Consider the following 105,529-nt stretch of genomic DNA (forward strand, 5'->3'; position numbering starts at 1 on the left):
AGAAACTGGGGATCACCCATCCTGGAAGGGCAGGCTAAGCCAGCTGTAGGGTGTGAGATCCCTGGTCCCGGGCGAGCTCCCTGCTTCATGCCCCCCGCGAGACCCGCCTTCCTTCACGCACCAAGCCTGGGACCCAAGCCAGAGGCCTGGGCCGTTCAGCTCTGTGACTTTTTGGGCTGAGGGTTGGCTGCGTTGATTTCTTGGCTCTGTGAGTCCATCCTCAAGCCCCATTACTTGTTGCTATCTCAGAGATTAAGTCAACATTTATTTTTAAATTGCAAGCCAAGGAAAGTGTAGCCAGCAGAAGAAACAATATGTTGACTCCCCAAATGCACTTTCTCAGACTGCAGGCCTGGGGCTGGCCGAGCTCTGGGAAGCCTGAGACCCTGGCCAACCCACAGCAGGGCCGGGGCCTGGACATCCGGGCCCCTCGCTGAGCCCTGCTGCCCAGCTGGGCTTCCCTGGCTAAGATGTGGTGCTAAACAAAAGAATTAGGGTATAGACACTTTCTGCTTGCAGACTTGTCATGAATTTTTAAAGTGCGCAATATTGTCCTCAACAAAACACATAAAAAATTAGGTGTCTGTTCCTAATAAATATTTTCTAGATTAAGTATTTGTAATGTTATCAATTATTTATCTTTATATGTGGAGAATGCATAATTTGTAATAAAATGTAGAAAGGGTTTTAATTTTTCTGCACAATATATGAAATTGAGTTTTTGACTAATACATGAATAAATTGACTCTAATCTCTTCTTGTCACAGTGTACGGTGTTGTTTTAGGTATAAATCTCTTATTTTATAGATGTTTTCCGAAAATTAATCTTCAATATTTAAGGATCAGCGTAAATCTCGGTAACAGGGAGTTTCATTCAGCGGATTCCCATCCATAAGGGTTGTTGCTGTCACATGTGCCCCTGAGTCATCGCCATACATGCCAGAACCACGCCAGGGCTCCATAAACACTTACAAATGTTCATCATTACAGGATAGATGCCGCGCTGTCCGTAACGAGGTGGCGCAGGGCCCGGGGGACAGGAGGCGCAGCGCATGGCCCTGCCGCTGGCCCCCTGAGGGTTCCAGGAGTGGTTCAGGGTACCTGGCCTGTCGCCGAGGGGCAAAGGCGAGGACAGGTGCATTCCGTACATGAGCAGGTCTCAGCTAAAGAAGCATATCTGGGCCCAGCCTGCGTGGCTCAGTGGTTGAGCACTGACCTACGAACCAGGAGATAGGGGTTCGATTCCCAGTCAAGGCACAGGCCTGGGTGTGGGCTCAATCCCCAGTAGGGGGTGTGCAGGAGGCAGCCGATCAATGACTCTCTCATCATTGACGTTTCTAGCTCTCTCCCCCTCTTCCTTCCTCTCTCTGAAATCAATAAAAACATTAAAAAAAAAATTTTTTTTTTAAAGAAGCTTATCTGGGACCACTTGGTAGTCCAGTAACTGGTAGGTCGGGGGGAGGTCACTGTGCCAAGAGGTCAGCAAGTACTGGGAGAGCTGGCAGTGAAGGTCAATGAGAGGACAACAGATAGAGGAGAGAGTGGGGCCAACACTCAGAACTGTTAATTCCACAGCCCTCCTAGGCACAGGGCTCCCAGCTCACCTGAGGAAGCCGACTGAATCCAAAAACTGTGCACTCAGCACCTGTGCTATACTGGGCACTGGGGACAGGTGCATAGGGGAGTCCTGTGTCTCCATCTGAGTGTGACATCTGGTGGTGACCACCCCTGGCCTGGCTCATCCAAGCCTGGAAAGCTTCCTGGAGGAGGTGGTGCAATGTGAACAGGGACACCCAGTTGTGCTGCCAGCTTGCTGTGTGACTCCAGGGAGTCTGCCCCTGCTCTGGAACTCAGTTTTCCACCTAGAATCACAGAATCTGGGTTTTAGTCCCCAAGAGGCCATGTATAGGCCACAGGGCCAGGCTGTCAGCTCCCATCTCTGAGCTCAATTCCTCTGCAAAGTGGGGCTGATGGCTCTGCATGGGATAATGCTGCTGGGATGGCTGATGCCCAAGGCATCAGGAGTGGGCTTATGGCCCAGGCTGGGCCAATCACAGCACCTCCTCCCGCTAGCTAAATCACAGTGATTGGGTGGAAGGAGAGTCCTGTGACCTGAGCCACACCTATCAAGATGCTTCCCTGGAATTTTTCAAACTGAAGCAGGAGATGGATCCCCTTTCTCCCTAGAAGGAGATCTGGAGGTACAAGCATACCTGCTGGGGCCTCAGGTCCAGCTTGGGGACCAGCCAGTTGGGAAGGCTGACAATGGAGGGAAATGGCAACAGGGCTAGGAAGGGACCAGTGTCCCAGGACCAGCTAATTTCTCTGGTCCCAAAGCCATCCTAGGAGCCTAGGAATTCCCTACCACACTGTCCTGAAACACTTCCCTGAGCCCTGGGGGTTCCCATCAGAGCCTGGGTGCTCTCCAGCGCAGGACAGTGCAGGATCACAGAGTCAATGCTGATGGTCTAATTACTCAGGGGTAGGGTGGAGGGGTGCAGAGCCCAGGGGCTCCATCTAAATCCTGGTGCTGACAGATGCCTCTTCCCTGGTTTGCATGTTAGAAGCAGCCATATCGCTTCATCACAGGTGAACCAGAGCATAAGGTGTGTTTTTGAAAACTGAGACTTGAGCCCTCAGAATTGAGAACAGGCCATCTAGCCACCTGACCACCCCCAGCTGCAGGACAGAAAAAATCAAAATGCCAGGCAGCAAAAGGCATAAAACAGGGGTGAAACAGGCTAGTCAGAAAAGGCAGATACTGGGGGATCCCACTTACATGGGTGCCTGGAGGAGTCAAGTTCATAGAGGCTGAAAGTAGATGGTGGTTGGCAGGGACTGGGGGAGGTGTTGTTTATGGGGGACAGAGTTTCAGTTTAGGGAGATGAAAAAGTTCTGGAGATAGATGGTGCTGATGGTTACACAATGAGATTTTACTTAATGACACTGAACTGTACATTTTCAATGGCTAAAATGGTAAATTTTGTGTTACCTATATTTTACCACAAATAAAGAAAAAAGAGAATATTCCCCCTCAAGAAAAAAAACATGTCAATATGCCATAAATTTTGTTTAATATATGTAAATAGGTCTCTGTTTCACTCTAGGTTTACTACACAAGATCACTTGCCAAGTGGATGACCAGAATATACAGTCTTTAATTCAATAAATGGATTGTTTTAGTAAAAGAAGAAGGGAAGGAAGAGAACATAAAACAGGTTCTATAAAAAATACTAGACGATCGAAGCCAGACCTGGCACCAGTCGTGTGATGCCCATGTTTCGCATCATCTTTCTAGAAGGCAGATGCCCTCAGGCTGGACAAAGCAACACAACGCTGTCCATGAAGCCTCAGAGGAGGCAGGGAAGGAATGAAATGCGGCTGCATCGAGAGGGAGGCAGGGAGGACAAGCTCTGACTTACAAACTCAGGAGCCTCCCGGGGCCTCACTTGTGCTGGGCTCCAGGACACAGCAGCTAGTGGGACAGATGGGGCATTATCAGAGGGACACAGACAGGTAGCAAGAAGCAGGAAATGCTCCTGTCAGGATGCCCCAGAGAGAATGGCTACTTCTCATACTTTGAAAATTTCCCTAAACAGAAGAAACCACGCGAAGACTGGTTAGTGGGCAGCCTCCAAAGCTGGGACAGGGAGCAGGTCTTCTTGGGGCTCTGCCCACCCTCACTCAGGCAGGTCACTTGGCCTCTAGTGACAGGCCTGGATGGCTCGGTGGGGCAGGCGGTGAAGGTGGGCCCTGGGTTTCCCTGGCAGAAGGGATTGGGGGTGCTAGGCCTTCATCATCTTCCAAGCTCCCCCACCCTCTCACCCTGAGCCTTTGCAGCAGAAGCTATTACCCACGCCTTTCACGCTCTATATCCTGCCGCTTTGATGTCCTGAGTCCTTGCTGATCCTGGAGGGACTACCCCTCCCAGGGTCAGCCTGTTCCTAAGAGATAGCAAACAACTCATCCATCCATGAGCACACTTTCCAAATACAAACCAGTCAATCCTCAGCTTACCCCCAAACACTTCCTTTGTGGGGCTCTCACACTCAGGGCCACTGTCCACCTGCCCTGATCACTCAGGACCAGTTACCAGGCAACCAGGGAAGCCCCTATACCCCAGAGTCCTGAAATTATTCAAACTAGCCATCCCTGAGCCTGCTTTTCTGCCTAGCCTGTGTCTTCCCCAGGAAATCACACGAAAGTCTATGGCCCACAGTTCCCCTCCCCCTCGCCTCCTGACCAACCCAAATGCTTCCTGAAGTGCCACCCCTCCTGGCGTGTCCTGGCCCCTCTTCTTGGGAACTGTGAGTATACAATTGTCTTTTCAGTGACAACTGTCTCATGATCTGTTGGCTTTGCCAGAACTGAATAATAGTAAAACCTACATTTAAAACAGGCAGCCCAGGAGAACTTCACAGGGCAAGGGAGGGGCGTCATGAGATACAGGGGTGGGCAGGTGCCGTGTGAGACCTATCCCTTTGGGTTAGGTCCTCCCTTGCCCTACCTCTTGGGCTGCTGGAGTCTCTCAGGGACCAGCAGCCCCCCAGAATGACAGATTCCAGAGGACATTGGAGTGCTGGGAGGGCACCCAAAGCCCTGCTGGGTGGGGGACATCTGTCAAGGGGTGGGAGCCATGGTGGAGCCTTGGTTTCTTGGACACTGTGACTGTGACCTCACCCTGGGCAGAACACCAATCACACTGGGAGGACCCAGCAGCCCTCTCAAGTTCGGTCCTTCCAGCCTGTGCCTGGCACATCTGTATGGCATGGCATGGATGGCATCTCTGAGGCCAGGGACATGGGGGCTGAGGAGGCTGATTACTAGCAAAACTGCACAGCCTTGATTTCCCTGGGGGGCCTCTCATCCTGGGCGTGACAGGAGGAAGAATCTGTCTTAGTGATGGTGACAGGCAGGATAGAGCAGCCACGGCACAGTGGGCAGGTATCAAACAGAAAGTTATGTCATCAAAAAAGTCGTAGACCAGACCAGCCAGCATGGCTCAGTGGTTGAGCATCCACCTAGGATCAGGAGATCGAGGCTCCATTCTCGGTCAGGGCACATGCCCGGGTTGCGGGCTCGAGGCAGCCGATCAGTGACTCTCTCATCATTGATGTTTCTGTCTCTCTCTCTCCCTCTCCCTTCCTCTCTCTGAAATCAATAAAGATTTTTTTTTTTTTAAAGTCACAGACCATCTAGAGGCTCAGGGACGCACAGCCCACCGGCGCTCTGGGGGTGCCAGGAGAGGCTGGGAACTGCGGTGTGGGGTGAGTGTGGAGCAGGGCCGGGCAACAGAGTCAAGTCAGGTAATGGCGATGGCAGCAAAGCCGCCACAAGTGTCTCAGTCACTTCTCAAAGCAGCCATGGGTCAGGCTGCCAGGGCCTCGGGGCTGCCAGGAGCTGTGCGAGAACCCCAGCACACCTAGGCTAACATCCCCTCAGCCTAGAGCCACCAGACACCCCGCCTGATGCGTGTCCTACAGGCAAAGCCCTGTCTCAGGACCAACATGGGGTCTCTGCCGTGGTGCTGCCAACGGATACGGACACTGGCCGAGCTCCAGGACCATGCCTACCCCGGACACACTTCCTCGTGGCTCCTGCCCTCCAGTGTGAGCTCAGTCACTCCCATCTCCCCAGGCCACAGCAGGCTCCCTGAGTGGCAGCAATTAGGGCCGTGGCTGGCAGAGCAGCCGCTCCCCCCAAAGCATCTGACGTGGCAGCAGCTCCCCAGGGGCCGCTGCGCTCTGGCTGTGGCTGAGGCTCTTGGAATATGTTGCTTTCTGCTATAAAAATGGAAACATCCCCAACGTGCGACATAAGCTGGCAAGGAGAACGCCGCTGTGAAATTTCTCACCCTGAGGCAGGCGGGCAGGAGGCGAGGGGCGGGGGACACCAGGCAAGAAGGGATACACAGGGGGAGCCAAGAACCTGGGGGTGCAGGAGCAAGGAGTGCACACCCCCAGCCAGACAACCCTGCTGGGAACACAGATCAGGCCCTCCTACTTCGGCTGGCCATTTTCCAAAAACACCAATCAAGCCAGCGCCTCTAGTTATCAACACCCACCAGGGCCGCTGGGATAGCTGTGAGGGAGGCAGGCATGGGCGTGCCGTCGGGGGTGGGGGGAGTCATCCCAATCAGAGAGAGTGGCTTTCCAGGGTTCAGAGGCACGGGGCCAGCCAGCCAGGTGTCTACAGTTCCCCTGCCAGGTAGGGTGTGGGGTCAAGGATGGTGGGTCTGTGTGGCGAGGACAGTCTCCTAGTGCCACCAAGCCACCCTATCAAGGGCTTCAAAACCAAACATGCAAGCCAAGCACACCAGACCTTGGTCTGTGTCCCCCAGACACTGTCAGGCTGGCTCAGGGCACCTTGATGGTCCTACCTGGCAGCACGGCCCCCAAGGTCTAAGCCTCTCACTCTCTTGGTCAAGACCCTCCTTCCCAGCCCCCCCACCCCAGCACTGCTCAGCTGCAGGCTCAGCACCTCAGCCTCGGATCTGCTTCGTGCTAACTAAAGCAGCGCTGCGAACACCCACCAGCTCCGGCAGCCTGTGCGCTGAGCGTGAAACGCCCCCGTCCAGCCGGCTGTTCTCACCCCCAGATCCACAGGGAACACAGCGCGGTGCCCATTGCTCTGCTGACGGTGGACACTGGCCAGCGGAGGCCGGATCCACAGGGGCAAGTCCTGGCCTGTGTCCCCTGGGTGGCCTGGTAGGAAACGGGGCCTCCATTTGCCTATTGGGAGCAGGGGGATAGGGCAGCCACTTCTGTGGAGTGTCGTAGGAGTGCTCCATGACAAGCCTGCTCTGTTGACACTTCCCCAGCAAGTTGTTGACCATCATGAGGCCACGAAGAGGGCCAGGGGTGTGTCCTCTATCCCCAGAGCGGGTCCCCAGCTCCCAGGGTGTTAATGACTGCCATGTCAACATTGTTTGGCCAAGGGCTCCCCTCTGAGAGATCCTGACTTCCTGAGCATGTCACCCAACACCAAAAACTAGGCACTCAAGCCTCAAGACTGCCTGGGGCCTCAGCCACGCCTTTGGACCAACCCAGTCATTCCTGGAAGCCAAGTCACGTAGCTGCAAAACCTGGGCCCCCCACCCTCCCATACACAAACACATTTGTACACTCACACACGTTCGTTAACACATGCTGACTCACACATGCACACTCACATGCTTGTCACAAGTAAAAACACACATGTGCACATATGCACAGTCACTCATGCACATTCACAACACATCTGCACACCCACCGGCTCCCTCACAAGCATGCACACACATCACACATGCACACTTATAGGCTCATTCACTCACACCTCACACACCCAAACATGTACACTCACACACATGGACGTGGGCAGGCTCACATACTCATACACCCTTGCACACTGGCATGTTCACACTCATAATTCATGTGCACACACACAAGCACATTTTGTCTTTTGGTTCTCACTCTGGCCTTTGCACAAACTCTTGCTGACATTCAGAGGTGGATGTTCCACCTGTGGCTGTCCCCTCCTATGTGTCAGGGAAGCAACGTGGTCCCACCAGCTGCTCCAGACCTTCTCCCCGCATGGCAGTGACACCATGTCTGCCCTCGTCACCCAGAGAGACTCTGGGCCAACCAGTGAGTGGGCTGCGGGCAGTGACTTCTGAGGCCTGGCAGCCAGCCAGCATTCCTGCCCAGCTGCCCACCTGCTCAGTGGCTGTCGGGCTGGGCACTCTGGAGCTGGAAATGGGGCCCCAGGCAGGCAGGCAATGGGGAATGAGACAGGCAAGGGCTTGGGCTCTGCCCTATGGGATGGGGATTGCAGAAATAAGACAGCAAAGACTGGGGCAAAGAACTCTTCTCACATGAAACCCATCCCCGAGATTTCTAAAGGCCTGGAAAACATGATTCAGCTGGACCTTGTGCCAAGTGCCTGCACTGGCCCAGGCAACAGAAGTCAGGAGGAGACACTGTGCAGAGGTCCTATAATAAGACAGGACAGGGGTCAAGGTCAAACTCTGGGGCCCAGACACTGGAAGCCAGACAGAGGGGCAGCTTCAGGTGACAGAGTGGGGAAGGAGCTGCACACAGACTTTTCTCCTCACCTGGGGGGACACTGTGGGGCTCCGGGTGGCACCAGGGCTGCCCAGCCAGGGGGACAGTCAACGCTGGGAGGTCTGGGGGGCTGGGCAGGGGGTCAGGGTCTGAGTTTGGGGAGAAGCTAGTTAAGAGTGGAGAGCTGGAGGGGACTGCAGGCTATGCTCTCGCTGTGGCAACATGAGAGCTGTTGGTCTGTATGGCCCTCTGCGCCTCTGCCTGCCACCTGACATGACTTCGAGGGTGATGGCAGCTCTGAGACCTCCAGGGCCAGATGCTGGCGTGGGGAGATGGGCCTGGCAGGCCAGCTCCCCTGGAGCAGGAGGCTACAACCTTGATCAAGGACAGAAGCACAGCCAGGAGAGTCTCCTCCTCAGCCAGGGGCAGCCCAGCCCCTCCATGCATCAGGCAGAAGCTGAGTGGCAGCTGAGCCTACAAGGCAGGCAGGGGCATGGGGCAGTAGCAGGCAGGGTGAGGCCAAGCAGAGGAGGGAAAGGAGGCTGGGGGACATGCTGACAGTTGGCTGTCTTAGTTCAGGGGTCTACCAAGCAGCCATGCTTGGAGGGGGCCTCTCAGGAGAGAGGTGAGGGAGGCTGCACAGAGGGTGTCCACCAGCCTAACTCAGTCCATGCCTGGCCCACAGCAAGAGAAGGGTGGGCAGGCTGAGGGGGACTGCAGAGCAGAGGGCCGGGAGAACTTCAGAGGGAGCATGTGGATGTGTTGGAATCCCACACATCTGGTCTGGACTGTCACAGGTCTGCCATGCATCCTGTGGGGGCTCAATGCCATCCCTTTGGCACAGGGATTATCAAATGCATGAATGAATGAGTAAGTGAGTGAGTGAGTGAGTGAGCAATGAGTCACTGGCTCCCCCCGGGGTTACATCAAGGCCACCTGAGGCCCCACAGGGATGGGTCTGGACTGGTGTCATGCAGCCCTTTCTGGAAGGGTGTCAATCCTTGGTCCTCACTGGCTGGGGGAGGAGGGACTCCACACAAGGTTCCTCCCAAAGGCTACACTGAAGCTTGACCCAGTGTCTGTTCCCAGGACCGCCCCTGCCCAGGAGTTGATCACCTGACTGAGAGCCGCATTTAAGTGCCCAGGGAGAAAAGTCAGTTCTCCTGGTTCCACTTTAATCCATCAGTTCCATTTATGATTAATTTCCCAGTGCCCAGGGTCACCATGGAGCTGCAGTGCCCAGCAGAGATTAGCTGCCAGGTCAGCACTGCCTAGGTGGCAAGGGAGACTTCTAGGGTGCTGGGCCAGAAGGCCACTAGGTGGGACATGGCTGTACATCCTGTGTTTGACCAGGAACTGGGCCTCCAGGTCCCTGCAGTGCTCCCGGCCTTGGTGGGCACTGAGCCCAAATAGGTGTGAGGGACTCACAGATGGCCTGGCAGAGACACTGTGCCCAGCCCCTCCCTGACCCGCTCTGCTCCACCCTGGGCCTTGAAGCCACAAAGAGGGTCCAGGGGGTCTCAGGCAAAGTTTCTGAAGGGCAGAGACCAGTGGCTGGATAAAGGAGAGGGAAGTCCCAGAGCAGAGAGGAGCTGCCCCAAGAAGGGGCAAGAGGAGCTTGGATCAGATGCTGAGCCCCTGCTGTGTGCCCAGGGCACCTAGGCCTATCCTGCTGTAGGGGAAGGTACCCTTACAGGAGTGGCTTTGTCCTGGTCCCTATCCAGCCACCAGATCTTGCTGAGATGCCCCACAAAGGCATGGACTCTGGGTAGGCTGGGCTCAGTCAGCTCCCCGCAGGGTCCAGGCAGAGCCTGGGCAGCGCCCCAGCATGGCCTCTGGCCTGCCAGGCATGGTTGGCCCTCAGCTGAGCCCCACAACCCCTGGCACACTCCATGGCTATTGGTGGTCAACCTGGATGCCAAGTTCAGACCCCAGCTCTGGCCCCACTTGCTCGGGGCCCTGCAGAGCCTCAGCTCCTTCACTGTGACCGGGTGACATTGTCAGGCCGGGATTAAGCAGGTTGGTTTGGCTATCGCTCTGGGTATCTCAGAGGAACGCACAATGCTGGAGGGCGAGTGGATTAGACAGCGGTCAATATTTGTGGAATTGAATTGAATCCGTCAACTGGGAGCTGCACGTGTTCTGGTTAGTCTTGCGGTTTCTGCTGCTGGCAGGCAAAACCCAGCATGAAGGGTCCTTGAAGACCCCAGCCATACCTGCCCCTGAGGCAAGAGGCCGATGGGAGCCTGGTGTCTACCAGGCTCAGCAGGCTGGGCTGGGTGGGTGGGGGGTTGAAGCCAGGGCTGGTGGTTAGGGACAAGATCCCAGGAGTACTGACACCGGGGTGGGGAAACCAGAAAGGCACGAAGTCGGGTTCAGCTGGGGTTTCAGGCTGAGGGTTGGTACCCTGGGCCCCCTCCCTCAGTGCTGTGCAGGCCTCACCCACACTCCTGGGTCCCTGATGGTCCTTCAGGAAACGGGGTGTGTTGGGCCTGGTCTCCCAATGATCAGGCTGCAGGGCCACATAGTGCACCTGCTAGTTAGCATCCGGGTCAGGCAGCCAGAGGGACTGACAGTGGGGACGAGGGGTGTGTGGCACAGGGTGGCACTGGGCCCTGGTCAGGGTGAGCCCCGGCTGGGCTGAGGCCTGCTCTCACTCTGAGATTCTCATAGCTGCCCTCCTCCTCAGCCAGGCCAGGCCTATAGTGCCCAAGGAGGGGACTCATGATGACCCTGGCCCATTGCCCGCCCTTGCCGCCCCAGCCCTGGATCCTCCCAGGATTGTCGGAAGGCTGGCGCTGCCCACCTCCAATCCCCAAAACCCAAATTGGATTAGCTGTGTTTAGTAAGCAGCAAAGCTGCTTATATTTGAGCAAGAGCTCAGCAGATTATGCTGGGCCAAGGGAGTGCCAGGCTGTGTGAAGGGAGATTTGAAGGAGGGAAGCTGCACTAAACAAGTGTTAATTGAAAGCAAACCCAAGGGGTGATCCACCTCGGCTCGGCCCCACCTGCCTGGTGAACGCCTTCTCCAGTGGGCACTGGGGGAACCACAGGGAGCAGGCACAGTCAGGTCCCCAGGACTGCCCACAGGAGAAGGGCGTGGTGGAGGGGACACTGAGACAGGGCCTGAGTGTATGACCTGATGGTGGGTCTCTCTGTGTCCATGGGCAGGGAAGTGGTCCTCAGGCTGCCGGAGGGGGTGGGGGGCAGGGAGACAAGGAGAAGAGAGAGCACAATGGGGGAGGACTGAAGTGTCTGGGGAATGGGGTACTTCTTGGAGGGAAGCCAAGGCTGCCAGGAAAGGGGGTGCTGAGAGGGACATAGCCCACCATCCCTTCACCATCCACTCGTCTCCCAGGGCTCCCAGGGCTCCAGGGGCTGAGAACAAAGCCCAGAAGCCTGACGGGACCACATCCAGCCACGGGGTTGGGGGATTGGCAGTGGACAGGGTGCAAGTGAGGAGCAGGGGCGGGCCAACCATGGGATCCTCTGAGCTCTGTTCCTGAGGATATTCCCCCAAGGTGTCTGTGACCCCTGGGTCCCCGAGTCAGGGTCCTCCAGTCCTCTGGCTCATTTCCCAGCTCCCTGAGGTCATCCTGCCCCCAGACCCGGCTGCTTCAGCTGATCCCGGAGCAAGCGAGCAAGTGAGGACCATCAATTATTTAGCTCCTGCCTCTCAGCCTTCTCTCTGTTAGTACCTCGTGAAATTGGGGAAAATAAATCTCTCAGCTGGCTTCCGCCGCTGACAGGGAGCAGGCGGGTGCCAGGCGATCACAGTCCGGGCCCTGGCCCCCCGGCCCTAAGCCAGCACGGAGCACCCAGGATGGTCTGCTCGGCTTCTCTGCTATTAAATCCATAATTCAGCAGAGATGAAGCGGCTCTACGCACCCTGGTTCCACAATGAGGAAGGTCCACCCACCAGTCCTGACTGGGAGGCTGTGGAGAGGGTGAGAGGGTGACACTCTCTGCTGCACATGGGCTGACTTACTGGGGACCACCGGGTTTCAGGAGCCGTGTTTAAATCTGTGCCCAGTGGAAGTTTTCCCCGGCACCTCCCTCGGTGAATCACAGAGCCCACTGCTAACAGGGGGGACCAAGGGGGCCAGACAGCTGAGGATCACGGGTGCAGGACCTGCAGAGGTAAATGAGGGGCAGGGTGCTGGAGCCCCACCTCTGCAGGTCTTGAGGTGGCCCCTGCGGGAAGGGCAGTGAGGGCAAAGGAAAGCAGTCACAAGGCAGCAATACAAGGTGGGCAGGGGAAGGACAGAGTGGGGGCAAGGACAAGACCTACTGTGAGAGCTCTGCTCCCAACAGAGCCATGCCCACCCTACAGATTCTGCCCAGGGGCTCACTCTTAAACCCTTTGGGTGCATGGCAATACAGGGGCTCCAGGAATCCTGGTGATTCCAGGCCAATGGACCAAAGTGTATGCAGAGCAGAGGGGCCTGGCCTGGCCCAGTGCTGGGGAGTCGGGCAGCTGATGGAGGCCCTGCGAGGACCTGCCCAACTTCAGCTCCAGCCCCTATCTGCGTGCCCTTCCCCCCTCCTCACACCCACAGGACAGGAGCTGAGATCCAGGTGACAGAGGCTGGAATAACCACCCAGTCCTTGCAATTAGCAGTAATGAGTTGACAGGAGCCCAACACAGGCCACAGGTCAAGTGCTAATGGAGGCTGATAATAAACTTGACAAAGCTAGGCAGTGGAACAGCCCCTTCTGTCTGGCCAATTTCAGCGAGAAGGGGCGAGGCTGGTGCAGAGGGAGAGGCTGGGCCAGGAGGAAACGCACAGAGCCAAGTCAGGGCCCAAGATCCCCCATCGGCCCTCAGCCCCAGGAGGCCCCCCGCCCTGCTCACTAGCCCCCTCTCGGGGGAGCTGTTCCTGACTCAGCCACCTTGCACCCCTGTGGGTCAGGTACACAGGCTGGCTGCCCCACAACTGTGTCACAGCTGATCAGACTATCCAACTACCTGGAGCCTCCACCTCTCAACGCTGCCTCCCACACACGGGCCTCCCAGAGTCGCAACCCCTCTCCTCTGCCGCCCTGTGGCCCAGACAGCCACCAAGTCCATGTCCAGTTTTGGGTACCAACCACCTGGAACCTGTTTCTGCCACAGCTTCAGGCCCCTCCCCTTCCAGCAGACCTGTCCCCTCCCTCCCTCTGGGCCTCTACCTCCGTTCATGTGGCCAATGCTAGCATCTGAGCCAGCACCCAGCAACATTAGGGATGGATGGGGCTTTGCAGCCTGATGCTGAGTCTCTTTCCTCTGTGACCAGCCAAGCCTGCCTCTCACCTCTCTCTGAATCATCGGGTTTTGTGACCAAGGAATGGGCTAGTCCATCACAGCTAGGCCTCATCTTGTCCAAACCATGTGCGGGGGCTCAGGCGTGGTCCCCACCTGTGCCCCTTTCACCACACCTGGCTTGGTAAGTCTCTGCAGCGCTCCCAGGAAGGCTCTCCTTTGCGGGTCCCAGGACAGAAGCTCACGCCGAGGGACTGTCCCGCATTCTGTTCCCTCTAGGCACTGCTCTCTCTTACAGTATTGCCCTCAGAGACCGCACAGCAAGACTTGCTCTCAGGCTCTCCCACCCCTGAGCACCTTCATGGGCCACTCTCACCACCCGAGGGCAGGAGCAGGGCCTCCCTCCTACTCTGCCTCCTCGTTTCTCCATTCCCGCAACCCCCCAGCCTGACAAGGTCAGCTGCAACAGGAAACGCCAACACTGCGTGCTGGGTGCCAAGTGGCCTTGGGATAAGTTATGGCGGGGAGAAGGACTCTGATGCTGATTAAAATCTCACGGTTTGCTGCTTGGAAGGAAAGATGAGCCGGTGACAAGCTTGTTTCGGGAGAGCGTCCCGGGCCCTGGTGGTAGGGAGCACCTGGCCTCTCACAGCACAAACCCAAATTCTGCCCCCTTAATTATATCCCCGCACTGACTCAATCGTCCTTCAAGGTGGGGATCGAGCCTCCGTGCACAAGCCTCCGAGCCTAAAGCCGAGAGACCCACATGGACCTTAGGACACAGACCTGACCACTGGGATCCTACTGCCCACCCAGTGCTGTCCTGAGGGAACCCAGCTAGCCCGGGGAGCCCAGAGGAGCCATAGCATGGGTCAAAGGCCGGGGTTCAGAGCCTATGACAAAGGGGTCAAAGAAGTCCTGGTGGGAGGGAACATTTCCAGAGCATTCCAGGGTGCCTCCTACGCACCAGGTTCTGTGTTGGGCAAGTCTCAAGTGTTAACTTGATGACTGATGATCCCATTTTATAGGTGCAGGAACTGAGGCTCAGTCAGCATCTCGCATGAGTGGCCGAGCTGGGACTTCAACTAGGACCCTTGGGGCTGGAGCCCACCAAGTCATGCCTCCAGTGGGTGCAGACAAAGGCAGGGCCTCATCCTGAGAAGCCCTGGGGTCTTCATGAAAGAGGGTGGAGACGGGTGTGAGCTGAGCAGTGATGCCAGTGTCTCGGTAGCCCCCTTCCCTTTCCTGCACCATGCCCCCCACCATCCAGTGTCCCGAAGCCTGACACAGGGACAAAATGGGCTTCCACAGAACACTGCTCACCTCCCACACACGCACTATCTGGCTGAGTCCTGCCTACCTTGGTCTCATCCCTCCAAGTTTCCCAGTGTCCCCAGCTCACTCTGCTACCCTCTTCTGCAGCCCTTGACTCCAATTTCTCTGTCCTCAGCCCTGACTCCACAACTTTTTTCTGTGCTTTGTGCATCTGTGCTGTTGGGTCTGTCCCTCAGTGGCTGAAACCTGGAGGCTATTGAGAAAAGTTTACTTGGGAAGGGAGGGGGGAGGGAGGGAGGGAGGGAGGGAGGGAGGGAGGGAGGGAAGGAGGGAGGGAGGGAGGGAGGGAGGGGGGAGGGGGGGAAGGAGGGATCCCAAGGAATCCTCTTGATCAGAGCATGGGGCCCAAAAATATGGGTTGGAGGGTAAGGTGATACTGACAGAAAAAAACACACACTGAAGACACTGAAAGAAACTAGATGTAAACAGAGGCAAATATTGAGCAAATTCCCCATTGGAAAGAACTGTCTAAGAACAAAGGCAAAGATGAGAACACTTTGTGTAAAAGCTCAACTCTCAGGTGGCTCACAAGACACCATACAGTTAAAAGGCAAGCAATGAATCAGGTAAATTTTTGACACTAACATGACAAAAAATGAATCCCATTAACATAGCAAGAGCTTATCTGAAGCCAAAACACCAAGGACGTGACCAAATTGCAGACGAGGCAACAGCTTGACTGCATGAGAAATTAAAGCGGGGAATCGGCTTTCCCCAAACTGCAGCCCCACTGAGTGCCCCGGGCCCTCCAGCCGGGTACCACAGAGGGGGGGTCATCTGCCGAGGGTGGGGTCGGTGGGTCAGGCTTCCAGCGGCCTGAGTCCTGAGCTGCTGAACCTCTCCGGGGACTCAGGCGACAGGCCCAGCTGTGTGGACTCGGGTGCGGCCACCGTGCTACTTGTAGCTGCAGAAAAGGTGGAAACAGCTACAACAGCCAACATGCAAAGTGAAAATGCAGAACAACAAGTGCAGAGAGTCGCATGTGAACTTGGAAGAAAGAGTGTGTGCGCAGAGCAAGGATGGAGGGAACTAAACTATCATTAGTCATGGGAGTCTCCATTATTTAGAATAAATATATGAAATATACAGACGTGGGGAAGGAATTCCTGGAGGATGAGGCCAGGACAAGAGCGCTTGGGTGCCCTGGAAAAGCCAAAGCAATAATGTCAGCGCCGTCTGTGTGATGTGAGTCACTGAGGCCTTCCCAGGCTCAAGTCATCCCTGGGGAGTGGAAGGACAGCCCCAATCCTGGATGAGGGTAGCTGGGGGGCAAGTGGGCATGTGGACGGAGGGTGAATGAATGGGTGAACAGACATAAAAGTAGACAGTCTGATAGGCAGGCGGATGGGCAGATGAGTGGATGAGCAGATGGGGGGATGAACGCAGGGACGAATGAATAGGTGGATGGGCAGGTGTTTGGAAGGATGAGTGAGTGGGTGGATGGTGGATGGATGAGTGGATGGAGGGATGGATGGAGGAATGGAGGGATGGAGGGATGGATGGGTGGATAAATGGACAGACAGGTGGGTGGGCAGGCGGATGAATGGAGGTAATAGGTGGGGGCTTCTGGTGTGTAAGCCGTAACCATGGACCTCTCCCCTAGTCTGTCCCTTTGCCCCTCCCTGCCAGGAGCACTACTGGGCCTATCTTTTACAGGGAGCACACAGTCCCTTTGCTGAAGCCTCGGCCTCAACACCCCCAGACCAGCCCCTTGCCCTGGGGCTGTGAACCAACCCTCTGCCAAGAGCCTTGGGTCCCAGGTGGCTGCCCCCTCCCCTCTGCCCACCCTCTGGGCTATTTAATAATATGCAGGATAGGTCCTGACACAGCCACCATGAATCTTTTCCTTGCCCTGCAATCAGTCAATCACCAATCGGCTCCAAAGTCCCTGGATCAGAACGTGGGCTGGAGGATAAGGTGGGGCTGATAGAAGAGAACCGAAGCCACTGACAGGAAGTAGATGTAAACAGAGGCATCTGGATGTCTCAGTGGCTCAGCCTACGCAGCAACGTGGCCCAGCCATGGGAGCCACAGCTGCAGCCAGCTCTGGATGCCGTTGGCTACATATATTGAACTTGAAGCATCGGATTACATGTTTGTTCAATAGCAATAAACTCCCAAAGTTTTATGGGGTCATAAAACCGCTGCCTCGGCTCCCACTTAGACAGTGTGTAATGCACACGGGCCCGCTTCCCTGCTAATGGGGCTGCGCGAGTGATTTGGGGCTATTAGCTGGAAACGTCACATCTGCATTTCCCAAATTTTCATAAAGCAGCCCCACTGGAATACACCAGACCTAGCCTTGAAGTTCGAGAGAAACAGAGTGAGCTGGAGACATGAGAGATGGTTAGAGAGGGGGAGACCAAATGGGGGCAGTGGGTGGAGGGAAGAAGAAATGTCCATGATATAGGCCGGGAAAGACAGGTTCCCACCACCCAGATGCCACCCCTGGAGCCTGTCCTGCCCAGCCTCCCACAGGACAGGCTCGGAGGGCATCCCCTGAGGGTCCAGGGCCCCAGCCTTGCCCTCTAGGGAGGACAGTTCCGACAGGTGGGAGCTCAGAGAAAGGATTGGGAAAGGGGGTGCTATACGGGTAGAAGACAGAGAAGGGAGGATGGGAGCTCCAGGCAAAGGGAGCAGAATGTGCAAATGTGCCGAAGGGTGATGGAGTCCCAGACGACCCCATGGGCCAGCCAGGGATTCCGACTTGATTCACGGAAAAAGTGATCAGAGAGATGGAGGGGACAGACCAGGTGGCAGCGATGCAGCTGCAGGAAAATAGCCAGAATGATCCTGAGCAGGCAGGGCTGCTTCTTGAAGTGTGCGTTTGGGGAGGGTGCCCTCTCTGTGTCCTGGGAGCCAGGGTGAGGTTGTTGCTAGGGGCAGAGATGAGAAAGGCAGCTTAGGTGGTAAAGAGCTCCAATCTCAGGGGCATGCCACCAGCAGAAGGAGGGCAGGGGCCACAGACAGAGCCCGGAGGGAGGCTGTCTTAGCAGGGTTCTTAGCCACAGGTACAGACTTGCTCAGGTACCCATGAGAGACACCCAGACAGGAATGGGGGTGGGGGAGGGGAGAGGTAGGCATCATTTGAGCTGGAAGCTTGTACAGGGTAGGCCCAGGCAGGGGTGTAGAGGAACAACTGGATGCTACCTGTCAACCCACCTCAGACGTGGCCCCGTGAGGGTAAAGGGATGGTTTCTGCTGGACCCTTGGGTGGACCCAGCCATTGGTACTAGCCCCCTTGCTATGTGGCCAGTACATTTAGGGCCAGGCTATTAGCAACCCTGAAGTTAGCATGTGGATGACTTTGCCCTGATCCTTGTAACTTTGCTATCGACCCAGATCCTCGGAAACACATTGATTTGCCTGAATCAATATTTATTGCAGCTTCAAAGGATAGAGTTGTGGAACTGTAGGCTGATGAATGGAAGCAAAGCAGCCAGAGAGGGCAGAGCCTCAACCCTCCCCACACCCTGCTTCACTGACCTCAGCACATGCCCTGCCCCCATCTAAGGGCAACCTGGCTCAGGTGCAGACACAGAACATGACTTTCCACATCCCAAGTATCCTGGGGGCCCCACCTCACCCTCCTCCTGCCTCCCCTTCCTGCCCCAACCAAGCCCACTGATCTGGTCCACACGGTCAGCTTCCTGAGGCCCAGGACAGGGGGCAGGGGTTAATCTGGAGGCAAAGGGTAGAGTCGAAACCTGTTTTGGCCAGGTCAGCAATAGGAAGAGTGGACATTTCTGAGCTTCAGGGCCACCAGCCGAGCTAAACAGGTTTGGATGGAACAGCATCGGCCCACAGGCCCCAGGAGGCAGCTCCCCAGGGATATCAAGAATGCTGGGAGGGTAGGACACAGAGGTGTGACTAGGAGATGGCATCGCCCCAACCCAGCCAGGGAGCACAGGGGCTAGGCAGGCAGAACACATGCAATTCCAGTGCAACTATGTGTCCCCAAGGAGCTGCCCCCCCACCCCCACAACTGTTTTATAGACTAAGAAACTGAGGCTTAGAGAGGTTAAAAACCCTTGCCCAGGACACCAGCAAGAGGCCCTCAGCAGCTGCCCGAGCAAGTATTGGGTGCCTACTGCATGTACTTCCTAGCACGCCAGGGGTAGGTGCTTGCTGCCCTTGGAGCATGGCAGGACCTATGCTAGGGCTTTGGAAGATGCTGGGGTGGGGGCTGGGGTGGGGGTACACTGCTACCGCTGGGAGAAGCTAAGTCAACAGTCAGGGAGCTGGTGGGACCCAGGGCCACGTAGACCAGCCCCTCCTCTTGACCCTAGAGCCCGAGGTCAGGAATGTCTGCACCCTTGAGGAGAGGGTTAGTGACAGGACAGTCCATCAGTCAGGAGCCTTGTTTACTTGCCACCCCCTGCCAGTCATCACTTCCTACTGAGAGGCCACCAACTATGCCTATGGCGGGTCTGTCCTCCCATTAGGTGGGCATTGATTTCTGTGTTTCCAGCAGAGCCTGGAATTAATATCTGGCATTTGGTTGTTTGGGGAAAAACAGCATTCGTGTTGTCTGTGGGGCATCCAGGCCTCTGAGATTCTTGTTCAAATGTGAGCCTGGACAGCAGGCCTCACACCTGACTGCACAGTTCCAGAGTGTGAGGCTGCAGGAGGCTGCAGGACCTGCCCTGGGCTGCCCAGCAGCTCCAAAAGCCAGCCATGTGGGGCCTGTCCCTTGCCAGAGGCTGTTGTCCCAATGTCCCCGCTAGTGCCTCAGGCTTGTGGCCTGATAGCAGCATCCCCTCACCCCCAAAAAGGACCCTTACTCCCCCCGCCCCTTACTCCGTGCCTGGAGCAGCAACAGCACTGAGCGCTGAGCAGGGCTCGCCGAGTGCATGGGTTCAAATCCATGAACAGAGCTGTTGGGGGGGTGGGTATCTGTCCAGACTAGATGGGGCCTAGGAGGGCACTGGGAGGCAGCTGCTACCGATGGAAAGCAAAAATGTGCAGGGACCAAGCTGGGCATTCCACACACCTCATTTCCCGGGGGCCTCACATGGTCTCTGAGACTGGACAGTCCTCACCACCCCACTTACAGGGAGTCAGGCTGACCCGCTTAAGGCCCTGAAACCACAATCCGTGGCCAGGCCCAGTCTTCGGACCCCTTATCTCCAGAACAACCTGGTCTGGGTTTTCTTTGTTCCTGGCTCTAATCCACACATGTTCAGCCTGGAAGCCAGAGGCGAGGCGGCAACAGGAGAGGCAGATGGGGCAACATCAGAGGCCTGGGGTGGAAGGCGGGGGCCCAGACTTTCAGGGCCTGTTCCCTGCCAGGCCGCACTGCCTCGGTTAAGTAGAGACACCCTGAGCCTCAGTTTACCCTCTGTGAAAAGGGTGTGAGTGGAAAAGCAGTCCGAAAAGGCTGCCCCTTGTCACCGCCCATGTGGGTCTGTGAGAGGAAGGCCCTGACCGAGGTGGGCTTTGGGAGCAGCCCCCAGCTGACTCACGGCTCTGACTTCCCTGAGACATTCCATTCCCTGCCACCTTTCCAGTGAATAAATACGCAGGAAGGTTGACAGGCAAATAAAAAACAGCTGGACACAGGTTCAAGGGCACAAGCAGGCATGAGACCAGGGGGACCCTGGGAACCCAGGGCTGGATAAGCAGGGCCATGGTCACCTCAGCATTCAGGCAGCCAATGGCAGCTTCGGCTGAAGGACAGCAGCCAAGGGGACCAAGCTGGCCTGGGCAGTAACAGAGGAGGTGTCCTCTCCCTGCTCACCCAGCCCACACACCCGCCCTGCCGAGGCCCGCACTCCACTCCACCCTGCATCTGCCCACCTGCTTCACTATTGTTTACTGGAGAGTTTTCTTCAAATGGATTTTTTTTTTTACTTAAGTGATTATATTTTGAAAGGAAATCTTACAGCACCACTGGAAATGGAAAACAAGCATTGAAGGAGGCAAATAGAAGGTATCTGTGCAAACAATGAAAACAAAACATGTCATAAAATCCCATGAGGCCCAGGACTGCAGAAGCTGGAGCCCTCCCCAGGCAGCTTCAGCTCCACTCAGAGCTGGGAGGGGCCCTGGTCCCAGTCACTCCTCAGTTATGAACCCCGATCCCATCACATCTCGGGACAGGGCTCTCTCACCTACAGGAGAGCACCTGCCCCAAGGTCAGAGAGCTCTTCCTATATTCCCTGTGTAGTGGGAAATGAAATGACAGAATCTCAACCCCAGTTCAGAGATGACGTCTGGGAACAGGGACTCCCACCTTCTTCTGTTTGTCCCAGGCCCTGGGGCCCGGGTCAGCCCCGGTCTCATCCCAATCCCCTGTACAAGGCTCTGGGTAGAGCAGTAATACCTCAACCCTGCCTGGCGGCATCCACAGGCAGGCTACCCGCCCTTCTATTAGACTCCCCTATACCTCACATGCACAAGGCACTGAGAAGTCCTGCAGGAAATGCCTTCACTTTGTTTAATGCAGGGTTTCCCTGGGGGACCTTTCTCCCCTGGCTCTACCCTGGGTCTGGAGGAGTCTCCAGGGAGGACAGATAAACAGACAGCCCTCCTGGACAGATCACGTAGGTCCATGTTGGTGAGTGCGCTTACGAATCCAGCTTCACTCCAACATTGAAATGATTCCCACCCAGATGGAATCTTCTGTTCTTCGTGTTGGGTCCAGCAAAGCCACAGGACACACAGGGCTGCCATGGCTTCATTAATCCAGGCCAGGGACTCCAAGCCCCGTTTACCTGGCCACACTCAGGCCTGTGAGGGTATCTGCACAAGGGCATCTGCCCAGGCCTTCTTCTGTGACACCTGCCTCATGAAGCAGCTTGATAGGTGCCACACGAGTTGCTGGAAAGGGGCTGGATCTGCGGTGGGCCTGGCCTGGCAGGAGATGTCACTGAAGGCAGTGCAGCTTCTGCTTCCCAGTGGCGGTGCTGGCAATGTTGTGGGGATGGCCAGGTCCACCGTGCCCTGTGAGCCACCGCCAGGAACTGAACCTAAGAAATGCGGGTGTATTCCCAGGCTTCCTCTGCCAGCTCGCTTATGACATGGAGAGTTGCAGGTAACCCAAATGTCCGGCCAGGGGAAGGCGGCTCCAGGAAGGATGGAACACAGGCAGCCACTGAGCCTGTTTCCCGAGACTCTGAAGGCGCAGTGCTTGAGGTCGTGTTGACGGAAAAGCAGGGCCCAGACTCGAGCGCTGCCCGGCGTTAGGGGCCTTGGGGCTGGCCCAGCAGAGATGAAGGGAAGCCCATGCCAAGAGCGGCAAGCAGTGGGATGAACTTTCTAGTTTCTCTTTATCATTTTCAGAATTATTATGTTTTGATTTCCACAAAAAATGCACTTCCTTTTGTAATAACAAAAATCAATAAGTTAAGGCTGGTCAGGTCAGGAATCCCCTGCTCTCCTGGGCCCCACCCCCACTGTGGGCCTCAAGCCCCAACTACAGACCCCAAGCGTCCCCAGGCCCCTAGCCACCCCCAGACCTGGCTTCTCTGGGTTTGACGGAAGACTCGCTCCATTCCAACTTGGGACAGCTGGTCTCACAGTGTGGGGGACATATCCTGCCAAGAGCCATCTGTCCCCACTGTGCACCAGGCTCCCCAGGCAGGCTCCCCTGCTAGGAACTTCAGAACAGCCACATGTCCCTGCCTCGCCAACCCTGAGTCCTCTTGGGGCCAGGAGCCCCCCAGAGCCCTGCACAGAAGGGTCAAGTCTGGGCTCTGGACCGTGGACCACACTTAGTGTAGCTTTCAGCCAGGCACTGCCCTGGGGAAACGTTGAGCCTGACTTTGGGCAGAGCCTGGACCAGCTTGGGAGGTGGGTGGGATGGGTGGACACTGCCAGAGACACTGTACTCACCCCGTGCATACTCAAGACATATAGAAACAGAACAGGGAGGTACCTGCTGTTGCCCTGTTAATAGACCAGGCTCAGGGACACATGCCCAAGGACGCAAGGGACAGACACAGGGCAGAGCTGAGTGCATCTCAGAGTGGCAGACCTGTGGGAGTAAAGAGCGCATGGCTGTCAGACATCGCCAGGCCAGCCTGACCACCACACACAAGACAGATGTCCTCAGCCATGGGGCAGGCAGGTAGACTGAGGTACAGACGGGGCCAGAGAGCATAGGAAGCATGGGCCCAGCTCAGCATAGATGCAATGTCCATGCGTTTGAACCATCCCACATGGCCCGGGGTCCAAGAAGAGACAGGTCCAGATCTAGGGTAGAGACATGAATCCAGGGAAGAGAGGACATTGTCACCTGGGTTGGTGACAACACGAAGCAACACCAAGAAGAATGAGAGATGGAGACAAAGAGCAGACAGGAAACGACAGAGGTGGGGAGAGATGTGGGGCCAGTGAAGCCTGGAGGAGGAGCTCAAGTGACAGGGCCTGCGGAGGGAGCTGTCCCCAGGGCCACCCAGTCCCATCATACAGAGGAAGAGCCTGAGGTCGCAGGCTGAAAGCTGGTCTTGCCTGGCCCCCTTCACCCCTTCTGCATGGCAGCCAGCAGCTGAGCACTCACTTCTTGGGGAGCACAGACTGTCTGATGATCACAACTGGATTAGGTCCTGCTCCTGGCCATTAAACTGTAAGAACAAATCGAAACCTATTTCAGAACCACTGGCAAAGGAAGGGCCTCTCCCCAGTGAGGGCCAAGCCCTGGGGACAGGCAGCCGGTGACCCTCACTGACGTCAGGACCAGGAAAGTCACCAGGAGGGACTCCGATGTGGGTGGCCAGAACACAGGAAGGTAGTGGCCACAGAGAAGACCATGGGGACCTGAGCCTAGCAGTGTGGGCAGGAGGGGACAGCCAGGCTGGGTTGCAAAGGAAGGCGGACCAAGTCCCAAGCTAGAGTCTTTCCTGGTGCCCTAGGCCCATGTCTTCACCTGTCCCATCTGGATCTCTCCCCCTGGGTCCTTCAGCTGTCCTGTCACTGTGTTACCTGGTACCCTCCATCTCATAGCCCCCCACCCTGGGAGTTTGCCTCCCCTCCCTCTGACCCCTCTCCCACACAGACCCTTCCACGGACCTCCTGGCCTCTGCCCCACCCATGGCCCCCAGCTGCCACAACTCCCTTGTCACAGCCCATTGTATGCCCCTCACTGGGCTTGGTCCAGGCCCAGCCAGCTAATAACCAAAGTTCCCCCACTGGGCCACCAGGCCTCCCCACCACTTTTCCAGCCTGACACAGTTCTCGGGGATCCTGGTGGCTGCTGCCAGGAAGGGTCCCCAGGGAAATCAGTTGATGCCAATAAACCTCCCTCAGACACCCATAGTCCCAAGTGCACCATCCCTCTTCCACATCGACCGGCCACCAGGGCTGCAAAGCTGGCCCGGACAGGCCCCGTCCATCAGAGTTTCCCCTGGGGGCTGACCCCCTCTTGCCCTCCCCGAGGGGCTCTAGAGAAGGTGCGGCAGCCTCGTGCTCGGCAATGTCCGGCAGTGGCTGCCCGGCTCCGCCATGAGGCCAAAGCCCGTTTCCAGCCTCAGCCGGCAGGAGGGGGGCGGTAGGGGTGGGGCAGTACCCACTGCCCTGCCAGCCTGACATTTCCAAACAGGCCGGCTGCAAGTCCTCAACAGCAGAATGAGCTCCGTCAGGGCCCCCCGCTCCCCGTGCCAGCCTGGCTGCCCGAGCGTGGAAGGGAGAGGCCGAGCAGCCCGCCAGGCGCGGGCACCAGGCAGCCCCGGACAAGCACGTCCACCAGGGGTGCCGTGGGGCCCGGGGCTGGTCTCCTCAGCACCACCCACCCTGCGGAGGGCAAGCTCCCATCCCTGCTGAGTGTGACAGGGTAGGCTGGCCTCCTGACTGAGACCACCCCCACCCTCCTCCATGGCAAGCATTTGGCTGTGGATGGGGGAAGGGGTGGGAGCCATGTACCCCGCCTGGCCCTGGCCCTCCCCACCCCTGTGCTGGAGGCCAGAGCAGCCCCTCCAGCGACCCATGCGGCCTACAAATCAAAGCCACATCCACCACAGGAGGCCTCAGTGGCCAGTTTGGGAGAGGTTTGCCCAACGCTGATGCCTAGCCCCAACCTGCAAGGTCAGCCAGTGGGGCACCCAGGGGTTGATGACAGCTGGCCCCTCCCCCTCGGTGAAGACGAAGCCATGAGGGAGGACCTGCACCCCACTTTCAGAGTTAACACCCCCAGACATCTGGGCCATCAGCCAGGCATCAGTGCTGTAAAGAAAATTAACAGAATCAAGAGTCTAGGGATGGCACTTGGTCCATGAGGGAGACAGGCCTGGCAGACTCCAGCGGAAGGCCAGGGCCTGGGGGCCAGGGGACCAGCCACCACCTCAGGGCCCCAAAGGCAGGGCACTGCCCACTGACCAAACAGTGTGGTGTGTGGCAGGCAGGGGTGGGAGGAAGACGAAGCTCACAGGGGCCCAAGTTCAGGCCCTCAGGGTGGGCACCAGCGGGAGCAGCCTCCAGCTTTTCTGCTTCGTGATGGAAGTTGCAGGGGACATGGGCTCCCAGCAGTGGCAGGAAGAAGGCATCAGGACACAGGAGCCAGGTAGGTACTGCGTGTGGAGCAGGGGTGTCTGAGATGACAGGTGGCAGGCCTGAAGGTGAGATGCCCCTGTCAGGGAACAGGGCCGGGTCTCAGGGGCCACTGGAGCAGCCAATAGTGCTGGGCGCATGGGGAACCTCCTCCACCTTCCACAGCGGACACCATCTGGCAGACGGCAAAGGCCCGGGATGGGCATGGGGGGGGAGCAGGGGACGGTGCCACAAGGCAGCTGGTCACAGGGAGAAGGTGGTACCTGGGAAGGGGCTCAGGACTAAGCCACCTTCCTTCTGGGCGCTGGCTGTCTCATCCTCCCCCCGCCCCCATGACCCCTGAGGAAAGGGAGCAGGAGGGGCCTTCCCAGGGAAGGACCGAGGGCCTTGGCCCCTACATTAGACTCAGGCCACACCAGGGTCAGGCGGGACAAGATCTGCTCTGCCCCCACCTCTCCTCACCTCTCCCCACTTCCCCCCACCTCCCCCCACCTACCTTTCCCCCACCTCTCCTCACCTCACCCCCCACCTCACCCCACCTCACCCCCTACATCTCACATGCCCACCACAACTCCAAGCTCCCAAGATACCACCCACCTTCCCTTCTCAAGAGAAGCCCTTCAAGGCTCAGCAGGGGCATCTGTGTAGCCCGTCCTTCATGGGGCACCTCAGTCTCCCCCACACCCCCGAGCCAGCACTCGGCGGTCATAGGACGAAAACTGAGGCACAGAATCTGCCCAACGCCATTGCTCGTGAGTGGATGAGTTCATGGCTCACTGTCCCAGCTCGAGGAGGCTCCCTTTTACCTGTATGTGCTGATCCAGGTGACTGTCCCCTCAGGCTGGAGCCCCAGGCCAAGTGATGGTGGCCGGCCAGGCCCTGCATGGGACATGGGCCTGCACTCTCACCAGGTCTACAGCACCCCCACAGAACAGCGCCTCTCTGACTCAGGGTCACACTCTCCCAGGGTCACACCATACATATGGGGAGGTCAAGACCACATTTGAGGAGCCGGTGCTGTCTAAGTGCAGACCCTGGGCTCCTCCCTACAGGGGCCACCTCCCCAGGAAGCTGAGCCATGACACAGGAAGGGGCCAGCCCGAGTGGGACTGCCACTCTGCTTGCCCTCGCCCTGGAGGAGGGCTCTGCCCCACCAGGGGTCCTCCTGGGATCATGCCACCCGCATCCACTAACAGGGCTGCCAGCCCCAAGCGTGAGCCAGTTGGTGGCTGATTGATGGGTAATTGTTTTACCTCTGAACAGCCCAAGCCCCATAATTTGGAGGCATAAATCCCAGCCTGTCGGGCCCGGCTGACATGGAATGACACCCAGAATTAAATGGAAGCATAACAATTAACAGCCCATAAAAATGTTCTGAGCAGAGCCCTGCCAACCAGGGAAGCACATCTCCATCTCCTCCGGTGGGGTCCTGTGGGCTGGCTGGGCCTGCCTCAGGGAGAAAGCTGACCCCAGGTCCCCAGGTCTCAGGGGGTGGGATGGGCTCCCCTCCTGGAAGCCCCAGAGGTCCTCTCTGCTCACGGCTGGGCACCCCTGAGTGGTCCGAGGGTCTGCCTGCTCCCTCTCTGTTCCTGAGTGCGGCAGGCACCGCCAGGGCTCCCCCATCCCCTCATCCTTCCAGAAGGTGTGTGGCTCCCTGAGGGCCCCAGCAGACTGGGCCCCAGCAGCCCCCAGCGCCCTATCCCTGGCATAACCAGGTCACCTCCTGCCCTCCCTGCCCCTGCTCCTGGCTTCCCAAACCAGCTCCCACCTCCAGCCCAGGGTCAGGGTTCACTTTGGGGACCCACACTAAGATGGCAGCACACTCTCCACGTGTCCGAGGGCTCACTTGTTCTTGTGTCACCCCTGTATTCACACTTCTCCAAGTCTCCCCTGGGCCCATCCCTCAGACTGAAGGGTCTCAGGCCCGGGGGGAGGGGGCCTGGCCTCCCTTGGCCTCAGCTTCCTCCTATGGGGCTGCAGGGCCTCGGCAGGTGGGGATGAAGGGGCAAGGACCACCTCATGGCTCTCCACAGTGTGACCAGTGTCGATGCAGCTGGCAGATGAGGCCTCTGAGGTTGGGGAAGGTGCCCCCGACAACCCCTGTGCCTGGAAGCCCAACAGCCAAGCTTCCCCATGGCCTTGTGCACGAGGATGGGGCTGTGGTTTTGATGGAGGACCTTCCCCAGTGCACCATGGTGCCCAGATGGTGCCCAGATGCCAGCCAGAGCTGAAGACTGTCTGTCTGGAGTTAGGCTGAGACCCACCCCCCCACCTCGTTGCCTGAGGATGAAGCCGTGAGGACTTGGAGAGGACCAGCCCCGCCAGTTCCAACAGGCACGATAGCAGCCCACAGGAGCCATGCTGACCTCTGGACAGAGGACTCCAAACCTCGCCAGGCCCATGTGACAGATGCCTCCTGGGTCCTGTCTTCAGTCAAGCAGGGCTCCACCTGCCAGAGCGGGCTGGATGGGGAACCCGACACCTGGCCATGGGTTTAACACAAAAAACTCCTACTGACTGATGCAGAGCCCACTTTAAGAATCAACTTCATAAAAAGCCACTTGCTTGGCATTGGGAACAAACGGCTGCCATGACTTAATTGTCTCTGAGCTCTCTGCTTTGTAACTCAATAATTGTGATTCAGTTTTCCTATTAATGTCATTGTTTTAAACCACGTTCTCCGCTGGGCCTCGGGGTGCAGAGCTGGGGCTCCCGAAGCCTTCTTCCGAATAGGCCGGTGAGTAGTGCCACAGAGACTGGCTCCCCTAAAACTGCTACCCCAGTGGGGAGCTCACCGAGGGACACCTGGGAGCAGGGTCTCAGGGACAGGAGAAGCTCACCAGGTAAATGAGGGACAAAGGTGCTCTGGGCAGGGGAAACACCTGGGCAAAGTCAAAGAGACATGAAGGTGAAGGTTTGGTGAAGACTGGATGCTGGGGAGGGTGGGAGTCACAGGGTCAGTGCTGACAGCCAACAGAGGGAGTGGGAACTTGACCTTGGATGTGTCCCAGGTGAGCTGGTGGGGAGGGTTCATCCAGTGTCCCTGGTGGGGCCGTGTAGCCAGAGGGTTCTGAGAGGGATCCTGGGGATAGCCGTGCCCACCAAGCCTGCCCAAGCCAGGGTGGGGGAAGCCGCATGCAGCCCTGGGCTCTGGGCCCCACAGACACCCCAGCCCTCTCCTCAGGCACTTGGAGGGAGGGGGCACCACATTAGAAATTCGGGACAGGTCCGGCCTGCATGCTGTGTCGGAGAAATGCAACACAATTAATTAGCCCCTAAAAAAAGCGTTTGAAGTGTTTATTGCAGGACAGAGCTCCTGGTTTTATAAGCAGATAGGGAAATAAAGTGGTGGGGATGACAAGCCGGGAACAGCTGCACAGGGACCCGGAACCTAATTCATAATTCAGCAGACTAATCAGAGAACATCTTCTGCAGGCACCGTAATGAGGGGACGTGAGGCCGCAACTGATGAGCCTGCTCCCCGCTGCGCTTGGATTCCCTTCACGGCCAGAGCCCTGGCAGCCCCTACTGCTGGCCCTGGGCCTGGCCGAGCCACTCTGCCACCAACCCTGGGTCACAGTGCCCAAATGCAACCTCCGGAGAGGCATATTCTCAGCAGTGCCATTAGTCATAAGCCCATTTTCCAGGAGAGGAAGCTGAGGCTTAGGAGGACAGGCTCTGTTGGGGGCACAGGAGCCCTGCGGTCCTCCAGCCCTGCTGGCAGAAGGCCCTCTGTCCTCAGTGGGGTGCCTCACCCACACGGGAGCCTCTGGCAAGGGCTCGGGTGGTCTGAGGAGCCACACCTCCCTCACAGGTGGGAACAGAAGTGGGGAAAGGCTCTCTGGGTTGAGTCTGGCCAGAGCTGGCCATTCCTCAGGGGAGCAGGAGAGTGTGTGAAAGAGCACCTGGGGAGGCAGGAGGGGCTATGCTTCTCCCCAGAGGGTGGCTGGGTGGGGCCTCCACAGGCCAGGGCTCTGGGGGTGGCTACCTAAGATAATGGAACATAAAAACTCACATGCATTCTATGAATCTTCCAGCTCCAAGAGGAGCCCGGTGTTCCCAGCAGCTGTGGACGGTGAGATGCACAGGATGAAATACCTGCAACACGGTGAAGTCCTTGTTTCCCCCTCAGCTGCTACTGAAGCTACAGGAGGCAGAGGGGGGTCTCTGCCTCTCTGGGTGGGTTTGCCGCACCCCTCTCACCTCCCACTGAGACCTTCCCCAAAAGGGTCTGCCTTCTCCTCTGTGTGCCTGGCAAGATAGGGGATGCAGAGAAGAGCCTCCCCCACCCCCAGCTCTGAGCTGCCTCACAGGCCAGCTAAGCAGGAACCCCCTCCCCAAGGCGGTCAGGCTCCATATGTGGCAGCTCAGGGCCAAGAGCAGCAGGTGGAAGCTCTGGGCTCAGAAGACCAGGGCTCAGCACAGAGCTATGTCCACCCAACGTTAATGAGCAAAGGTGTCCCAGGCCGGCTTGATCGGAGGGATGAGACCAATGTAAGGGATGGCCAACAGGTGCGTGGCCATCTGCAGGCTGGGCTCAGCACAGTGTGCAGAGACGGCGAAGGCGCGGATGCCCACCCAGACCCAGCATACCCCCTAGAAAACAGGGCCAGCTGAAGAGCCCTGAAGTTCCAGGCAGATCCCCTCTTTGGCATCTTTTCCAGAAAAAAGGACAGGGAGTGACCCTAAGATCGTAGCTGAGCTACTTTATCTGGATACTGATGGGGCTAAAATGCCCCCAGGGAGCCCTCTGGTCCTGACCACGCTCAAGAGGTGGAGCCACACGGGACCCTGGTCCAGGTGGGCCCTTGGTGCTCAGGTGGGACCCATGCTTTGCAGACAGGACTGGATGCCTTCAGTGTCCCAAGGATGCCCCACCCCCAATGCGTCCCCCGACCTGCTCCCTGGCAGCTGTTTGTCGAGGACACTGGGGCCCAGACCACGCGTAGCCAGCATGGTGCTCACCCTCCCTGTGGGGCAGATTCCTCTTTGTCCCCTACCCAGGGGCTCAGAGATGGAGACCCACCACCCCTAGGTCCCCCAGTTTATAAATGTCAGAGTGAGGACCTGAACCTCAGTGTCCCTGGCTCCAGGGCCATGTTTTGGCCACAAGTTGGCCCCACCCTTCCACCAGGCAGGCCCCCAGAGTGTCTACATCTGTTGTCCACACCTGCTACTCCCACTCTTCCCACACCCCTGGTCTGGGTCTTTGTCCCCCAAGGAAGGAGGCTGTTCCTCTTGACCTTGGGCCCAGGGCAGGACCGCCCATGAGCAGCTCAGAGCCCTGGGAGGTAGGCCAAAGGGCCATGTACTAAGGTCACCGTGTAAGTCCTGATTTGGGGGGTCAGACACCCCACAATGGGTGGCCACCTCTTAACCGTGGCGTCCAGTGCTCAGGGCTGGCTGCAGTGGCATCACCTCCGGAGTGGCTGGCAGTGAGGAGAATCACTCCCCCCCACCGCTCCTGGCCTGTCCCAGGGGCAGCTCTGGCAGAGGCAATCTCACTAAACAAACAAGCCCTGCATTTGCTCTGTGCAAACAGTAGCAACTGCTGCACCATAGCGAGGGGCTCAGAAAGCAACTGAATGCACAGTGGGCTGCTGGTCCTTCCGAGAGGGGACAGAAGAGGTGGCTTCTCGTTCCCCCAGATACCAAGCCATGGAACGCCCCTAGGAAGAAGTATGGGACCTGCTGTCCCTTCATCTACTAACACACACACTTACCCAACCCCTCAGGGGCACCGAGCTGGACACTGGGGACAATGGAAGGCAAGGTAGATATGTCCCTGGTCTCGAGTAGGGACCGGACAGCAGGGAATACCAGGCCCAGCATCAAAACCAACCAGAAACCTGACCTGACCTGGCCCCCACACCTGAGCCCACCACACCACGGGCACAGCCAGACCCAGCCTGAATGCCACCCCCACCTCAGGGGTCCCCTAGGCCTCATGGGGGAGCCTAGCCTAGAGGGAGGACAGCACCCACATGGTGACTTCCATGGAGCTCCCCAGAGTGGCCCCTCTTGTCCACCCCACCCACTCCTCACCGCCAGTTACTCCAGGAATGAAACCAAGACCCAAGGGGACAAGCCAACCAGGCATGACCCCCTTGGCCACTGGTAACCCCTCCCTGAGCACTGCCTTGGACAGTGGAGACATCAGGGTAGGAGCCCACCCTGTCCAGCCACCCTGCAACCCACCCCGTGCCCTGGGGCTCCTCCTGGAACTGCTGGCCCCGGGGAAAAACCGTGATTTGGGGGGGTCAGGCACCCCACTACGGGTGGCCACCTCATAACCGTGATGTCCAGTGCTCTGGGCTGGCTGCAGTGACATCACCTCCAGAGTGGCCGACAGTGAGGAGAATCACTCCCAGGGCCGTGCTCGGTGAGTGCACACTCTGGGCCCACCCACCCAAGGGACCCCTGCCCCAGACCCACCACAGGCCTCAGAGAGCACCCTAAACCCTAGAAGAGCCCAAGGCAGGCCCGCAGAAGGACAACACAGGGGAAAGGGCACCCATTTCTGGGGCGACAGGGGTCTTCACTTTCCTTTCTCTGATTTTTCTGCAGTTTCTAATCTTCCGTACACTGGCACGAGTTTCTGTAATTGGAACAGGAGCATCAGTGGGGAGAAAAGCCCCCCTCTGGCATACGAGGCCAGAGGCCCAAGGCTCAGAGGAGGGTTGAGCTTCCTCTGGCTGGGCCCCCCAGTCCATGGCCCAGTAACCCCCGCACTGGTCACAGGCTGGGTGCCTCCCTGTGTGCAGCCGGCCGTCCCCGAGGCTGCACCAGCTTCATTTTACTGCTACTGCAACACTTACACTGAATTGCACCTAACGGGACACTCAGCTATTGGACACGGAGCAATTCCAGTTTAATTATTTGTCAGGAAGCTGGATGTTAAAGTAGCAAAAGCCTCCGCACAAGGCAGGCCAGCAGGCCTTGCTGGAAAGGTCAGGTCCAGGTATGCAGGGAGGCTGAGAGTATTGGGGGTGGGGTGTCCAAGTGTCCTCAAATCTTCCATCACCACCCACCCCTCAAGCCCACTCACTAAAGGACACTTGGGGCCTTGCACCCTGACCTCCTGGCCATGCACGGCACAGGGCTGGGCCTCTCTGTGCTTCATGTGCTGACTCCCTCCCCCCCAGGGAGAAGGGGCAGAGGACAGGCTGGAATTAGGCAGAGCCCCCACCAAGGCTCTCCAAGCGCCAGCAGCCCTGGAGACCTGTCACAGCCCATGCCCGGATCTGACTGACTAAAGCCCCCTGCCGGAAGCGTGCGACCCCACCCTGGAGGAGCCTGACCCCTCCTGGGAACACAGACCACCCTCAGCACCCCTTCCTCCCTCCCCTGGACAGGCACAAGGGCTCTGGCCAGGAGGCAGCTGGGAACAGTGGCCGAGGACAGAGGACACAGGAAACAGGATCCGGACGCTGCAGACAGCAGGTATGACTCACGACGACCCCCTTCCCTGTCTTCTCCTGAGCCTCCCTCATCTCCCCCTACTCCCACCCCTCAGGCTGTTGCCTCTCACAGCCCTGACGGAGAATCACGAGAAGGGTTAGAGCTTGCATTTGTGGGAGGTGTTTTATGCAACTTTTTATTTTAAGAGCAAGAGTTGAGGATTTTATATTTGTTTCTCTAAGGAAAAACAACATACTAGATTAGGTGGCTTACAACATGGCCCCAGTTACTCCTCCCCCACCTTAACTATCTCCCTTGGCTTCCCGCCACCCTTGGCCTGCCCTTGGGACCTCACAGTGCCGCTGCCCCTCGGCCCCAGGACAGGCTCTAGACTCCGAGGCCAGACCAGGACCCAAGGTTCTCTGGTCCAGACCACTTCTCCCAGCCACACACAGTCACCTCCTTCCTCCCGGGTGTTTACCTCTGTTGATGTGTCCCGCTTTCCATCCTCACTCCTCTCCGAGGCTAAGCAGAGGTTTATGAACCGGGAGGGGCACAGAGGTCCAGGTGTCTGATGCTGTTCACCGAACACCTGTTGCCCAAGGCTGAGCCCAGGCCTCAAAACCCATGAGAGTGACAGGAGTTTTTGTCAAGGCCACGGGTCCCTTCTCTCCTGCACTCGATCACCCAGGGGCTGATTGGTCAGAAGCCAGGGGCTCCAGTGAGACAGCCAGGGGTCCCCACCGCAACAGCGAGAGGACCCCAGCCACAGGATATATAGGGCCATCTGCGTGGAACATCACTTCGGCCACCGGAGACGCACACTCTTTGGAAACAGTTGAGCCTCCCAATAGCCTCCGTTTCTGTGAGCTCCTGGGGCTCAGCCAGGAGGTGCCGATTCTGGGACACCAGGCGGGGGAGTGGCAGAGCTGTCCCTCCCAGAGGGTCCTACGCTGCGCTGCTCTGTGCCGAGACAAATGCTCAAGGCTCTAATATTGACATTTCCCATAATGATGATCATATTTTCCCCATCAGTCGAGACCCAAATCAATGGCATTTGAGTAATTGGAGATTGATTTTAATTAAGTCTGAGAATTTTTGTGAGCATGCCTGACAGAGGGCCCCTCTTTTCTGGCTGCAGAGGGGACGGTGTGAACTAGACCCTTTTCTGCCTGACCCAGAGATAGGGTGTCCTTGGGCCCTGGCCTGAGATCCCCCACTCCCCCCCCCAGAGTCAACCATGTCCTCACTACCCCCTCTCCAAGGTCGACTGTGTCCTCTGCCCCCGTCCCGTCTGACTCTCAGCTCATGAGGTGGGATTGCTGGGGTAGGGGCTTGGCAGGGCTGTGGGGGTGGGTCCTGGGGAAAGAGCCTGGCTGATGGGGACAGGCCCTTCCCCCAGCACCCACTTCTGCATCTGGATCTTGGACAGTGCTGTGTCCCTCCCCTCCCTGGCCCCAGTTTCCTCATCTGTAAAATGGGATAGTAATGCCCCTAGTGCTCTGGCCCGCCCACAGGAAGCATGGCCACATTATTTCTCCTCTGTCACCTCATGGGATTGCCCTGAACATGTGGTCCAAGACTCCTCCAAAACCTGTCCTTTAACATCTCCACCATCCCCAGGCCTCTGCCTCCAGGGCTCGGGCCGCCCCAGCACCGCCCTGACAACGCCCACTGAGTGGAGAACCAAGAAAGGGGGCTCATGTGGGCTCCCTGCCCAGTCCCCGCCAAGCTGTCTTCTAGGCCAGGCCACCAGCCCTGCCTGCCCTCCAGAGCTTCTCGTGACCATGCCAGGAGCCAGGGATCCTGCACATGGCTCCCACCCAGCCTCCCAGAGCCCCCTCACTCCTGGGGACCCCAGGCCTCACCAGCTGCCCCGCTGCCTCCCACCACCCGCCAGCCCACTGACAGGTTTAATGCCACAAAAGAGAGAAGGTCATTAGCAGGAATGTATTATTAATGAAGAGGCCTAATTAGGCAGACCAATAAATTTCCTGGTCTCACGCTGAATCCCTGAGGACTAATGGGGGAGTAGCCCAGCCCCCAGGAGGGTCTGCTATGCTGCAGATGAGTGGATCCCTGGGTGCCCAGGATCTCAGCTGTGTCCAGGTCCTGGGCAGGGGCTCAAGGACAGTCAGTGCCTGGCCTGGGGCCCTTGCTCGGCCCTGAGAGTCCACATGCCCCACCTTCCCAGGGCAGTCACAGGAAGCACCCTCCCCAGCCTCTGACCCCGCCTCAGAGGAGCAGAGTCAGGGTCCACGGGATAGACACTGACCTCAGCAAGTGAGGATGACAGGAGGAGTCATCCTCCTGGACAGAGAGAGGGCAGAGCTGCCCACCCCACTGTGTGGCACACAGAGTCAAGGCCAAGGCCAATGGGTGCTCAAATGGGTGGGCAGCCAACTCCTGTGCCAGGAAGGGCTTTTGCTGGGCACAGGAGGAAGGTGAGCAGGCACCATGGAGGAGCCTTAATGAGCTATCAGGCTCAGAGGAGCTGTGATCCTGCTAATGACCTCAGAGCCTCTGACCTCAGAACTGGGAACTGGGACAGGCTAAGAGACATTCCCAGAGCAGTGACCAGAAGTCGAGAGGGTCTGGATATGAGGGCCTGGACTGGGGGTGGGGTCTTGTACGGGTGGGAGTCAGGGGCCAACTGCCTGCCTTTGGGACCTTGGGCAGCAAGGACCCACTCAGGGGCTCAGTTTACCCATCTAGGTGTGTCCTTGGAACGGGAGCCAGATCCCAAGGGCAGTAGGAAAAACAGGGACTGGCCCTCAGAGGCAGAAGATGTCCCTGTTTACCAGGCCTGAGACCCAGGACACCTACAGGTATGGGACAGAGACTCTTGGGCCCACTGAGCGAACCCCATGGCTACTCCACATGTCCCCCAGGGAGAAAGACAGGCTCTGCCTTACCTGGCCCAGTGATTGGGCAAGACCCCCACCTCTCTGCAGGTGAGTGTGAGGTCCTCACCCCCTGTGTGTAGAAAACACCCACCCTTGGTGTCCAGGTCCTAGACATGGGCAGACCCAAGGTCCAGCAGAGTTATGCCCCAGCCTAGATGACTTGGCCACCCCCCAGCACCAAGGTGCCCGAACTGTGCACCTCAGCAATTTTGTTGGATTTTCATTTAACTTTCTCTTTATTGCAATTACTTTGAAAATTATTAAGTGTAGCTATTAATCATTAAGTAATTATTATCTGCTCTTATATTAATTATCTGGCCATTGGGAGTGTCACCAAGATTTAAGATTTTTAATTGTTAATATTTCCCAAACACGAGGGAGATTTAGTGTACCTCCATATATTCTCTCCTGCCAGGGTGAGGCAGGGAGAATCCCCTAAGGCCTGAGAAGGGCCCACCCCAGGCGCCCTGGAGGCTTTGGGTCAGGGCTGGCCATTCATTTGGAGTGAGCCTGCCACTGGGCGAGGTGGCCAGCACATGGCTGTGCAGCCTCCTGCCTCTGAGCCTCTGAGCTCGTCTGTGAGATGGGGATGGATGCCCTCTGCACAGCAGGCCATGGGCAGAGTGGGGTGACACCCAGGAAGAGCCATGGAACACTGCCGGGTAGGTTAGGCCAGGGCCCAGTGTCAACAGGGTGGCCTTTCCATGTCAACTGCTGAGAACATTGAGAAGTAAGCAGGGAGCTCGCACCCACTGTAGTGCTGGGTTGCTGGTGTCAGATAATATTACTCCACAGTGCCAGCCGTGTTCCCACTGAGGGATCCCAGCCCATCAGCCACAGGCACTGCTTTCCTGCCCTCATAGCTGGCCCGTGCACACCAGGAGAGTGTCTCCTCTGTGTCAGAGGAACACAGAACTGAAGCCAGTGGACACTGGAGACTGCAGGAAGGCTGAGTGGTCAGTGAGGACTGTGGGGTCACATGGGCCTAGAGTTGGCCGTCGGGGTTTACTTAGGGACAGCAGCCATTGGGGGGCACATGCTATGTGGCAGGTGGGCACCTTGCAGTGTCCCCAGTGCTAGGGTGTACCCCAACCTGTGGGTCACAGAGAGACTGGCAAGCATAAGGCCCGGTGTGGATACCCGAGTGAGCCACCCTCCTAGTCTGGTGTTCAGGGGCCCTACGGTGAGCTGGAGAGAGGGTTGGGTCATGCCCAGGGCCCAGGACATACTCTTGGGGGAGCAGCCCTGCCAGGCATTGCCAAAGAAGTGATCATAGTGATGGTGATGGAGGCGATGGAGGTGGAGGTGGTGTTGTAAATGGTGGAGATGGTGAAGGTGGTGGTGTGGCAGCAATAAGGGAGGTGATGGTGATGATGGTTATGTTCACGGTGACGGCAGTGACATTGAGAACTAATTCTCCAGGACCCAGAGTTTCCCAGACAAGCAGCGTCTTTTTGGGCCCTTCCCTGCCTGGCAGGCCATCCCTGGGAGAAAGGAGAGGGAGCCTTAACCAGGCCTGACAGGACAGCACTATATCTTGAACTCACAGAAAACATTTAATCTTGGTTAAAAATAAATAAGTCCAATTATTGGAAAGGGAGAAAATAGCCTAGTATTTACTGTAAGTGAATTGAAGGTAATTACTTAGGAAAGTGCACTTTAAGGATCCTGGGCACCATCCCCCTCCTGTCGGGATCATGGCTGAAAGGTGGGGCCACTTTGCAGACCTGGTAAGACAGAGCAGGGAGGGCTAAACCTACCTCATCCTGGGGGTGGACCCCATTATGTCCCCCAGGGCAGTGGCTGCAAGGCTGGCAATGCCCACTTCTTCCCTGGCCCTGCCCCCAGCTGCTGGTCAGGTCCTGACCCACCGCCCCTGGATGCCTGGGCACAGTCGCAGTCCAGCCCCTGGCAGGAGCGGATGCTTCTGCATAGTCCCAGGCCCTCGACTGACCTGCTCTGCTGCTCACGAGCTATGTGACCCCAGACAAGCCCTTCGCCTCTAGGAACCTGTGTCCGTACCTGGAAAATGGGTGAGGAGGCAGCTGCCTGTCCCTGGGGAAAGGGGTGTCCGTGTTGATGGTCAGTGTCCCTCTGGTGGGAGGTAGGGAGCTGCTGGCCTGGCAACAACCTGTGTGTGTGTGTGTGTGTGTGTGTGTGTGTGGATGGCGGGGCCTCTCCTGCCTTCCCTCCACAGACCCCAACCCAGTCCAAGGGGTTCACCATGGGCACCCCCTCCCAGGTCCCCCGGTCCCATTCTAAGACAGAACCCTGAGCTCCGAAGCCCCTTTGAGTAGGTGGCACCGCACAGGCCTATTGGAAGCAGGGCTGCTCCTGCCCAGCCTGGCTGGACACTGGGCAACTCAGAGTCAGGTAAAGAAGGGCTTTCACGGGTGGCAGAACCACATCTGAGGTCAAGTGCCCAGCTGAGCCCTGGACCCCAACCCCTGACACAGGACAGGACAGGACAGGACAGGACAGGCCCTGCCCGAGTCTGCTGATTGAAGGCCTTTGGGTGCTGATGCCAGGAAGTCCTCCCACCCCCAGGCTGGGGGCTTCCTTCTAGCCCCCTCCTGTGTGACCCAGCCAGGCTAGCCCCTCCCTCCCTTGGGGCTTCCTCTCCTTTCCTGGCCCCTGGTTGGGTGGGGTCACCTCCTCCCAGGACCAGCACCGGAGTCTGATGAGATGAGATGGCCTGGCAGTGACCCCAGCCCTGATCTCCAGGCCCAGGGGGTCCGACAGTGCCCCAACGGGCTTGGAAGCCTTGGGTGGTGAACTGCAAGGAACTGGCACTGTAATCAGCATGAATGTGCCCCTTTGCCGGGGAGGAAAATCCCATCTCGGAAATCCACATCCCGATGCCAGCACGATTTCACCCTCGGGGCCATAAAACCCTTTTCCAATCACCTAGTGCTGTTGGCTGCCAGCACCATTAATTCTGGGGACATTATTTAGAGCCAAGGCATCGCCTGGGGTGGGGGGGAATCAGGTCCAAACTCGGCAAGGAGCTCCCCTCTGTTCCCCCACAGAGGCCTCTGGAGACAGACTATGCCCAGGCTGGGGCGCTGGGCAGGAAGTGGGCATCCTGGCAGCCACACGGTCACTTCATGTCTCCCTCATTAGGCCGGCAGGGTCCCAGATGGGCCCATCTTGGGTGGGAAGACGGATCCTGTGTAGACACAGCCCCAGTCCTCCCCCTGATTCTATCAACCCTCAGCCTTGATTACTGAGGATAACAATGAAACATGTGATTGAATCTCCAAGAAATTGCCATTTTTATAACTTGCACCCGGTTCCTGAGATAAATTAACTGTCTCCCTTGTTTGGCAGGCGCTGAGGGCACATCAGCGAGGATGACACTGCCCTTGATCAGCTTCTCTGGCCTCTCTAAGAGGAATGCCCCTCTGCCTCCCTGCCTCCCGCCAGGCCCGGCGCACCCACCGCAGCCCTGAGCGGACGGGGTCGGCTTGAGAGGGGCCCCATCAGCCGCCTGGGTGGAGGGCGGGCAGCAGGCTCCTTTGCTGGGTAGCTGGCTGACGGTGTGGGTGGTGGGTTGGGGCCAGCTGGCGTCCTTTCAGGTGTCCCAGAAAGCCAGGCCCGAGGCCAGAGGGAGGCGCAGTAGTGAGCAGGCCTGGTAGGAAGGGAGGGAGAGTGGGTACCCAGTTGTTTGAATGGTCAGTAAGTTTGTAAGCTAGCTGGTTGGTGGGTGTAGTGGTAGAAGTTAGCTGGTGGGGGGGTTAACATGCCTCTTGCTGTGTGGGCTGGTCAGCAGCCTTTGGACTGGGGGGATGCTGACCCAGTCAGTGGACCGAATTCACTGCAAGTGACCCACCTTCAAACAAAGGACCCAATGGTGAAATCCCCTCACTCCCGCTGCCCACTGACAAATGAGGCGACATGGGGCCAGCCGAGGGCTGTCAAGAGGGCTCATGCTGGGCAGGCCCCAGAAGGGAGCCGCAGCCCCTTGGGAGGGAACAGGCAAGGGAACCCCGAGGGGTGCCAGTGTAAGTCCCAGATCCAATGTGGGTGGGAGCTTCTCCCTGACCCCAGCACTGTTCCTACCTTGTTGGAAGCTTCAGCCTGGGAGGACCCACCCCTGGCTCCTCCTCTATCCGGTGCTGTCAGGGGCACCCTGGTCTGGAAGCCTATAACCAGTCTACAGGGTTGTGGCACCATCTGGTGGTGAAACCTAGAACCTCCACCTTGGCCTGCCCAAGACAGCGGACAGGCCCTCACATGGAGGGAACTCCCTGGTGCCAAGGGATACTAGGACACTAGCTGCCTGTGACCACCAAGGTCTCTGGCCCTCAGCTGACCCCCAGTCTCTCATTCAACCCCTTTGGGCCCGTTTCCCGGGTGCAGGGACGGGCCCCAGGAGCTCATGGCCCAGCACTGTCCACTCCAAGCACGAGTTGGAGGGGGTCAGAAAGCAAAGAGCAAGGTGGGCAGGCATCTTGGATTCTGGACCTGGTGAGGGTCTGGTCAGGTGGCCCTGGCACTGACCATCAGGCACTCCAGCCATGCTGTCTCCTCAGGCACCACTGTCTGTCTAGCAAGGACAGGTGAGCTTGGGGATACTGAGAAGTAGGGGAAGTGGGTGGTCTCTGAACCCGTGCAGGGGTGGGCACATCCAATTCACCCACCCTGGAGCACAGGAACCTTGGCAGCCCCCAGCATGGCCACCTTCCGGTCCTGGAGCCCCTGACACCTCAGATGATGGGAATTTATTGGTGCTGCTTGTCCCTGAGAGGATTTCCCTGACGTTCTTATTATCTTTGATTCTTAAATAAAAAATGAGCAGCAGTGTTCAGGGAGTCACCCAGGAAGGGAAAACAAATGGCCTGCCATGGTCCGTGCCCCGGGAGCTCATCAGCCACGCTGGGGACAAGGGAGACACAGGAGCATGACCCCCATCTCAGCCTCAGCCTCTGAAATGTGGCCACCCTGGGAGTCCCTCATGACACAGCCCTCCCAGGGCCTTCCTCTGACCTTCACCTGCACCCCATTCCCAGGTCCCACTTGCAGCCAGCTCTCCGTCCTGTCAGGCTGCCCCAGAGGCTGGGAGGGAAACCACCCAGCACTTGACAGGTGTGTCCACCTGTCAAGGGTGTGCCTGCCCTCTGGCCCTAGGATGGGGTCACTCCCCAGGCTGCTCCATCTCTCACACAGTCACGCCCAGTGGATCTGTCTGTCCTTCTGACTATGACTCTAGGGGTACCTGGTAGGTACAAGACAACCCATGGGCCCAGCCACGGGTTACCCTCTGCCTGTCACACACTCAGCACAAAGGGCAAATCATCTCCCAGGCCCTGGCAGGGAGCTGAGGGTCAAGAACAACCTGGAAGCTCAGGTAAGAGGGGAATCCCAGCCCAGGTTACTCTAGGAAGCCTGCCCGGCCTAGGGTCATGCAAGGTCTGATAACTAGAGGCGGAGGGTCTGGGTTGGAACCCAGGTTTGGGGCCACAGAGATGGGACTTCTCCTGAGGGTCTGCGGCTGATCCAGGGATCCTGAGTTTCATCTGTTCCAAACCTATTTTTCAGCTTTAGAAATGAACGTGAGGCCCTGGCCAGTTTGGATCAGTGGTTAGAGCATCGGCCTGTGGGCTGAAGGGTCCTGAGTTCAATTCCGGCCAAGGGCATGTACCCAGTTGTAGGCTCGATCCCCAGCCCTGCAAGAGGCAACCAATCGATGTGTCTCTCTCACATCGATGTTTCTCTCCTCTCTCTCCCTCCCATTCTCTCTGAAAAAGCAATGGAAAAAATATCCTCCAGTGAGGATTTAAAAAAAAAAGAAAAAAAAGAAATGAGCATGGGGCATTGAATGTCGAGGCCACACTGAACCCAGGCAGCTGTGCTCGGCTCAGGGCAGGAAGGGCGTGGGCCTCCTGTCCCTCTTCCCTAGCCCAACCCCTGTCTAAGGGCTCCAGGCTCCCTGAGACCACTGGGTATCACAGCAACTCAGGCAGGAAGCAGCTGCCATGCAGGGAGGAGCCCTACCTGGCAATGGGGGGCCGTGGCCTGGTGCTCCCCACCCTGTGCTATAGCCCACTTTCCACCGGTGGCCAGGAATTCTGGCCTGCACAGGCCCCCATCCTGGAGCTCAGATAGATGCAAACCTCCTACCCCAATGCAGGACACTGATTTTCAGGATGCTTTGCATACATTAGAATATCTGTTCCCATTCTTGGAAATGCTACCACGACTGTGGACCCCCAGCACCCTCTCCCTCCGAGAGCATCCCCTACCCCTTGGGGCATTTTCCAGCTTAGGGCCACAGGGAGGGGTAGAAAGAAAGGTTTCAGGGAAGTGGGGTCTCCAGGGCTGGGTTTGAGCCTCCTGGGTAAAGGTGTCGGCGTATCAGGCAGCCTGGAGTTTGCAGGCCAGGAAGGGATGCTCCCCAGGGTCATAGGCAGTGGGAGGGTGCAATGAGTGGAGCCGAGGCTCCTGTGTCATCCAGATGCCCCAGGCATCTCCTCAAACCCGCTGGAGATTGCCACTGCTTTGGGGCCTCTCAGCTCGGCCTGTGTCCCTGGTGAGACATCAGGCTCCCCTCTCCAGGAGTTTGCCTGTGTTACCACTGCTGTTCTTGCTGTTACCACGGGGCAGGGGGGGTGGACCACAGTCTCCATAAGGACAGCCTCTCTTTCCCCATGTGCCATTCCAGGCACCTACTGGGACTTGGCAGGGCCAAGGGCACTGAGTACAGGAAGCAACCCCCACGTCACCCCACCCTCTCCTCCACACCAACCACCCAGGGCTTTTGGCCCACCCCCTTCCCCATGGCTGCCTCACATCAGATGTCGTCCAAGAAAGCATCCTTGGCCCCACCTCGAGTTTCCCTGAAAGGGTGCTTTGAGCTGAGCACATCAGAACACCCATGAGATTCCGGAGAGAAATGACAAGGCCAGGGCCAGGGGAGGGCCCAGAGGCTCCCCCCTCCTCTGGGTGGCTGAGCAGACCCCCGGCTGGCCAGGCAGCTCAGGGGCAGCTGGGGCCTGAACTTGGCTCCGGGCCCATACTTCCCAGCTCATCCCCAGCCACAGCCTGTTGCTGAGGGCTGCAGATGCTGCTCGGCCCTAGAGACACGGCAGGGACGCCTGGGGCCAGGGCCACATGTGTCCAGCCAATCATGGCCAGTGGACTGTGCACCCACCTCCTCTACTGTGAGCTGCCCACACCGGTGGGCCCTGCAGTGTATCCACCCCGAGTGGACAGGAAAGAGACCACCTCCAGACGGGGGGTGTCACCAGACTTCTTCAGATGGGAAGCGGAGGGTCACAGCAGGACTGCCTGGGTGTGGATGAGGCAGGGCAGAAAAATAGGGCTGGCTAGGGGACAGCTTGGGGTAACCATCCAACACTTGTGAGAGATAACCGGTGACACAATGACTGCTGGGGCAAACTCCCCAAGCCGTCCCCAACATTTGCCCGGAGTCAGGAGGCCTTCCTTCCAGGGCCCTGACGTGAGGACACTCAAGCTCCTAACAGGGACAGAAATGTGCCAGTCAGCTCTTTCCTGCACAGGAGGGGAAAAGCCAGACTTTTGAGGACAGTGTCTAATAGGAAATCCTAAGAACAAATAGAAAAAATGAACCACAAAGAGAATAGAGAAAATGACGGAAACAAAAGGTTCCCCCTCCCCCAAAACCCACTTTATTCCTAAAATAGAACAAGATGCTCTGAAAAAAGAACAGAGTCACTCAGACAACAATAGAGATGCACGTAAATTTAAAACAGGATTGCCGACATTGAAAAGGCCAGCAGCCAAAGCCAGCCCGCTCCAGCTCCATGGGGCCCCCCTGGGACTCCCGTGGGAAACCACCCTCTGAGCCAACGCTCTCCCTAGCCCAGCGCCCAAGCCTGAGGTCAGAGGAAGATGCTCTCAGGTCCGGGAGGGGTCACAATCTCTTCTCCTTCCACAGACCACTCCCAAATTTCATGGCTAAAACAAATACAGTTTAGCCCAAGGGCTTGGCCAGTTGGCTGCCCTCTGAGGCCATTCTTTGGGGGGTCTCCCTGGGCTCCCAGGTAAGATGACAGAAACCTCTCCCCTGATGACCACAATGCTACAGCAAGGCATCCCCCAGGCCAGAGGGTCCCCAGAGCAGCAAGAGAGAGGTCAAGGCCCCACACACAAGCATTCACCTGCCAACATGTTGTTAAGAACCCGTTGGCCCAAGTGATTCCCAGGCTGGCCCGGAGTCCAGGGTGAAGAGGGCAGAGGCGCATGGCAGAGGCGCAAAAGCCCAGGAGAGGAGGGATTTGTGGCCGTTTCTACTGCACGGGGACTCAAGTTTCCTCTGATCCACCTTCTTGAGGCTGTTATTTGAGGATACACTTCCACGAAACCAGGGAGGGGAATCAGAAAGAGGAGGTTGTGGAAACGGGGTGGGGGAGGTGCGGTACGCAGATGGTAGGAAGGAACCTTGGAATGAAGAGAGAGCCAGCCAGGGACCCGAACCTGGCGCCTCCACTGGACGCGCGCTCCACAGTGGGTAAAAGGCCCCTGAGCTCTGGCCAGTGTGGTCTGGCGGTTAGAGCATCGGCCTCGGACCAAAGGGTCGCAGGTTCGATTTCTGGTCAAGGGCGCGTACCTGGGTTGCAGGTTCGATCCCTGACCCCGGTAGGGGCACGTGTGGGAGGCAACCAGTGGATCTCCCTCTCTCTCCCTCTCTCCCTCCCTCCCACTCTCTCTAAAAATCAACCAAAGAATACACACACACACACACACACACACACACACATATATATGCATAATCTATGGACACAGACAATAGTACAGTGAAGGGCTGGTGGAGGGGTCAATGGGGGGAAAAGGGGGACATCTGTAACACTTTTTTTTTTTAAAATATATCTTTATTGATTTCAGAGAGAGGAGGGAGAGGGAAAGAGAGAGAGAAACATCAATGATGAGAGAGTCATTGATGGGCTGCCTCCTGCACGCCCCCTGCTGGGGATCGAGCCCAAAACCCCGGCATGTGCCCTGACCAGGAATCGAACCACCATCTCCTGGGTCCTAGGTCGACGCTCAACCTCTGAGCCACACAGGCTGCGCTGTAATACTTTCAACAATAAAGATAAATACATTAAAAAAGAAATCAGTGGAAAAAATATCCTTGGGTGAAGATTAACAGAAAAAAGAAAAGAAAGAAAAGGAAAAAAAAGGAAAGGAAAGGAAAGGAAAGGAAAGGAAAGGAAAGGAAAGGAAAGGAAAGGAAAGGAAAGGAAAGGAAAGGAAAGGAAAGGAAAGGAAAGGAAAGGAAAGGAAAGGAAAGGAAAGGAAAGAGGCCTCTGACTTGGTGAAGAGCAAGCTGCAATCCAGTCCCATCACTTAACAGCAGTGTGGCCTTGGGTAAGTGCCTAACTGTCTTCGTGCCTCAGTTTCCCCACCTATAAGGAGAAGATAACAATCGTCCTTCCAGGACCATTGAAGTAAATGTTCAGTAAGTTATTTTACCTGACTGGTGATGCCCTAGGTAAAAAGCCAGGCTGTGGGATGATCTGCTCTCCATGGGGGGAGGAGAGGTCACGATGCCGCCTGCGGGGGACACACAGCCATTCCCGGGAGATCTCACCTCCCGGCATCATGGGGGCTGGGGCAGGAGGGTGGGCTGAGGTGTGAGGGAGGGTACACCAGGCACCTTGTTTGTTGTCTGATTTTGTTTTAACCGCGTGTCTGCATTCTGTTTTACATTTTAAGGAAATAGCCAAGGTGGGTGGGGTGGGGGGGGAGACGCCCAAGGGTGACCAGGTGAGGGTGCTTCAGGAGCAGGGAGGTGGTGGGAGGGGCCTTCCCAGCGCTGACTCCAGCCACTTCCCTGCCCATTATGACCTCCCTAGTTGTGTCCAGGCCTTTGTGACAGGCACCCTGGGGCGGACCTGTAAGCTCTGACACCTGGAGGCCCCTCAGTAAGAGGGTGGCAGGTCTGGCCAGGCCAGAGCCTGGACCTGGGGACAGGAAAGGGTCACAGGGAAGTATGGAGGGGCCGAAGATCCTGGGACCCTGTGGCCACTCCCACCCCCAATGCCCTCAACCCTCAACTTCAAGCAGCCACAGAGGATGCCTGGACTCACCCTGCCAGGGGTTTGTAAGGTGGCCCTGCCTGGTGCCTCTCAGCTCCACTGACTCAGTGGAGTCTTCCGGGACTTTTCCAGCCCCAGAGGCCGGGGGCAGGAGGCCCAGGGTAGGCAGTGAGGTACCTGGGGGCTTTATGGCAAGTGAAGAGGGAGAGATGCAGAGACAGAGACCACAAGACCCAGCAGGGGCGAGACAAGGACAGATGGAGGCAAGGCTGGAGTGGGCCTGGCCCCTGCACTCAGGAAGGGAGCAGGGATCACCCAGGCAGGGGAAAGCCCCCAGCTCAGGGTGCAGACCCTGCCCATGCCCGCACCTGTCACCGAGGACAAGGACCCCGGCCTCACCCAGGGCAGCCTCCTCCCAGCTCCAGAGCTCGCCCCTGGGGCCTGCAGAACAGTCCTTACTCCAGTTGGAGCAGGAGAACCAGGATCTGGTGAGTGAGGCACTGGCCCCAGGCTCTGCGCCTGTGGGCAGCGAGCTCACAGCTGATCCTGAACCTCTTAAGCTCCATGCCCCCTCTCCTCTGTCCTGAAGCCACTACCCCAGCCCTAGCTGCCTCAGTCTCCTTCCCAAGAAATAGCTGTGATGGACAGTCCCATCTGTCTGTCTCCCATCCCCAGAAAAGGCAGAACCAGGACCTGCGAGAGCAGCTGGGGTCCCTTCTGGGACCAGGGCAGCAGTTCCTGCCCCTGTGCCCGGAGCACTCGAGTTGCACGGCCCTGGCCTGGGTAAGTACATGGCAGCAGCTTGGATCCAGCAGGAATTTGGCTGTCAGTCCTGACCCTGTGACCCCATGCACCACCCCCTCCACTCCCGATTCCAAGAAGTCCATGCCCACAGACCCTGACCATGACCTTGAAGCTGACCCAGGGCTCTTCTGCAGCCCCCTGAGCGGGCTGGTACCAGGCCCCTGGAGGACAGGAGGGCACCTTTGCAGCTGCTGCGGCAGGAGCTGTGCAGGGGGGAGGAGTCCTTCATGCAGCAGTCCCAGGTGGGTGCCAGGAACTGGGCCGGGGCTGGAGTTGGGGGGGGAGGGAGCCCATTCTTTTTGCAGCAGTCCAAGGTGGGTGGAGGGGGAAGAAGCTAACCACCCGACAGCCCTGCCCATGCCCATTCTGTGCCCCCCAGAATGAGCTGCAACAGATCCGACTGTCCTTTGAGAGAAAGAAGATGGCCATTACTGAGGTGCCCACCTGGCCAGGGTGGGGGCAATGCTGGGGGACCCATGTGGTGGGGCACATCTTTGGGGCATGACCTAGCCTTCCCCCCACCAGGTGTGGGATGGTGTGGCCGAGGTACATATGGCGCTGAACAACCAGGCCACGGGGCTCCAGGTAGGTCCCCCGAAGAGCAATACGCAGAGGATGGGGGAGGCAGGAAATGAGTGGGGTTGGGGGAGGGGTGAGAGGCAGGTTGGTCAGGAGTGGAGGACCCTTTACCTCCTCTGCCCCTAGAACCTCAAGAAGGATATCCGGGGCGTGCTAGACCAGATGGAAGACATTCAGCTGGAGATTCTGGGGTGATGTGTGGGGTCAGGGCCCGGGGGGAGGGGTGGCGGCTGACTGAGCTGGGATGGTGCAGGGTCCTGGTCAGGATGGGATGAACCAACCCCTAAACCCTCTCCAGTTCTGTGGCAACAAACCAGGGGTGGTGCCAGGCTGGTGGAGGGAGTGCGCATGGCCCTGACTGTGCGACTCCTCCAGGGATCGTGCCCAGTGCCGCACCCAAGCAAGGAAGGACCTGTGCATAGCAGTAAGCCCCCTACCCCTCTCCCAAGTCCCCACCCTGGAGGCCCTATTTGGGGAGGGGAGAGGTGGGCTTAGGTGGAAGAGGCTCCAGGGTGGGAACCCCACCAGGAGCCAGGTGACCAGAGTCATTGGGGAGACATGGTGGCAGGTGCCTGTCCTGGGCACGGGGAGCAGGAACACAGCACCCGGACCCTGCAGGGAAGGGCAGGCTCTGACCTGCCGCTCCCCCGCAGAAGGCGAAGCCGCAGCTGGGATGTTCCAAGGGCCTCAAAGGCCAGCTCTGGTAGGTGGCTTCGTGAGTGTGTGGGCAGAGCCCAGTCCCCTGGGGCTGCCCTACGGGCGCCCTTGCCCCCTGACCACCACCGCCCGCAGGCTGCTGGCCCTGAGGCTGCTGCTGGGCGCCCTGCTGGCCTGCACTGCCGCCTACGTGTACGTGGTGGACCCCACACCCTTCGAGGGGCTGGTGCCGCCCCTGCTGAGCCGCGCCGCAGTCTGGAAGCTCCGGGCCCTGCTGAGCCCATTCCTGCGCCTCGAGGTGGACGACTTCCTGCCCTTCTAGGCTGGAGGCCCAGAGGCCCCAGTGAGGAGGAGGCCAGGCAGCCAGCACTGCCCCGGGTGCCCAGCGGCTGAACCAGCCCCCTGCCCACAGCACTGCCATGTACACCGTCCAGCCAAGAGCCTCGGAGAAGGGTGGAGGCGGGGTCTGTCCTAAGGGCTGGGCCTGTGGCCAGACATACAATGGTGACACATACAGCGTCTGAGCATGTCTCCATGGAGATGGGGGGACAAGGAACTTCACTGCATCCCAAGGCTAATCTCAAAGTAGGGGTCCCTCAGGGTGGCAGCCCCACCTCGGCCTTCATGCCCTGTCTGCCTGCTGGATGGCAGCCCCTCCACAGGAAGCCCCAAGTCTGTCCCCGGCACCAAGAGGGCTCTGAGCAGAGGGTGTTGCCAGGAGGTTCTCCACTGAGAGTGAGGACTGGGGACCCTCAGGCCTCCCCCCTCATCAAACCTCACCTGTCACATAACCCTGTGTGGCAGACAACCCCACCCTCCACACACCAACAGGTCACCACCACCCCGCCCCACTCCTGTCCCCTCCTCAACCCAGGGTCCCTGTCCAGTCCAGCCTCCTGGCACTGCCCCAAGGCTCAGAGGACAGGGGGACCATGTTGGTGGACAGAGCTGTGGAGGTAAAACACCAAAAATTTTATTTAGCGCATTGAATTGGGATAGGGAATACCTTCTAGAACAATAAAGAATAGCTGTGTGGCTTGCTCACCCCCAAGTAGGAGAAACAGAGCTGCTGCTCAAGCAGGAAAGGGTGCCGAGTGCCCCAAACATACAGCTCAGAGCAGAGGAGTGAAGACTGCTGCAGAGTGGGCTCACTGGGCTGGGCGGCTGGTTCTCCTCTCGCCCTGGCAGGGCCTAGCGGCTCAGCAGGCTGGTGGCTCCAGGAGGTTAAGGCATCTGTCTGGGTTCAGGGAGTGGGGAGTGCAGTGACCTGTGGGGCAACCTGAGACCCCACCCCAGCCTTACCACAGAGGCCTGGGCTCCCTGGGGAGAGAGTGGCATCTAAAGTGCTTGGTCAACCAGGAAGGTCAAGGTGATGGTGTGACACCCTGGGAAGTGCTGGTCCCAGGAGTTCCAGGGCCCCCACCTGGGGTGTTGGACCCCCTGCAGCAGATGGGAACTTCCTGACTGACTTCCTGGTGGGCTGGAAGTCAGTCAAGGTTTGGCTGATAGAGAGCGGATCTTCAGCCTACACCCCAGGGTCTGTGGCAGCCTGGCCTCTCAACTGTCCTGGACTGGGCTGTTCCAGGCCCCACAGATGCCTACTTGGTACCCCGTTCAGGCCCCAAGACGCTGGGGAAAAGGCTGGAGGCAGCCAAGTGCAGGTGGCACACAGCTCCTCGGGGGGACACCCCAGCAGCTGGGCTCCAGGGGACCTGCAGCAGTGGGCGGTCCTCAGGGAGGCCAAGGTGGCAGAGGTGCAGGCCGGGGGCCACCCTAGGCAGGCCACGATGCCCCCATCCATGGCTACAAGTGCCGATCCGCCCCCTGTGGGCCGCAGCGTCCCATGAGAGAGAAGCAGAAAGGTAGGGGTCAGCATGGGGCAAAGCTGCCCAGCACAGGGGTCCAAGGTCTGGGGCACCTCCCACACTGAGCCAACCCCTGCCCAGCTGTCTCAGTCCTGAAAAGCTGTGCATTCCCAATGCCTCCACCCCAGACATTTAACAGGCAGAAGTGAAGGACCCAGTAAATGCAGCTGTAGGACATGGCAACAGCCGCCACAGGGCCCCCAGCCAGCAGTGGCCCCATATACACCCCCTCCTCCACCCCCCAAGCCCTTAGGTTCCCGGGGACCCCTGGGGCAGCTGCAGCCCCAGCTTTTCTCCAAAAGCCCTGTTACTGCCAGGAATGACGCAGGCCCAGCGGAGCCGCATGCTTGTCAGCCAAAGACCTGTGGGCCAGCCCCCCCTCCCAGGCTTCCAGCTCGGCTTAAGTCAGCAGAAATGCCCGCACACAACATCCGATCCCATACTGCCGGCCACCACCTCTCCCGGAGCCTGCCTGGCTCTGCCCCCCGCCCCCGGAGCCCCTGAGTATCAGCAACAGCCCTGGCCTTGCTCAAGGAAAGGATCAAAATGACTCTTTTTCTTTTTTTAATAAAATTATAGATATATAGATGTAGATATAAAAACATAAAACAGACACAACGCAAGCAGACGCTGCTGTGTGCTTACTCTCGGGTCCCTGGCGCCAGGCAGAACTCTGACCCCCTCCCCATGTGCTTCCCACGCAGGCGCCGAGGCTCTGGAGCCCCGACTCTGCATGCCTTGGAGTAGGGAATCTCATTTGGCAGGGAAGGGACTCCTGGTCTCAGAGGTCCCTGTAGCAGCGTCGGGCCTATGCCTGCTCCCACCTGCCCCCATTGCCACCCACAAGAGCATAAAGCAGAGGTTAAGGCTTCAATGACAGCGAGTTTCCCGGCAGTGGGGGCAGCAGGGGCCCGAGCTTTAAAACATGGGACGTGGCATGGCAGCTCAGCGCATAGACACGGGGACAAGCCCACCAGCTGGGCGAGACGGGACACATGGAGCCAGGACCCCACCCACAGCTGGCAGTCTGTCCGTCTGTCCATCCACCTGTCCGTCAGAACCCAGAGTAGCCCTGGAGCTGGGTGGCTGTGGGCCAGGGCTGGACTCCCCGCAGCAGAATCGGCCTCACCAAACTAGAAGTTTCCAGCGGGTCCCTGAAAGGCAGCAGGATAGGATCAGCCAGGTGGCAGGCCCTCAGTCCAAAGGATGGCCAGGCCTCTCTGTCCATTTCTGGGCCACAGTGACCCATCTATAAGGGGGGTAGGTGGGGGCTGGCCTGCTGACAACCTCGGGGACATGGGTGCAGTCCCCACAGATACAGTCCATGCCCCCCCAAGGCCCAGCCTAGATCCTGTAGGTGGTGGCCTTCAGCCCTGCCAAGCCCCGGTGAGCAGGTCAGTGGATGGGCAGGTGGAGTACGAGGGACAGACTCGTGGAGGTGTGGTTCTCTCCTGCTGATGCATCCACAGCATGTCTGGGCCTCCTCCTCTGTCAGGGCAGAGAAGTCGGGGGTGGGGGGCAGCCGCTGGGGTTTCCGGGTCCCCGTGGTGCCACAGCAGATGGGTGGCAGTCACTCCTCACACGGAGATCTCGTACGTTGTCCCACCCACGCCAGACACCTTCTTAACGAGCGTGTGCCGGACAGGGCTGGTGGAGGGCCCCGGGGGGCCGGCGGCAGGCCCCAGGCGGGCCAGGCCCGGGGACTGCCCGTTAAGCTTACTTGGGGGGGTCTTCAGCTGAGGGTGGTCCCTGCATCAAAGCAAACACATACATGCACACACACAGTGAACAAGGGACCATGGCAGGACAGGCCAGTGGAGGCAACAGGACAGATGATGCAGACAAAGCCCTGGGTGGCCCATGTCTGAGCTCAGAAGGTGCCACCCAGAAAATGGGTGGCTTCACCGAGCCAGTCGGGAGGGCTGTGCTGTCACAGGACAGACAGACGTCAGAATAGCTGTCACACCCTCAGATCCCTCAATCCCTCCCACTGGCAATACCACAAGCATGGGAGGCCAGCTGGGTACCAGCCAGCCGAGGCCCTGGTTCTGCCTGGTCCTGATGCCCTAAGCTGGGGAGCCGTGATGACTGTGTGGCCCCTTCCCTGTTGCCTCCTTGGAAAACGAGGGGCTGCCCTCCTGCCCCAAAGCCTGCCCAGCAATGACCTCACTGCCCAGTCATGGAAGCAGGAAGCACTCCCTCCCTGGCTGCCATCCCTGCCTCTCTGTGCAGCTGCCACATGCCGCACCTGTTACATCCCCAAGAGACTCCCTGACCCAGCCTGCGCTCAAGGCGGCTCAGGTGATGCCCTGAAGATGCTGCTGTGTCTAGTGCGAGACCCACACACAGCAGGTGCTCAGTTCTTGTATTTGGACCTAACCTGCCAGGCAGCCAGTCCTACATCCTGTTACCCACTGGGAGCCTGGGCCAGCCTGCCCTTCTGGGCCCAGTTTCCCCATCTCTGAGCAGGTAAGCCCCTGCTTCCAGGGGCTGTGTGCCCTACCCATGGTAGCACATTGTGCTGCAGGGTGCTGTCCCCCACATTCAGCCTCCTGCAGAGGGACAGTAGTACCATATCCTGAGGAAGAAGGGCTGGGTCCCCCATGCACAGGTCTGTGCTACCTGGCAGGGAATGTGGGGCATTAGGCTAAGATGCAAATCCTCCCACATCCCAGGACATGCCAGATGTCCTTGGAGGGGCACAACCCTCACACAGGCCAGCTAGGAGCCTCCAAGGCAGGGAAGATCCACCCACAGGTGGCCTCAGGCCTTCTGGACAACCCATACTTGCTCAGTCAAGAGGTCCCACAGACAGCCAAACACCTGCCCCCTGCCGGGAAGCCAGCAGAGCCCCCAGCACCCACCTCTGCATGGCCAGTGAGGGCGGTGGTTCCGGGAGGTCCGTGTGGATGAAGGCAACAGCTTTGGGGCCTATGTAGGAGGGCGAGCGAGGAGTGCTGGGTGGAGAGGGCGGGCCCTGGCGAAGGGGAGACCTGTGGGAGCCACTGCCTGGCCGGGGTCCTGGGGCGTTGTTGTTGGCCAGGTCTGCCTGCAGGGAGGAGGAGGAGGTCCGAGGCGCCCGGCTCACTGCGCTCGACAATGACGACATGGACGTCTGCAGTGCAGGGTTTCGGGCACCTCCGAAGCCAGGTCCCGCCACGAGGTCGTCTCTGGAGCCGTAGCGCAGCACAGGGCCTCGGGGGCCCTCGGACAGCATGCTGGCCTGCTGCAGGCTGTAGGAGCTGGGTGCATCGTAGACGCCCGAGTCGCCAAAGAGCGAGTCAGCCTGAGAGCGCAGCAGCCGCTCACGCTCTTCCCTATCCTTGCGCTCCTGGATGGAGGCCATGATGGTCCTGGACAGGTTGTCGTAGCGCACAGGGGAGGGCTCCCTTGGCCGGGGGCCCAACACGGGGCTGAAGCTGCGGGGTGGGGGCCGTGGTGGGTCACCCGCAGCCCCAGGGTGCAGGTAGGGGGAACGGTAGCTGGCCACACTGGCTGAGGGGTGGGCGGGGCACGCATGGCCACCGGGGGAGGCGGGGTTAAGCAGGCTGTCATAGGACAGGCTGCCATTACGGTTGGGTAGTGCATGGGGGGCAAAGATGCTTCGATGGGGCGTTGGGGGCCCACCATCAGAACGCAGGGGCTGAAGGGCCATGTGGTCCCCACCCCGCCGGCTAGCAGCCTTGAGGCTCAGGGATCGCAAGGCCCCTGAGAAGGTGTCAGCAGCGCTGAGCGGAGGGGAAGGCGGGTAGGTGGTGTGCAGACCACCAGATGTGTAGTCAGGGAGGTCCAGACTGGGCTCAGACGTAAAGTCCAGGCTGTGGATACTGTCTTCCCCCAGAGTCAGGGAGTCAGGGCCTGAGACCTGCAGGGAGAGAAGGTACACATCTGCCACTACCCACCCACTACACCTCACCTGGTCACTGGATGCTGTGCCCACATGGAGGCTGCAATCCTAGTGGCATCAAGGTGATGGCAGGTACAACCAACAAGCTGTCCCAGAAGCTCCCTATGCCCTGGCCATACCACCTGTTTCTTGTCCACCACAGAAGGAAGTGGGAGCAAAGTGAAGCAGAGCAGTAGCCTCAGATGTTGTCTCCCCAGGGAAGGGTGTGCATACTGCTCTAGCTTGCATTCTCGGGGTGGGGGGGTGAGGGCAGCCATAGGAGCTGGACCCTGAGCAGACATAATAACCACACAGTGACCAGGGCCCTCTCTTGGGCACCCCACCCCAAGTGTTGGGGCACTACAGGGCCACAGCTGGCCGCTACAGACACCCAGGGCAGTCTCCCCGGAGCCCACCCAGCTCAGAGGACAGCCATACCAACAGGGTCTTTGTGATTCCAGGCTTGAGCTGGGGACAAGAGCCTGCAAAACCTCAAAACCCAGAGGGGGCAGAGGTGGGGACAAATGTGGCCTCAGGGCACCTGGCCAACCCCAGACCCTCTCTGAGATCCAGGAAAATCCCAGGAAGGAGGTAACCTAGGTGAGGGCACAAAGCCCATTCGCATCCCCAAGAAGGGCCACTGCACACTGGCGAGAGAGGCTCAGAGTCACTGCCCAGACTAGTGGGCCCTCGGGTGAGCCTGGACATTGGAACTGAGAGGAGGGGTTTCCTGGGGTGGGGGCTGGACTAGGTGTGCTGGTCCAGCCACAGGGCTGCCCCTTGGGTGGCTGTGAAGGAATGTGGGCTGCCTGGGAACACTTGGGGAACTCCTGGGAATTCTGCAGGCAGTCCAGGGCTGCTGATTGCTCCAGTAAACACAGAATGCTTATACAACTCGAGCAAATAATGTGCTTTCTCAAACAATCTCAGATTCTTTCGAAGCCTTCCCGTGGGCCTTACAGAGTGACTAATGGTGAAATTCCTGGCATCCTGGCACATACTACTCCTGGGGGCAGCCGCCTACTGGGCCAGCAGGCAGTGCTGTCAAGGGAGTAGGGCCAGGGCTGCCTGTGCCAGCCCCTCCCAGGACACCCTGCGCTCCTCCCCTCCACTAGCCTCAGCTGGGATCTGTGCAAGGTGGGGTCCTATTGATACCCTCCCTACCCCAGGCAAGGCATCCCAGGGGGTGAGGCCTCTAGGGGTGGTATCTCCGGGGCAGGGCATCAGGGTAGGGCCAGATGTCCTCACCTGCTCGCCTGGTCCACAGAAAGGTGCTTTGGGACCTGTGGAAAAGGCAGGCCGGAACTTGTACATGGCAGGTGTCGGGGGGCTGGTCCTCTGTGCTGACAGGGCGCTCTCTGGGGGAGATGGACCACAGTCAGGCTAGGGTCAATCCGTACCCCTCCCCTCATTTGGCCAGCCCCACCTCACCAGCACTGCCTGGGCGTGGGGTCTGCCGGTCACCGCCAAACGTGCCAGCCTCCGACTTGGGGGGCAGTGGCGGCCCCAGGTCCAGTGGCTTCTCATCCAGCCGATCCAGGCTACCCTTGGACTGGGAGGGGGCATGGTCAGTGGTGGATAGAGTGTGGGCCAGGGACAGGGCTTAACTGAGGCCTCCTTCCTGGGGCCCTGGGACCTAGACCCTTCCCCAGAATCTGCTCAATTCCTCCACTTTCCATTCTTCTGGGCCCCTCCAACCTGGCTGCTTCATGCCTCCAAGGTCTGACCTTCACCCCATCTCCTGCCCACCCTAGAGCCCCCACCTTGCTTCGGCCCAGGGCAGCCTTCAGCCCATTGTCACTAAGCTTGACCTTGAGCGGTGGAGCTCGATCCAGGAGTTCAGGCCGAAGGAAGGGAGGCTTCAGGCGAGCAGCAAGCGGTAGGCGGGGTGGCTCCACCACGTACCTGCACCGGGGACAGGGGACAGTGGCAAGGCCGACCAGGTTTGAATGTACAACAAGGGCAGAGCCAGCCCCACCTGCCAAGGGCAGAAGTAGACCAGGCATAGGGTCTACAGCTGCCCACCCTAAACCCAGCAGAGGCCCCTCGACATCCCACCCAGGCCTCACCGGGGAGCCAGGGGGCTGCACAGCACGTGCTCCACATTCCCATAGCAGCCTCGTGTGAAGGGATTCACACCCCCACGAAACTTCCCCGTCACCTGTGGACAAGGGACCCTTCAGCCAGTGTGGCCACCCAGGACCCAGGCAAAGGTAGGCAGAGGGACATCTGGGGTTCGCCCCAGGTTGGTCACAGTCAGCTGAGTAATAGCTCCACCCAGGTGACCCCAGCTTGTCCCTGTGGAATTTCCAGGCCCTGAGTCACTGGTGGCTGCAGTGGCACAGCCCCACACCCCTCCCACACCTGGGTATGCTGGGCCAGAGCCTCTCCACCACCACCACATAGGCCCCCTTGGCTGAGGGCCCCTGCAGCCCTGCCCCAACCCCCAGGGTCCCTGTGCAGCCCTGACCCTCTCAGCATCGGGGACCCCCATCCCTATCACTGTATGGCCCCACCCAGGGTCTGCACCTGCTCATTGGTAGTGCGCCCCCGAGTGACCAGCACCACGTGGAAGCCAGTGAGGCCGATGACAGGGATGAAGAAGAGACCGGCCACACACATGACAGCCATGCTGGCCCGTTAAGGCCAACGGCCATGGGCGAAGACAGAGCAGGTGCTTGTGGGCAAACTACCCATCCATCCAGAAAGGGCAACCCACCCCCTGGGAATTCCAAGGCAGCTGACCCACCAAGTCTGTTTCCCTGTGAAGCGTGCCCCCCGCCCACACTGCCTCTGTGGTCTGGCCAAGGATACGTGATGGTGGTGTGGGCAGCTCCCAGCCCTTCAGCGTGGTTCAGCACGTAGACCAGGCCAAAGGCGACGACGCCCACCATGTGGGCGCTGAGCGACAGCAGGAACAGGAAGAAGTAGCGGTAGTTGCGGCGCCCAATGCAATTGTTGACCCAGGGGCAGTGGTGGTCGAAGTCCTGGGCAGGAGCAGCACGTCAGGGTGAAGGGCGGGCAGGGGAAAGGGACAGAATAGGGAGGGGAGCAGACGGGGTGGCAGGGCGGTCACCTCTACACAGTTGTCGCAGACGCTGCAGTGGGAGCAGCGTGGTGGGCGGTAGAAGTGGCAGGTGGCACACCACTTCATCCGGACCTGGATGCCCCGCACGTCCACATTCTTGTACAGCGGGGCCCGGAAGTCGTCCTCCTTGTCCTCGTCTTCACCCGCTGTGGGCCAGAACCAAGGCGTGCGGAGAGCCCCTCCCCGATCCCTGCCGGCACCCCCCAGGATCCCCCTCCAAAGGCTCTCCCCATGTCAGCCACTCACACTCTAGTGAGAGGGAGCAACAACCTGCCCCAGCACAAGGTCCTACCTCGGGGGAAGACGCCGGGGTCCATGAAGGTGGCCATGCTGAAGTTGGCCAGGACGAAGAGGAAGATGATGCCATTGTAGACGGGAACAGCTGGGGACACAGCTCTTGTCAACCATGGGCACCTGTGTGGGACAGCAGGGCAGAGCTGAGTCTGCGAGTGTGGCAAGTAGGTGAGGAGGGGACTCAGGGGCAGAGGAATTAGGCATGTACATGAATGTACTGGCCTTCAAGACCACTATCAATGCTCAGCATGGCAGTCAGGAAGGCCACTGCTGCTGTGGGCCCTCTGGGAGACCCCCGCCCATCTGCCTGCTGCTCCTTTGCTCAACCATCAGGCTGTGTGCATCATGCACGGTGCACAGACTCTGTGCCAACTCTAACTCCAGCACGCCCCCAGGCAGCTGTTGGGAATTTAACTCACAGTTGAGAAAACAGGCTCAGAGAGGCCCATAGGCATCGGGCGGCACGATTTAGAAGGGGTGGCCAGAGCCCACTCAGGTCCTTCCACCACACCCAGCATCCTTGCCAGGTTCTCAGGAGGGAAACGAGCCCTTTCTGCCCATCAGTCATGACTGACAGAGGCCAGTGACCTACCAGGCAGCTCAGGCACCCTATCCTCACCCAGACCTGTCCCGGCCCAGTGGGGCCCCCTTAGCAGGAAGATCCTCAGGTATGAGGAGCCCCAATTCTCAGCCAGTAAAAACAAAGTGGCGTTATCCCTGCTCTTCCCTGAGAGGCGCAGTCTCAGAGTCTAGGCCACCAGGCAGCCCCTTCTTTTTAGTAGGTCACCTTACTCTCCATATGACAGCACAGAACACTTGGGGCAGAAAGGAATGATGCCCCCACTCCTTCAAAATCTCTCACCCACTTGTCTCCAAAGTTGCTCCCTCTTCCAGGAAGCCTTCCCAGACTCCTGGTGCCCTATAAGGGTCATGCATACCTCCCTGATGGGCACCCTGCCACAGACAGCATCTTCCTCAGCCCTCCTGGGACCTGACCAGAGCCCCCTCTGTGGAGACCCACCAGTCTCTGGGCACATGTCCTGTGGCCAGCTGCCCGACTCAGCAGTAGATCCCTAAGTCCACTTACTCAGTGCCCACAAAGCCCCTCTGGCCTCAGGCTCCCCATCTCGACCCTGGTTCCTGGCTGCAGGGACATTCAGGGGGGTTGCTCCCTTCCCAGTACTGAGGTTCACTGTGAAGTTGGGGGGCCATTGGGGATCCCCCACAGAAGCCCTGACCATGAGCTGTGCCTGTCAACCAGCTCATGCAGGCCATACTGGCGTACCCACGCCTGATTTGGCCAGGAGCCAGCTCTGCCACCCCAGCAACCACCTCCATGGCAGCAGAACTTGGCTATTTTTAGTGGAAAGCAAGAAGCTATTTAAAGATTCCCTTCCCACGGCAGCATGCTCGGCACCCAGAGCCCGAGTTACCCCTTCCTCTTCTCCAGGACCTGCCATGGAGGTGGATGCACACAGCCTGAGGATGGGGTTCCCTCTGCTGGGAGGGCCTTCCTCTGCCACCCCTATCCCAGGCGGCCCAGAGTACCCCCTAGCAGACACCTTCCACACTCCTCACCCCTGCATGCTGAAGCCTAGCATACAGACAGTGCTCCAGGGATGTCTGTGCCTCTGATCCAATCCCATTCAGCAAGACAACAATGGGCCCCTGAAGCACGGTCTACCCATCAAGGCAGGGGTGGGGCACAGGCCCAGTTGCCAGTGGGGATGGGCTTTCCAGGAATGCTGGGACCCAGGGAGAATGCCTGGGGGCACTGTAGACCCCAAACGGGTGGTTCGAACCAGCTCCCCATGGAACCTTCTGGGAAGGACTGGCCACATAAACTGTGCAAAATAAAAATGTTTCACTTGTTTAAAAAGTATAAAGAATTTCAAGACAGTGACAAGAGAGCATTAAAGCAAACACGGGCCCTTGTGCATCCGAACTGTCCGAGGGCCAGCAGCAGCCTATCCTGGGAAGGAAAGAGGCCGAGGGAACCCAGGATGCACGGGGCTGGCTAGGGACAGGCAGATGTGCAGACATGGAGCGTAGCAGGCAGGGGGCACTGAAGGCAGGACACATGGAGGGAAGCTGGCGTGGGAGCCCCGCCCACCATTCTGTCCAGGTTTCACTGAACACACAGGGCCTATCTGCCCTTCACAGTGGGCTACACATTCCACACTCCCCTGTCCTTCCCATTTTACAGACAAGGATCAGGTACCGGAGGGCTTGACACATGCCCAAGGCCTTGGAGCGGGTTTGCACCTGAGCTGTGAGTCAAACCATTACATAGGCTGGAAGGGACCAAACCCCACAGGCAGGCCCCACCCCATGGTGACCAGAGCTCCCGCTGGCCTGGGCAACCTGTACTGCTCTGTTCTCCTTGAGCCTTGATGAACACACAGGCTGCATGGGCTGGATAGTGGCCCTGATTAAAGGCCTAGGACTGGGGGGAGCGGTGTAGCTGTGTGGCACTGGGGCCAGGTTTGGAAATCTGAACTGTGACAGGCCAATGCTTACACTGAGGTACTGGGTGGCCTCTGTCCAGTGTGGCCATGACCTACCCACCACCTGGGCCACATGTCCCCAGGAAGGGCTGGGGGAATTATTTAATGTTTGGTAGGTTGGGCAGGGTTGCAGGTCCTCTGATGGAACCTGAGCCACTGCCCCCTCTGCCTACTATCTCCAGCCCCCCAGACTTGATTCAGACCCAAAGATTAGGCACTCCCATGCAATCCTGTCCCCCATCCTCCCTCAGGTGGCCTTCACCACCAGGAAGTGCCATAAGGGGGGGCTCATGCCTGGCTCACGCCTAAGGGGGATGGCTTACTGGCTAATGCTGCCAAGGCGTGGAACTCAGCCACTGGGGGAAACATGTGGGCTAAGGGGAGAAAGATGAAAGAGCCCATGCAAACATAGGTATATGCACATACCCATGTGAACATACAGGGACAGATGCATGTACATGTGTGCAATACACAGACACATAAACATGCTCCATTTGAGACATACATGTGTGAGCACATAAGCGCACACTGTAAAAGCATCCACAGAAACACATGTGCACACATCATTGTACACAAAAAACATGTGTGCATGAACACACACGAACATGAGTCAACATGCAAGGCACATAAATGTACAAACATTTTCAAGTACAGATATGCATACTCATGCACACTGGCACACCTGCACAAACACAGACGTCTGCACTTGTGAACACACGCCCCTCCTCCCACTGACCCGAGCCCCATCCAACCCAGGCTTGGCTGCCTCTCACCGCCCTTCCACCTCTCTGGGCTTCCCTTTGCTCCCTGTGGACCAGGGAAGCATGAGGATGTGTGAGGACACACAAGCTCTAGGCAGGGCTGGCAGGCAGCACTGCTCAGCCCACCTTGAGTCTGTCCTAGGCTCCAGGAGTGCCCCTCTGCCCACAGGGATGTAACCCACTCCCACCCAGGGAATGGTGCACTACAGGATCACCCTGCTGGGCAGGAGCCAGCCACTCACTGCTGGCTACAGCTAGGTGTCGGGCCAGAGTGAGACTAGGGGTGGGAGGTAGCCTGGTTGAGGGTCCAAGCCCTCCTCTGACCAGCTCCTGCCTCTCCAACACAGGGCCACAAACCACTGCCATGAGCCCCACCCATGTCGAAGCCCCAAGTCCTGCCTGGGCCAGCAGAAAGACAGCACCCAAGGAGGCATGGAAGGTTCTGCAGGGGCAGCATGTTCACCAAAGTTAAATGGGACACTTTCACTTAAATTAGGTTCTTCATTAACAGTTTGTGTTCACGCACAGGGACACCCAGGACCAGAGGGTCTGTGGCCACTTTGCCCTGATCAGACCAGGCAAGGCCTCTGGCCGTGAGCACCCAGCCATCTGATCTCTACAGAGAGGTAAACTGAGGCTCAGGGAGCCAGGGATACCCCAAGCCACATGCAGCAAGTCCTGGCAAGGGGCTCACACCAAGTGTCCCCACCCCTCCCCATGCAGCCCCTGCCAACAGCTCTGTCCACCTGGGCGCACCATGGGCTGGCCTGGTCCAGAGCTGGCCCTTCCACTGTCCTAGGCCAGGCCTTGCTGCCTGTCTAGGCCTCTGAACATGGGGAGGGCTCAGGCCCATCCTGGGAACCAGCCCTGACAGCCCAGAAGCCAACCCACTCACTGGACCCAGACAGAGACAAGATGGCCCACCGGCCCCAGGCATTGGTATTCTGCGAAGCAGCCCAGCTCTCTGATGTCCACAGTGTTCCCATCCTTCTGCAAAGTGGCTCCGGGAGAAGTAAGAGGCTGGGGCAGAGGCCTGGACCGCCACCCACCCCACCCTAGCACCTGACCCAAACCTGGCACTGAGCCACAGTGTGAGGGGCTTCTTCGGCCTAGGGGGACACAACTGCACCAGGAACCCAGGAAGGCTTCCTGGAGAAGGGCCTCTCAGAACCGGCCCTGTGGTGTACTTCCCATTCTCAGAGGAGGGACACCCCCACCTCCTGGCATCCTTTCGATGCCCCAAATTCTCCTAGCAATATATCTGAATGTACTGCTGGTCCCAGTGCCCTCACTGAGCTGGCCTTGGTCCTCCAGGCACCGGGTTCCTCACCACAGTGTGTGACACCAGGAGCTGCTGCCTGTGTGGACCTGCACTAAAGGGGCAACTCATGCTTACTGAGTGCAGAAAGGGGGCCTAGGGCCCCTCAGCATCCAGTGAAGTCCAAGGATCAAAGGCAGAGAAGACAGAACCCTGTGGGCCTGAGGGTGGGGAGAGGGCCCAGGAGCGCTGCTCCCTCCCTACATGTGTCTTAGTCTGCAGCAGGCCTGGGCCCAGAAACAGGGCAGACACATGGGTACTGGGGTGATGAAAGGCCAGTCTGAGAAGGGGACCACCTGGACCCCTGCTTGCCCAGAACTGGCACATTGTGCCGGCATCAGTGGGCCTGGCCTGCCCCACAGAGCCTCTTCTCAGCAACCCAGCTGTCAGAGCAGGGGCAGGCCAGGGCAGGCCAGGGTCAATTCAGCCCGGGAACGTGGCCTCAGGGTTGGGCTGCAGGGGAGCCCTGTCCTGGGGGATGAGCGAGGCCCCCTTGGCGAGATGGTCACTCCACCTGGACCCCAGCTAGTGCCCCTGGGTCCCTATCCTGCCATAGGGCCACACACGGGACAGGATGCAGGCACCACCTGTGGTACCCCAAGGGTACCCTGTACTTCCTAACATGATGTCCCTAAACCCAGACCCCCATGTGTGGTAACAGAGGAAGACCTGGCACGTGGGAGGGCGCAGAGGGTGCAGCAGCCTCAGAGCTGCTTGGGAGTGGGTCAAGTTCACAGGACAGGGAGTAACAGCCCTCTGAAACCACGACCTCACCATGAGCCCACTACAGCAAAGCCAGGTGAGCCTAGAGAAAGAGACAACGGCTCCCTGGAGTGAGGTCAATTTCAATTTCTTTTTAAATGTGTTTTTTTTTCTTCTGCATTTCACAAATTCTCAATAGAGAACAAGTATTACTTTGAAAGTTAGGAGGAAAAATACTAAACTGCACTTATGAAATGAAAAACTGAGATGGGCAAGCAGAGGCTGAGGCTCCCTCAAACTCCCGACCCTGACCCCAGAGCCAGGACTGGGCTGGGCCCCACCCCTCCAGAAGACCAAGGAGGGCTTGTCCCTCCTCTTCCTGCGCCTGCTGCCCGCCTGCCCCTCTCCTCTCTGCCCCACAGTCAGCAGCTTCTGAGTGACAAGAATACGCCTGCTCACCAAAGCCAGAAATAAGCCCGTCCACACAGGCCTTTTTAAAACACGCTCTTGGCAGCCAGTGGCACCTACCCAGCCCCAGAGTCCAGGTAGGGGGCTCTCCCACCTCCACAGGCACCCAATACAGACTCACCCTACACAAGGCAGCCACCCTCACTCTTGCTAATGTGAAAGGGTGCCATGCCAGCCCCTGCCCACCCTGCTTCAGTTCACTCACACTCGGGGGCTGGCCTGCCTCTGAACAGAGGTCCCACTGGCTTCAGGTCTTCAGGAAGGTTTGAATGGTCATCGCTTTGGTCACCAGAGCTGTGTCTAAGCCTGGGACTCATGGAAGGGGGTGGTCACAGACCCTCACGACTGAAGTCTGGAGCCCCTAATCCCTCCTTGTACCAAAAGGAGACCCCGGGGCTCTCACAACTACGGAGAGGGAGCTGTATCACCAGCATCACTCTGGTCTGTGAGCCAGCCTGTGTCTCAGGTGAAGAAGCAAAAGCTACAAAAGCCCAGAGCCCTGCCAGCTTTCTGCCTCAAGTGTTCCAAAGCCCACCATGGCCAGTGTCCCTGGGTGTGGCCTGGCCTGGGCCCTCCAGCTGTGATCACTAGGCTTTCCTGTGAAGGAGGTCAAGGAAGGGTGGAGGGTACTGTCAGGCCAGTGTCACCTGGAGCTGTGGGGCAGAAACGTGGCAGGCAGGCCAGACCACACCTATTCAGGAACAATTTGGCTCTGACCCCTGGCCAGATAGCCAGGCAGGGACCCAAGAGACACCCCTCAGCTCCCTGCCAAAAGGGATGGTGGCTCTGGACAGCCCATGTCTCCTCCTGAAGCCTGTGGAGAAGGGAAGGCAGCAGCCACACCCTGGGCAGCCACTGCACACTCTCCTGTCCAGGCTCAGTGCCTCACACCCAGGGTCTGCCTGGCACACTCATTAGGTGCCCACTGGACACCAGTGCCCCCTCCCCCGCAGGACTCACCTTTCCCTTGTGCCCCAGGATAGGCACACTCACGGCCTCAGCCTTAGCCCAGGGTGGAGGCTCACGCTGCCCACAGCCCTGGTGCCAGCCCTGCCCTGCCCAGCCCTCTGAGCTGGACCCGGTCCCGGTCCCGGTCCCTGGTCCCTACCCCTTCTGGCCCGGCTATGGCCCCTGCGCCCCTGGCGACGCGGCGGACTCACGTGAACACGAAGAACAGGGTGCTGGAGCCGACCAACAGCGCGGCAGCAGTGGCCACTGGGATGTACTTGGCGGGTTTGAGGCGCGTCCCGGGGCTGCGGGGCATCCTGGGCGCCGCGCCGCCGCATCCCTCCCCGGGGCCGGACGGGCGGGGCCGGCGGGGTCGTGCCGGGGTCGGCGGGGCGGGTTGGACGCGGCGCAGGACCCGCGGCGGCAGCGGCGGCGGCAGAGGAGGAGGAAATCCCACCCTAAGGGCGGCGCGGCGGCGGCGGCGCGCTGATGTCAGCGCGCCCCTTAAGGTGGCCCGGGAGGCGAGGGGCGCGGGGCAGGGAGGCGAAGGGGCGGGGCCAAAGGCCCAAGGAGGACGCGCCCGCCGCACCACGCCCTCTTTCGGATGCTGGATGCAGGAGCCCACCCAAGCCTCGGACCCCCAAGGCCCCGGTCCTGCGCGCGCGCGCAGTAGAGCCTGGTCGGCTTCCTGCGCGGCGCTCACGACCCTCCGAAAGGGGGCCTCTCCTCTCCTTGGTGCCCAGCCCGGCGATTGCTCGCGGCTCTCTGAAGCCACGGAGCCGTAGCACACCTGCAGGCCATGCCCACCAGGTGGACACCCTAGAGGAAAGCAGTCACCCCGTTTCCAGCCCGCGGGCCCTGGCGCTGTGGCACGTCAGTCCCCTTTTGGGCCTCTGCAGACCGCTCCCCTAAACACCTCGGAATAGCGTGTCCCTGCGGGCAGGCTTATGCCCCTACTCCATGCCATTCTTGATAGTGCCAGACCCCTCTCATCTGGAGCTCCCCCCACTCTGGCATTCACGAGGGGGTTGGGAGTTGTGACACTGCGGGGGCACCTTGGTTGTTTATCCCCTTCCCACCTCACAGCCCTTGGGCCACTCGGCTGGAGGAGCACAGCTAGTGAGCAGGGTAAGGGCAGGGGGAGTTGGTCTCTCCACATCCTGGCCCAAGCTGCAGGCTTGGGAGTGTAGGTGGGTAAAGGGCCCAGGGCCAGGCAAGTCCCTCAGCCTCCCCGGGGCAGGGTGGAGCACCCCTCAGGAAGCACCGGGCACCCTGCCCCTGCGTGGGATAGGCCCGTGGTCAGGCCCACCTCCAGCAGGAAATCCCCCCGCCTGCGCCGATGCTGTTTAAGGTGGACCGGCGGCCTCGCAGAGCCTGCGCGGGGCGGGCAGGACCATCTGGGCAGTGGGTGCAGAGCTTCTGGAAGGTTGGGACCTCGATCAAGCTCCACAGGCTCCCCAGGGAGCACTAAATGTCTCTCTCCAAGGCCCTGCTCCGCACAGCGGCCACCTTCTCAGGCCACGCTGACACAGGCCCTGGGGCTCCTTGGCCTAGAGGCCCCTCCTTGCCGGTAGGTGGACCTTCTTAAGGTCCCAGCCCCGAAGGCTGCAGGCTGCAATTAAGGAACCCTGGATGGGGGCCAGACCGCGGCGTTCATGAAGCTTGACAGCAGATATGGTGATCTGCTTTCTCCCACAAAACCCAGTTGTAGCCTCTGCCTGGTCCAGGAGGCCCAGCCCATGGGGGACTAGCTCTAAGAGGGGGTCTGGGGCAGCGGGGTAGATTCAGGGTGCAAAGGTGGACAAAAAACAGACCCCACCTGGAGCAGACCCCTCCTCAAGGCTGAGATGCCATAGCCCTATGGTGGCCTAATATAAACAGGCTCTCGGGACAGGGACACCACTCCAGCCAAATTGTGCCCCACCACAGCTTTACATCTTCCTTGTACTTGCCCTTCTGCAGCCGGGTACATGAAATGCTGCCTGCCACCCACTCCCCACCCCCTGCCCCCAGCCTCTGGTAACTAACAGGGCCTGGACACAGGCCCACACACCAAGAGAGGCTCCTCCCGACTCACCCACTGCAGGGCCCTGCTGTGTGTAGGGGTGCCAGGACAGCTGAGAGTTATGGAGTGCCAAATGGATGGTCATAGAAAGGGCTCATGCCTCTTTGCTGAGGTCCCTGCACACTGCCTGGGCAGAGGGGGTCCCGGGTTGGGGAGACCCAATGAGGCCACAGCCCAGAAATACTCTACCCAAGGAGTTAAGATCCCAGGGAGAGGAAAGCAATTTTCCCAAGCCCCCTTCCCACCCACAGGAAAAGATTGTAGGTCATCTCATCTCTTCCCCAGTACTGTTAGCACCTCAATTCTGGTTTATCACCTCTGCACAAGAGCCCACCTGAAAATACACTGGCAGGGAGCGAGGGCATTAAAGGAACCCTTACTGGCGCCTTGCTCGCACTTGCACATCTTCCTCTGCAGCATGTTCTGCAGTAACAGCCGCATCTTTGAATGCACCCTGGTCACAGCAATTGTCCTCCAGCAATTGAGGGACCTTCCCTGCTTGCAGATACATCTCCTTGCCCAAGAAGAAGTCAGACTGGGGTTTTACATCAAGTGGGGAGTTACTTTTTATTGGAGCCCAAAACAATGTTAAACATCCATTCTGTGCTGAAAGGCGTGTCTGACCACCCTTCCCTAGAGGATCAAGCCCCTGGGACCTTCCATACAATGCATCCAAAAGAGGCCTCACAGGGGACTATGCCCTTTACAGCATCACAATTCCAATTCAAAAGGGGTGAGGTGCACAGGCTTCAATGTCCCTCCTTGGGTGGGAAAAACACTGCACAGCCCAGGTGGTGTGGCTCAGCAGTTGAGCATCCACCTAGGATCTAGGAGATTGCACTTTGATTCCCAGTCAGGGCACATGCCTGGATTGCGGGCCCAGTCCCCAGTGGGGGGCATGCAGGAGGCAGCAGATCAATGACTCAATTGATGTTTCTATCTCTCCCTTCCTCTCTCTGAAATCAATAAAGACATAAATATGAAAAACCCCTGCACCAATGCTGACCTGTACCCTGTGACCTAAGGCTGCCAGGAAACAACAAAGCTGGCCAGTGAAGTCTTTGGTTTTAAAACAAGTGTGGCTTCCTTTGGAGAAGCATCTCCCAGAGTGACCGAGGACAGAAAGTTTAAACTGGACAAACATCAGAGGACACACAGGACCCAGCTAGTTGACTTAGTCACACTGTAAAATACCTTTGGTAGGTGTTAAAGGCAAACAGACACAGGAGGTATAAGCATATCCACTCTGGATTTTCCCAACTGGCTCCTCCCCTCGAGGGTGGGGAGGCCAAAGCTCCTCAGAGGCCTGGTTATCTCTCCAGGAACACACCATCACAGGTGAGACTATGTGCTTTCAAAAGCCTGCCCGCACACTATTGCAATGTCCATGATTCCACCCAGATGGAGATGCCGGGAACAAGTAGACAATGGAATGGTTTTCTCTGACGATAGTGGTGGGGCCAAGCCGTCTACGCACTGCAACAGACTGCATGTGTGTGCTATGGGACTGGCCTTTTCCTGGTGAGGGCCGACCAAAGACAGCCTTGGCCAAAGCCTGGAGACCTGCAAAGACAGCCTTGTACCAAAGCCAAGGAATCTGATCTGCCTTTCTCTTCCCCAAAGGCAAAAAAAAATTAAAAATAAATAAAAATCCTACCTACTCATCACAGGACAAAGGCACATGAGGTCTTCAGGAGGCTGAGCATCCAGCACCAGTCTCCCCAAGCCCAGCTGCCCACTACCACCTGCTCAGACATGCCATAGCCCAGTGACCAACAGCGGCCCAAAGCCCAAGACAGAACAAATATGACAAGCGGGGTCAGACCCAGAGTGCCACCCCAACACCCTGGAGCCAGGAGAAAAGCACACAGCTGCCAGGACAGGGACGACGCACACAAGGCCCTGCCCTCCGCAAAGGTTTCCAGAGTTGTTTATTGACTATTTTTGATGACTATAAATAAGCGTTTCCACTATGGAAAAGAAAGTTAGCACAGTACATTTTCATGACTGGGGAATGGGTTTTTCTGAAGTCATCTTCAATAGGGCAAAAACTTAGAAAAAAACACCTGAATGTTGGAATTCAGTTTTTTATATAAAGTCCCTTGTAAAAACAAAACCGAATAAAAACAAACCGAAAAGGGGCAGGGCAAAATTTTAAAAAAGGAAAAGGAAGGAACAGAAAACAAGGGCAGAGGACTTATTGCTTCTCCTCAGCTTTCTCCTTGGTCTCGTCTTCGGACTCCTTGCTCTCCTCCACCGAAAGAGCTTCTAGCTTTTCAGCCACTTTCTCGGCATTATTGTTTTTGCCCAATCCTCCTAAAACACAGGGAACACAGTAAGAAAACAGAAGCACCATTCTCCCCAGCCTATAATGTAGCCAGGTGCACCTGTCTCATGTGAGCCTGGGACACTCCCCACAGGACAGGCTGCTGTTCTACCATATACTTCTGGAGTCACCCAAATAAACCTGGGACCTCAGTCAGTCTGCTCAGTTATGTTTGGTCACTTGCTATGGCAGCCATTATCAGGCCCTGAATAAGCAGATGACCATGAGGCCCTCTCAAAACCCATTCAGTCTCTGTAGGGCTCTAGTCAGACATCGTGACTTGACCACCTGCCCAAAGCGCCCTGAGACCAGGCCAGTGAGCATCCACTGGGGCTTGGATGGCCAGCTCACTCCCCAGAAAGCACTGTGTCCCCAGGCAGCTGCATCACCCTTGACAAGGTAGTCACAGTACCCTGGAAAGTTCCTGTGGCAGACAAAAAAAGCATCCGACTGGGACTGCAGCCAGGTGCAGAGTGAGTCTGCAAGGAGATCCCCCCATCCATGAACACCATGTTACCTTTCTTTTCTCTCTCTTCGATCTCTTTTCTGCATTCTTCAAATTTTGTCTTGAATTTCTGTGCATCTGTAGAAAAAAGAGAGACTTCCTCAGAACCCTAAACAGGGAAGGGGGCAAGTCCAGCAAGTCTGAAGAGCCAGGACTCATAAAGGACCCGTCCATGGCTATTCTGGCCTAAAGACAAGCTGAGCTGTCTAACGACACTGGGCCCACTTTGCCCAAACTGTGCAGTGACTGTTTCTCGGATCCCTCCCAAGGCTGGTGGCTATGCTGGGCCGTCTCCTTCTAACTGACCTTGTAACAATTTGGGCACAGCAGCACAGTGTGGTGGCCTCATGCAACGGAGCACCAGGGGCCTCCTCACCAGGTACTCTGCCTTCCACTCACGTTGGAAGTAGCCGCTAGACAGGCCCCATTTTTAGAGCAGAGGCAAGGTCCACTCAGCATTGGATGGTGAGCTACTAGGTCGCTTTGCCCCAGCACCCACCCAACTTCTCCATGGCCCACTGGGCACAGCTTTTGATAATCTAGGCTGGAAAGACACCCAAGCAGGAGAGACATCAGCCTGGGCTTATGGATCTCAGCACAGCCCCTGCTGGCACCCAGGTGATGGTGAGGGGAAACCAGCTGGTGCAGCCTCCTTTGAGGTTAAGACAGAAAGGCACTGCTCCTGGATTCAGTCTGGGAGTGGCCTTGAAGGCACATGGATTGGCTGCACTTAGATCCCTTCCTTGAGGGGCTCTCAGACAGAAAGCAAGGCAGTAACAGTCCCCACCACAGCCTCCCAATTACTACCAATTCTCCCTGAAAAGCAATAGTGTTTCTGTTTGCAATGAAATGGCTACATTATAAAATAGGTGGCAGCACTCAGGCCAGTCCAGCGGCCCACCCACCCTTCAGCTTACTTTCAGCGTTGAGGAAGCGAATGGCCAGCAGCTCCGGCTTGGGGCGCTCATCAGCAAAGTCAGCGTGGGTGTTCCAGACCCAGGCACGGTCACTGCCTGCGTTTGGCTTCAGCTCCATCATTGGCGTAACTGGGGGAGAAGCCCCATGAGAACAATGCCCACAGCCACACAGCCAACTTACCACCCCGGGCCATGCCACCACAGAACTGTGGTCCTGGAGACCAACCCAGGGTCCTATTTTGAGCAAAACAGGGATGATTTGGGGCAATCTGGAATTTACCAAAACCTCTTTTAAAATGCCCCATGTTCACTTAAAACCAGGAACAGCCTAAATCTGGGAATAGGGTGGCCTGCTCCCTGACAATGAGGATACCTTGGTGAGGGTCTCCAATCCCAGTGTAGACAAGGGATTCAAAGCCAACGCAGCCAATCACACCCAGCCCCTTGGTGCAACCCCCAGGCCCAGGACAGATGTGGGCAAGATGACAAGCAGACCCAGCCCTTCTCGTGAAGGGCATCCATCACATGGCTGTGGCCACATTTGGCAGCACCCCTGGGGACCTGACCCATTGGGAGGTGGGGGTCAGCAGAGGGCCAGAAGCTGAAAAGTGGGATGATCACTCTGAAAGGTGCAAAGTCAGACCAACACAACCAATCTCAGCCATATACTGCCCAGGGAGACCAGAGAGGAGGAACAAGGCTACCAGAAATGGGCACTGAGAGGCTTGTGACATCATCACATGCCACAGAAGACATGGCCATGGCCTGGAATAAGCAAATCTGCCCCATCTCCTCAAGGCTCTATGCAGACCCAAGGGGGGGAAGGGAGACCAGCTCCCCCAAAGAACAGAAAAACCCCCAGTGCCATGCCCAGCAGTACACCAGTGGCAGAGGTCTCTGGGGATGTAGGACAGCCCATGCCCAGCCCTAGGCAACACATCATCATCACCCAACCTCCACTCAGAGAACAAGCAAGCCTGTGTGCTGTACGGGGCATGTGCAGCCTTCTCCCACCTTCGAACACCTGGGCCATCAAGGGCCTATGGTGAGCACCAGGCCCAAAGAGCTCAGATGTCAGGAAGAACACTGAGGAAGCAATCCAAATTGGGCTGGCAGGCAAGGACTAGGGCAGAGAAGACAGGCTGGGATGTGAACACTGGAGCACAGAGGCCAAATGGGGCAGAAGCAATTGTGGTACAAGGAGGACCCTCCTCCATCACCCTCAAGGGCCAGCAGTTACCCCATGAGCACCGATGAGGGGTCATGCCCTGTCAGACACACATTACACCCAGAAATGCAGCACAGCCCTGGATCAGGAACAGAACCCAGGACACACTGGCTTCCGAAGACATACATACTCAGAGCACTGCACAACAGGCCAGCAGTCATGTGGCCCAGAACTTAGAACTTACTGTCACCTCTTTACAGACCAAGCCTTATGTGGCTAATCCTAAAAAACCCCACCCCACTGAGCCCAGGGCTAACAAATCACACGTGCCCAAGGGCTTCCACCCGCCCCACCCTATGAAGCTGCACAGGGCCTAAGGATGAGGCAGCACCTTCTCCCCACCCCATTCCAATCCCGTGTCCTCCCCAGGGGACACCATATGGGGACAGAACACACCAAAGGGTGGGAAGCCTGCGCCAGGCACTTCACACAGATGCACATGAGCACACACACAAACGCACTCACACGCCCTTAGGCTGAGCCTGGTTCCGAGGCCACACTGGGGCTCTGCCTCCATCCCGCTTGGTCCCACCTGCCCCGTCTCCACACCCCCGTGGGCTATAAGCTTCTCTGCAGGTCTGCTCTGAGTTCTGAGGCACGTTGGAAAACCTCATTTCCTATTTTAAATTAAAAAAACAAAACAAAAACACACTGTGAACGTGCACTCATGTAACAGTACACTCCTGGGTTCCCAGCACAGCCCTGAAAGCAGGCTGCTCAAAGGTCGGAAGCTGTCCCAATGCAATGTTGGGACTCAGAATGAAAACACATGCCCGATAGGACACCTACTATAGTGGTTGGCGCATATCTTCAAGGTCTTGTCCCTCCTCATGAGGAGGCGGATGGTCCCTTTTTCCTTATGCTTCAGGAGCTTGACGTCGCCGGTACCTCGTTCCTTCCATTCTGGGAGATCATTCTCTGAAGCAAATCGGAACAGCTTTGCCCGCCTTCAAGAAAAACCATTAAGCAAGAGCTCAGACACACAGAAACTGTAACAGGTAAGTCAAAAACACTTGATGGGAAAAGCACTCCTTTTCTCGGCGTTAAACAAACGTCTGTACCTGATGTCTCAATATATACCCTTTTCTTTCTTTGTACTCCAAGAACTACAAGCCAAAATGTCACCAAAAAAGCAAAAATGCAAATTTCAAGTTTTAACTTGATGATAAGAAAGAATAAAAGATTTCTAGTCACAATGTTTTCTAACAGAAAGACCTGATCCCCCAGTAAAGTAGCTCACCCAAGTCTGCTGAGCGTGTCTGCGAGCACCGTGCAGGGATTCCTGGTGCCCCATAAGCACCACAGGGTCAGCATGGAAGTAGGTAGAGGCCAAGGACCCTTGCCCTCCACAGGGCCAACCCTTCCCTCAGCTGTGAGATGCCCCCTGTGCCTCCCAGGCCCCCAACAGGCCACCAGGCTTTGGCCCAATACCCTGCCTTCCTGCCCAAAACAGCACCTCACACTGGACCCAGGCAAGGCCTCCACCCTAGCCCTGAGCCCAGCAGTCCTGCCTTAGGGCTCAGGACAATATCCTCCCATCACCACCAACCACATCTGCCCTTTTGCTTCCCCACCGGACCCCAGCTCTGCTGGTTCCTCTTCTGCAGAACACTCTGCTCTCTCCCCCAAACTCAATTCTAAGGAAGACCATGTTCTCACAAGGATGCCCCCAGGGCTTTGACCTAGAGCCCTAAGGGCGCAGATACAAAGGCCAGACTTGTTCGCCTCACTTCCCTCAGGACGGGCCTGTGTCTAGGACACCAAGAGTACCTCCCATACCAGCAGGGACAAGGAGGTGACAGCAATAGCACCACGGGCAGTCCTCACTCTTCAGAAGAGCCAGCCCCCGACTGCAGCATCACTTCTGGGCAGAGCAGAGACTTGGAGAACCAGTGTCTTCAGGGAGACACCCACCACCTTCTGAAACCAGAGGGGCACATTCACCTCTCCTTTCCCAGGCCCTTAGGAGTTGTGGGGAGCTGGTATCGCCAGGCTCCCTTCCTTAAAGGGAGGGGTCCCAGTGTTGGCAACTGCCTCTGTTCCCTGCCCCCACCCAAAGCAAAGCGCTAAAACCATAACCCAGTATCTTGGATAGGTTTGAAGGGGGCAGGGGAGTTCCACAAACTTGGATAGGGGAAACACTACACCCTATTCCCAGTAACTGCAACTCTGAGTGTACCCAACAGGCCACAGGTCACACTTTGTCACAGACATCTCGACAACACACTGCTAGTGTAGGCACTGCTTCAAACCAACACTGACACCTCCCCCGAAAAAACTACCAGCCTTGTAGCTTGAAGGTGCTGAGAAGCACATTCAGGGTAATTTTTAAAAAGTAATCTCAGGCCCGGCGGGGCGTGGCTCAGCGGTTGAGCATCGACCTGGGATCCAGGCGATTGGGGTTCGATTCCTGGTCAGAGCACATGCCCGGGTTGCGGGCTTGGTCAATGACTCTCTTATCATTGATGTTTCTGTCTCTCTCTCTCCCTCTCCTTTCCTCTCTCTGAAACCAATAAAGACATATTTTAAAAAAAAAAAAAAAGTAATCTCAGTAACTATAACACCACCCACTTTCTTTTGTAATTCCAGGCATTATTTTGTGCATTAAAAACAATGAATCAGGCCCTAGTTGGTTTACTTAGTGGTGAGAGAGTCAGCCCACGGACTGAAGGGTTCCAGGGTTCAATTCTGTCCAAGGGCAGATACCTCAGTTGCAGGCTCGATCCCCTGCCCTGGTCGGGACACGTATGGGAGGCAACCAATCAATGTGGCTCTCTCACATTGATGTTTCTTTCTCCCTCTCCCTCCCCCTTCCACTTTCACTAAAAAGCAATGGAAAAAATATCCTCGAGTGATTAAAAACAACAATGAATCAGGGATTTATAAGCTTCAAATTGCCAAAATCCATGTGCAAAATAATAATAAAAAGATAACAATACTGGTAGAGAATCCCTGCTCAACCAGGAGAAAGGGGTTATGGGAATTGGTCGGCAGGGCATGGGAATAATGACAACAATAATAATAAAAGACAATAATACTGGTAGAGAATCCCTACTCAATGGGGGGAAAGGGGCTGTGGGAGTCAGCAGGGCATGGGGAGATGCACCTTTGTGGACAGAGGAGTAGCAACAGGACACCAGGAAGTGCCTGTGCCCTCTACAGAGCAGCAGGGGCACCCAGTAATAAATTTGTAATTGGTGGGTTGTAACAGCAGCCTTGACTGGTCATTACACAATTCCAGGCCCTTTCTTCAGCCTCAGTCCAGTTAAAGGTAAGGCCAAGACCCTGGCACCTTTTCATAAAAAAGCACAAATTCCACCTTAAACTAAAGATACCTATTTCTGAGACAACATCAGTTACTTACATTTTGAAAAGCTCCTCTTCATCTTCTTCCAGCGTTTTAATTTCTTGTTCAGGAAGAGAAACTATAGGCTCAAACTGAGGATCGTGGTTGGACTCGTCTGCATTCTCGGTGGAGGTATCGTGGTCCTCATGGACATCCTATGGAGGGAGATGTGGAGAGCTGAGTGATGGCGGTGAGCCTGGCCTGCAAGCCTGGGCTCACCAGTGCCCACAGCGGGCATCCCTACCAGTGAATGGCTTCACCCCAAGGCAAGAGACTGTACCTCCAGCCTTTCACACTAGGAAAGGTTTGCATGTCAGTCCAGCACACAGTGAGACACACTGGGAGTCAGCACCCTCCCCCAGATGCATCAATCACATCTGACTGGGGTTCCCAAAACTCAGCCACCTAGTAACCAAGTGGCATGGGAGACACTGCCCCATTTCTTTGAGCCTCAGTGTCGTCATCTGTAAAATGCAGATAATGATACTGCCAAGTTCAGATGAAAGGACACAATGATGGACTGAAGAGGACAATGTTACACTTAAAGCAAAAAGCAACCCTTGAGTTTTTTACTCCTTGAGAAAAACGTGTGCTCTCGCTTACTAGAAGAAAAAACTAGGCCTGCCCGTTTTTAAAAGGAATTCACAGTTCTGTCGGTAACTTTATCTTGGTTTGGAAATTAAACCAAAAGAAACTGTACAAATAGCCATAACATTCTGGTCCACTTACAGAGAATTATAGGGCACAAAGGGTCTTATTTTAGGTTCAAGTGGTACAAAACACGTGGCTTGATGATGTACAAAACTGTAAGAAACCCGGACACTTCATTACCAGATTGAAGCCGAAAAAGAAAAGATAAGCCTTCGCTGCTTGCCTTGGTTCGACAGCACTGCGGCTCCGCCGCGGCCAGCTCAGCAAAGCAGACACCCGCTGCCAACAAAGCCGCCCCCACCCTGGGTCTGCATGTCCAGGACCCCCCTGGAACGCGAGAGCTTCCGCCGCAGAGGCCTGTGGCGGTTCGAGATTAGGACAGAATGAATGAAGTGCTGCGTAGACAACAGGAGGGAGGGATGCACGATCTTGGTGGGAAGCCCGCAAGTGGGCCGAGCAGGAGGAAACCGGCCTGCGTCCTAGGAGAGCGATGAATTGATCACCAGACCAAGGAGCTTGGGCGGTGGGGCCTCCCCAAGGTCGCATGGGCGTCCCGCAGACCCTGGGTCCCAGCCCACAACCCCAGATCCCGTGCGTCCTGGCCCCGAAGGTCTCGAGCCCCCAGGCCGCACTCCCCACAGCCCGACCCCGCGCCATGGAGACCCGCAAGCGCCGAGATCGCAGGCCAGCGGGGGTTGGCGGCAACGGCGCGGGCCGCCCACGTGGCCGCCGATAGCGGCCTCGGGCCCCTGGCCCTCGCCCATTACCCGCCCGGGCCCAGCCGCACCTTGGCGGCCGCCATGGCGGCGCGGTGGCGGCGGCGGCGCGGCTGGCTCGGTCGTCGCTGGCTCCGGGGCCTCTAGGCGGCTACTCGTAGCTCCTTCACTCAGCGTCTGGCGCCGGCGCCTCCCGCCCGCCCGCTCTTCCCTCCGCCCAGCGACCCGAACCCTGACCCCTGACCCCGGCGGCGGGAAACGCGCCGCGATTCAAAACCAGTACAGCTTTATTGGCTCAGGCGACGGACACTCTCATTGTCCGGCCCGCCCCGTGCTTCCCGCCAAAACGCCCGCGGCGCATGCCCGGCCCTCCCGGCGGCCAAGGTAGCGTGCGTTCCCGACGGCCCTCGCGCGCACTTCCGCCCCTCGGCCGCGCGCCATCCTCGGGCTCCAGAAAGCGGAAGTCAGACGCTGGCGTCGGTGCAGGCGCGCGGCGATGACGTAGCCGGAAGCCAGGGTGATAGAGAGGCACCGCCTCGTCTGCATGCGCTAGCCGACTGGACAGTGGCCGGCGAGGCGAGCGGTGGTGGCGCGAGCCCCTGGCCGGCGTGCGGTGCACCCCATGCCCGAGACTGGGACCTGAGTACCGACGGTTCGAGTCCCGCCCCCGGGTCGGAGCCGTGGGGGCGGCCTCAGGGTGCCAAACCCGCGCTCTGAGAGCCTCCAGTGCGCCAGGCCCAGGGTGAGACGGTAGAGGCGGCCCTCGTGGGGTCCTCAATCCAGGCAACCGGACGGATAGAACAATGAATGACAAGCTCGACAACGAAGCAAAGTGAAGGGAGATCCCGGCGAGAAACGCGGGGCGGCGACGGCGGACTTCATGGAAGGAGATGGAGATGGGGGCGCGGTGGGAAACCCCTGGGGATGGGGGTGTGAAATGGGAGAGGAAGGAAATGGAGGGGGAGCATGATAGAACGGGGGTGCGGCTGGGTGTAGGATGCACTAATGGAGGCCTGGGTGTGAGGCGAGGAAGCCTGGGCGTTCAGGACCCAGAGTTCACCCCTCATCCCAGTCCCTGCCTGACTCCACACAGGGTCCCGGGGCAATGGAGGGCTGCGGCCAGGACAGCAGCAGTGCCCTGGGCATCTCTGCAGCCCCAGCCACCGACAAGGAGGAGGAGGAAGAAGGGACTGGGACCGCTGCAAAGTCAGGTCCTCAGCCTGGGCTCTACAGCTACATCAGGGACGACTTGTTCACTTCGGAGATCTTCAAATTGGAGCTGCAAAACGTGCCACGCCACGCCAGCTTCAGCGATGTCCGACGCTTTCTGGGCCGCTTTGGCCTGCAGCCCCACAAGACCAAACTCTTCGGCCAACCTCCTTGCGCTTTTGTGACCTTCCGCTGCGCCGCTGAGCGGGACAAGGCCTTGCGTGTGCTGCACGGTGCCCTCTGGAAGGGCCGCCCTCTCAGCGTGCGCCTGGCCAGGCCCAAGGCTGATCCCATGGCCAGGAAGAGGCAGCGTGAAGATGAGGGTGAGCCGCCGGCCACATGTGTGGCTGATGTAGTGACCCCTCTTTGGACTGTGCCCTATGATGAGCAGCTTGATCGGAAGCGGCTGGAGTGTGAACAGGTGCTGCAGAAGCTTGCCAAGTGAGTGTGGACATAGTCACCCCCTTGACACCAGAGTTCCGTTCAGCTCCATGCTTGCTCATCCCTATCTGTGCTCTGTACAGACCCCCTTGGCATCTGCACAGGCTCTTGGGGAGCTAGCCGGTAAGACCCCTGTGTTACCAGTGGAAAGAATGAGGTCCAAAGAGAGGAGCCCAGGTGCCTGGGCATTTGGAGAGTAGTTGGAGATGGGTTGGAGGCAGTGGGCTGAGTCTAACCCTGGTCCCTCCTCACTCTGCAGGGAAATTGGGAGCACCAACCGTGCCCTGCTGCCCTGGCTGCTCTCACAGAGGCACAAGTACAACAAAGCCTGCTGCCCGTTGGAGGGGGTCAGACCATCACCCCAGCAGGTCAGGCCCACAAACCTTTACGCCGTGCTCTTAAAGCTGTCCTCACCCATTCCTCCTCCTGCTTTGCATTTACTACTCATGTTGGTCATGAGACTGCTAGTTGTTGTCAGCCTTGTTCCCTGGATTGCCACACCCTGAGGGGGAGCTGGGGCCTCTCACACATTGCCATCTCCCACTCACTCACTGTGGTTCCCTCCATGCACAAGTGGTGGGCTTCCAGGGTAAGGTCAGCTGTGTCTCTCTGCCTCCCTCCACTCACCCTACAGACAGAGTATCGAAACAAGTGTGAGTTTCTGGTGGGCGTCGGGGTGGACGGGGAGGACAACACTGTCGGCTGCCGGCTAGGAAAGTACAAGGGTGGAACATGTGCTGTGGCAGCCCCCTTTGACACTGTGCACATCCCTGAGGCCACCAAGCAGGTGGTGAAGGCCTTTCAGGAGTTTATCCGGTGAGACTTGCGGCTGGGCTGAGGGCTCCGGGATGTTCTAAGGTGGTCTAGTAGCAGAGAGCCTGGGTCTTGTTGGGGAAAAGGGGTGGGGTGGCGGCAAGGGGGTATCCTATGATTGTGGCCTGGTGGGTGTGACTGAAGGAGAGAGCAGGGAAGCTGCTTGCCCAGTTCTGTTCAGTAGATGTTTGGGACTCAGGGCTGCTTATGACTTCCACAGGTCTACTCCATACTCAGCATACGACCCAGAGACATACTCAGGCCACTGGAAGCAGCTGACCGTGCGCACCAGCCGCCGTGGCCAAGCCATGGCGATTGCCTACTTCCACCCTCAGGTCTCAGGCTGGGTGGCCCTGCTGGGGAAAGGTGTCCCAGCCAGAGTGGATTTCATGCAATACAGCCTTACAGGGCATTTTCTACTGTCTCCAGAAACTGAGCCCTGAGGAGCTGGCAGGGCTGAAGGCCTCCTTAGCACAGCACTTCACAGTGGGGCCGGGCAAGGCCAGCGGGGTGACTTGCCTCTACTTTGTGAAGGAGGGACAGCGGTGAGGAGCCTGGATGAGAGGGTGGGGTGAGTCCTTTCTAGGGCTAGTGACACTGACTGGCCCCACCACCCACAGAAAGACTCCCAGCCAAGAGGGCCTGCCCCTGGAGCACGTGGCTGGGGACCAGTACATCCATGAAGACCTGCTGGGGTTGACCTTCCAGATTTCCCCTCATGCCTTCTTCCAGGTAGCCGAGTCCCCTGGGGATCATAACACACAACGGGAGGCCTGATGTGATACCAGGAGATAATTTGAGACAGTGGGCTAGGGTAGGTGACGTGTTAGCCTGCAGAAGTCTGGGGGAGAGCATCCAGGTGGGGAGCAGCAAGGGCTGGGAAGTAGGAAATTACACTAAGTAGACCTTTGTGATAACTTTGCTGGAGAGCCATGTGTGGGCAGTGGGAGTTGGGGTGACATCAGGGCTCTGGTGTCAATTCTGGTGAAGTCTTCCATGTTTGATGTTGCTGTGGGGGCTCCCACACATCTAGCACTCAGAAGTTCATAGGTTGAGAGTGGGGAGGTCAGCATCAAATTGCTTTTAGAGCTAGGGCCCCAGGTGAGGTTGCCCAGCATCTTGTGGATGGAGGGGCAGGGCAGTTGGAAGACTAGCCCTGGGGTGCTTAGGCAGTTAGAGGTGGGGAAGGGGTGGGATCAGGAGACCTAGAAAGAGGATGAGTGAGCCAGGGACTGAGCCACAGGTCTTAGAGCAGGAGGACCCCAAGGAATGCAGACATTTGGTGTGGCTGCAGGAAGGGAGGCTGACTTGGGCAGGGGGGCTGCTTTGACATCCTGGGTTCACCCTCCAGGTGAACACCCCAGCTGCTGAGGTGCTTTACACAGTCATCCAGGAATGGGCCCAGCTGGATGCAGGGAGCACAGTGCTGGATGTATGCTGTGGCACTGGCACCATTGGCCTGGCCCTGGCCCGGGTAAGCTTTCCTGCCCACTAGCTGAGGAAGCCCTCTCCCTACCCCTCCCTTGTGCTGTCACCACTTCACGACCCCCATGACCCCCAGCCTGTCCTAGATCTGGTTCTACTTCCCACAATGCGTTCTGCTACTCCCCTCCCCAAGTAGCCCCTGGGGTGGTGCAGGGTTACCATCAGCCTGTCCCCTTTTCTTGATTCAGAATGTGAAGAGAGTTGTGGGGATTGAGCTTTGCCAGGAGGCTGTGGAGGATGCCCGGGTGAATGCCCACAACAATGGTGAGCGCCAATGCACCACACAGCAGGCAGTCCCCCCCTGCCATACACCTCAACATAGCACCTGGAACCCACCACATGGCTTCTAGGATGGGAAGCAGTGGGGAGGAACTGCAGAAGGCACAACAGGGCCCCTACTGTACACCCCCGATGCCTGGGGCTGCCTGATGGGGAAGGAAGGGCAAGGAAGCTCCCTGGCCAGTGAGTTTTCCTAAGGCACCTCTGGTCAGGGGATTCAGGATACCAGGCAGCTCAGCAGGCCCTGGGTGGCAGGGCTCCCTGAGTCACAACAGGGTTGCTTTGCCATCTGTAGAGTTGAACAATGTTGAGTTCCACTGTGGGAGGGCTGAGGACCTGGTGCCTGCCCTGGTGAGCAAACTGGCCTCCCAGCAGCTTGTTGCCATCCTGGATCCACCTCGTGCCGGCCTGCGTGAGTAGCCTTCATTCGGGGGTGGTACAGGGAACGGAGGGTAGTGACCTCTGGGTGGCACACTAGGCTGTGCAGCCTTAGGCCTGATATCCAGATCCACTGGGCCCCCATCCCCTCTTTGAGGTGGGGACTCTCCCTTGAGAATTCTACTTCCTCAGATTCCAAAGTGATCCTGGCCATCCGCAGAGCTGAGAACCTCAAGCGGCTCCTATACGTCTCCTGCAATCCCCGGGCGGCCATGGGCAACTTTGTAGAGTGAGTGTGAGGTGGGGGCTTGGGGTGGAATGGGGCCAGTACCCAGCCCCATACCCCCCCCCCAGAGGAGCCCCAGCCATGTGGCTGACCTTGACTACTCCCTTCCCACCACAGCCTCTGCAGATCCCCGTCTAATAGGGTGAAGGGCACCCCCTTCAGGCCAGTCAAGGCTGTGGCTGTGGACCTGTTCCCGCAGACCCCACATTGTGAGATGCTCATCTTGTTCGAGAGGGTGGAGCACCCCAATGACACAGAGACCCTGGAACCCCAGGACCCTCCAGCCCAGTACCCCCCCAGGCCCTCAGATGATAAGCAGCAGGAAGCCGAGCCCTCCCCTCCCTCCTAGGCCCTGGAGCAGTGGAAATCAACCCTTCCGGAACTGGGCCTAGCCTGCATCACAGGGACAGAGGCCTAGTGGCTCAAGTCCTTGCCTCACTCCAAAACACTCAGAGGCAGTAACCAACAGGGCACAAGACCCAGCTCTCCTGCCTAAGGCCTTCCTGTCCCTGTGGGCCTTAGGCTCTTGCACCCTGCACACAGATATGCATACTCCCATTCTTTTTTGACCACTTGGGCCACAAGGGCCAGAATAAACAACTGCTGAATTACTGATGTTTCTGTGATGAGAATCCAGAGCTTTGGCATACAGGGATTCTTCAACCTACCCCCACCCCCGCAGGTAGAAAGGAACGGAGCCAGGAGGGCACCTTGGGAAGCCTAAGCCTGAGCCTCTGGTTCTCCTAGCACCCTGCCAGGCCTAAGCACAAGCAAGGATTTACCAAGTTGGGGCTGGGTGTTCGGGCAGTTCTCCCAGCCCCTCTGAACAGCAGAGCTTGGTGTTTTATGCTTAACCTTGAGGAAAAGCAGATTCAGATTTCACAAAGGCCGGGGGGGGGTAGAGCGCACAGAGCCAGGGGCTAGCCCTGTCTGTCTAGCCCCCACTTTTCCTGCACCAAAGGGAGGACGACCCTTAACCTTGTTCTATCCCCAGCTAGTCCCGAGCTCTGAAGGGAGACCAAGGAAGGGGCTTGGTTGGGCTGCTGGCTCAGCTACTGTAGGGAACAGCTATATCCAGGCAAATGCCCTAGGCCTACTGGGGATTGCTCCAGAGAGGTTCTGGCAAACTGAGGGTCCACAAGGCCCCTCCCACAGTTAGAAAAAAACACCAGTCAGAACCTTTTGGACAGTTTTGTTTTATGTGTCCAGACAATCAAGGCTCAATGTTACAGCCATGGCCCACCCACCACCTGGGAGGTACATGATGCACAGAGGTGGCATCAGCAGAGGCTCTCCTTGCCCTCCACCCCCACAGCACAGCTGTGTGCACACAACACTCACACCCACACATGGGACAGAGGAAGGATATGGTGGGGCCAAGAGTGAGGCTCACCCACTTCTAGTAACACGTGCACAAAGCTTTGGTTCACAATGGCGCATCTGGCTGTTTTAGGGGCAACCAGTCACAGTCAAATGATTATTCACAGCTGCAGACAGGAGGCAAGACAGAAGCAAGTGTATAATTACAGCAACTTGATTGAGGATTCTGTTTTATAAAGGTCAACACAGAAGCCAACCTTGGTCACATAGGTGCTGAGGGAGGGATACACTGGGTGGCCCACAAGGCCAACATTGTCTTCCTGGAAGCAACCACCAATTGTCTCCCTGGAAACAAACACCATCTGTGCGGGATGTGGTGGACAGGCACACCCAAAGAATGGAACAATGCAACCTAGTGCTGGGCTCCTGTATCTGGCAGTGTACCATGAGCATGTGGCACCCTGAATAGGTGCTGGGAACAGGAAACCAATGTCTAACCACCAGTACCTTGCACGTGGGGACAACCCAGGGCCCCAAGCACACACACATCTACCCCTGCACCTGTCCACAGGGGCCAGGTGGAGAGCACAGGCTGCTGGTCAGAGGAGTGAGCTGGTTACCAGGCCTGGCTGCACAGGGTGGCTGCCTTTGAAATCCAGTGAAGCTACCATCCATGTGCTTGCACCAAATCTGGAGAGGAGTGCCAGTTTGTGATCAAGAATGGATTGCACTAAGGGTCTTTGTTTCCTCTTAAATAAATCCACGTGCTAAAATTCATTAATTGTTTATATCTGCTACATGATTCCAAATCTATCTTCTACACACTGTAAAAGTTTCTTTCCAAATGCTAAAATACCATAAAAGCTTTAAAAATTGAAGGGTGGACAGAGGGACTTGACTGTGCAAAAATCTTTAGTAAAAAGTTGCCAGAAGCCAGTGAAGGTAACGGGCCCCGGTGTCTAAGAAGGTGTGTTTTCAGGGCATTAAGACTCACTCAGAAAGCACTGGCCTAGTAGCTCAGTTGTTTAGAGTAGCATCCTGATACGCCAAGGCTGTGGGTTCGATCCCCGGTCAGGGCACATACGAGAAATCGACCAATTAATGCACAAATAAGTGGAACAACAAATTAATGATTTTTTTCTCTTCCTCTCTCAAAGCAATAAAAAATTTTTAAAAATTGTTTTAAAAAGACTCAGAAAAATGAACCACACCCCAGCTCAGGGCTTGGGCAATAAGAGAGACTCACTGGCTAAATAATAATCACCTTGATGATTTGCCTGCAATCTCTGAAAAACAGTTCTGATGCTAAAACTGTGTTTATTTTAAACCAAAATGGTCTGAAATACTCATTCCTATTATAACATTTTCAGAGAAAAAGGAAAAACACAGGAGGCAGGAAAGGGGATGGGGTGCCAGCATGTGCCTTCTGACCAGGTCCCTGCAGTGGCCCGCAGGAGCCCTGGGCACAGGGTGCCATAGGTCTTGGCCATCATGTTCTCATTTCATCTGTCATCCAACTATCATTTCTTGTCAGTGCATGTTACATACTAAAATTCATAAAAACCTTCATAAAACCAGTCTGCAGCAAATCCATACAAGCAGAGGTCATCTCCACGCTTAGCTTCCACCTGTGCAGGCAGGATAAGTTGATGCTTGAACATGTCCTCAGACCTGTGGGTGGCCCACAAGGAAACGGTACAGTATGTGGCCCTGGCTGTCACCATACACTGGAGCCCCACCCCTCTGGCCCCAGCCCTCAGACATGGGACTGCAGGGGAGGAACTTAGATTAGAAGTGAGAGGCTGCAGAGTGAGCGGTGCATAGTCTCCCCGGCAGCAGAGCAGGCAGCCCTCATGCCTGGTCCACCACTACCTCACACATCCACAGTGCACAGGGGCTCGCCACCAGGCTGGGCAGATGCCACAATAGACATCTTGGGCTTCTTCCGCGTCTCCTCCTAGAAAAAAAATGGTCAGGGATGCCAGTGAGGTGGGAACAAGTGCAGCCAAGCTTCAGGCAAGAGGCTCCAAAGGGAGATGGGTGGGTAGGAAGTGAGACCAGCAGACTGATGCCAGGCAGTCTCTGGAGTAGGAGGGGACCCATGCTCTGCAATTTCAGGCTGGAAAGAGTGAAGGCCTGAGGAGTGGGCTGGGCAGGAGCCTGGATGAGAGGGTCACCCTGGATGCCATCAGAGTACCACATGATTCCCTGGGAATCAGGACACACACTAAAAAATGAAGGGCCAAGGTCAAAGCCAACAGGGATAAGCCACCTGGGTGGGTCTCTCTCCCTACCCCCACCTGCGGGCAGGAGCAAGGGATCCCTGGACCCAGAAGCCTACAAAGACAACAGGTACCTCCTTCACGGTTTATACAGGCCCAGGCTGATATCACAACTGAAAAGGTCTGAGCCCAGAGGCCTCCCGAGTGGGTGGCTTTAGAAAGCTGCATGGGGACTGAGCCCTACCTAGGTTCAACTGTACTGTGAACCATACTACCCCCTCAGAATTGCTGAGGACTCCAGGAGGAAGAGGTCCAAGATGGCAGTCTGTCACCCACAAGGACCATGAGTGTATGTGGTGGGGAGGGGGGCAGGGGTGTTGGTCCTGCCCTCAAACAGCCAGCACCAAGTGGGGACCCAAAGCATACAAGAAGCTCGGCCCTTCACAATCACAAGCCGGAGCTGCCAGCTCTCATTTATCTGTATAAAATAGTGATTCAGCATAAGTTATCACGAATGCTAAAGCTCAAGGAAAAACAAATCTAATGGAAGGCCTTTCAGGTGACTGGGCACTGCTAGGGTATCAAAAGCCAGTGATGGGTTTCTAGGGGATGGCTTTCCTCCCACAGCTGCCACTGTGTGACACAGTTTGATCCCCTCCCCTGCCTTGGGGACAAGGGGATGGAGGAGCCATGGCCTGTGCTCACCCTCTCTTCGGCCAGCCTCTTCATCTCCTCCTGCAGCTTACTCAGGATGTGCAGGTTCGGCTTGTTCTTCTTGGCATACTGCTGCAACTCAATGACGCTTTTGTCCGAGGTCTCCTGGGGAGCATAGTGCCTCCATCTCAGGACTGCCCTGGACCCCACACCAGCTGCCCCACCCTCAACCTGTGCAGAGAACATTGTGCAGTCCATGCTGCCCCCACTGCCCCATCCTCAGTGGACAGAAAGCCACAACCTCCTCCCTTCACAGGACAAAAGCACCCTGGTACCCAGATGTCTCTGCTCCTGCCCTGGCATAAGGAAGCTGGACACAGCCTCAGACACAGCCGTAAGCCAGGCACTCAACGTGCCCAGAGCCCTCAGACTGGAGTGGTACCCAGGCTGGGAGGCCGTTAGCCCCAGCCACTAAGCTATCCGCATGCCCTAGACTTTCAGTGCAAGACCCAACAGTCCTGAGGCCGTCCATCTCTCAGGACAACGGCTGTTCCCAGGGTGCCAGACCCCACCTGCCCTCCAAAAGCCACATGCTGGACTGCCTGGGCTGGATCCCTCACCCTCCAGCTTAGGAAAGGTTCCCACCCACGGCCCAAAGCAAGCTCTCTCCCCCCCCTCAATCTTAGCCTGAGAGGACGCACAGAAGACATACATAAAAGGCACAGTGTCATCTGCACTGCATCCAGGTTTTCTCAACAACACATTTCCTTAGGTTACTCTAAGGATATTGGGAGCCATCACCTCCCTCACCCGCCTTATCATGCCCAGAGCAAGGGCCTCTTCAGGGATGGTTTGAGGGTCCACAGCATGATCCTTGGAGTCACCACATGCAGTCCCCACCCTCTACACCGACCACCCCTCCACTTAATTGGGGTGCTGATAACCCAGACCATTTCTATAAACATCAGGGGAAAAATAAAAAATGTAAACACTCACCTCCCAGTACTTCCCTCCACCCAACAAAGCACACAAACCTAAGGGTATTGGTTTAAATCTTAAGATCTTGGCAAAAGCAGCAAAAACAAAACAGATGACACATACAGGCTGTTGAATTAAAGGTCAGTGACTGTAACCAAGAGAGCTGCCCTTGCATGCTCACTCTCCCTCAGCCACTATGTGGCCTCAAATTAGCACAAGGGCTCCTGTCACTGGACTAAGGTCTCAGGGCTGGCAGCACTCACCATCTGCACCTCCTGCTACTCTAGTCCCCTCCCCACACTGCCAGAGCCAGGACTAGGCCCCTTGGGCAGGGATAACCCCCACCCCAGCAAAGTCACAGAAACGACCCAGCAGAGAACCCAAGAAAGGTAGCCATGAACAAGAGCAGAGCTGCTTGAATATGTCCCCTGTGACAGCGGGACCCCAGGCATGAACTCCAGGGTTGGGAGAGAAGTCCTGTTACCTGTTTGACCATCTTGCTGCTTTCACGGCCATACATGCGCAGTAAAGACCCCCAGTTCTTGACATGTGGGTGAAGGAGCTGAAGGATTTTCTGAGAGGCTAACTGCTTCCCGACTCTCTTATTTTTACCTGTGAAGAGGGAAAGGATATGCAGAGAGGGAGTCACAAACATCCAGCTGTCCACACAGCCATCTTGCCTAAAAAGGAATTCATCTGTCCCCTCCCCCCGAGCTAAAGGCATGTTCTACGGGAAGGGGGTAGAGAAGTGCTCCACCACCAAGCTGAGCACGAGCACCTCACAAACCCTAAACCAGGACCCACTCTTAGCCCACTTCACAGAACTGTCCATCAGAGGCTCTAGGAGGTCAGGACATGACCAAGGTAGGTCACACAGCTTAAGAGTTCCCCCTCTCACCACAAGCCCATATTTCCAGACACACAGACAAGCAACAACTCGGTGTCATGAAGCATGTGTCCTGAGGCTCATTGGAGGCAGGCATGGGAGGAGGGCTTTACTGGAAGGCCAACAGAAGGAGTTTCCAGAGGGTATACATGTGCTGTGGAGGAAGTTTCTAAACACAGGGAAGGCAAGGCCAGCTACGATTCCAGACAGGGCCTGCGGGCTTGGAGGAGAGTGTCCTGGCACCAGGATCCCACCTCTATTTCAAGCTCCGCCCACCAACTTAGGAGCACTTCTCAGAGTGACTGGTGTCTGCTGGAGCACAGGGCACACCAGGTCTCATTGGGGTTCTGCAATTTTCCCAGGGCCAACTTGTACACTACCTTCTAAATTACATGACAGTGGTTTTATGTTTATATTAGTTACAAAAAGTTTTCTTTTAAAATAAAATTATATTTTAAAAAATGGTTACTTCAAAACTCAAATTAGGTAAAGAGCATAAGCAATGCACACAAACCAGAAGGCAGAGGGGCAGCACATGCCTAGCACAGGAGTGCAGAGGGTGGCGGGGCAGAGACTCTGCTGGCATTTGAGTAGGATGCCCCCACCTACCACAGGGACAAAGAGCTGGTAGGGGGCAGAGATGGTAGGAAGGGAACACAAGGCCTAGCCAGAATGACCAGTCCAAGCCCAGGAGAGGGAGGACAGAGGCAGCTTAGACAGGACTACCAAAGTCAAGCCTCAGGCTGACTGTGTTTCAGATGCTGATGTCAGATGCTGGTGGACATGACTGTAGGCAGTCAGTGCACATGGCTGGAGCTTGGGAGCAACAGTAGAGCAGTGGCTGGGGACCAAGAAAAGGGGCTCAAAACTCCCACAGAGACCACACGGAGGAGTGCCAGCAGGGTACCACGCCCCCAGTTGTCATATGACAGCATGGTGGGTGGCAAGGAAGGGGTGGGGTCCTTACACCAGCCTCGCACTGTGTGCTTGCCACACGCCATGACATATTCACTCTTCTGATTTTTACCAGGAACCACTTCAAACTTGATGGATGTGTCACCCATTCCATGGTTTCTTTAAAAAAACAACAACAAAGACAACAGGTGACATCAGCTGAGGAGGAGGAAACAGCTGCTTCCAGAAAGTTAAGGGCTCTCTGAAGACAATGCCAACCCTTTTCCCAAAACTGCTTCTCAGCTGAAGAGGATGAGGTTCTCCAAGTACACCCAAACTGATCCCATGGGGCTCTGATGGACCACCAGGCAGAGACACTTTTGTGCATGCCAGGAACACTTGCAATGGCCCTCAGACTTTAGCAATGCCTCTTGAGCCAGGATAAATAGCCAATAAAGATGTTGGGTACCCAAATAGAAGCTCCCACGACCTGACTTAGGACAGGAAGCCCCCATCCTACCTTTTAAGGCACTCGTGGAGGATCTGATAGGGAGACAACAGTCCGGCCTTGCTGGTCAACTCGTACACCCGCGAGTCCTCAATACTGATGTGGTTAAAATACTACAAAACAAAGCAGCCACTCCTAAGTACTGGCCTTGCAGAGCTGTTCCCATGCTGTCTGCTTTCCCCGGAGGCTTCCTGTACTCCTTATCACCTCACAGAGGACCACACACCTCCCACTTCATTGAGCCTCTGAGATATGAACGTGGAGCTATTATACACCAGGCTGATGAGAGTGCCATGCGTGGGGTGGAAGACCCTGGTGCAGTGAGGGCCTGAGCTGCACAGCTAGCCAGCCTGGGAAGCCTTTTCTGAATCTGAATCTTTAGATTTCACACAATTAGTCAGAAATCTAAAGATAAGCAATCCTGGAGAAAAACCTGAAGATCACCATAAGTGAGATTACAGAAAAGAAAAGGTAAGCCAAAAAAAAGCTGCAGGATCTTTGTGCTGAAAATGACCAACATCAATGAAAGACATCAAAGAAAACTTCAGTAAATGGAGGTTTTACAAATGAGAAGACTGTTGTTAAAAATAGCAATTCTCCCCAAATGTATCTATAGATTTAACACAATTTTAATCAAAATCCCAGTAGAATTTTTTTGTATATATTGACAATGTTTCTAAATTCCATATGGAAAGGTGTTTTTGAAAAAGAACAAAAAGAATTCGCACTATTTGATTTCAAGACTTCAAGTTATCATGACAATGTGGAATTGGTGAAAGGACACACAGATCAAGGGGACAGAATGGAGAGTCCAGAAAGAGACCCATACATGCACCATCACTTGGCTCCTGATAAAGGTGCAAAGGCAATTCCAGTTAAACATAAATCTAATGTATGGCCCAGCAAGCCCAGGCTAAGTGGTTACCAATGCTCACATGGAAACCTGGACAGCTTCACAGCACCCTGTTGCTAATCACTAAAAATTGGGAACATGCCCTATACCCCTCAAGTGGGGGAAACACATCCACAGGGCCCTGTGGTGGGCACTACTCAACAGTAAAACAACCCAGCCATTGACACAGGCACCGGCACGGAGGGTCCCATGTGCATCATGTGCACTCAGAGCCTGGTTCAAAAGCTGCCTACCCTGTGACTCCATTGACAGAATATTCTGGAACTGCTAATCTATAGGAATAGTTCAGTGCCTATCAGGGTATACAGGTGGAGGGAGTTTTGACTACAGAGACAATTTGAGAGAATTGGGGGGGGGGGGGAGACTATTTTCAAATGTTTTGTGTCATGATTGTATTCCTGGTTACATGACAAAACTATGCATTTGTCAAAACTCAAAGAACTGTACCAAAAAGTGAATTTAACTCTACATAAATTTAAAAATAAATTGAAAAGGAAAAGAAAAATTCTGGTCACTAATGCCTAAATTTTAAAATATCTGTGTACCAACCAACCCACAGCTAAGGTAGAACAGGGAACCAGAGCTAAAGGAAATGCCTATTATACCTAAGGGGGAATATATCACTTAGCAGGATAAGGAACACACATATCCTACTAAGGCTGGAGGAGCCATGGAACACGCAAGCCCTGGGTCCCCATGCTGGCCAGAGTGAAAACTGGGCAGCTCCTGCTAAGGGAACTACAGGATGCCAAACACAAAAGTAAGCAAGCACAGAGGCTATATGCCCCCAGCCGGGGATTGAGCCTGCAACCCAGGCATGTGCCCTGACAGGGAATCAAACCCCGATTGCCTGGGTCCTAGGCTGACGCTCAACCACTGAGCAGCGCCCGGCCGGGCTAAAATATCTCAGCTTTAAAAAAAACATGGTCAAAAACCAATGTTATATATCACCATATTAATAAAGTAAAAGACAAAACCACACAATCATCTCAATAGATACCAAAAAACTATCTGAGAAAATCCAACATCTATCCCTGGCAAAAACTCTTAACAAACCAGGAGTAGAAGAAAACATCCTCAATCTAATACGATCCACAAACAACACAGCATGCTAAGTGAAAGAAGCCAGTTCATTTCTATGAGATGTCCAGAAATGGCAAATCCATAAAACAGCCAGTAACAAATGTATAGAGACAGAAAGTAGATTAGTAGTTTCTAGGTGTTGAGGAGCTAGGGAATGGGGAGAATTCGGAATTATTAATAAAATATTCTAAGGTTAGACTGTTGTGATGGTCACATACAAAAAGCCACTGAACTGTACAGTTTAAAAGGGTAAAATTTATGGTATATAAATTATATCAATAAAGCTTTTATTTATAAAATGCATTCTTCAGAGTTTGAGAAGACCTTGTTACAAATCATAGAATCAGATTTACCCAAAAAAGGTTCACAAGTAGTTTTAAGTGATATTTAACATAAAGAATAATCTAACTTTTGTAGACTGCCTCAAAGGTTCATTCTTACCACAAATCTACTACAAGGAGAGAGCCAACTTACTTCCAAATACATTTATCGCTCAAAAGCAACTTCCTACTACCAATTACAAGACACAGGGGACAAAAATAGGATAAAAATGACATTTTTTCCCATGCTTACACAAAGATAAGCAAGTTTCCCCTTTTATGAAATATGAACAAGGAAAATATCCAAAGCTTGGATAATTAAATCATTGAGCACAGCCTGCACTAACAGGGTTAGTTTGGAATCACAGTTCCAAACAGGGCAGTCATGACACTCACCTCAAGCTCTTCACTGTCTTTGGGCTTCTCCTCAGAAGTCTGTTTAACAAAGTCAGGGATGAGGATTTCCAGAGTAGCTCGGGCTGTGAAAAAAAACCACCACCCTGAGGATGAGGGCTTGGGTCCAGCCTCCTTCCCAAATACAGAGCAAGCTACACTGGCTCCTCTACAGGGAGGACCAGGGACCCCAGGGACCCCATGGCTCAGGGGCACAAGGACCCCAGGGAGCAGCAGTACTTTAGAGACAGGGACAGCAGTGGATGGAAAAGAGCACATCCTAAGAAAAGGAGGCAGTGATTGAGGCACTTTTGCCCTGAGGCACTTGTAGCAGGTCAAGGAAGAGAAAATGTGCATTTCAGGGGAATCGTGACATGCAGGCAAATGGCTCAGCAGAACCTGAACCAAGTAGGGAGGACTACAAACTGAGCAGGTTGTGTGAATGTGGCAGGGAAAAGCAGCCAGATCAGATGGATCCCCTGGAGAAAGCATCTGCAGGACAGAGCACAGGGATGACTCCATGCTGAGTACAGATGCCTGAGTGAGCAAAGCTGCCCCTCACCACTGGGATGGGAAAGTGGGACACTGGGGGAAGGGTGTGTGTGACAGTCTGACCCTGTAGGGTTGTAGCGCTAGCAAGACATCCAATTGCAGGTAGAGAGCAGCTGGGGTCTGGGCAGAAGTGGATCCCTACACAAGGGGAGATTGCAGAAGGGTCCTGCCACCACAATATCTCCACCCCCCATGCTGGGCCCTGCTCTGTGCCTTATCTGCTCCATGGTCCCAATAACACCCAGTCTGTTGAGCTGAAAAAGTCTTTTGGCAGAGTTTCTCAAAAAATGGACAAAAGGCTTTCCTAGAGAACGAGGCGCAATGTGAGCCCAGCACAGCCTCACAGAGAAAGGACAGACAATAATGTATTATTCCAATTGTACTCAGCATACACCATCAAAAGAAAGGAACACCAAGGGAAACACTGAGTTCCATGAGCAAAAACATTTTCACTGACCTAAGACCCAGTGAGACTTTAACAAAACTGACTTACTTCACATTCTGTGAAGGGCAGAGCTGCTCTGGAAAGTAATATAGGAATGGTAGAAACTGTAAGAACTGACCTATGGGTACCAGGGCCTGGGGTGCACCACACATCTACCCTGCAATGTGGTCCACTCCTAAGAAGAGGCCAAATATTCCTGATGCTGGGGTAAACAGCTTTTGGAAAAGAATGCCAGTAACTACTAGTGCTGGGCACAAAAGCAAGCAGCACATACACAGTCAAAAAGAGCAATGAATTTTAACCAGAAAACAAGCTTTCCCATGGATCTGGTATGTGTTCAATGAGTGGCAGTCCCAAATTTGGAGTCTGAACGACTCAGGAAATCATCCTCACAAATGTCAAAACCACTTGAAGAGAATGCCAACAGCATGCTGATTCACCTGTTCTTCATCTCCTAGCATGCCCACGTTTTGCTGTTTAAATACAAACCCACTCTAGAACATGTGCCCAGCACAGCCAAGTCAGCTCTGTGAGTAGGGAGGAAAAAGGGTTGGGAGATTTCAGCCTGGCTGCCAATGAGTAGAGAAGGAAACAACTCTTATTTCTCAGGTTTTACTTTCTATATTTAACTTTCCCAATGAGCACATAATTTTTAAAAATCAAAATAGATAATTACATAAACAAAATGGATTTTCCCCACCCATATCCCTCCCACTTGGGCTGCTGCTCAGCCCTCCCCAGCCAAGAGGAGGGGTAGACACAGCGGGTAGCATGGGGCTTTGACACCTAAGCAGGCACATTACCAGCTTTATTCTTCGCAAGTTTTTTGCTGCTTGCAGTTCCAGATCCATAGGTCACACCATCAATGGTCACCGAGGCGCCAAAAGGCTCACTTGGGTTCTCTTAAAATTAAAATTACTGTTTTAAAACACACTTGGCAAGACATTAAAAGCGGGCTTGTGCGCACGTGAACGCACACACACACACACACACACACACACAATCTGCTCATACCAACAGACAAGTTGGAGCCAAGACTGCTGCTGGAAGGCAGAGAACTGAGGACTCCGTGAGGCACTGAGATGGGACTGAGATGGTCAGCAGGGAGAGAACACAACAAGAAAATTTCAAGAAAGGGGGACCATGGGATAGTGAGCTGGAGGAGAAACAAGAGGTCAGAGACAGAGACACAGGGACCAACATCTGTGAAAGACGGACAGAGGACTGTGAGAGGCAGGGATGCACAAATGTAGTAAACCAAAGAAATGACATGAAAAACAATTAGTAATTCCTAGGTTCTGGCTTCCAAGGGAACACAAATTGGTTTTCACAAAGGTATGACATGGAAGAACAGGAGACAGCTGATGGAAAGTGCAGGCCTGAAGTCCATTCATCCACCTGGGGGAGCCTAGAGACAGTGGGAGGCCTTCCTCGGAGCAAGGAACAAAAGATGATGGGGGGAGGGAGGCGTATGAACAATAAAGGGGGAAGCAGAGGCAGTGATCCTTAGGCTGGACACATTCCATAAAAATGAACTGTCTATCCGCAACATCCTTCTCCTGTCCTTCCCTTTCATTTCTATCCCAGCAAACAGCCAACTCCCTCCTCCCCAGCCATGACCGAAGTTAGGTGTGTGACTTTAAGACTGAGACGAGGAAAGTCAAACTTACCACATTCAAAGAAATTATAAACTGGGCGGACCTTGAGGACACGCTGCATGTACTCGTGCAGGATGCAGACCTCGGATTTCCCGTTGGGGTTAATGACAAATTCTGTGACAAGAAGGACCAGCTCAACAACAGTCTGAGAACCCCACTATAAGCTAGCACTCGGGACCTGGCACCATCCAAGTTACCAAGTTATTGAATTAGAGGCTCACTGCCATGAATGTGTTGGACCTCTGCATTCATAGGGTAAATGTAAGCTTTGAATTAAAATGCAACTCACACACAAAGTATACATTTTAAGAACATCAAATGAAAAATAACAGTATAACCACTCTGCCAATGTTACAATTTACAAGCCTCAACTCACCTTTCTTCGTGGGTGCATCCTGCACAGATAGAGTAATGAGCTTCTGATTGGCCGGCAGGATGGGCCTCTCGGACTCCGCCTGTTTCCGTTTCATTTCTCGATTAAACTGCCGCCGCTCAGCCCAAGTTCTGAATTTCTTCACAGTAACTTGCTCAAAGTCAAAACGCTTCTCCAGGTAGTTCCGAAATTCCTCAAGATCTGTAAAAGATTTACCAGAGAACCAAATTACTAATTTTCAATGTAAGTTGTTTCCTCTGCCCAGTGAACAGGACAGCGATGGCCTGCCCATCAGACAGGCCCCACCATGCGATACCCACTGCTCTTTCCGTGCCTCTTTCGAAGGGCATGGAAAGCAAAGAAAGGTCCCTTCACTCAGCCAGCTCAAATTATTCTGACAGGTCCTTATGAACAAACTTCTGGGATATTCTTTTAGTTAATTTGAAGCAAGAACAAGGATTTTAAAAAAAGAAATAAAGCTTAAAAAAAATCAGATGGCCTTTAAGGCTGTCACCCCCATATCAAACAGGGACATGACTGCCAAAAGCACTCAGGGGGGCTGTGCATCCACTGCCCATCTTGCTCTCTCTCTCCCCCCCAGCCACCCTGGCAGCCTCCAAATTCAGTCACACACTCAGGCAGCTCAGGCCTTGGTACTCATCATGCCTCTCCCCACTTGGTCCCTGGCTCAGACCCACAGCTCATCCAAGTGTCTTGCCTCCATTGAGTACTCCTCCACCCCACCATTCAGTGAAGTTTCCAGGAGCCTCCCACTTTTACCATTACACCTACTACCCCCTTCTCCCCAGGACTTCCTAGAGGTTCCCATCAGCCTCAACAGTTTCCTGCCTGCCTCCTACCACTCAAGCGTGTCATCACACCCAGCCCTAAGAGAAGTCCCAGATGAAGGTGGAGACGGGGGTTATGTGTACAAAGACCAAGATGTAGTGTTTTAAAACAAAAGAATGCAAAACAATATGCTTGCACCTACTTAACTATAAACTGAAACTACATACTTCTTTACATATGAATGCAGAGAAGTGACTCTGGAAATAAGTACCAGTGGTCACCTCTCACAGAACAGGTCAGAATTGAGAGGCAGGTGTTTTAGAAAAATAGGAACACATTCATTTACACGTGCATAAAAGATGGTATGAAAAAATAAACTGTGGTCTCAGAGAGCTCCCTTCCAGCTAGGTCGCTGAGAAAAGCCCCAACACACCAACAGAAGACAGAGGAAGCTGACTTGGATAGGGGAGGAAGGCATAACAGGCAGACAAGTTGCGGGGAGACCAGGTCCATCCACTGGGGGGAACTGGGAGACCAGTAAGACTGCCCTTTCCCCAGATGTCCAAGGCTCCAACCAGCACACTGCTTCTCCCCCCCGCTAGCAATTCTAGGGCTCCTTACATGGAATAGTTATGAGATAAGCCAAGCAGCAATACAATCAGAAAACCTGAAAACACAAAGTCCTCTTGAAAAGATTTAGCAGGTGTACTAAAACAGTTTGCCATCACTGACGAGACAACTAAGACTTGAATGGGTAGCCCGGCTGGAGTGGCTCAGTTGGCTGAGCATCGTCCTGTGCACAGAAGGGTTGCGGGTTCAATTCCCCAGTCAGGGCATGTATGGAAGGCAATCAACTGATGTTTCTCTCTCACATCAATGTTCCTCTCTCTCTCTAAGCGTATCCTTGGGTGAGGTATAAAAATAACAGTAAATTTTTTTTTTAATTAAAATGCTTAAAAAATAAAATTAAATAGGTAGAACTAACCTAAAAGACACAGAAGAGTGAGAAACACCAACACACACCCGCAATTGCAGGATTTAAGCATGAAATGTCCACAAAATAGTGACAGTTTCCCAACAATGAGTCCATGGATTGAAGCAGCCCACTCTGAGTGCATCAGGATAAATCAAAATGTCACACAGAATACATCCTACTGAAAAAAGACTTCAGGAAAGAACATAAAAATGACCAGAGAAAAGGTCAGTCCACACTAACAGTAGCCATCACCACGGCAGCATTGGCCATATTGACCCTGCAGAGCCCAAGAGCAGGGGCCTAGGGCGTGGGACCCAGGTAGGTTCTCCAAAGAACAGGGAGATGGGCCTTTCCAGCCATGCAGAGGTAGACAGAGGTCTCAGCAGTCCCTTCCTCACAGACATAACTAGGAACAGGTGGCCATCAGCAGAAGGAAGGGGATCCAGGGAAGGCATGGAATGTAGTAGCATCCCTGCAGACAGTACAAGGTGGCAAAGGGGAAAGAAAGAGTTCAGTCTGGAAACTTACCAACTGATTCGTCTTTGCACACCTCAACTTTGGCCTTCACCTGCCCCAGGGCCCCAGGGGCAGCCTCAGCTCCCAGCAGGTCCTTCTCATCTGGGGGCCCCGAGTCGGCCCCCATGGAGTCAGGCTCTTCCAGGGGAAACTCCAGCTCTGCAGATCGGCCGAGGGGCTTGACAGGGGATACCTCCCCACTAGGGGCAAGCTCACTGTTTTGCTCCCTCTCCTCATTGTCCTTCATTTTCTTGTAATGCAGACAAGGGATGCTACTCAGAGGAGGGTCATGTTTCTGTGGGTAGTAAAATTGCAACAGATTATAAGCATGAACCCGGATGTCTGAATATCTGATGTATTTCACCTGCCTCGGCTTGGATATGATGCAGTGTGTGCAGATGTGCACGTTCTTGTCTTTGAATTTACAAGACTAAATTCATGACTGATGCATTCCCTACCCGTATGCTTCCTGTTCCCAAGAAGTATGGCCTGGACCAGGTGACCACCCGAGACTCTCTGTGTAGGTACACGGGGACTCCGGAGTTATGGAATGTCATGATCCACCCATCAGGCAATGGTTCTGTAGGTGGGCGGCCACGACCTGCACAGAAGAACATCCTATAATCACTTGCAAAACACAAAAGCTATTGGGATTTTTTTTAAATTGACATACAGCAGATAAAAACGGTAAAACAGACCAAATAGTGAAAAGAACCTCTAAGAACTAAGCAAGTAGGAAAGTGCCCCACCTTCCGGATAGAGCCCATCCCAGCCCTGTCTTGTTGCTTGGTACCTCCCAGCACGTCCTGTGCATGAAATTGTGCTCTCCTTGTACTTGTTTATCTGGGTTTAACCAAGAGAGTCTAAGTCCCTCTTTGACAGCAGGGAGCTGCCTGCCTTGCTCACTTTTTACTGCTATGCCTAGAACAGCATGTGGTGCATGAAGGAGCCTCGGGGCTGCCTCCAAAGCTAGTGAGGACCATGGACACTCAATTGCTCACCTTCCTGCACTGGCTGTGGTCAGAGACACCCTGAGGCTGGGCAAGCTTTGCAAATAAACTGCACATCTGTTGAACACTACTCCCTGGGACCAGATGACAAACTTTCATTGTAACTAAGCTGCAAAGCTCTCACCAGCATATAAAACACTACTTCAGCCCTGGCCAGCATGGCTCAGTGGTTAGAACATCAGCCCGTGCACCAGACATGGGTTCGATTCCCAGTCAAGGGAAGTATCTGGGTTGTAGGTTTGATCCATGGCCCTCGTAGGGGCTGGAGCAGGAAGCAACCAATCGATGTCTCTGTCACATTGACGTTTCTTTCTCTCTCTCTCTGTCCTTCCTCCCTCCCTCCCACTCTCTCTAAAAAAAAAAAAAAAAAGAGGCAATGGAAAAAATACCCTTGGGTGAGGACTGAAAACAACAACAAAACACTAATTCAAGTTAGTATATTTCTAAATCAGTTTTAAAACACTACTCACAACCCCTTCCTTGCTTTATAGGCAATCAATAAAAAGCTCAAGACTTGTAATCCACTTGATACCAAGCCCAGCAGCTGGGAAAAGCATAAGTTAAAATTTTTGGAAACAAAGCAAATGAAATCTACAAAAATATATACACAATGAAAACAGCACCACTGACTCTCATGAAAAGGAGTGGCACCCCAGCATCAGGTCGCCACCCAGAAAGGAGGGCTGGCCCTAGGCCTGACACCCACAGTGGCCTATACTGGACAGCTGGCCCCTGGGAGGGAGTGCTCCAGGTCAAAAGTGCATCAACCCTGTCAGGCACTCTCCCCAGTGAGCCAAGGGCCAAAGAGCTGCCTTACACCAACTGTGAGCTAAGTCAGAAGAAGCAAATGAAATACAAGCCAAGCACAGGTGCATCCGGGCCACTCATTTATGACTACGAGTGGTCATAAAGTTGCCCTGGCTGTCTAAAGAGATTACATGCCACTCATATGCAGTCTGTGAGCATGAGGACCAAACTGCACTCCTAAGAGGGAGGCACCACTGCCAGGTAGGCTGCCAGATGGTGAAGCTGCAGAGTGAAAGGCAGTGCCCAATGCAGGTAGGCCAAGTGGCCAGGCATACTGCTAACCTGTACACTGCTCAGGACCGACACAACTTTATCTGCTAAGAATGAGGTTGCTGAAACCACAAAAAGAGCACAAAGCAAATCTGCCAGAGGTACCGAGGTGAAGACTGCCCCTCAACCCTTTCTCAGAAAATAAGACCCAAGTTCATCTCTGTCGGCAATCAATGAATCCAACACCTGTCCTATTCCAACCACTAGCCAACACGGGCAGACATGCCTGCCGACCACTGACACATCCACTACACAGCCAGGGGAGAATGCATACGACCTGCCCCTTGATTTCCTCCCATCACATTTCATCATCTTCTACACCCTGCACCTCAGCCTAAGGTGTCACCTGTCTGCCCACCTGAGTCCCCAAGCATCTCTTCAGCCCCTCTCCACTGTCCGACTGCCCAGCCCAACATCTCCACCTGGACACTCACAGGTGCCTCCAGGACAGGATAGACAGAAACCAATAGACTCCAGACTGGCACTGCACTGGCAAAGGAGCTTGGCAAACAAAACTCTGGGTGTCTCCCCACTGCTCTCCACACTGTCCTCAAACCCAAGTGTAAATCCCACTGCCTGCACCTTCAGAACATCTCCACCTGTACACCAGGAGCTCCCACCATGCCCACCTGAAGTACGCATGTCATTCTGCAGCCACAGGAGCCATGCACTTAGATAAAAATTGTTTAACATTTGTATGCTTTTTTTCCCACCAGCTATAAAGATACATTTTTTCCAAATTATCAGTATCCTTTTAATTTTAAAATATATGTTTGTTTTAAAAACCAAATCATTAGGTTTAAGATTTTTTATTGAGAGCAATTATGCTACAATAAGGCTTACTCTACCATCTACCATCTTTTGTTTTTTGTTTTCAAAACCTGCTTTCTTCTAGTGGCTTTCCCCGAGAGCAAAAGAGTCTAGAACTTGGACCTTGACCTTCACTTGCCACCATGCTGAGCACCCACCTCTAGCCTCAGCCTCTACACATTGGATGCTTGTCTTGTCGTCTCACCAATGTCCCCTCCTCAGGGGTCCCCTCCCAGTTCCTCTCCAAGACACCAGCCTCTCTGGTTTCCACAGCACACACCATGATCTGCATCTGGGTGGTAGTGCTTCTGGGTGCATCCTTGGGTCTTATCTGTTTTTCCTTCATCAGACATGATTATCTTGCCCTCAAAAGCGTGCGCAGACTGCTGTCTGGTATTCCAAAAGGCTCTCAAACCTACACTTCTGCGAACACTCACTACTTTTTTACCCAACTTACTTTTGAGCACTGTTTTAATCTTGGTCATCATTGGCTGCACACTTGTCTCTCCATCAGATGGATGGTCGCTGTCTCCTCCATATTTCTCCTCCACTCTCCTCTTTTTGGGAGCACAAAGGCCTTCTTCCAACAGAGCATCAACATCGTTGTCAAAATCATCCTGCAAAACATACTGTTCAGACACCATGGCCCTGGCACCTACATTCCTGCACCATGGGCAAGCTTAATGACACTAGTGAGAAAGGACACAGAAATGAGGCACTCTGGAAGGGACCTAGATGTGCCTTTATGGTGCATGATCATCTGAAAAACAAACAGGATGAAACCAACAACTGAAGCCAAAAGGCTTGGTCCCGGAGCACATCTCAGCAGCACTTTCCAACTCAGGTTGGGTAAAAGGTACAAGGCTGACCTGTCAGCCAAACTTTTTATTAATTTAAAAATCTGGACTCTTTATGGCTGTCTCTTTTCCACATTAACGTTATTCCACCTCAAATGGGCTTTTTTTCTCTGCAACATCAGCTTACAAAAGATGCTGCAGTTCCCAAACACCTCTCTTTGGGTTTTGTTAAGAGCACTCCAAAGGAGAGGTCACCGACATACCTCGTAGGAGAAATTCAAGGCCTCTTCATCCATTCTGTCTCTTTGCACGATTGCTTTAGCCGTGAACCCGCCTGCTCCTTCTTCATCTAGCTCCAAATTGTCAGTAAAATCTTCTAACTCATCGAGCACTGCATACTCCACTCTCTTTTCCTGATCCAGCTCATTCTCCTCATCCTTTTTATCAGCACTCTCACCCCCTATGCCTACCCCATTACCAACACTCCCGCCAAAGGGACAAGCATGCATGTCTCCACTGACAGGGCTAAGGGCCAGACCGCACTCTGCACGAGCGTCGCGCTCCACTCCTGTGTACAGCACCTTCCTGTCCTTACTCCTGCAGCTCTCGGTAAAGCTCACACTAATCTTTACATCCTTAAGCAACTTAAGGTCAGGGGAGAACTTCCGGACCGCAGGTGCGTGCCGGGCGGTGCGCGGGCTGTAGCCACTACAGTTCGGGTCTATGAGGAGGCGGGCTTTAGAGAAGGATCCTTTGGAGAGAAGAGAAGCTCCGTAGAAGTTGAGTGGGTCCTCAGCAGGGGGTTCGGCCTGTCCATCACCACCAGAGCCAACGTCCATTACCTCTGCATCACTGGACGTTTGCAGGGGAGGTGGTGGAGACTGTTCACGGGGCAGCGCTTGGAGGGGGCAAGCACGTTTCTCCATCACTGCTTCTCCTGCGGGCTCACGCGGGAGAGGAGAGGGACTCTCATATGTCTCCATAGTAAAAGTGGTTAAAACTATTTTAAAAGACCAGTTTTTAAAAACCTTACATAAATCTATACAGCTAACATGCACAAGTCCGTTGAGACCCGGTGCCGTCCTGCCCGCGCTGCACACGCTGGCGGCTTAGTCAAGCTGGCCACATTGCTCTTTTCATTAATGTAGACAGCTTTTAGAACCACTGCCTCAATTATTGGAAATCACAATGCACTCAGCTTAAATGACTGACGACTAAGCGAGTCTGTCTTCATGCCAAAGTGGCACCTTTCTTCTTCTACCTGCAAAGAGATTTAAAAACATCGTCACAAAATGACAGAAACCTTCCGCTTCCCTGGTACCAAAAGTCAAGTGCTATTAACATTGTAGCAAAGAAAATAATACTGCCTAAGAGAACCTTTTAGGCTTTAAAACAAACTGCCTTTACTTTGTTTCTTAGAACCTAAATGATAGTAAGTCCAAAGTTAAATACTTTATTTAATAGTCCACTGTAGTTCCTACTTCAGAAGCATAAACACAATATTTAATCTTAAGGCTCAAAAAGATTAAAAAAAAAACCTACACTGAACTTCACCACAGCATTCCACTAACTCAGTTTATTAGGTAAGCAAGCACGTGGTGCAAGGCTGCCCTTTCCAGAACACACATAAGGTGTGTGGCCTTCCTCCGGCCATCAGAGCAACATCAATCTACTCACCTGCTAGGGCTGGGTCAGTCAGAGGGTGAGCACGAGACCCTCAGCTCAACTCTGCAGCACTAGGGCCTCAGAGGTACGGCCAGGCACTCTGCTACCCTGGAACCCCAGGGCTCTCCTGGGCCCACAAGGTGGCACGTGGACCGGGATAGTGATGCAGCGTGCTGAAGTTGCCAGAGGTGGCGTGGTTCTGTTCCCAGTAGAGGAGGGGGTGTGGCTGTGGGAAGGGAGCCAGGCCAGGGTTGGTGGGGCAGCTGCAGGAGACAGCTGGAGCCAAGGCACAGGGAGTTCTAGGTACCATCTGGAGCCTGGCTCCATCCTGGGAGCAATGAGGAGCCACCCAAGGTGAGGCGACTCTCATGCCACAGTTTAATCCCTATTTGAGAAAGGAGACTAACCCCTGTGCCCAAGGTGTAGGAGTCCTGTAGGCCAGAGGGCCAAGGTGTGAAAGAGGAACAGGAGCCTTTAAGAACAGTGAAGACACCGAACTAACCACTCTGCTGAATGGGTAGATGTGGAGAGCACAGACAAGAAGTAACTGAAAGCAAATGAGGCTTTTCCCTGGAGGACACATGTTCCAACATTCAGGCAGGAGCCAGTAGAGAATAGATGAAGCCTCCAGGCAGACCTGTGCAGCAGGTGCTGAGGCCACAGCTCTGGAACTGTTAATGGCCCAGAGAAAAATGGCCAGAACACATCAGGGAGGTGGTAGTCATCAAAACCACAGAAGAGAGGCTGCCCAGAAAGGGAACACAGACAGAGAGCAGGGTTGAGGACACAACTCTGAGAAGATTCACTCCAGAGGAAGCACGACAAAAGGGCTGATACGAGGCTGAGAAGGCAGCTCAGAGGGGCAATCCAAATCCCAGAGGTATGCAGGAGGCCTGGGTATCAGAGCAAATGCACATGCAGGTGCGCGCGCACACACACACACACACACACATGAATATGCCATGCACAGGGGTACAGATACACTCATGCATGCCTACATATGCACGTGGCAGCGTGACTGGTTGCACAAACAGGAATCAGCAGTTATCACACATTTTAAAAGTTTGGGGTAAAGGAACACAGTGTGGTGGTTGTACTTTGAAGATGGCACAACATAAAAACCAGGAACTTGTTTAGATTTAATCAATTCATTCAACAAATACTGTCCACTCCAAGGCACTACCATGAATAGGAGAAAAGGTCCCCACCACCTGGACACAGTTGAAAGGGCAATGATCACCGAGCTGTCACTCTATTTCCAAGATTCTAAGGTGTCCTTACTGTTCTGATTTCAATGGTAACTTAACACAGTACCTCCCCAGAGCTGTGTCCATCAAAGGTGTTAAGGATGAAGGAACTGCAGCACACAGATAATGACAGATAGACTGAACTGCAGTAAACACACAAGAGGCTGCAACCAGAGAGGCACCAGGAACACTAAGTAGAGTACTGCCAGTCTCCTGGCAACCAAGAAAGATCATTTTAAGAGAAGGACACGCAGGTCAGTATGCCCAGTACTACAGAACACAGATCAGACCAGGACCAAAACCCTCAACACCTGGCAAGTCTGCCCAGACTCCAGCTAGAGTCAATCCCTGACTCTAGGGGCTGGGGAAAAAACCTAAAATGAGCAAGATATGAGGACATGGGGGGATTGAAGACAAATGGCAGTACAAGATGGAGAATGCCTGCTACCATGTTAAAAGGCTAAGAAGGGGCCATGTAGAAGCACAAAGCAAAGATGACAATGACAATATAACAAGGAGGCCTTGAAGAGGTGCACAGGGTGGGGCTGGAGAGCTGTGGAGAAAACTGTGAGCTCCCTGGGAAATCAGGAAAACCTGCCCAGCCCCAGAGGGCAACAGCTCGAGATGCAAAACCCCACAGTGGGGCAGTCCTGGACAAGTTTCTTACTTTCCCTCCACAAGCTTTGACTACTCATTCAACAAGTGCTTGCTGAACACCTTCGATGTGGTGCACACACACTATCCTAGATGCTGAGGACACCAAACAGACAAAATTCGTGCCCCACAGAGCTCACATTTTAGCAGGAGATGGTCAAGTAACAACTATGAAAAACTGAGAAGTGCTCAAGAGAAAACAAAGCAAGGAACTGGGGAAGGGGAGGCAGCTTCAGAAAGGGTGGACAGTAAAGGCCTCACAGCCAGTGTCCATCTGAAGGTAAGGAGAGTGAGTCAAGTGGGTAGTGGGGGTGTGAGGAAGGGACATTCCAAGCACACAGAGAAAACAAAGGCCCTGGGGTAGGAGTGTGGTGTGGCAGGTGAGAGCAGTATGCCGAGGGTGAATGAGAGGAAGCCAAGTCTGTGAGGGTGAGCAAGACCAGGACTCTGGCTCTTGTCTTGAGATGGGCCACTGGACAGGAAGGTCCAAGCAGTGAGGTCACATGACCCAAGGACAGCAGTGGCAGCCAGCTCTCAGCCGACCCTGTTCTAAGTGCTCCATGCATTTTCATTCTCCAGTGCTCACACAGCACTGAAAGGTTAAGCAATTTGCTCAAGGTCACACAGCTAGAAAAGTGGTGGAGCTGTTTTACCACCCAGGCAAGTTGATTCCAGTCTGTACTGCAATGTAAAAGAACCATTCTATGTCCAGAATTTTAGGAGGGGGTTGAGGGGAAGGACATGGGTGAGAGCAAAAAGAATTAAGAGGCTTACCAGGCTTAAGCCGAAATGGTCCTGAGGGTTGTATGTAGGCCTGAGAGGAATCCAGGTGGCTCCAAGCTCAAGAACAGAGCTGTCATGCACTGAGGTGGTGAAGGCAGCATGAGGAGTGTTTTGGGATAAAGATCGGGGTTTAAGTTTGGACATGGCTACTTGGCATCAAAGTAACGCAGAGATGTGGAAGAGGCCACTAGAAAGGTCAGGCTGCAGTTCAGATGGAAGGCTAGGGCTGGAGATGGGGATGGAGATGTCAAGGAGAGACGGCATTAAAGTCACGAAGCTGGATGAGATCACCAAGGAGAGGAGGGCAACTACAGGAGAGGCCATGACTGGGCAAACCAATCAGAAGTTTCCTACCCCCAAGGTCATGGTTAAACTATAAAACAACACTTGGGAACTGCCCCACACAGTGCCTGGCCATAAAGGACTCAAAAGATGGTTCATCCTGCCACTGGCCTCACTACTGCTTCAGATGATCTAACACATGGATGCAAATCTTGCTTGCCAAGTGGACTGTAAGCCAGCAGCAGACTCACAGCAGGCTTCCCTGAATCCCTGACACAGGGATAAAACCAACATACTTGGACAGCACCCTTTGTTGGAGTCCACTTACTGGGCTGGCATGGAGGCACAGCTGTGATAGTACAAAGCTGTGGCTGCTGCCTTTTGGTCAAGCCTCTCCTCCTGCGGCTTCCCGCCCAGCCCAGCAGCAGTATGACCTCATCCATTCCTTTTGTCATCCTCCAACTCACAGGCAGCACCAACGACTGGCCATTCACTCCCTTTGGTGAGCGAAGGCCAGTGACGGGGTTGCCCACAGCCTGGTGACTGAGAAGTCCATTCTGCTGCCAGGAAAGAGAGGGTCCTGTCCTGGTAGTTGGCCTCGCAGTCATCAGCACTAGACTGGACTGCCCAGCATCGAGCATCGGGTAACAAGGTACATGCAAACATGCAAAAACGTAAATCAAATTCCTACCATGAGCAACCCAAGTCCATCAGATGATATTTGACAGGTACAACTGTCAACAGGTTGCCACCTTACATTTATTTCTACCACGATCATTGTTATAGCAAAAGCACATTCCGGTTATCTATGTGATAATCAATTCATGAGTATTCAGTGGACGAAAAGACTTGGGCGGCTTCTCAGATTTCCCGCAGGGTCCTAAGCGAGCACTACAATGTTCATACCTTTCCCGCCTGAAAGCGATGCTAAGGCTTCGGGCCCACAGGGCGAGGGGTTTCTTGACACTCGCGCGGTTAACTTGGGCGGAAAGCGACCGGCGTTGGCGCCACCTGGGCCCCGGGCCCGCCCCCCGGCCACAGTACCTCACCGTCCCACCCCCCCGCCGGGCGGGACCCCAGCCCGGCGCTCTCCCAGGCCCGCCGCCCTAATACTTCACAAAGGCCGAGACTCCGCGTGGCCAGGCCCTCCTCACGCACACCCGCCCCACCCCGCCCGGCCCCGCCCCATCCCGCCGTGCCGCCGGGGCCCGCGCGGCCCTCCGCCCGAGAGGGTAAGGGCGCGCCCTCGCGCAGGCCGCAGCGCCCGCCCGGCCCGCGGGCGTCCCTCGCGCCCAGCACCTACCTCCGGCGCCCGCGGCCTGCCCGAGCTGCCCGCAGCCCGACCACAATGGGGAGACCCTCACTGCCCGGCCGCCACCGCCAACCAGAAAGGCCACCCAGGCTCTCCCGGGTCGGCGGGACCCGCCTGCCGCGCGGGCGAGCGGAGGGCGGGCCTTGGCGGCGCGTGGCCAATCCCTGGGCGCGGCCGCCCCGCATTGGGGAAACCGCGGAGCGGGCTGCGGAGGGCGCCAATCGGCGGCGTAGGGCTCTCGCGGCCTCGGCCCGCAGCCCAATAGCGCGGCCGCGCGGGCGGGACCAGAAGCTGAGGCCGCGGCCGCGCTAACGGTCACAGCCCGGGCGGGGCTCGCCGCGCGGAGGGCGATCGTCGCGAGGAGCGCCGGGAACGGGGCGCGCAGGGGACGCCGGGAACAGGGGAGCGCGGGGAATGCCGGGAACGGGGGGGGCGGAGGACCCCGGGAGCTCGGGAA

At 56.0% G+C, this 105,529-nt stretch overlaps 5 protein-coding genes across 19 annotated transcripts; 2 read left to right on the forward strand and 3 right to left on the reverse strand.

Moving 5' to 3' along the window:
• The first annotated feature begins 45,328 nt into the window (after nt 1-45,328).
• On the forward strand, nt 45,329-48,522 carry CCDC188 (coiled-coil domain containing 188). Its single transcript, XM_081122456.1, has 9 exons — nt 45,329-45,921; nt 46,109-46,216; nt 46,372-46,479; nt 46,617-46,673; nt 46,763-46,822; nt 46,943-47,007; nt 47,192-47,240; nt 47,470-47,519; nt 47,609-48,522. The coding sequence occupies exons 1-9, from the start codon at nt 45,388-45,390 to the stop codon at nt 47,793-47,795; spliced, it is 1,218 nt and encodes a 405-aa protein (XP_080978582.1). The 5' UTR covers nt 45,329-45,387; the 3' UTR covers nt 47,796-48,522.
• Nucleotides 48,523-49,046: 524 nt separating this feature from the next.
• On the reverse strand, nt 49,047-63,713 carry ZDHHC8 (zDHHC palmitoyltransferase 8). 2 transcript variants are annotated; one of them, XM_081122455.1, is made up of 11 exons: nt 63,523-63,713; nt 56,605-56,726; nt 56,301-56,458; nt 56,039-56,211; nt 55,754-55,856; nt 55,294-55,385; nt 54,988-55,129; nt 54,656-54,776; nt 54,473-54,582; nt 52,203-53,203; nt 49,047-49,297 (listed from the first exon to the last, which is right to left on the reverse strand). In XM_081122455.1, exons 1-11 carry the CDS (start codon nt 63,624-63,626, stop codon nt 49,072-49,074), a joined length of 2,352 nt encoding a protein of 783 aa, XP_080978581.1. In that variant the 5' UTR covers nt 63,627-63,713; the 3' UTR covers nt 49,047-49,071. The 2 variants fall into 2 exon arrangements, with proteins under 2 accessions (XP_080978581.1, XP_080978580.1); XM_081122454.1 differs by lacking the exon at nt 49,047-49,297 and adding an exon at nt 49,905-51,087.
• A 3,575-nt stretch (nt 63,714-67,288) lies between these two features.
• Nucleotides 67,289-75,520, reverse strand: RANBP1 (RAN binding protein 1). Its single transcript, XM_081123069.1, has 6 exons — nt 75,136-75,520; nt 73,716-73,852; nt 71,141-71,298; nt 69,124-69,252; nt 68,219-68,284; nt 67,289-67,691 (listed from the first exon to the last, which is right to left on the reverse strand). The coding sequence occupies exons 1-6, from the start codon at nt 75,148-75,150 to the stop codon at nt 67,573-67,575; spliced, it is 624 nt and encodes a 207-aa protein (XP_080979195.1). The 5' UTR covers nt 75,151-75,520; the 3' UTR covers nt 67,289-67,572.
• A 26-nt stretch (nt 75,521-75,546) lies between these two features.
• On the forward strand, nt 75,547-82,052 carry TRMT2A (tRNA methyltransferase 2 homolog A). 8 transcript variants are annotated; one of them, XM_081123066.1, is made up of 12 exons: nt 75,547-75,971; nt 76,158-76,714; nt 76,974-77,082; nt 77,349-77,530; nt 77,748-77,862; nt 77,957-78,072; nt 78,148-78,259; nt 78,879-79,001; nt 79,201-79,276; nt 79,587-79,703; nt 79,862-79,958; nt 81,847-82,052. In XM_081123066.1, exons 1-12 carry the CDS (start codon nt 75,945-75,947, stop codon nt 81,884-81,886), a joined length of 1,671 nt encoding a protein of 556 aa, XP_080979192.1. In that variant the 5' UTR covers nt 75,547-75,944; the 3' UTR covers nt 81,887-82,052. The 8 variants fall into 8 exon arrangements, with proteins under 8 accessions (XP_080979192.1, XP_080979193.1, XP_080979187.1 ...); XM_081123067.1 differs by having other exon boundaries at nt 75,547-75,806; XM_081123061.1 differs by lacking the exon at nt 81,847-82,052 and adding an exon at nt 80,073-80,566.
• DGCR8 (DGCR8 microprocessor complex subunit) lies at nt 81,455-105,203 on the reverse strand. Of its 7 annotated transcripts, none has more exons than XM_081123055.1 (16): nt 105,064-105,203; nt 100,807-101,020; nt 100,163-100,390; nt 99,393-100,066; nt 98,790-98,949; nt 95,894-96,036; nt 95,448-95,730; nt 93,158-93,355; nt 92,794-92,895; nt 91,927-92,025; nt 90,130-90,212; nt 87,430-87,530; nt 86,983-87,089; nt 85,614-85,741; nt 84,203-84,316; nt 81,455-83,232 (listed from the first exon to the last, which is right to left on the reverse strand). In XM_081123055.1, the coding sequence occupies exons 4-16, from the start codon at nt 100,053-100,055 to the stop codon at nt 83,149-83,151; spliced, it is 2,265 nt and encodes a 754-aa protein (XP_080979181.1). In that variant the 5' UTR covers nt 100,056-100,066; nt 100,163-100,390; nt 100,807-101,020; nt 105,064-105,203; the 3' UTR covers nt 81,455-83,148. The 7 variants fall into 7 exon arrangements, with proteins under 7 accessions (XP_080979181.1, XP_080979180.1, XP_080979179.1 ...); XM_081123054.1 differs by adding an exon at nt 104,667-104,739 and having other exon boundaries at nt 99,393-100,390; nt 105,064-105,193; XM_081123053.1 differs by having other exon boundaries at nt 99,393-100,390; nt 105,064-105,199.
• Between the last annotated feature and the right edge of the window lie 326 nt (nt 105,204-105,529).

Source organism: Miniopterus schreibersii (genome assembly GCF_964146895.1).
Source record: "Miniopterus schreibersii genome assembly, chromosome: 20".
Classification (NCBI taxonomy): domain Eukaryota; kingdom Metazoa; phylum Chordata; class Mammalia; order Chiroptera; family Miniopteridae; genus Miniopterus; species Miniopterus schreibersii.

Excerpts from the sequence above, each read along its gene's own strand:
- RANBP1 (XM_081123069.1), bottom strand. Across the intron at positions 69,253-71,140 it reads GATATGCGCCAACCACTATA|TTACGCCAATGATGGAGCTG; the intron begins GTAGGTGTCCTA and ends CTTCTCCCCCAG. Across the intron at positions 68,285-69,123 it reads TCGCTTCCTCAACGCTGAAA|ATGCACAGAAATTCAAGACA; the intron begins GTAAGCTGAAGG and ends TTTTTTCTACAG.
- DGCR8 (XM_081123053.1), bottom strand. The coding sequence starts at position 100,112 with ATGGAGACATATGAGAGTCCCTCTCCTCTCCCGCGTGAGCCCGCAGGA. Across the intron at positions 85,742-86,982 it reads GCACACAGTGCGAGGCTGGT|GTAAAAATAAGAGAGTCGGG; the intron begins GTAAGGACCCCA and ends CCCTCTTCACAG. Across the intron at positions 84,317-85,613 it reads GCAGCAAGATGGTCAAACAG|GAGACCTCGGACAAAAGCGT; the intron begins GTAACAGGACTT and ends TATGCTCCCCAG.
- ZDHHC8 (XM_081122455.1), bottom strand. The coding sequence starts at position 63,626 with ATGCCCCGCAGCCCCGGGACGCGCCTCAAACCCGCCAAGTACATCCCA. Across the intron at positions 56,212-56,300 it reads TCTGCGACAACTGTGTAGAG|GACTTCGACCACCACTGCCC; the intron begins GTGACCGCCCTG and ends GCTCCTGCCCAG. Across the intron at positions 53,204-54,472 it reads TCTGTGGACCAGGCGAGCAG|GTCTCAGGCCCTGACTCCCT; the intron begins GTGAGGACATCT and ends CTCTCCCTGCAG.
- TRMT2A (XM_081123061.1), top strand. The coding sequence starts at position 75,945 with ATGGAAGGAGATGGAGATGGGGGCGCG. Across the intron at positions 76,715-76,973 it reads GTGCTGCAGAAGCTTGCCAA|GGAAATTGGGAGCACCAACC; the intron begins GTGAGTGTGGAC and ends CTCACTCTGCAG. Across the intron at positions 79,704-79,861 it reads TCCACCTCGTGCCGGCCTGC|ATTCCAAAGTGATCCTGGCC; the intron begins GTGAGTAGCCTT and ends CTACTTCCTCAG.
- CCDC188 (XM_081122456.1), top strand. The coding sequence starts at position 45,388 with ATGGAGGGGCCGAAGATCCTGGGACCCTGTGGCCACTCCCACCCCCAA. Across the intron at positions 46,480-46,616 it reads CCTTCATGCAGCAGTCCCAG|AATGAGCTGCAACAGATCCG; the intron begins GTGGGTGCCAGG and ends TGTGCCCCCCAG. Across the intron at positions 47,520-47,608 it reads GGCCTCAAAGGCCAGCTCTG|GCTGCTGGCCCTGAGGCTGC; the intron begins GTAGGTGGCTTC and ends CACCGCCCGCAG.